Source organism: Dasypus novemcinctus, chromosome 13 (assembly GCF_030445035.2).
Source record: "Dasypus novemcinctus isolate mDasNov1 chromosome 13, mDasNov1.1.hap2, whole genome shotgun sequence".
NCBI lineage: Eukaryota > Metazoa > Chordata > Mammalia > Cingulata > Dasypodidae > Dasypus > Dasypus novemcinctus.
In genome coordinates this window covers 74,604,831-74,749,009 of record NC_080685.1, presented here as the reverse complement: position 1 = coordinate 74,749,009, position 144,179 = coordinate 74,604,831, and the positions used below count along the sequence as shown (strand labels likewise).

At 34.5% G+C, this 144,179-nt stretch overlaps 1 non-coding gene across 1 annotated transcript; it reads left to right on the top strand.

Annotated features, from left to right (window-relative positions):
- Positions 1–22,669: 22,669 nt before the first annotated feature.
- LOC111762175 (small nucleolar RNA SNORA31) lies at positions 22,670–22,802 on the top strand. The gene has a single exon (XR_002795358.1). It is a non-coding gene; the product is annotated as a small nucleolar RNA SNORA31 (small nucleolar RNA).
- Positions 22,803–144,179: the final 121,377 nt, after the last annotated feature.

Sequence of the window (144,179 nt, the reverse complement as noted above, 5' to 3'; positions counted from 1 at the left end):
AATTTTGTTTCTTGTGCTTTGAGTGTAAGGTTTAAGAAACTACCACCTACTACAAGATCTTGAAGGTGTGACTCTACATTTTCTTCTAGCAGTTTTATGGTTGTCACTTTTATATTTAAATCCTTGATCCACTTTGGATTAATTTTTGTATAAAGTGTGAGATAGAGGTCTTCTTTCTTTCTTTTGGATATGGCTGTCCAGTTCTCCCAGGATCATTTGTTGAATAGACTGTTCTAGCCCAGCTGGGAGGGCTTAGAAGCCTTGTCGAAATTACTGACTGTAGAGCTAATGGTCTATTTCTGAGTTCTCAGTTTGTTTCCATTGGTCAATCTGTCTGTCTTTCTGACAGTATCATGCTGTTTTTACCACAGCAGCTAACTAATATGCTATAAAGTCCAGAAGTGAAAGTCTTCCAACTTCATTCTTCCTTATTAATGCATTTTTTTGCTCTTCTGGGGCCCCTTACCTTTCCAAATAAATTTGACTATTGGCGTTTCCATTTCTGCAAAAAAAAAAAGGCTGTTGGAATTTTTATTAGGTTTGCATTGAATCTGTAAATCAGTTTAGGTAGAATTGACATCTTAATGATATTTAGTCTTCTAATCCATGAACACAGAATGTCCTTCCAATTATTTAAGTCTTCAGTTTCTTTAACAATATTTTGCAGTTTTCTGAATATAGGCCTTTATGTCCTTGGTTAAGCTTATTACTAAATATTTGATTGTTTTAGTTTTTATTGTAATTGGAATTTTTTTTTACTGATTTCCTTCTTGGATTGTACACAGTAGCGTATAAAAATACAATTGATTTTTGTACATTAATCTTGCATGCTATACTTTGCTGAACTCATGTATTAATTCTATTAGCTTTGTTGTGGATTTTTCAGGAGATTCTAGATATAGAATCAGTGAATAAAAAGAAGTAAAAGTTTTAATTCTTCCTTTCCTATTTGGGTGCATTTTATTTCTTTATCTGGCCTAATTGCTCTAGCTAGAACTCTAGCACAATATTGAAAAATAATGGTAACAGTAGGCATCCTTTTCTTGTTCCTGAGCTCAGCAAGAAAGCTTTCAAACATTCATGGTTGAGTACAATCCTAGCGGTAGTTTTTCATATATGCACTTTACCATATTGAGAAAGTTTTCCTCTATTCCTATCTAAAAAAGTGTTCTTTTATATCAAAAATAATTGAAGCAATTTTCAGAACACCTTAGAAGTTACTCATAAATGTCAGCACAGTTTGGATACCCTGCTATATATAAATCTTGAACAATAATATTTACATTACCAATTTAAAAGCATTTAAAAACCAAACTTTTCAATATTGTTCAGGTTAATGACTTCAGTCAATATTCAGTAGGCATTTTGCTCTATTTCTAATATCTGTATATTTGACATCCAATGAATTCATCTTTGGGTTTGGTTGTGTGATGTTTCTATCCAATACTAGAAAAGTTCAGATAAGTTTTAACACTGTATAAGCTGGACCATGAGGACCCCAGGCCAAAATAGAAGTACAGGAGTCCTTGTTCAAATTTTATTAAAAGTTTCAACAGCTGGGCCCTGAGACTCAGCAGAGTTGCAACACATACCCTCCAGTTCATTGGACTTACCTGGGTCAGCTAACAGGGAGGTGAGAATGGTCAACCACCACACCCGGGAACTGAGAGAGTCTACAGCTGCAAGCAGGAGAATTCCATCCATCAGCCATGTGGGATCTAAGCCCCTTCTCGATTTAGAGGTGGAGTGGACATCACCACCTCAGGGTCCTCAGGATGGGGGAATAAAATATAGATTAGAGTGGATTTACTGGTATTCCACTATAGAATTATTGTGACTCTAACAATGAAAGAAATTATATCATTGATGTGAAGGCAGTGGCCACGGGAGTTGCTGAAGGCAGGGAGAGGGAAAAGACATGTGATATTGGGGCATTTTCAGGACTTTGAGTTGTCCTCAATGATATTGCAGGGACAGATGCAGAAAATTATATATCCTGCCATAACCCACTGAATGGACTGGGAGAAAGTGTAAACTACAAGGTAAACTATAATCCATGCTGTGTAGCAGTGCTCCAAAATTTACTCACCACGTGCAATGAATATACCACACTAATGAAAGAAATTGATGTGGGAGGAGTGCAGGATGTGGGGAGTGGGGGTATATTGGAATCTTTTATATTTTTTAATATAACATTTTGTGTGATCTATGTATCTTTTAAAAAAAAGATAATAAAAAAAGAAAATGAAATGGAAAGCATTGCAAAAAAAAAAAAAAGAATTTCAAGATGGTGATAGTAGAATGTTATACCAAGCATGGGCTAGTTCTAAGTGCTGGGTCCTTTGTGGCCCAACAGGGTCTTTGCCCATGAAGCTGTCATGCCTATAAACACTCACCTATGTGACTCGTCCCCATTTTCTTCTCTGCTAAGTTTCCGTTCTAGATATCTTGTAAATAATATGTGAAAAATTGGTGGCTATACTATTTCTTCCCTAAAATAAGGAAGTGTAAGTTGATAATTCTTTTTTTTTTTTTAGATTTTGGGTATAGCTCAGAAGCATAACTCAAGGTAAATAAACTCTCTTTCTTAGAATTGGTATGTTGAAGAACTAAAACACTGAAAAATTAACTTATTACTTAAAAAATAACTGGGCAGAGAAAATTAAAATTAATGTCTCTAGGAAAATACCTTTTTTGCTGTTGTCATTCTAGAGAATCTAAGTATAAGATCTTCTACAAAATGAACATGTAATTTTCTTATAATGCAAACTGAACACATAGATATTATATTCTCTCATGTAAGTTATTTCAGAGTATAACTGACACAAACCAGGAGGACTGTAACTCCTAATCTTGATTTTCTTTCCTCATCTGGCGTGTCTCAATGTATAATTTTCATATGTGAGAATTTATATGACTCATTTGAAAGATTATTCCAAACTAGTGATTCTACTTATGTGATCACATTTTACTACATAGTTAATATATTTAGTCAAAAACAAAATAGAAAATGCATGCATGAGAAAAAATAAATTCCCCATATTTTTTTACTCTGAGTTAACAAGTTTTAATATTAGGTTATGCCCCTCTATTTTTTCCATAGCCTTTCAAAAAGAAATTATGCTAAAACTATTTTTATAAATGCTTTTCTTTCCTTAAGAATAGATTGTGGATTATTATTTTAGATCAATAAATGTAGTATTATAACATTTTTAATATTTGCATGGCCCTCCATTATAAAGCTCTGATAGAATTCAAACAGCCATCTCCTGTTGCTGGAGAGTACAGACTTTGTTAAAATATATTTTTCTTTTTTTCTTCCTTCAATCTCTCTGAGCAAGGTGCTATTTTTCAGCTGTAGCCTTGCCTTATTAGCCAATTTTTAGTTTGTATGAAAGCTAATGCATTAATTTTTTTTTTAAATTTCAGTTTCTGGATATAATGCCATTTCTCCCCTTAGGCGTGTTTCTCTCAATCCTGACTCAGTCCGCCTGGACGCCTCTTCCTTTGCTCTGGCTCTGTGGGCAGGTCACGTCCTAGCCGATGCTGACTTCAGGCAAGGAACCTTGTTACCTGTAGTTCATATTGCTATACATGATATTAGGACTTTACATGAAAATTTAAATACACAACTTTTAAAACTTAGTTTTAGCCACCCTATGTTTGTCTGGAGAATTTTTAGCCATCCTTGCATTCATCCCTGCTGGTGCTCATCCTGTGGAATGCTACGTAGACCGTCTCTGTGGAAAGAGTTCAGTTAAAATGAATGCTGGCTGTTAGGATAATCTGCTCTTGTGCTTTTACACTAGGGCCTTGCTTGACACCATTGCTTATTTTCTTTGTCTCTAGCTTTTAGAAAATATCTGGCACATCCCTACCAATCATCAGTCACAAAAGTCTCTCTTCATGGCTCCTAGGCACCTGTCATAAATTATCTCTGCTTCGTTATCAGCAGCATTGTCAGTAACCCCTAAATGATCCATAAATATATATCATCTATTTTATGGCATTATAAACTAACAAACTCTCTGCATTTGATTAAATCCACACTTGGTTTTATTTTTATGCCTGTCAATTGTTTCCCTCTTTGAGTTGTTCCCAGATCTTCCCAAAATGAATTTTATATAAGCCACACAAATTATACTACCCCAAATATACTCTCAATTTGATGAAAATCCAAAATCCAATTGCCTTGTGATGAATGAAAGGCAGAAATGGATAAAATTTACTTTATAATTCTGAAAGCCTATATAATTTGTTAATGACAGAAGCTCAATACAAATCTATTAATGAGCTGATATATCCTATCTTTTCTTCCTCTTGGTTGTCAGCATCATCATCACCATCACCAATGTTTCTTAAGCACCTACTGTGCTTAATGGCAATAATCATGCCATTTTCTTGGTGTCTAAAGTAACATAGGTTCAAAACTAACTTAAAATTTTATAAATTCAAAATGAGTATTCATTTAGTCATTCATGTTAAGGGAATTGTTTTATGCTTATAGTCATACAATTAATGATTTTGTGAAGTATAAAGACTTTCAAGTACAAAGACTATTGTTGTGTACACATTTCAAAGTGAATGTCTACAATGTGATGGGTGATCAATACATATTACATAAATAATAAATGTAAAAAGGACTGGATGGTTATTACTTATCAATCTTAAACTTTTTCTTTTACTTCGAATTTCAAATATTGGGAAATTCACATTATACAGCTCCTACACAGTCCACATACACAGAAAACTGCTAGGCACAGTGGAGAGAACATGGGCAAACTAATTTCAATTTCAACTCTGCTATTAGCATCCAGTATGACCAAAACAAATTCCTTTACATCAAAGCTGAGGTTCCTGTCTTCTCTATATTCAAGACTGTTGTTCTATTCCCAGACCAATAAAATGGAAGAGAAAGAAGAAATATATAACTTTTCCTATCCAAGCTCACTAGATAGGAAGCTGTAATATAGATATCTAGAGAATTTGATTCCTTCTGGAAAGCAGATAGGTAATTAATTCTGCACATTTTTCTATTTGTAGTTTATGTGGAATTCTGTCATTGAATCACTGGATATTTCTGGAAATAGGTATGATTTCAGTTTCTGGCCTTCTTTTATTTAGTGAAATCATAAAACCAGCTAGCATTCATTTCTGGGATGGGCATTAAATGGTAGGGAAAGATTCTCCAAAATTTTCTTGTTCCCTTTTTTTTCTTTGGAAATCTTTTATTTAAAAAAAAAAATTTTAAATTTCTTTTAAAAAGATACATAGACTACAGAAAATATTACATTAAAAATATAGGGGATTCCCATATGCCCATTCCCCACACCTCCCAGTTTTCCCACATTAACAACTTGTTTCATTAGTTGGTACCTTCATTGCAATTGATGAACATATTTTGGAACATTGCCACACAAAATGGATTATAGTTTACATTGTAGTTTGCACTTTCTTCCACTCCTTTCTGTAGATTATGACAGGATATATAATGCCCTGTCCATGTCTTTGCAATGTCATTCAGGACAATTCTAAGTCCTAAAAATGTCCCCATGTTACACCTCTTTTTCCCTCTCTCTGTCTTTAGTAACTCCAGTGGCCACTGTCTCCACATCAATGATATAATTTCTTATGTTTAAACCTATCATTACTATCTCACTTTCCTATTAATTGAATTTGGCAATATATTTGGTTTCATTTTTGAAGAAGTTTTGGATCACAGAAGGGTTCAATTGTGGCAAGGGAGGAGCATTGGTATGGGCTGTCAGTGATGGGAGATACATGAGAGGAAGTTCACCTGGCATACATATAAGGTATATAAATATGTTCAAATGTTCATGGGGCATTGCCACAGTGAGTAGAGAGTCATACAATGGAAAGAATACTGAATTCCCATCTTGGGGAGCTCTGTTACATTCTCTAATATAGCAGCAACCATCACCCAAGTACAGGGGCAATGACCAGTGAAGAAGGATGGTCCATTGATGGGCCCTAGAAACTGATGACTCTGCTCAAGAGGCTTTTGCTCTTGAAATTTCAACTTAGCTTAATGTTGTAAGGTGCCTAAAAGTTATCTCCTGAGTGCCTTGATGTTGCTCAAATGTGGTTACTCTCTAAGCCAAACTCAGTGTATAAATGCTTTACCCTCCCCCCAGCATGGGACATGACTTTCAGGGATGAGCCTCCATTCACTAAGGGATTACTACTACCAAGCACTGGCTGGTGATGCAATGGAAAAAGACCTTGAATAAAAGGGGGAAATGGTAAAGACAAATGAGTTTACATGGCTAAGAGACCTCAAAATGAATCAGGAGGTCATCAGAGAGGTAATGCTTATGCATGTCTCAGCAGATATCATAGACAGCCAAAGTAGATACTACCACTTATAGTGGGGCTCCTGAGGGATACAGAGACACCCAGGCCCCATGGTCATGGCAGATAACTCTGGAGTTTGGTGCCTTGCCAGTGGGCCCTACTTTGGAGTTTGTGCTCCTGAGTGTGACAGAGTTGGACTTAGATGTGACTTGTCTACACATGACTCTTTTGTCCCTTTTACTGAACTTGAAGTTGGTGCTGGAGTTGGTAGATGGGTTTCCAAGCAATTTAAATCTCTGGGCTATCAGACATGTGCCAGCTGGGCCCTGAACTTCAGTGGAGTTACAACACCTACTCTCCAGTTCATTGGACTCACCCAAGACAGCTAACAAGGAGGTGAGGATGGACAATCACACACCAAGGAACCAAAGGAGTCTACAACTGAAAACAAGAGAGTCACATTCATCAGCCATATGAGATCAAAGCCCCATCTCAATTAGAGGTAGAGTGGACATCACCATCCCAGAATCCTCAGGTTTGGAATAAAACTATGGACTAGAGAGGACTTATTGGTATTCTTGCTCCCTCCTATAAATGTGTGCTAAGCAGAAATATAATATGGCCTCCAACATTCCTATTCTCTGGTATACCTAACTTCTCTATAATCCCTTCCTCTTGATTATAAGCAAGACCTGTGTATATGATGGGATATCATTTCCATGATTAATATATTATATTAATACTTTTTTTACTTTTATAGCAAATGTTAAAGGCTTTAACAGATATCATCATGGTTCCTAATCATTGACTGTGATTTAATCAAAAGGGAGGTTATTCAAGGTGGTACTGACCTAACCAGGTGACCCTATATATTAAAATTCTCCTTGGTGAGCTGAGCTGCTACATCTTGAGAGGCCTGTGAGAAGGCCATGTGGGAAAAAAAGGCAAGTGACCCCCAAGGACAAACAGCCAGTAAAAGGAGAACCCAGACCTTTGTACATAAGTAGCTCAATTCTGCCAAGAACTACACAAGCTTGGAAGAGGACCCTTAGCTTAAGAAAGGAATGTAGGCTGGCCTACATCTTGATTGCTGCCTTGTGAGACACTAAACAGAGGACCCAGCTAAGCTGTGCCTGGACTCCAGACTCACAAAAACAGTGAGGTGATAAATATATGCTGTTTTAAATTTGTGGTAATTTGTTACAAAGCAATACATAAAGTGAGGAGCAATGTTTTAGCGGCTTCTTCAGTAGACAGGTTCCTTGAATGAAGATTATGTGTATAGTCCTCTAGTCCTGTTGCTGACCCAGGGTACACATTTAAGGGGAAAAAAACTAAAACTTTGTTCTTTTAAAGCATTGAGATTTCTTCTACTTCTTCTTCTTCTTCTTTTTTTTTTTCCCACCCACAGCTGGAATAAGCTATTCCAACTGATTCAAATTTAACATCAGAAGCCAGGTAGTACAATGACAAAACATAAAAAAATAAATAAAAACACATTTTGCCTTGCTTTAAGGCTTTACCTAAATGGTAAGGAAATTATTAGATGCTAGAATGATATTTATGCATGCTAGACAGTGGAGAAATACATGAAAAAATTATTAAAAGTGATAGTGTGCAGTACAGATAATTTATCTTCTGACCTTGAAACTTTAGAGAAAGAAGTTGGGAAATAGAAGGTTAGTAATGAGTGTTGGTTTCTATTGGTTGCATTTGGGAAGGTACTACAAGAAAGAGAAGAATTCAGAAAATAATTGACCAGTTTATAAGCAGAATTGAAAGAGTCTAAAGAGAATGGAAAAAATGTGAGGAATTGTAGAGATGGAAAAAGCAATTGCTTCTCAAACCTAACCAGTAAAAGATAATATTGAGAAATTATTTGAACAACAAAAAGGCTGATTAAAACTCAGCCATGCAGCAAGAATCCAATCAAGAGTTTGGTTGTTACATGTATTGTTATAGATTAAAGTATACGAATTTGATTGGACAAAATGGCTCAGATAAAACAGAATAAAGTTAAGACTTTCCCACTAATGCCTGAGAGGCTCAAGATATCCATAGCTAAGTTAAGAGAGAAGCATATTTCAAAATTAACTCTGGTAGTACTCTGTGATACATGGAACTGGATGGAATCATATACCTTCAAAGCTAACTTTTTGAGAGAGTAACACTGCCAAGAAACTATAAGGCAAGGGCAAAAACATTTGTGACTCTTTGAAATTTTACTTTTAGGTACCCAACTTTTCCCAGGCAAGAAGCAGGCTGAGAAAATGATTAGTCCCTAAGGAAGACAATGTCTTCAATGTTTATATCAGATATGGTAGGATAACAGAAGAGAGAAATCTCATGTTTCCCAGATGCGTGGGTTCCAGACCCATATCTCCTAATCCCCCATAACCCATGCTCCACAGACTCCCATACCTTGAGTCCGCAGTATCCCAGACTTCCCATTCCTGAGCCCAGTGCACCTTGAGGTCCGTCTAAGGTCTGTGATTACCCTAGCCATCAACTTTTTTTTTTGAGCTTGGAGGAGCATACCAGTTGGCTTGGGGAGAGCCTGGGAAGAAAGGAGAGGTGAATCTGCTGAGAAAACCCAATTTACCTAAATGCCCTGGGATAGGAAACTTGGTCTGGTAGAAAGTGGAGTCAGAAAATCAATTAGCCCTCCCCTAACACACCTAAGGGGGAGGGAGTATAGGACAAGCTTTCCAAGCTTCTAATAGCATATTTGGGGTTTCTGGAGAGATATAGGTGTTCTCTCACTGGAAACAAAGAGTCATTGTCTTCTTTGTTGAGTTGGTTCACCAAGGACCCACTTGAATCTCCTACTGGACCCCTCATGCAGCTTTCCTGCTGCCCTGGGAGAGAGGGAAGTAAGGAAAGGAGAAAGGGGGAACGTCAGATTCCTAAGTGTTTTATTTAACTGCAAAGAGGTCCCAAGCTTGAATTTTGGTGTTTTTGTTGTTGCTGCTGCTGCGATTGCTGCATTGTCTTCTGTTTTTTCTTCCTCTTTTCTTCCAAGGCCCTTTTTCTTACTTTTCTTTCTTTCCCTTTTTCTTTTTCTGCCTTGCTTTCCCCCCTTTTTCTGTCCCCCATTTTTTCTCTTTTTCTTCCCTTCTCTTCTTTTTTATTTATTTATTTTATATATATTAGGTGCTTCAGGGAGCGCTTCACATTTGCTGTGTTTTCTCATTCTCCATTTCCTCTTTTCTGTGTGTATTGATTTTGGCCACCAACACTATCCCGTTTCATCTACATCTTTCTATTCTCCATCATCTGTTGTTTCTCTTACGTTCCACCTCCCTTTGTTTGGCCCCAAATTGTTTGACTTTTTATTTCTAATAATTTATTCTGTTTTCTATCTTTTATTCATTCTTTATATTATTGTCTTTCTTTTCTCTTTACTTCTCTCATGAAAACACTGGCCTTTTAATTCACACTATATTCCTCCCCATATTCAGTTGACTGTCTCATTATAGGCACTCGAATTACTGCTATAACTCTACACAGCTTACATGAGTCTAATATACATTCTCCTAGATCTCACATGGTTCCTCAGCTAACATTTATTATCAATACAACTATTATACACTTTCTTTTCTTACTCATTTTGCTTCCCCTGGCCCTAATACAAAAGAAGCTCCATAAGATTAAGTGCTGATTTCTCATCTGAAACCATGGAGGTAAGAAGGCAGTGGTATGACATAGTCAAGGTACTAAAAGAAAATATTAGCCAGCAACAAGAAAATAGAATAAGAAGAACAAAGTAACAAAGAGAAGACATAACACGTACACCAAAACAACTAATTAAACCCCAAGACTAGACAATGAAGCTAAGGAACTGATTAAACCCGTCAAGATAAAATGATGACCAGACAGCAAAAAAAAAATGACAAACCAAACCAATAATCAGGAAAACATGTCCCAATCCAATGAACAAACTAAAAACCAGGAAGAGGAGCAGAACATCAAACAAGTACTTAAAGGTCTCAAAACATATATTAGCAACCTATTTGATGAAGTGAAGAAAGAGATTAAGAATATGAAGAAAATACTTGGAGAAAATACGGAAAAAATTGTGATCATACACAAAAAGATAACGGTTATGATGGTGATGGACAGCACAATTTAAGAAATAAAAAATACACCAGATTAGAAGAGGCAGAGGAGAGAATTAGTGATGAGGAAGACAGTACATTTGAAAGCAAACAGATAGTAGAACTGATCAATTAAAAGATAGAAAAAATCCAGCAGAGATTTAGGGACCTGAATGACAATGCAAAATGCACAAATATATGCATTATAGGCATCCCAGAAGGATATGAGAAGGGAAAGGGACAGAAGGAATGTTGGAGAAAATCATGTCTGAAACTTTCCAAATCTACTGAGGGAGATGGATGTACATGTCTACAAAGCACGACATACTCTAAATAGCATAAATCCCAACAGTTCTTCCCCAAGGCATATACTTGTAAAATTATCCAATGCTCAAGACAAAGAGAAAATTCTAAAAGCAGCAAGAGAAAAGAGTACCATCACATACAAAAGAGGCTCCATAAGATTAAGTGCTGATTTCTCATCTGAAACCATGGAGGTAAGAAGGCAGTGGTATGACATAGTCAAGGTACTAAAAGAAAAATTTTTCCAACCAAGAATACTCTATCCAGCTAAGTTAGCATTCAAAAATGATGGAGAGTTCAAAATATTCAAAAATTAACAGAAATTAAGAGAATATGCCAACAAGAATCCTGCCCTTCAAGAAATACTAAAGGGAGTTCTGCAGGAAGAAAGAACAAAACAGGAGGGGCAGAGGTGGAGGAGAGTGTAAGAGCAACTAAAAAGACAAAAAGAGAGGCAACAAACAAACAAACAAAATATGACCAAAACAAGTCCAAAGAAAATATGGATAATATAAATAATTCTTTGAAAATAATAATACTGAATGTCAATGGATTAAACTCACCTGTCAAAAGATTCAGACTGGAAGAATGGATAAGGAAATATGACCCATCTATATGCTGTCTACAAAAAACACATCCTAGACCAAGGGATTCAAAGAGGTTGAAAGGGAATGGCTGGAAAACAATCTTACAAGCAAACAATAAACAAAAACAAAAATAAAAAACAAAAAAGGCAGGAGTAGCTATATTAATATCAGACAAAATAGACTTTAAGTGCAAAACAATTGTGAGAGACACTACATATTATTGAAAGGGATAATCTTTCAAGAAGAATGAACTATCATAAACATTTATGCCAACAAGGGTGCCTCCAAATATGTGAGGCAAACACTGGAAAAACTAAGTGAAAGAATAGATGTCTCTACAATTATAGTGGGGGGCTTTAATACACCACTATCAACTTTGGACAGAACATCTCAAAAGAGAATTTATAAAGAAACAAAAACTTTGAACAATATACTAGAGGAGCTGGACTTAATAGACATATGCAGAACAGTACACTCAAATATAGCCAGATATACATTTTTCTCAAGTGCACATGGACCATTCTCTAAGATAGACCATATGCTAGGCTACAAAGAAAGGCTCAATGAATTCAGAAAGTTCTAAATCATACAAAATAATATCTCTGACCACAGTGGAGTGAAGCTGGAAATCTGCAAGGGCCAGAGGTCCAGATTTGGCAACAAGATATGGAAATTAAACAACACACCTTAGAAAACAATGGGTCAAGGAGGAAATCTCAAAAGAAATTAATAACTACCTTGAAACTAATGAAAATGATAACACAACATACCAAAACTTAGGGGATGCAGCAAAAGCAGTACTGAAAGGGAAATTTATAGCCATAAATTCATACATCAAAAAAGAAGAAGAGTTAAAATTGAAGAACTAACTGTATGCTTTGAGGAATTAGTAAAAAAAGACAACGAAGTAACCCCAAAGGTAGAAGAAAGAAAGAAATAACAAAGATAAGAGCAGAACTAAATGAAATAGAGAATACAAAAGCACTTGAAAAGATAAACAAAACCAAAGAGCTGGTTCTTTGAGAAGATCAATAAAATTGTCAAACCCTTAGCTAGAATAACAAAGAAAAAGAGAGAAAATGCGAATACACAAAATAAGAAATGAGAAAGGCGATATCATCACTGACTCCCCAGAAATAAAGACTATCATAAGAGGATACTTTGAAAAACTATATTCCAACAAGGACAATTCAGAGGAAATGGACAAATTCCTAGAAACACATAAGCAGCCTATATTGATGAAAGAAGAATTTGATGATCTCAACAAACCAATCACAAGTAAAGAGATAGAAGCAGTCATTAAAAGCCTCCCAACTAAGAAGAACACTGGGCCAGATGGCGTCACAGGTGAATTCTACAAAACATTCTGGGAAGAACTAATGCCAATCTTGCCGAAACTCTTCCAAAAAATCAAAACAGAAGGAACATTGCCTAACTCCTTCTATGATGCCAACATTACCCTGGTAACAAAGCCAAACAAAGACACCACAAGAAAGGAAAATTACAGACCAATTTCTCTAATGAACTTAGATGCAAAAATCCTCAACAAAATACTTGCTAACCATATTCAACAACACATTAAACGAATTATACACTATGACCAACTGGGATTCATTCTGGGTATGCAAGGATGGTTCAACATAAGAAAATCAATCAATGTACTACACCAAATAAACAGATTAAAGAAAAAAATCAATTATCATATGTATAGGCACAGAAAAGGCATTTGACAAAATATAGCACACTTTCTAGATAAAAACACTGCAAAAGATTGGAATACAAGGAAATTCTCTAAACATAATAAAGGGTATATATGGAAAACCCTCAGCCAATATCATTTACAATGGTGAAATCCTAAAATCTTTCCCTCTAAGATCAGGAACAAGACAAAGATGCCCACTATCACCTCTTCTATTTAACATTTTCTTAGAATACTTGCTCAAGCACTGAGGCAAGAACCAGATATTAAAGGCATCCAAATCAGAAAGGAAGAAGTCAAAATTTCATTATTTGCAGATGACATGATCCTATACGTAGAAAACCCTCAGAAGTCTCCAAGAAAGCTCCTAGAACTCATAAATGAGTTCAGTAAAGTCACAGATAATATCAATGAGCAAAAATCAGTCGCATTTCTGTACACCAATAATGAGCAATCTCAGGAGGAAATCAAAAACAAATACCATTTATAATAGTAAATAAAAAAATCAAATACCTAGAAATAAACTTAACTAAAGATGTAAAAAATTTATATACAGAGAACTACACAACATTGTTCAAGAAAATCAAGGAAGACCTAAATAAATGGAAGAATATTCCCTGTTCATGGATAGGAAGACTAAATATTATTAAGATATCTATCCTATCAAAACTGATCTACACATTCAATGCAATCCCAATAAAAATCAACACAGCATTCTTTAGGGAACTAGAAAAACTAGCTATGAAATTTATTTGGAAAGGAAAGAGGCCTCAAATAGCCAGAGACATATTGAAAAAGAAAAATGATATTTTTCACACTACCTGATTTCAAAACATACTACCAAGCTACAGTAGTGAAAACAGCATGAAATTGGCACAAGGATAGACACACTGACCAATGGAACCAAATTGAGAGTTCTGATATAGATCCTCATTTTTACAGTCATATAATATTCTATATGACCACCAAACCCTCTCAGCTGGGAGAGAATGGCCTCTTCAAAAAATGGTGCCTGGAGAACTGGATATCCATATGTAAAAGAATGAAAGAGGATTACCAACTCACACCTTATACAAATATCAACTCAAGATGGATCAAATTCCTAAATATAAGAGCCAAGACCATAAAGACTTTGGAAAGCAATGTAGGGAACCATCTACAGGACCTTGTCATGGGAAATGGTTCATGAATTTCACACCCAAAACATGAGCAAAAAAGAACAAATATATAAATGGGACTTCCTCAAAATTAAAGCCTTCTGCACCTCAAAGGAGTTTGTCAAGAAAGTGAAAAGAGAGCCTACACAATGGAAGAAAATATTTGGTAACCATATATCTGATAGGAGACTTATATCCTGCATATATAAAGAACTCCTATATCTTGAAAATAAAAAGACAAACAACTCATTTAAGAAATGGGAGAAAGATTTAAACAGACACTTCTCTAAAGAAGAAATACAAATGGTTAAAAAGCACATGAAAAGATGCTCCAAATCTCTAGTTATTAAGGAAATACAAATCAAAACTACACTGAGATAGCATCTTACTTCCGTAAGATTGGGAGCTATGAAAAAAACAGCAGACCACAAGTGCTGGAGAGGATCTGGAGGAATGGGAACACTCATCCACTGCTGGTGGAAATGCAGAAGGATCCAGCCATTCTGTAGATTTGCCATATGATGAGCAATTCCACTTCTGGGTATACCCTGTGGAGCTGAAAACAAGGACACAAACTGATATGAGCACACTAATGTTCATAGGAACATTGTTCACTATTGCCAAAAGTTGGAATCAACCCAAATGCCCATCAACAGAAGAATGCATAAATAAAATGTGGTATATACATACAATGGAATACTACTCAGCTTTAAGAATGAATACACTACAAACACGTGTGATAACATGGATGAATCTTGAGGACCTTATGTTGAGTGAAGCAACCCAGGCATTGAAGGACAAACACTACATGATGTCAATGATATGAAATAAGTAAACCAAGCTACCTCAGAGAGCTAGAGACCAGATGATAGGTTTAAAGGAAGTTGGGGGGTAGAGGAAGGTTGCGAGCTTACACCTACCTGGGTGAATTCTGTAAGCTGGAAGTAAATATTTGTACAGGGAAGGGATAAAATAGGAGCATAAGGATACTTTTGGGTGGGGCTTTGCAGGCTTGAGGGGGCTAGGGATGGGAGGATGGGTAATATGACCCAAGAAATTGGGGTAGGGTAGGGGAACATATTAACATTGTAGATTGTCAGGTACGTGATTGAGAGTATAATGTTGAGAGAACTTTTTCAAAAATATAATAAGGAAGGTTACCTGTTTAAGATGCTAAAGGGGGGGGGGTCGCATCTGACACAGGGTAGGCTTCCAGGGAGTGTGTGAGTGCTCATTTTGTCATAGTGGGTTATATCATTGGATGGAGACCCATACAGTGAAGGTGAAGGTATACCCACATCCTGGGGAGGACTGAAGTTCTCAAATAGAGGGAATTGTATCTCTCGAGAGAAATGATGGCTCCCAATGCATTAGGGCAATTGAGCATGTCAAGCCCTCAACATTGTTGCAAGTATCTCTGAACATGGCCCTTCAAGCAATGAAGATTGATTGTCACTCTGGGCCCTGAGGGGAGGGGGAAAGAGGTATTGAGTAGATGGAATCAGGGTAACTGTGGGGCTATGGAAGTGTTCCACAAGATCATGCAAGTATGGATTTAGGACATGTTAAATTACACCAAAAATGTATGGAGGCCTATAAGCTAAAATGTAAATCATAATGTAAAACATAAGATAACTAAAATTTAGAAAATTGTATAGTCTAAAATATAAACCATAATGTAAATCCAAGTGTAAGCTTTTTGGAAAGCTATTGTCTCAATATCTGTACATCAATTGCAGTAACTATAATATGAACATGTAAAAAGATAATTGCTGGGGAAGGGACAAAGTGTCTGATGTTGGATGTGTGGGAGTACCATATATTATATATATTAATTACTGTGATCTAAAACTTTTGTGAAGACAAGCTTAATAATTAGAAAAAAAAAGAAAGGACGTAGACACTGAGGAAGAGATGGAAGAAGTTGCCCTGCCAATGTGCATACAGGGCAACACTTATTGCAGTGATGGAAGGCAATACATCAAAAACAAAGCTTTTTAATTTTTTGATACCCCAATTTATTTTTACTTCAATTTTTCTAATTAGTATGTATTCTATATCTAACCTTTAAACCCATCACTATATTCCATTTTACTATTAATGGAACCTGGCGATATATTAAGCTTCATTTTCGAAGAAGTTTTGGACCACAGAGAAGTACAACAATGGCAGGGGAGGAATACTGGTGTGGGCCATTATTGATAGGGGGCCCATGGTTGGGAGGGAGTTCTCGAGGGCATATATATAGGGTACATAAAAATGTTTGGATATTTTCACAGTGGTTACAGTTAAAAATGACAACCGAGGAAGTGCTGAGTTCCTAGCCAGGGGAGCTCTATCACATTCCCTAATGGAACAGCAACAATCCCCCAAGTGCAATGGGTAAGACCAATAAAGATGGATGGTCCAACAATAAGCCCTTGATACTAATTACTATGCTTGTGAGCCTGTGTGCCTGAAATAAGAAGTAGGCCTGGACCTGCAGGGTGCCTAAGATTTACCTCCTGAGATCCTCCATATTGCTCAAATGTGGCCACTCTCTAAGCCAAACTCAGCATGTAAATTCATTGCCTTCCCCCCAGTGTGGGGCATGACCACACAAGTACCAGCTAATGATGTAACTAGGAAACAACCTTGAACAAAGGGTCAACTCAGATCAGCAGAATATCTCAGCCTACATTTAATATCAGGAGTTAAAAATGCTTTTTGACCTTGAATAAAAGGAGGAAATAGGAAGGACAAATGAGTTTATATGACTATGTGTCTCCAAAAAAGACCTGGGAGGTCATCAGCGGGGTTGCCCTTATGCATACCTCAGCAGAGTCCCAGAGACAGCTAAAGTAATACAACTCCAGGTATTGATTCTTCTGAGGGCTATGGAGACCCACAGGTTCTATGATTATGGCACATGGAGTTCAGTGCCATGTCAGTTGGCCCTAATTTGGAGTTTGTGTTCCTGAGTGTGATGGAGTTGGACTCAGATGTGATCTTTGTTCACAAGCCTTGCCTGTTACTTTTACCAAACCTGTGGTTGGTGCTGGGGTTTAGTGTATACTCAGGGGACCTGAATCTCTGGACTGTCCATGTGATAGCCAGGTCCTGAACCTCAACAGACTTGCAACTCCTACCCTCTGGTTTATTGGACCTATCCTAGCCAGCTAACAGGGAGGTTAAGAAGGTCAACCACCACACCAGGGTGCCAAGATTGCCTACAACTGAAAGCAGGAAAATTGCATCCATCATCCATGTGGAATCTAAGCTCCCTCTTGATATAGAGGTGGAGTGGACATAACCATCCCAGGGTCCACAGAATGGAGGAATACAGTATGGATTAGAGTGAACTTACTGATATTCTATTCTGGAACTATTGTGATTAGTAATGGAAGTAAATGTAGCATTGATGTGGAAAAAGTGACCATGGTAGCTGCTGAGGGTAGGGAGTGGGAAGACGAGATGTGATGTGGGGGCATTTTCAGGACTTGAGTTGTCCTGATTGGTATTGCAGGGACAGTTACTGGACATTGTATGTCCTCTCATGGCCCACTGGGTGGACTGGGGGAGAAAGTAAAATATAATGTGGACCGTTGACCATGTGGTGCAGCAGTGCTCAGAGATGTATTCATCAAGTGCAATGAATGTCCCATGATAATGCAGGAGGTTGTTGTTATGGAAGGAGTGGGGTGATGGGGGTGGGGGGTATATGGGGACTTCATATTTTTTTAATGTAACATTAAAAAAAAATAAAGACAAAAAAATAAAGATGGGCTAATGATGTGTAACTTTTCTCTTTGTAAAAAGTAAGCTCTCATAGCTATGCAAATTGTTAAAAATCAATATCATAAAATGGGAGCTGGCACTACTAAGAAAGTTGAGTGCCCAGAGTCAAATGAAATAAAAATCTTTAAAAGTAAAGTTTACCTAAATGGATGAGAAGAATAAAATTTAGGAATGTTAGAAAAATTGCCTGAGAATGATTCCAATGGTAATTCTCGCAAGATAAATAAAACAGTTCCTTTCTATTTACCTGTATAGCAGTAGTCAAGAGAAGGCTGCCCAGAGCTTGGATATGAACATTGACTCTGCTACAAACTGGCTGAATATAAGTCTTATCAAATCGTTAGCCTGTATAAGTTTTAGTTTCCTCACCTGTAAAATGAGGGCACAGATATTACCTATTTTGTAAGATAGTCACGAGAATTAAAATTATAATGCCTAGCACTCAGTAAGTCCTCAAAATACATTAAGCTAGTGCTATAGTACATTTGTTACATAAACAGTCAAAATATATTTTGAAATATTAGCTGAAGTGTTTCCCATTCTCATTAAGTTATTTTGGCGGTCAGGGCAGATGAGGTACAGCGGGTATTTTAATTATTTGGTCATTTTGCCATTAAGAGTAAGTCAAAGAGGGAGTGGATGTGGCATGAGTGATTGAGTGCCTGCTTCCCACATGGGAGGTCCTGGGTTTGGTTTCCGTGCCTCTTAAAAACAAAGACAAACAACAAGTAAACAAACAAACAAACAAAAAACAACTCAAGGAACCGATGTGGCTTCATGTTTGAGCACCTGCTTTCTACTTACAATGTCCTGGGTTCAATCCCCAGTCCTCGGTAACCCCACCCCCCCACCCCAAAAAAGGGTGTACTGTACAGTATAGAAGAAATCTTTGCTTTTCAAACTAGTTTTTTGTTTGTTTGTTTGTTTTAGAAAGGAAAAAATCAAGCTTTTGAGAATATGGACAGCAGATCTTAGGAACTTCCACAGATAAGCTTTGCCATTTTTCCTCACCGAATCTGCCCCTGCCCAATGTCTTCATCTCAACAGATGTCATTGGAGGCTCTCTACCTATTTACTGAAGACAAAAATCTAGGATCTATTCTTGATTCCTCTCTTCCTTCATTCTTCGTAACAGATCCACGGGCAGGTTCAGTTGACTCTATTTCCAAAGCTACCCAGGATTTGCTCACTTCTTTATATTTCCATGAACCCTGCTTGGAATGAAAACACCATCGTTTCTCCCCTCCTAAATTACAGAAAGCTTCCAACTGCTTTTGTTCTCTCTTTCTCCTCCCATCTCTTTATTTAGAATACTGCTTCTTCATGTAAGTTCCATGGACCTCAGGAGGTCCCTGAGACTTTCACTTTCAGGGAGTCCTTAAGATGAAAACTATTTTTCCAATAATACTAGCATATTACTTGCCTCTTTCACTGTGTTGACCTTTAAATGGATGCTGCAAAAGCAGTGGAGTAAACACCTGGTGCTTAAAATAAATCAAGGGAATAACATCAAACTGTACAATAACCATTGTATTTTCAACACTACACACTCACAGATAAACATAGGCCAGTGTCACTAAGAATGTCCTTGATAAAGTCAAAAACATTATTAAATTTGTTAAATTATAACCTATATGTGTAGTTCTTTGAAATATTATTTGTGGCCAGATAGGAGATGTGTACACAAAGGTCTTCTGTTGCATACCAAGGATGGTGGTTGTATTCATGTAAAACACTCATGCTGTTACTTATGCTCCAAGGGGAACTAGCAGCTTCTTATACACAGAACACCATTTTTACTTGAAAGAGCAGTAGATAGAAAAAAACATATCCAGACATGGGTATTTCTTTAAAATTAATGAAGCAAGACTATCACTCCAAGGAAAACCACTGACACCATTGGTGTAAACGGTAAAATTTGTATTTGTCGAGGTTTGATGTCATAACCAAAAAATAGTATATATCCACCACCATCTAAAAGGAGCTATTAAAATACTCCTCTCTTTTCCAACTACATATTGGCATGAAACCGTAGTTTTTTCATATATTTCAACCCCAAAATATATTGCAATAGATTTAAGGCAGAAGCAGATATAAGCATATAGCTGTTTTTTCTGACACACATTAAAGAGATTTGCAATAATGTACATTTTGTTTTAATTTCTAATACCATAAATATTGATAGAGATACATAGTACGTTACAAAAGTTCTTTGGGATCCTCAAAATATTTTAAGAATCTAAAGAGGTCTTGAGACTAAAATATTTGAAGACTGCTCCCTTAGGCAGTGTCCAGATTATATATTGAATGTTGATCCCTCCAGTGGCTTCCCCTTGCAATTAGAATAGAAATTACTTTTTTCCTAATTTACAAGATCTCATCTGTTCTGATGGCAAAACTTTCTACACACTTTCCCCTTGCAGATTATTCTTCAACTACCTGGCCCTTTAGTCTCCCCAGCATGCCAATTTTGTTTCATCCTGAAACATACAGGCTCTATCTGCTGTCTGGAATGCTCTCTAGCATTTTCCCATGGTTAACTCCTTATGATTAAAATCACTTTTATAGAAAATATTCCCTGACTGTTCAATATAATGTAGCCAACTGTACTACTCTACACATAATTACCCTGGTTTAAATATCTGCATAGTACTTAATAAATTTTGGTATTTATTTATATGTCTTTAAAATTGTATATTATCTGTCTCCACCCTCTAGAATGTAGGCTATATTAAAGCGGGGATCTTGTCTATCATGTTTAACACTCAAGCCTTAGGGTATGGAATAATCCTCATTTGTGTAGATGCTCAGAAGGTTGATGAATGAGAGAAAGTTGACTTGCAGGATTGGCTATATCAAATTGAAAAACAGGGAAAGATTGAGGACAGCTCACAGGAGAAAAAAAATTTTTTTTGGATGAGGTAGGACTAACAGATTAAGAGTAAACTGGAGATTATCAAAAGGAAGGAGAATAAGAAGATACATTTTGAGGCACAGTTGTCTGATTCCCATCTTGGAATTCAAACCCTGTGATATAGTGTATAGTGCTTGTTTCTCACTGTCCAGTGCAAATTTTTTTGACAGTGTTTTGTTTAACTCTTTCTATCCTCACATATATTTTGGCACTGGGAATCTCTCTCTCTCTCTCTCCATCTCCATCTCCATCTCCATCTCCATCTCCATCTCCATCTCCATCTCCATCTCCATCTCCATCTCCATCTCCATCTCCATCTCCATCTCCATCTCCATCTCCATCATCTCTATCTTTATCTCTCTTTCCCCTGACTGTGCCTTTAATAAGATGTATTTAAATTTTTATTTAGTATTTTTTGTTGTTTCCATCGGAAGGATTGGACCAGTATATAGTTGCCATAATGATGGAAACATATGCAAAAGACAGTTTTTTCATGAAGTTTGGCTATGAAAGGAAGGCTATACCACACTAACTGAAGGGGAAATTTTATAGGATAACATCATACAAAAAGGAATATAAGGCTTCTTCCATTAGCAGATGTAGAGAAGAATTGAGTAACACACTAAAGTTCTTAAAAAGCAAAATTGTTTCTTCATCTAATGGTTTCATTTATGAACAAAGACTTAAAAAGTTCTTAGGGAAAAAGTTTCCCTGCTGATTTAGTGATGTATGGGAAGAAGATTAAATAGTCAGCATGGTAATACAAGGGGTGTTAATAGTGGCATTTGTGCTAGGAGGTGGAGGTCAACCAAACTGCAGCCTCTGACATTATTCAACATTGATTTAGAAAAATTTTTAAAGTTCTGCTACAGAGATTGACAAGAATAGCAGAGGTCAAGATTCACTGAGCACAGTGATATATCACAACAGGCTAGAAAATTCTGGACTATTTATTGAATTTTAGGGAAATAAAAAGATGAAGGTACTTTAGGATGATTTTCCTGATTTTTAAAGAAAGAATTTGTTACTGATCAATTGGTAAATCAAGATTATTTATCTTATGATTACACAAAATTATGCTTTTCCAGAAGGGAAATGCTGGAAAATGGACAAATATATTATGCTTAAACTACTATTCACATGTTTAAAGAGGGGAATGAGAAAAATGTTTAAAATAATGAGAAGGATAAAAATAGGCTGCCATGAAAATTTTTTATTGTATCTAGAGCTGGAACCTACTTCTCACAAAGAAAGACATATCGCTGGGTATATGGTATTTAGTTGAAGATGAAATTAGGTCAGCAGTGACTTTCAGACAGAGTTGGGAAGCTCAGTTGTTCTGAAATATAACACCTACCTAATATTTACTAGCAAATATTTATATGAGTATATATTCTGAGAATCTAAACCAAGAGTTAAAGAAAACTACAAGTTAAATTACAATTTACAAGAACACTGAGGGAGTAAGCATAATGTTTTGAGTCATGGAACTTTTACATTTTGACAAAGATGAATGTATTTTCAAAAGTGGAAAACAAACATAAAAAGTTGAATATGCTAAGGTTCAGTTTAGAAGTTTTCAATGAAAATTTGGATTAGACAGTCATGCATTTACTACTTCTAATTTTATTTTGTCTCGATTGAAGAGCAGTTTCCACAGAAAGCACTGGAAACACAGTTAATAAATCCCATTGAATTATTCCATGCATAAAAATTTTAAAAAATGAGGAAACTCATATTTCCTAAAAGAAGGAAGATTGAGGATAGGCATGTAAGTTTCTTTTATCATATAGTACTTTTTCATCAAAATTCAGAAGAAAATACATCTCTGGCAGACCTGGAACAGTTAATGTCTGCTGCTAAGTTTTCCACTATAGATGCAAGAAAAAGAAGGTCCTCGTGCTGTCTCCCTGTCTAGTTGTGGCAGTTAAGACTGACTGGGGGACTACAACAGGAAATTCTAAAAACAGGGAAGGGGAAAGAATCTTTGCAACTCAGAAATAAACTTAAAAACAGCAAAAAAAAATTTCAAAAAACAAGGTAGCTTGATAGGGACAATTCAAGTTTCACTGCACACATGGAGAAATTATGAGGAAGGAGGTATTCTACTGAAGAGAGATTTTCTATAATATAAAGGAATGACCTATGAAATGGACATTTCAGATTGAAGGATAAAGGTCAAGAGTCTGGAAGGGATAACCTAGAAATAATAGTAGACAAATGTTAGCATTCTGTTGAAATAAATGAAGTGAGGATGAAGCCAACTGATGAGGTTTCAAGAGAAGGAAGCACTGTGGCATTTCAGGTGCTTTTTAAAAAAAAATTCCTACTTAACTCCACAAGTGAAGAACTAAACTCAGCCACCATTTAACTCACGAAGAATAAAATAGTGCCATAAATATTTTAAGGGCATGAACATAACCTCCGTAGAGTGATTCAGTGCCTGAATTTGAATTTATCATTCATCACTTGGTGTGATACTACATTCCAAATGGATTCAGAGAACATTTTCATTTAGAAAATTTAATAAAGCACTTAAGAATTTTCCTCAATTAATTATGTCTTAGCTTGACCTTTGAAACTGAGAATTACATAACATATTTTAAATATCTTTTTTCAGTGTTCTCTTCTTGCTTATGAAAATTCAATCATTTAACTCAAATCCCTCTAGTGCACATGTTGTATTGCTGAATAATTTTATATGAACTGAGATCCATCATATATTTAGAGCACCTTTATAATATATTTGCATGAGCTTCAACCTTTGAAAGTATGATGACAGTGAGTACTTGTGACTTCCATTAATGCATATAGCTCCCAAGAGGCAGATGCTCTGAGATATGGAAAACTTATAAAAGAATAAAAACAGCTTTACATTGGAAAAAGGAAAAACAACAGCATAAACAGAGAAAGAACCTCAAGAATAAACTTGTGATTCTTTAGCTTTATGGCTTAGGCTACTCAAGACTTGTTTGGACTTACTCACTTCTACCACTTGCTATCAGCCTATATTTTCCCCAAGCTGTACTCATACCAAATACTTACAGTTTGTTGTAAGCTCTCTCCTTTTCTGTGCTTCTTGTGTCCTTGTAACTGCTGTCCTCTGCCTAGAACACAAGTACCACTCTCTTCAACCACATATGTATTTTTCACATCCAAAGGGGTTGCCCCAACAGAGATTAGATACATGATTTTCTTTTCTTTTCTTTAGTGAGAGGAGTTATCAACTATATCAGAGAATAAGCAGGCACAGAAAATCCCCTTAAAATTATGGAAGTTCCTTATTTGAAAAGTAATATTTTCTTAGTTTGAGAGGTCTGCTATAATAAAGTACCACAGACTAATTGGTTTAAACAGCAGAAATTTAATGTCTCACAGTGCTAGAGATTCTATGTATGAGTCTGAAGTCAAGGTGCCAGCAAGACCATGTTTCCTCTGAAGTCTCTAGTTGTTTTAGTTTGCTAGGGTGCAGAAAGCAATATACCATGAAATGGGTTATTTTTAACAATGGGAATTTATTAGTTTACAAGCTTATAATTTTGAGGCTGTGAAAATGTCCAAATTAAGGCATCCTCAAGATGACACTTTCTTCCTGAAGACTGGCTGCCGGAAATCCTGGATTCCTATGTCACATGGCAAGGAAAAGGTAGCCTCTGCTGGTTTCTCTCTTCTCTTCTGGGTTCCAGATTCTTGCTTTCCTGGCTTTCTTTCTTTGTCTGAATGTCATGCTCTAATAAGGACTCCAGGGAAGGATCAGGACACATCCTGAATGGGGTGGTCACACCTTAACGTAGCCTCACCATAAGATCCTACTTAAATAGGTTCATACAGGAATGAATTGACTTTAAGAACATGCTTTTCTGGGGTACATACAGTTTCAAACCACCACAGTAGGATTCTAGTAGTCATTTGTTAAAGGTCTATAACTCAGCATCTGCATCTAACACATAGCGATTCCTCTTTATCTCTCTCTCTCTGCATTTGTCATTGGTTTTTCTGTGTGTCTCTCTTCCTATGAGTATACCAGTCATATTGGTTTAGGATCCACCCTAATCCAGTTTGACTTCATATTAACATTAACTAATAATATCTTCAAAGACCCTCTTTATAAATGAGTTCACATTTACAGGACTGAGGTTAGGACTTGAACATGCCTTTTTAGGAATGTAATATAATATAAATACATATTATAAATTTGTACATATATAATACATATAATATAAAACAATGTAATATGATGGTGTCACTTATAATTTTGCACAAAATCAAGTATGAACTTGTTACAGTAGTAAACATCTGTGGAAATGCTTAAAATATTTTAAAGAAGGCAAAATAAATTACAGTGCTGTCAGTTGGTAAGAAATTAATCTTAAAAAAACAGCTGTTCCTGTGAGACTGAAGTCACAAGAAGTAGGAGAGAGCTTTAGAAAGCATGGAGGAATTTACTCTTCATCAGAGAGTCACTGTCTTCTGGTGGGGGCTAAGGATATTTACTGGGGACAATTTTAAGGCATCTCAGCTGTCAAGCCTCATCCTCCTGAGATCCTCCTGTGCTTCTTTTGTTCTTATTCTTGTCTTATATTAATATATACAGCACTGGGATTCACTCTATGTCCTGTTAAAATCATCTTCAGAAGTGAGGCTCAATCTTCCTTGTTTTCTACTTCATTGCACCTTTTTTTTTGTAATCTAAGCTAAGTTTCTAAAAGTGAAATGGATGAACTTCTTCATTTTTCCTAACAAGACATTTATTGCAAATGCACAACAATATTAGACAGATGCATAGCAAGTTTGAGATTTCTCAGATACAGACCTTGTCAAAGACAGCAGTTGAACTGCTACACATGGCGTTGGGTGTATGTGACTTTCATATTCTGCTAGGTGGCCTGAGTAGCCAACTGAGGGAGGTTCCAAGACAATCATCAGGGATGAAGCCAAGGTGGAGTATTTGACTGGTCAAATTATATCATAATAGGATATTTTTTGAGGAGAGTTAAGTAAAGGATGATATAGGAGGGTAACAGGTAAACATCACAGACAACTTGTCTCTAACAAATATACCTTGCTAAACATAAGACAATTCTTTAAATTTTTAAACTTTTTAAAAAGATATATACCTGTGAAAGCTACACCTTTTCCAGTATTTCTGTAGTTCTTTCATTCTTGATTCCTGACATAAGGTGTATGACATATTTCAGTGATATTAACCAGAGATTAGACATGTATACACACTGTTGTTCTAAAATGTATATCTCCCTGAGAGTTCTCACGCCAACTCCATTTGTTGTGAAAAATTCTGACTTTCCAGGAAACGGACTTGGCCCAGTGGTTAGGGCATCTGTCTACTGCATGGGAGGTCCGCGGTTCAAAACCCGGGCCTCCTTGACCCGTGTGGAGCTGGCCCATGCGCAGTGCTGATGTGCGCAAGGAGTGCCCTGCCACGCAGGGGTGTCCCCCGCATAGAGGAGCCCCACGCGCAAGGAGTGAGCCCTGTAAGGAGAGCCGCCCAGCGCGAAAGAAAGTGCAGCCTGCCCAGGAATGGGGCCGCCCACACTTCCCGTGTGGTTGACGACAACAGAAGCAGACGAAGAAACAAGACACAGCAAACAGACACAGAGAACAGACAACCAGGGGAGGGGGGAATTAAATAAATAAATAAATCTTTAAAAAAAAAATTCTGGCTTTCCTTTATATGTACCCTTTTTCAAGAAGTGGGTCTGCAGAACTCAGAGCTTCTTTGGGAGGACCTTTAGATTGAGGATCATCCATTTCTCTAGGTACAGCCCAATCCCAATAAATTTAAATATTTCCCCATAAGATGAAAACACTGGTTAGAAATGGCACTAGTTGGGGAGAAATATATGATGCAGTGTAGAAAAGAAATTATGTAAATATGTTTATTAAAACATAGAATAGTTGTTCTAATGATGGTGCACATTACCATGGGTTTTCTCTTCTGACTGTAGTGAAGGAAAAGCTTCACAAGGGGAATTGTAAGTAGAATTTCAATGGATATTTCCAAGAAATGGAAAGGAACCATCAGAATAAAGGAATCAAAGAAACAGAAGAATTAAACCAAATATTTCAGATCATTAGGAGCAAATAATGTGTATATAAGAGGAGAAAGATATAGGTCCTGAAATATGGCATAAGTTGAGAAGGTTGAGGGTTCTCAACCTTGGTAATAAAATACAAAATAAAAAGAAACACATATGGCAGATATTTTTTATAAAAACTGGGTGAATTTCAAAAGAATATTTTGTAGTTGAATAATATATATAAGAATTCAGAAATTCTATTTTTTTGCACAGTTTATTATGAAACTATTTGCCAGTGTCCAGCACAATATATAGCTCAATAAATATTTGTTGCATGATTGAAATGTTCACTACAGTATTTCCAAATTTAAGCTCCCTATGTAGCAATTTCGTTTTGTAGTCTACGTTCTACCAGATCCGCTCTATGTGAAATATATGACCATCTATCCAACTTTGGAGACATAATCTTCTTCCCTATGTGGCTCTACAAGGCCAAACTCTACAATGAGTGGAATTTGTAAAGAAGCAGATTTTGCATGGCATAAATCTCTGATAGAGCCAACTGCAATACAATTATGAGCCATAATACAGTAATGAACCTTTCACAATTAGTTTTCACAGAAAGGCTAACAGACTATCTGTCTTAGTAACTTAAGGAAGCTAATATAGATGACTTCCAGGGCTTTTCCAAATATGATTTCTTTTGAGTCTTATAACTGTACTGAACACAGAATGAGAGGGGGCAGGATCTAATTCTATTGGTTTCTGACTTGCAGTCTCTCCCATTAAATCATGTTAAATTCAAATGCTGTCTTCTGAGTGAGGAGGAAATTGTTCCTTGAGAAGCTTCCTAATTGCCACAGATGAGAAGCAATCCTCAAATTTCTTAGCATTTGCAACATTTTTCATTGTCATTTTAGATATTAAAGAGTAAAAATTCCTATCTTAAATAAATTTATTTCCCATAGTGTGTATTTTTTAAAAAGAATTTTCTAACTCCAAAGAACTAATAAACATCTATTCTTTGTTTAAGTGTACCACTATTAAATAGGAATAACAGCAATGTTTTCCATTAAGTTTGACCAACAAGTACCACATTTGCAAAGGTGTTGTTTGTCTGGAAAGCAGGAAGGCACTTTAAGGAGAAAGAGGTGCCTGCTAGTGGATGAGATAAAGTAGGGAGAAGCAGGAATTTCATCAGAGATCCAAAAGTTACCCACTGCTGTTTGGTTCTTCCCTTGCAGGTAACTCTATTAATTGCTATTCATTCATTTGGCTTGTCAAGAAGCCATGACTTTAGTAAAGGCCTCATGGGTTACTGCCCTTGCACATATGCTCTGAGGAAACATGGAAAGGCACGATCAGAAGGAACTGCAGAATAGAGCTTTCTGCTTACTTGGGAGACTAGAGGGTCTGAACAAAGAATTCTGAGCAAAGAACACTGAAGTACCATGGCCAGCAACAGCCATCCTTCTCACATTTGCAATTTTCTAAAAGAAATTCAAGATAGGGAAATGAGTCTGCACTCTTTTTTATTATGCTCATTTCCTGAAAGCCACTGATGTTTGATTAGTTTGGAATTACATGTCTTTAATATGTATTGGTCAATTTATCTTTAGGAAACTGGTGTTTCCCCAAGGTCATAGCAAATATATATTGTTTTGTTTGCTAGTATGTGTTGCTGAGAGCAAAATGTTAACATCAGTCAGAGATATTCTATCAGGGTTTGTTCCTGAAGGTCTGAATCTCCATGCTAGCTGCACTAATGGCAACAATATATTACTACTTATGCAGCAACAATAAAATGCTACTTAGTACAATATTATACAAGCCCGCTTAATTTCTACTCTCTTCTGTAATATTCCCCATAGCACTGATTTTTTTCCATGTCTAAGTTCTGGTCCATTGCAAATAGTAATGGAAATTAATTATACACATCTCCACCTTATAGACCATTACTTTCAATTCCCTTTGAATAATTTAAACAAAACAGAATGAATCTTTCTTGATCATTTAATTATTTATTATAATTGCTTCAAAATTAATAAGAGTATTTCTTGTGTTCGCTTAAAATAGGACATACATCAAAAATTGTATTTTTAGCTTTAAATATTTTTAAGAGTAAAATATTAAAATAGAAATATAATATTTTCAAAATCCCATTGCAAAAATTTACTGACATGAAAGCAGGAATTTTGTTTTATTAACTGCTTCATCTTCAGCATGTAGAAGACTGTCTGAAACTTAGTAGGAATTCAATATCTGTTGAATGAATGAAATTGAATTTAATCAAAAGCTTAAACCTGCATTTAACACAATTCAAATTTTTAAATATGAAACATAGTGTTGGAGTTAGAGAGGTATTTGTTTACTGTTTTTGCTTTTTATTTCAAGATGAAAATTTTTTGTTTTTTGCTTTAGAAATGAACATTGGCTGCCATCTTTAGAAACACCAATGTTTCACACCAAATTAGACCACTTTATTCATTTTTGTTACTTTGCTTCAAAGCATCTGAAATTTCTAGTCTGGTGCTTACTCACAAAACATGTCTTGAGAATCCGATATTTTCTTTGAAACCTAGAGTTTCCAAATTTCAGGGTCACTAGAATGACAAGGTATTTAGGATTTAGGAAGGTAGATTCATAAAATTAGTGTGGACATTGTACACTTGTATTTCCTAAATATGTACTAGAATATAATAGAATCATTGCTATTCCAGTGTTTTACACTTTATGACTTTTGTTACCGTGGTTTTATCAGTTTATCATTTTGTTAGTTTATAAAATGTTTATTCTCAAGTGTGAAAGTAACCTTTCTTTACTCTAGACTGTTGTGGATGATGAGGCTGTTAAAATTCTAAGTAGTTTATATTGTAAGGTGTAGGACATTATCTTTTATAGGTTCTTATCCAAAACTTGTGAATATATCATAAACATTCTAGCTTCCATCATACAATTATTCTTCCCAACATTTTTATTTTTTCTATAACGGTAAATTCTGCTTTTTGTGTTTTAGCCATGGGAACTTAGAACAATTTGTAAAAGCCAAATATATCATGTCAAGTTGGTAAAGAAAAGGGAAGGTTTGGATTTTTGTCTGTTTTTTTTTTTTTTTTTTTCCATACCCATCAACATTCTCTACTATCTTTAAAACTTACATTTCCTTTAGGGAAAATCACTAACTTTGTGTTCAATAACATATACAGATGGAAAAAAAAGAAATCTAAAAGATGGTTCTTTATGTGAGGGAATGTGCTTTATATCTTAAAGAAAACTCAGAAATAAAGCAGTACAGTTTTCACCATGGGGAGGGGAGTGACCTATGTCAGTGATATTCTTCTGTTTGGGGAATTCTGACATTTAGAAGTAGGTATTCAAGATCAGGCAATTGATGCAATAGTTCTTTATCTCTTTTTCTATCTCTATTTTTCTTAAGAGTTATGATATCTTTGAAGGTGACAAATACTGCCAACTGTTTTAGTGGCCTTTGTTTATGTAATGAATGTAATGAATTGACCTTACAATCAGTGTCCTAGATGTTGAACCATAGATATAAGACACTCTTTATTCTTGAAGAGCGCACAACCCATGGAATATATTGAGAATTAAACAGGGGTTTTAAAATCCAGCTCTGTCAGTAGAAGAATAAATATTAAATGAAATAGAGGATACACAAAAAATTTGGTTTTGAAATAGGTAAGTTTGACTTGAATTGTGATTCTACTGAAAAATGTGTTCACTGTGTTATAGGGTATTAGGAGAGCCAAATGTTGCCAGATATTCTGGAGAATGAATTGTGCATTTGATAATGAGAAGAGGTTCATGAATAATGATATTTGAAATTTTAGTTGAAAGTAAAAATTGACTCTCAGTCCTGATGGCAGACTGGATATGGAATGTTATAGAAAGGGAAGAGTCTAAGATGATGCCTAGGTTTTCAGGTGGACTTTGGTGAAATCATCTATGTAGGAGTTTGTGAAGAAGCATGCGCTGGCAGCAGCAAAGATGAAAAGTTTGGTCCTAAAGAATAAGCTCGTGGATAGTCAATTGAAGGAGTCTAGAAAAATATTGGAAATAATGTATCTGAAACTCTGAGTGAGGTCAGAGTTGAAGGTGTAGATTCTAGTGTAACTGCACTATAGTATAGAAGTAGTAGTTGAGGCTATGGAGACATGAAAGATCACTTATAGAAAGAATGTAGAGGGAGAAGAATAGGGTGTCTATAGATCCATGGACTCCTCAAGAGTGAAACAATATATCAGGAGATAATGTCGTAATAGTCAAGGAAGGAAAAGGAATCAGTAAAAGCTGGAGAGGGAAGCAGTTTAAATAGACAGAGACCTAAACATTGAGCAATAAATTTAAAACTAGGAGTCATTCATGACCTTTATTGAGACAATCTCAATCAAATGGTGGTTGATAAGCTAGATTGCTGTGGTTCAAGTAGTGAGTATCAAACAAGAGAGAAGCATCAGCAAGGGCATGCTTCTTCAAAGAATTTGACCCTGAAATATAGAAGTAGAAGATGCCTCATAGATGGCCACAAATGGGGCAGTGGTTATAACTGGACAGTGTCTTACATAAGGAGAGAATGGGACTGTAATGATTTCTGCTGTTCTTCTTATAGTAGGTTGATTATACCCAGATGATTCTTAGAATAAATGGTGAAGTCCACAGTTTAATAAATAAGTTTGGGACTTTTAGATGATAATTCAATTACCTATTTTTCTTGGTACCATGAGAAGAGATTTCCCTAAATAATTCTGACTTCATGCCCTACCCCTTACTCCTCTCTATAGAAGTAAAGTTAGTTATCTGACTTAATATTGTGAATGCCCTCAGTGTGGGTTATTTAATTCTCTTTCTGGTCTTCCATCTGGGCTAGGAGTGGCTACACTGGATTAGTGCTTCATTTGTGAACTTCTTGTCTTCCTTGCATAGGTCTAGAGGGTGACAAAGAAGTTAGCAGGCCTGTTTGGCTCCCACCCCAAACAGCATCAGCTAACCAAGTTTTATGAGTAAATTAACTCATGTTATTGACTTTATGGTTTTATTTCTCAGCTTATTCAGAATGTTGGCAAGGTAGATGGAGGTTCATTGTTCTTTATTCCCTCAGAGATTCCAATAAAAGAAGTTTAAGAAATATGTGCCAATCACAAATACAAAACAGGTCACAACATTGCACAACTCCATGTGTATGGGAATAGGACATAAACATATGAGATATGTTAAAATGGAAACAAAGATGTGTCTGAGAAAAGTACTTATTTAGATGAGCCTAAAATTTTAGAGTGATGTGGAATAGAGCAGGGTGTGGAGATGTTGTAGTTTTCCAAATGTTACAACCCCTATCTCTCTTCTCTTGCCTTTTCCTCAGCATTATTCTACCTGCTCTTGTATTCTTTTAAATTCCATATGAGATGCTCTTTGTGGATATCTTCTTATTAAAATATAGAGTTTATTCATCATGATAGAAAATTTTAAATCTCTACATTGCAGTATATACCTTTGTCTTCTGAAGTACACTTCTTACGCAAAGTGACAATATTTACTCATTTATTCATTCATCCTTCCATTAACTCAAAAGCTATTTTGAGCGTCAATATTTCAGGCACTTGTCTTTCTTTTGGCTGTCTTTTCTGGCTGTCTCTTTGGGTGTAAGAGAAAAGCTGTTCTTTTGTCTTCTCTGTCCCCAGGGAACTGAGGTATGTGCACGAGACCTAAGGTTGGCTGTTTAGATCTATCCCAGGAGGTTTTGAATCTGAGGAAACTGATACAAAATGAATAGAGGAAATAATTACTCCTGGATGTGACTGAAGTGGCACTAATATCCATTTCCATGGGGGCAGGGTCATCTTGACATGAGCAGTGTCCTAGGACAGTGCCAACATTTACAGTGATACAAGCTTCAGAAACTAGTATGCCTGATAGCGGCAGCAAGAAGTGGGAACTTCCCAGGATTGACACTTTTTGGCATGATTCCATCTCTGGCTTTGAGATGTAGAGCTTCCCATTTTGTTGTCCTAACTTTCCAGCTTTCCCATAAATTCTATAAACTTCTCAAAATCAAATTAATTATTTTCATTCATGCTTAAAATAAGCAGTGCTCATCCTTATTGCTTGTAATTTAGTACTATGATTGGTATGTGATAATATCAATAATATGTGTCCAAAAGTGCATTAGCTACTAAGGAAATAAAAAAGAGTAAGTATTGAGCTTATAATGAGTTAATAATATCTAAAGATTCCCTCACGGAGAGGTCATAGGTTAATGTTGACTGTCAGTGTAAAGAAACTTTTTAATGAGATAAATATTTCTGTTTAACTAGATCAAGAGATTTTAGCATTCAGAATTTGGGAGATGAGGGTTTTCTGAAGGACCAGAGAGCAACCTCTACATGTCACTGAATAAATTGTAGCATCATAGATTCTGAGAGTAAAAGTGACCACATGAGGCCATTTAATCCAAACTACTACTTGATTCACAGAATTTAAGAAAACATTTTCATGCTCAAATCGTTGCTGGCTAGTAATTTCCAGGGTTAGGATCTATCTCTGTTTCTTATCAACACAGACTTTATTCAATATTTCACAATTACAGAAATATTCCAGACCATCCTGTCAGTTATCCAGGCTTAGCTGTGGGGCAGTGCTTCAGTAGATACACATCTGAATGTGGCATAGAGCTTTTTCAATAGCTTAAGGAAGCTTGTACGCTTCATTGCTGCTTTTCACATATCTGTGGTTTTGATCACTATGAGTGTAATGTACATTTATTGAAATCATGATAAAAGGGAGTTCCACTAAAGCACTCCTCTTAATCTCACAGTTGATGTAATAAGCTGGATCAAGATTCTCTTGAATAGTCACAGCATTTATATTGGTTAAGGGTTGAGGATGAATACAGATTCAATTACATTGAAGGTGAAAATGAATCTCTTCCCTTAATCTTCAAAAATTCGACATTACTTTTGGGTTATTACACTGAAAATATATCTGGATTTGATCCAAATCTGGTGTTCTTACATTTATGAGGAAAATTCTCACTCTTTCAAGCATTGCATACAAGACTTTGGAAGAAATAGTGATTTCGCCAATGGTAATATTGTGTCTCATTTGCAGGAAGAAATTTGTTGAACAAGACAGTTATCCTCAGGTGATAACTGCACACTTGGATAAGTCTTGTCGCCCTTGGAATGTTCCATGCTTTAGCTTTTTTAGGCCATTAGTTTCAGAACAGTCTTCCCCATTCTAATGAACAGTGTAGGAAGAACTTCAGTGGCTGTGTTTTTAGAGTAATAAAGCTACAATTTCTTGAGTGAGGGCTTATCATTGTGGCAGATCCTCTTCCAGGCACTTGATATGTATTTCTTATTTTTAAAGATTGTTAGCTAATTAGGTTGTTATTTTTCAAATTGGTCAACCAGTCCAGGTTTAGGCAAACTCAAGATCTATTCTGATGTCATTGCTGCTAGTTTGCTATTTCTTCTACTCTGTCCTTTGCCTTTGCCACTGAAAAATTAAAACGAACACAAATTCAGGGCAAGAATGGAGGCCATTCTTTTGAAATTTCACAAAGTAAGATCAATTTAGGCAGCCACATATCTGACATCTGAACATGTGCTCTTTAGTCTTTCAAATCTGGAATAGTATCTCTCCACCCAGAAAGAAGAGCAATGCAGAGCAGCATGGCATTAGTAACTCTAGATGTAAACCCAATATACCTACATTTGACTCCCAGCATGATTGAGGTTAACAACTGAGATAGTGCTTAAATTTTCTATTTGGGGAGGTTTCTCTGAAAAATGTTAGCATTAAGGAAAATGATTTCTACCTCTAACATCTATAATGCCACGATACTTCCCCTGCCCCATCAAAAATGCATATCCAGCTCTAAGATATCATCTGTATTTTCCAGTCACATTTATCCAATGTACGTTTGGTAGCTGCAGTTAAGAAACTCTTCATAGGCCCTTCAAACAGCAACATGATCTGAACCAAACACAGACACTCCTGAATTCTCTTTCACTTCTTAAATTGATCCTTACTTGAGCCCCTTGCCTTATAAAACAAGTGAATTTTAGAAATCCTCCAGGGCATTTTCTCCATTGTTTGGATTACTGAGTTCATCACCAAACCCTCTCCAATTAGTTCCAAAATTTCCTTCTGACGCATACCGTACTCTGCATTCCATTTCTACTTTGTAAGCCTCAGTTCAGGGAATTATTTTTTCCTGCCAGATTACTACAGTAGCCTCCTAGTTCCTCTATTGTCCCTATGCCATGTTTTCCTACCCATTTCCACAATAACAAAGCAATCAAATCTCTCCCCCAGCATGCATACTGTCCTTATCAACCCTCCAATCACTATCCCATATATCTCCTATAGTACATAATATTGATTTATATAATTTCCCTAAATTTCTTCCCACCCTCTCCAGTTGACTTGATCTTTCTTCTTTTCAATGCCTGGAACTTCTCCCTCACATCTCACTTCTTTAACTGAATGTTTCCTATGCACCCTTCAAGATACAGCTGAGAATTGGTCTTTACTAGGAAGAATTGAGAGACTTTATTAAGGCCCCACCCTCCAAATCTTCATAGCATCCTGTACAAATCCCTACTGTTGTCATCACTCTGTATTTACTTGCTAAATTGTATTCATTCTTTTTTTTTCATGGTTCTTGAGAACAGGGATTGTATCTTTCATCCCTGCCTTCCCAGTGCTTAGTGTGTGGTGGTTTCTCAATAAACTGAAAATTCGATAACTACTTCCAGAATCTTAAAGGAGTTAAGGAAGAGAGAAGTTATCAATAACTTCTATCCAAAAATCTGAATACAAAACCTCATAGAGAGTTCCTGTCACTATAGCTATGGGTTTCTGCCCCCTTCTCTCACGGGTTACAATTATAAACTGCAAAACACAGAAGCAATTACCTAAGGACTCACAAACACCAACAAATTGGGGGGTAGGGGTAGTTGTGGAGGAAAATATATATATTTTTCCCTTTGGTTTCATGGTCATATTCCAAAAACATATCGTAATTTTGGAGTGGCTCTATGCCAGAAGTTAAAACTCTGATAGAAATATGTCATTTTTCCTGTCAGAGGAAAAGTTGGAGAATATCCAGGGTATTGTTGAGGGAGAGAAACAGATAAGGGGCTTTCCTTATTCTGTGTATGAATCACACAAAGTTTTAGACTAACCCCTTACCTAAGAATGCACAGGTAAGACCCAAACTAATAGACATGGCTTCGAGGACTGCACTGAGATCGGAATTAAACCCATAGAAAGGGCTACATAGAATTTATGCTGTGATCCTCACAGCATTGGCTGCCTTCTCAACAAAATATTACACACAGTTTTGCAACAGAGCCTGGAGTATACAAATCAAAATTACTCAACATAGAAATAACTAAGAAAATGAACGTATTTTCAAAGAAAAGATAATTTTAAAAAATGCCTAATCCATGATAACCCAGATGTTGAAATTATCAGAAAAAAAAATAAAAAACTTTAAAGCAGATCTTTATGCACCTTGCAGTAAAGGAAAATTCATTTGAGGTGACTGAAATGACGGAGACTATCTGGATATAAAAAGATATTTTTTCCTCTTAAGTTACTAAATTTCCATGTTGGTTAGTGTATATTTGTTCATTATGTTCCTTTATTAGTTTATTAATCTATTTATAACTATTTCTCTTTTACATTCAGGATTTTACTTATTTATTTGCATATCTCTTTGTAGAAATGTATCCAATTTATTGGTCTTTCCTTATAAAACAGTTTTTAATAAATTTTGTTAATCTTCTCTATTGATTTTGCTCTTGGTTGTTTTTGTTTGTATTACTGACCTTTGTTCTTAAACTTATTATTTTCTTCCTTTTGATTCTCAAGGGTTTACTCTCTTGATCTTTTGCTAACTTTTTAAATGAAATATTTTGATTGTTTCAAAGAATTTGTCTTGTCTTTGCTAAATGTATGTAACCTCGTTTATTTCCTTTTCAGGTCTACTTTTTCATCTAGCCTCTATATTTTTAAATTGTACCATTCATTTTTGTTCAGTTCTAAGTATTCTTATCTGATTCTAAGATTTTCTCTATAAAAAGGAATATATATTTAATATTGGACTATGCAAATATGAATATAACTATATATAATATATTTGCATTAACATACTTTCTATATAATTCATATCCAGAAATTTATATATTCATGCATACACAACCATATATGTACAAATATACACTCTCATATTGAACAATTTCAATTTTTATTTCATTAGTGAACTTAATCTTTAAGATGTTGATTTTGTCAAATTTATTGAGATTTCCTTTTGAACACTACAAGCACAACGTTATTTTCCAAAGAAAGTTCTGTTGGCCAACACCATCCTAGAGAACATGTCTTTTTTCAGAGCTGCTATGAATAATACCACACAATGGATTGGTTTAACAACAGGAATTTATTGTCTCATGGTTCTGAAGGCCAGAAGGCCAAAAAACAAGACGTTGGCAAAGCCGTGCTTTCTCCTGGGTAGCATACCGGTAGATGGCAGTCCTTTGACACTTGGATCTACCTTTTTCTCCCCTTCTGAGGCTTTGTCTGACTTCTGGCTTTGGCTTTTTCTGGATAGTTCCAGTTAGTGGTTTCTGCTGACTGACTGCCTCTGAATTTCCTTTCTTGTAAGGCCTCTAGTAATAAGGATTAAGACCCGCTCTGATCCAATTTGTCCACACCTTGACTAAAATAACATTTTCAAAAAGTTCTGTTTACAAATTGGTTCACATGCACAGGAACATGGATTAAGATTAAGCACATGTCTTTTTACTGGGGATCATGATTCAATCTGTTATGCAGGATAATGTGGCTAAGTATAAAATATAAGTTTGGGACCTGACCTTTCATTCTTTGAAAAGATTATTCCTTTACTCGGTGTTGGAAATTTCAGTTCAACCTAATTCTAATTTCCTTGTAAAGTACATAATCTTAGTCAAGAAGTTTTTAGCATTTTCTTTTTATGCATAATTATTTATAATTTTATGACAATGATTTTGAGACTCTGCTATTGTTGACTACTTATTGATTTTTTAAAATTCAAATAACTTATTTTCCATAGCATGCAATCTACTGTTTTTTCTTGTTCCTGTTTATTTTTTTAATAAAATTTCATTGAAGTATATAATTCATACATGAACATACATAAATAATAAAAGTGTAATAAAATTTGTGAATTTACAAAACAAACATACATTTCATCATACAAGGCTCATTTTTCAGGGTATTTTAGACCCATTAATTAAAAAAAAATTCTGTGAGTTCCATTAATTCTGTTTTAGTGTAGATTGATTCTTCAGTTTGTAGTCTTATTTTCATATGCATTTTTCTTCCTGAGATTTCCTATTATTTCACTCCATAACCTCAATTTCAAATATATTACCCCATTACATAGAATGGAGAAAGGTTAGTAGTCTCATCTTTGCTTCTGTTCTTCCTGGAATTTAAGGGGAAGAGTTTGAGGAAATATGCTCCCGGTCGAAGAAGCTCAGTATCACTGACTGAACAGAACTTCTCTACCAGGTAGGTGGCCTTGCACTTTGGGACATTCTCTGAACTTCGCACTTGGATATTGCTCTTTTCCAGAAATCTTTCCTTCCTAATTGTAATCTTCTAGGCCAGCATGTGAAGTGATAGGTTAGGAAAAGTTTTACTTTTATTTGTATAGCCATATTTTATTATTAGTTCTTCATTCAGACAGGTTTGTCTCAGATTCCAGCCAGAGCTGAGTTGATTCTGTTACTATTCTACTTTTAGTGGTCATTTTCTGGACAATGACACATCCAGAGCATTAATGAAATTAGCAAAAACATACAGATTTTCCCTCATCATAATCCCTGCACAAAGAACCAGGTTCTTCTCTACTCTAAACTGTCCATCCACCTTCTTCCTTTCTGCCCCAGTATTCATGTCACATCACAACCCTTCTCTTTCCTTAGTGGTCTCTCAGATTTTATATTAGCTTCACAGATCCACAAGACCATTTTATTTTCATAACCCAACAGAATTGTAGTTACCCATACATTGGCCTCTTCAAGAATCACCAGCAGGTCACAAGGACAAATCTTACACAGAATATGTACATACCTTTTGAAAATTAGATTTTCCTGAAGGCCAAATATTGTTTGTTGAAGAATCTTATCAAAGGGTTTGTTTAGAATTATAACTGAGAAGAATGTTCAATAAACATAATGAAATTTACAACCATGTAAGTAAAAGGTTTAAAGCCCACATTTATATAATTATTTAATTAATTTCTCCTTGTTGATATATTTGGCAGATAGTGTATTTTAGATAAAATCATGACTTTAGACTTTAGGTACAAAGCAAACTGAGAGAGATCATTTCAGTAAACTTTACATCTTAGGAACTCGATGACAATAGTGACAGCTTTTGCAATTAGTTTGGGCTCTTTGTTTCTTGAGGCAACTGCAAAACCTACAGCCATGTATTCACTTTCCAGTGGAATTGGTACACATCATAAAAATTGTAGTTGAGTTAATTGGTGCATTGGCTGACAGATTCAGCAAAGAGGCCAAGCCCTAAGCTATCTCATTATTGCTTAAACTGCTCAGTTCTAACTATGTTGGCTGGGATCATTGAGAAGGCTGTGCTTCCCCAAGGCTTTTATTAGGCACAAATTGAGGACACTGGTATCTAGGGATGTCAATCTGACATTTTCCATAAGCATCAAACACTCACAAATTACAAAAAAAAAAAAAAAAGGTATATATTCTACATGTGGATATTTTGTAAATATCAGATAATGATATTATTTTGCTCAAAATATGTTTCAATGAAACTTTCTGGTAACTAGATGGAGGAAATGTCATGGATGATGTGGAATTTATCTATTTTTAAGTCTAAAAATCCTTAATAAAATTATTATGTCCTAATATTTTAATGTCCAAGAAATTTAACTCTGTTCTCTCACTTGACCTCAAAGTCCTTCTCATCCATTCAGTGGAAATAAACTTTGAACTCAGTTTAGAAGTTATTATTTTGAGCACTCTTATAAAACAAGATTTCATAGTGTGTCTATTTAGACAGCATTTTCCATAGGAAAACAAATACCTTAGCATAATTATTCTTAAAACTGTATGCTTTCCCTATGGGGGCATTTTTGGGAATTGGAGTTGTCCTGAATGATATTGCAGGGACAGATGCAGGACATTATATATCTTGCCATAACCCACCGAATGGACTGGGAGAGAGTGTAAACTACAATGTAAACTATAATCCACGCTGTGTAACAGTGCTCCAAAATGTATTCATTAAATGCAATGAATGTACCACACTAATGAAAAAAGTTGTTGATGTGGGAAAAGTGGAGTGTGTGGGGAGTGAGGCATATGGGAACCTCTTATATTTTTTAATGTAACATTTTGCATGATCTATGTATCTTTTAAAAATAAATAAAAATATATTTTTAAATGTATACATTTCCTTTAGGAGAGAATAAATAGAGCCAGTGAACAGTGACTTCCTCACCTCTTTTCAAAGACACCTATATCAATGAAAGAGAATATTTTACCAAGTTTACTCAAGATATTGAACATTTTTAAGGCATTAAAATAACTTCAATATAAAATAGGTTATTCTATGTAAACCCAAGCTCTCAATTTTTACAAAGATAAAAACAATTCTAAGTAACCAAATTAACCATTGAACCTAAAAAGGCATCTTAAATCTTAACATTTAAAAATAGTTGATCAGTGAATATGGGCTTAAATGAATTTTAAATTTACAGCCAAGCAGTTGTGGAGTAACATTACTCTCTTGATATATTATAGTAGATTCATTCAAGCATATCTATGGTCTTGTGGGGACACTGGGATTTTCAGCTTTCCTGAGAGATTTTTTTTTGTCACATTTGGTAATCAGAGGTAGATTTACAGTGAAACTCATAAAGCTTACTTTTCAGCACCATTCACTCTCAAGCACTCCTTCTAAGACTTCAGAAGGGACTGTCACAGTGTGCTCACACAGCCAAATTTGTTGGTAAATTTGACAAAAGTAAGACAATTTTATTGAATTCATTTAGGACCACTATCTATTTCCACTTTAACTTCTCTGCTATACTTCCCTTAATGTGGGGTGACACTTGAAGTGCCTTAAGCATCTGTAGAATTTGATTAAGAGGAAGTTCAGTTGGGGATACATTTAATTTTATTGTTATATCATTTATTATTTAAATAAATATCACGCTTATTCTTAATTTGGTTTTTGCAATAAAATAAAAATAGAATTTGGATCCCCAAATTATAAATTCTTTAGACTCCCGTATTGTTGATCAATCCTGATGGGAACCCTAACAGTAACCTCTAGAAAAATTTTATTATTTTTAGGCACCCTGTAATTTTCAATGTGAAACGTTTTCAGTGTCTATTAAATATCTTTTGCCACTAGAGGCATGTATTCTCACATAGGTACTCAAACTTGCCTACCTAAACTGAATAGTCACCATCCAAATATTTTCTCTGCTGGGAATACAAGGTACACTTTCTAAAAAGAAAATTTGTTCATTTCATTTATGAGACCTTATATTCTACACCACTAGCGTAAAGTTCTAAGTCCTTATCATAACTTACAAGACATTGGATATTTTATCTCTCGCTTTCTCTATTCTACCCTTCCTCCTACCCTAAAGATCATACTTCTACAGTCACAGAGATGCTGATTTTCCTTTAGTAATTCCTTCCTAGGGCTCTGATCACAATGTCCAAACTATACAGCCCTTCCCACCCATTTAGAGTAGGATTGGTTTGGGGGTAGGCATCTGAACATGGGAATTTTCACTTGCAGTAACTTGGATTTGGGAAACAGGTATTCTTGTAAGTTTTTGTTGGTTTTCTGAAATGAATAATGATATAGCAAAGAGGCTGGGAAAACACTTTTTTCACTATATACAAAGAAATAGAGCAAAATAGATCATAGGGAAGACTGAAGAAAAGATGTTAAATGATACAGAGATCAAAGACCATGCAGCCCCAAAGAAACAAAGACAGGAAACAGCTCATGGTGGTTGCCTATGACAGGTTCCCATCCTTCATGGGGCCTGGCTACTCTCCTCTCTCTTGGATTATGTTGGATACCCATGGGCCTTTATACCCTTATATAACATACCTCTTTCTGGACTAGGCTTAAGCGAATTTCTTTTATTCATAATGAAATAATATACATAAAACTAGCATAACGGATTTCCATTACATTTCCATTAATTCTTTCCTTGTTTGCCTCCATACCACACTGCACTAGCTTCTTCCTATAACTTCTGCCTGGAATACTTTCCCTCTCCTTCAACCACTAACTCTAAATCTTACCAAAACAACCATTTCTTAATCATATTTTGGAATATCTACTCTGGGTAGCATTCCTCAAGTGCTCCAGATTTAATTAAATTCAACATCCCTTCTTTTCTTATTTATTATTCCAAAAAGACAGTAAGAAATTTAAGGATATAACACTGTTTTTCACAGTGATGTTTATAACAACTATGTAGTGTTCAGTTCACAGTGGGTCCTTAATTAATATTTGCTAAAGAAGGAAAGAAAGGGGGTGGGAAAAGGGAAGAAAGCAAAGAAGGAAAGAAAGAACATGAAAAAAAGAAGAAAATAAATGAAGCAATTCACTAACTTGCAGAAGTCACATAAATAAAGGACAGAGGTGAGGTTTGAACTCAACTTCATATGAATCCCCAAATATATACTACTTTGCTTTTCTCTGTACTGTAAGGCATAGCATACAAAAGGTAATATAGAAGTGTTAGTAGAGTTTAATTTATAATATTTGCCTGTTCTTGGTAAATGTAGTTCCATGCAAGGATCATCTAACTTTCATTCTTTAACTCACTGATTTATAATAAATATTTTTTCCTAGGCACTGAGAGAGAAGTGCAGGAGGATACGGGAGTATGTTTTTAACTATAGTGAAGAGAACAGCAGTTACACATTAAGGATAGCATTTAAATCTTTAACTAATATGTTTAATTATATTATTATTTGATATTAAAGTGAAACCGTGAATCACTTTCTTAGAGTCATTCTTGCCTCTATGATAAACAATTTTGGTGATATATAAATCCTGTATATACAAAAAACAAACAAAAAAAATTCTACCAAACTAATCACTGCCATGAAGTTACATACACAGATTTTTGGCTAGCCAATGCAGAAAAATGAGCTCTGAAGAGAGTGGAACTGACCTACACATTTCCTATTATAGTAGCAAGAAGCAATCATAAGTTGTAAAAGAGTAGATTTATTTTCATAGATAATCCTTAAAAAAGCAATCAGGAAGTTATGTGAGGTCTACAAGTATTAATTATAAAAATAAAAATAAATATGTGCTGAAAATCTATTTATTTTAAACATCTTCCAGCTGTGTTAGAATCTCTAGTTCTTAAAACTTTAAGGTATTTATTAGCATTCCTAGGAAACAAACTCTAAGATGGAGATTTGAGTGCTGGAAGTTCATTGGGAAAAACTGTAGTAAATATTCTCTGTAGGAGCATGAGGGAACCAAGATTCAGTTCAGAGAAGTTGAATAGCGATTCTTTTTGGAAGAATCATCATTTAATCCCACAAGGATCTTTGTACCTGGAATGGTTCTTGTAAATCAATATTCTGTGCCATAGGAGTTATGTGTGATATTTATTTAGAGATTAATAAGGATCATGACTTTGTACACTGTGCATTACTGGCCCCATAAATGGGGATAACCCGGGCAAAGCAGCTGCCTTCCACAAAGGGAAACTCCCAGTGAGGACATATCCAACACTTCTAGTATGTTGGGGAATTAGCTCCTCATTCCAGAAGGGGAATCTGGACAATAAACCAGAACATCCACTCTTAGAAGTTATTTGGTGGTCAATTATACCATTAAAGCAGACTGAAAAATCAACCAAAAGAATAATGCTTTTTTGCTCTCACCTGTAGGATGTAACTGACTATACAGAGACACATTTTCTAACACAAAGGGAAAAGAGGTAAAATCCTTTACATTCTAGAGTAAAATATTTTGCAGTAATACTTTTGTGCTGGAGTTATTTAAATAATTTAAAGTATAATTATCTGGATAATTGTATTAACATTTTTATTTCAGTCCAATAATGTGACTTCTTCATTAAAGTACTAGCAAATACCATCTTAGAATATGTAGATAACTATATGTGTGTTTTTGAAATATTGAAAAATGTTTCCTATATGTTGATGTTTTAAGGAGACAGCAACTTTTGCTCGTTATGGTTCTTTTTTACATTTTTGCTCTCAATGCTTGCCTCTCACCCCTTAACCAAATGGACCCCAATTCTAATGAACTAATCAATGCAGTAACGTTTTACCCTAACTATAAACAATTTGAATTTGATAAGTTTACTTATAAACAGCTTGATTTTTAACTGGATATTTAGGATTGTGTAACAGCTGTATGTAAGTCACTCCAAATAAGTAGATATTTTCCCTGCAAAAGGTCTGCTTACTCAAAGAGTTGCTTCTACCTACTAGAACTCACGAGGCATTAATGGTACATCACAAAATAAGTTTCAGTATGGGAATAATTTGACAGATCACTTGACTTCAATTTGTGTTCAGAAATTACATTTGTCTATAAAACCCCAGAATATACATTTGAGTTAAAATATAAAAGAAAAGGTAAAATTCATAAATTATAAATATTTTATATATGCTTACTAGCAAGTGAACATTACTTTTAGTAATTCAATATTTTGATAACTGCATCATTTTTCCTAATTTGCTTGGTTAATATCTTGTCTATAAAATAGTAAATGTTACAACTTTTCCGTTATATACAAGTGTATAAAATATACTGCACAGTGTATTTATATACAGTGGATTTTAAATTCTTGTTTGCCAAAGGAGTTTCATTAAAGAGCAAACACAAAGGAAGTTACCTAGTTGAACATTAACTCATTCTTTATTTTGCATCTTTGCAAAATTAATAGCCAACATACTTTTTGTTGGACAAAGTCTCCTTAATTAACATTTGTTTGTCCTAAAATTTTTGTCACGTTTCATAATATAATGCATGTTAAACCTAAACTCATGTTTAGCAACATATACATGGGGGAAATACGGCATCTTTATCATCCTTAGATTTCCATAACTTAGTGGGGTGCCTGGCTTCCAGTAGATGTTTGTTGAAGGTGAAAGAAATTAGCTAAGTGAAAACAGAGGCCAACTAATTGAATGTCTGTGTACCAAGTTAATTATAGTGTTTATAGCTATGAAGACTATAATGTGATACCATTGAAAAACCACACAAGGAAGCAACTTATTAACTATGTGCGCATAAAATAATACTTATTTATATAATATATAGATTGTAGATATTGAATTTCATGAATGGCATTAAATGTAGAGCAGATGACTATTTTTAAAATGTTCTAGAAGAAATAAATTACCTTACACACAAATTTCTAGCTTTATTACTTGGCATATGTTTCTGGCACCTTTAAACATACTGATAACTAGCATGGCTGCTTGAGTCTTGGAACAGAGCTCTAAAAATAGTTGACATTTTGCTGTTTCTATAGTAACAAAGAAAATGGCTTCATACTCTAGCACTGCTCCCACAGAGCTTAATGTTCTCTCTAGATTGCCTATATACTATACTGCTATATAATTGTAGTAAAAACTACCATTACTCTTTTTTCATGTTTTTGATGTGTCTTATAACAATCCAATCAGTAGTGTAACAATTTGAGTGTTTACTTGACATAGTTGAAATGTTCTGGTTATTTTTCAAGAAGCTGAATTTTACCTCAAACAGTGCTAAAATGTGGCTAGGCTTCTACATGATATGATTTGAACTACTTTAGAAGGTTCTTCTGCTTCCAAATATCTTTTCCATCTGCTGCAATATCTAATATTTTACCATTTGTAAGTGATTCCTTGGATGAAATAATAGTCCTCCTCTTTTAATGAACCAACCACTTCTCTTTGGAGGCCCCTAATAGGTACTACTGTAGTTTCAAACATATCTCTGTCGCATTTACAACAATTCTAGTACACTTTTTCTCCCTCTGAATCATAAAGTTTAAAAGGGCATTTGTCTGTCTTATTTCCTAAGAAATTGTCATTCAGAGGAGAGACACATTGAGATATGTCAGCCCATCCCAATACAGGTATAGGGGTTGCCAGCCAAGGCATGACTCACACAGGCTTTGATGCAAAGACATTTTAATCACATACAGAAGAGGCAGAGTATGGTCAGCTTCATTAGTGGGCAATAGTCTCCACACCCAGTGGATCTCAATCCTTGGCCTACACAGGAAGGTGCTCCAGGTGCAGCATCCCTCTCTTGTGTTTGTGTCCCTAGTGGAGGAGCCCTCTGCCTGCTCACTAGGAACAGATATACCACAGGGGAAGCTGGATGTCAAGAGATATTCTTAGCAGAGTCAGACTGTTTCCAGTGAATATTTACGTTTACGTGGGACAATAGGGGAAGGAATGTTCCAGCAAACCCCTACATACTAAGGAATTGTGTTTTTCTAAGTGCTGACCTACAAAACTGTAAAGTAATAAATCTGGTTAGTCTTAAGCCACTAGTTATGTGGTATAGCAGCCATATAAAACTAATAGAGTGGGAAAAAAATAATTTTCAATAGTAGGGAATTGACCTAAAAACACAGGATACCTTACGTTTGTTTATTGAGACACTTTGATTAATTAAGGGATAGTATATAATAATTTGGGAGGAAGAGTCAATTCCTGTTATAAAATAAAATGAAATAAATATAATTCTTTAAAATTTTCACTCTACTATATTTGAAAATTTATTTTTATTTATATGATTCACCATTGAAAATATATACAATTATTTTTTTACTTGATTTCAATGGCAAACAGAGAAAATTAATATGGAAACAATAATTAAAGAACCAAATCACCACTGTCATTTATTGTTACTACATGATGCAAAGTATTTTCGTCTTGTTGACATCACCTGTTTTTGTTGGATCCATTAGATTTGTACTATAATTTACAAACTTTTCTTCAATGATTTAAAAAATATATGACTACTTCTTAATGTAGCAAATAGAATTTTATAAATATGGGTTATATATACGGAATATTTGAACCTTTTAATTCATTTGTGTTACAATTCTCATTTTCTTCCTATTCAAGATTACAATAATCACTCTATTTACATAAAATAATGAGTTTTGCATAAGTAAAAACAGATAGTGTAATATATATTTAATTTGTAAAGCCAACCATCTTTAGGACTATTACACTTTTTGAGATCTACGAACAGTTTCTCACTCTTGAAAAATTGATTTTCATCCATTTATTCAATGCATCTATTAAATATATTCCATGTACAAGCCATATGGATCAAGACTCTAAAGTGATAACAAGCAATGTCTATGGCTTGCACTTGGTAAATTGAGCAATTGTGTGGCATAAATTCCATTCTGCCCAAATCAGACCCTATCCAAAACCTGCTAAACATTTGCTGTAGTCAATGAAAATATTCTCATCCAGGTTATTTTGTTGAAATGTTTGTTAAGTGTTTGCTTTTAATAGAGGAATGGTATGTGTTTATTTACAATTAAAAATCCATAAATTGGTTGATGAGTGGAAAATATTTTGTAAGGGCTTTCAGGAAGAGAATAAGGGGATAAAGAATTTAGGATGCTGCTGCCATGGTCCAAGTAAATGGTGATTGTGGCTTAGTCTAGAATAGTTTGGATTAACTGGAAAGAAATGGATATATTCAGGATGTGTTGTAGAATTAAAGTTGACAGAATAAAAGCATAGATGAGTAAGGCACATCAGTAACAAGATATTGATGTGTTTTTTGATATTTTCATTAGACAAGTTGTGGCTTTACAGACCAATCATGCACAGAATTCAGGATTCAAATACATCTCCCCACCAACAGTTTTTTTTGGTGATAATTTATGATAGACATTTTAAAATTGTACTAAATTTGTTATAATTTATGATAGCACATTTTATAATGGTACTAAATTTTTAACAGTAGTTACCTTTGTTACAAGTGATAAGAAATGATTGAAATGGTAGTATTAATTATCATCCATAGTTTACATTAGGTGTATTTTTTCCATATACTACCTTATTACTAACACTTTGTATTAGTGTCATACATTTGTTATAATTTATTAAAGAACATTCTTATACTTGTACTATTTACTACAGTCCATCATCTACAATAGGGTTCACCATGTTATACTACCCTATTTTTTTTAATCTTTGGATTTTATTCTAGTAACATATATGACCTAAAATTTATCCTTTTAACAATATTCACCTATATAATTCAGTGCTGTTAATATCATTACAATAACGTGCTACCATCACCACTATCTATTTCCAAACCTTTATAATCGACCCAAATAGTAATTCTGTACAAATTAAGCATTAACTCCCCATTCTCTAACCCCAACCTATCTGGTAAACTATATTATAGATTCTACCTCTATTCTTTACTTATTGTAATTATTTCATATCAATGAGATTATACAATATTTGTCTTTTTGTGCCTGACTTATTTCACTAAACATAATGTCCTCAAAGTTCATCCATGTTGTCATATGTGTCTTAACTTCATTTCTTCTTATAGTACCATACTATTCCATTGTATGTATGTATCACATTTTTTTATCCCTTCATCAATTGATGGACACTTGGGTTGCTTCCTTTTTGGCAATTGTTAATAATGCTGTTATGAACATCAGTGTGCAAATTCCTGCTCAATTCCCAGATTTCAGTTCTTCTGAATATATTCTTAGTAGTGGGAGTGCTAGTCACACAACAGCTCTATATTTAACTTCCTGAGGAATTGCTAAACTGTTTTCCACAGCAACTATACCATTTTATATTCCCTTCAGCAATGAAAGAGTGCTCCTATTTTTCCATATCCTCTCCAACACTTGTAATTTTCTGTTTTTTTTTAATAGTAGTAATTCTAGTTGGTAAGAAATGATCTCATTGTGGTTTAGATTTGCATTTTCCTAACAGCTTGTGATGCTGATTATCTTTTTGTGTGCTTTTTAAAAAAAAAAATTTATCTGTATATCCTGTTTGGAATAATATCTGTTCCAGTCTTTTGCCCATTTTTTAATTGGATTGATTGTCTTTTTAATGTTGAGTTTATGATCTCTACATATAACATGAAAATCAAATCCTTATCCAATATGTAGTTTCTAAGTATTTTCTCCCAGAAAATACTTTCTCACCTTCTTGACAAATTTGTTTGAAGCTCTAAAGTTTTTAATTTTGAGGAGGTCCCATTTATCCATATTTTTCTTTTGTTGATTATGCTTTGAATGTAAGGTTTAAGAAACCACCAACTATCACCAGATCTTGAAGATGTTTCCTTATATTTTCTTCCAGGAGCTCTATGGTTCTAGCTTTTATTTTAGGTCTTTGATATCTTTTTAGTTAATGGTTGTATAAAGTGTGAGAGAAAGGTCCTCTTTCTTTCTTTTGGATATGGCTATCCAGTTCTCCCAGTATGGTTTGATACTGTTCTCACTCAGCTGTGTAACTTGAAAACCTTGTGAAAAACCACTTTACCATAGATGTGAGGGTCTATTTCTGAACACTGTATTCAGGTCCATTCATCTATTTTTCTATCTTTATGCCAGGACCATGCTGGTTTTACCATTATATCTAGGTAATATTGTATAAAGTCTCTAAGTGAGAGTCCTCCAATTTTGTTCTTTTCTTAAAAAAGATATTTATGACTATAGAGAGCCACTTACCTTTCAACTAAGTTTGGTAATTGGCTTTTCCATTTCTTCAGAAAAGTTGTTGGAATTTTTATTAGGATTACATTGAATCTGTAAGTCAATTTGGGTAGAACTGACATCTTAACAATAGTCAGTCTTCCAATCCATGAACATGAAATATCCTTCCACTTATTTAAGTCATCTTTGATTTTTTTAGAAATGTTTTATAGTTTTCTGAGTAAAAGTCCTTCAAGCTCTTCATTAAGTTCATTCCTAAATATTTGATTATTTTAGTCACTCTTGTAAATGGAATTTTTTCCTGACTTCTTCCTCAGATTACTCATTACTAGTGTATAGATGCACAACTGATTTTTTTAAAATCTTGTATCCTGCCACTCTGCTGAACTCGTTTATTAGCTCTAGTAGTTTTGTTGTAAATTTTTCAGGAATTTCTAAGTGTAGGATTTTATTATTTGTGAATAGCAAAAACTTTACGTTTTCCTTTTCAATTTTGATGCATTTTATTTCTTTTTCTTGCCTAATTGCTCTAGCTAGAATCTCTAGCCCAATATTGAACAACAGTGATGATAGGGGACATCTTTGTCTTTTTCCTGATCATAACAGGAAATCTTTCATTCTTCACTATTGAGTACAATGTTAGCTGTGGCTATTTGATATAAGCCTTTTATCATGTTAAGAAAGTTTCCTTCTATTCCTAGCTCTCAGTTTCTCAGTTTCTGTTTATCTGTGAGTAGTCTTAACTCACTGTCATTTTTGGAGATCAATTTTGAAAGTTATAAGATTCTTGGCTGGAAGTTTTTCTCTTTCAGTATTTTAAATATATCATTTATATATATATTTAAATATATATGTATATATATATTTAAATATATTTTTTCCTCTATGGCTTCTGATGAGAAATCAGTACTTAATCTTGGGAATCCCTTGTATGATGAATGACTTTTCTCTTGTTGTTTTCGGAATTCTCTCTTTATCTTTGGCATTTGACATTCTGTTTAGTATGTGTCTCCAAATAAATCTGTTTTGATTTATTCAGATTGGAGTACCTTGTGCCTCTTGGACAAGGATATCTATATCCTTCATATGATTTGGGTAATTTTTTACCATTATTATCTCAAATATTCCTTCTGCCCTTTTATGTTTCTCTTCTTTTTCTGGGACACCCAAGACATGCATGCTTGTATGCCACTTGCCTTCATTCAGTTCCCTGAAACCCTGTTAAATTTATTACATTCTTTTCTCTATCTGTTTTTTTGTGTATTTGCCTTCAGAGGCCTGTGTTCTAAGCTAAATGATCCTTTCTTCTGCCTCTTCAAATCTACTGTTATATGACTCCAGTATATTTTAAATTTCATTTATTATTATTTTCATTCCCATAAGATCTATTATTTTTCTTTGCATGTTTTCAAATTCTTCTTTGTGTTCACCCAGTGTCCTCTTAATGTACTTAATCTCTTTAGGCATCTCATTGATTTTATTAAGGAGATTTTTTTGAACATCTATGATTACTTGTCTAAACTCCTTTATGTCATCTGAAGTCTTACCTTGTTGCTTTGACTGGGCCATATCTTCCTCTTTCTTGGTATGGATTATAATTTTTTGTTGGTGTCTTGGCATCTGGCTTACTAGATGTATTTATTCTGGGTACAATTTCTCTCTTTAGTTTAAGGCTTTCTTGCCCTTTCTCCTTTCTGATTGTGTAGTAGGAGCCAAGAACTACATTCTGTAAGCTGAGATGTGGAGACTGAAGCTTGACCACAATTGTGCCAGGAACCAATGAAGTTCTTGACTTTTCTTCTTTGACAGATTTAGGGACATAACCATAGTCATGTGTAGTAATTCAAGTCATGTAGGTCTAAACCATCTCTAGTTCCCTGGAGAATCTGATGAACTTTCACATCCTTTCCTTCCCTGCCTGGGCAGGTTGTAATTGCCAGTGTGGACAGCAAAGTAAGCTGTGCAGGTCAAAACTAACTGCAGACAGCCAGGTACACTAATGTGGCTCCAGTCCTCCTCCCCTGCCAGAGGTGGGGATGGACCCTCTGGAGTGTCCATATGTGCCAAAAGTGCCTGCAGTTGCCCTGAGAGGTTGAGTGAGTACTGTCTCTTCTGTTCTTTAGGGGGTGAGGATAGAAACACAGGCAACCAACAGACTAGTTCATGCAGGCTCTAAGCACCTGCAGCTGGCCAGAGAGGCTTGGGAAACACAGCTCTCCTACTATCCTTACTCTCTTTTCCCCTTGGTAGCCCTTTTGTATGCAGCACTCCTTAGCAGCTTGTGTTCTGCCCTGGGTCTTTATGGACTTGGTTCCCTATTCCTGGATATGCTTGAGTCTTTAACTTGCTGCTGTGGGCTGTATAGTCTGTGTCCCCAGTTGAAGGTAAGCAAGATCTTAGCCCCTGTCTCTGAGCACCATCTAAGCTGCAGGAGACCAAGTGAGGGAGAGGGAATGTATGGGCAGGGTCAGGATGGAAGTTCCCTACCTGATAAATCTTTCTTCCATTCAACATTTGTGGAGTTCTTCTGCAGTCTCTACTGTCCTCCAGAGTTCTAAGCAAGTGGAATTTGTTCTTTTATCCTCTGAATCTCTGGAGGAGGTTTATGAGGGGATGTCTTACATCACCATGTTGATGATGTCACCTCAAGATAAAGGTCTTGATATGAAATATTGAATGGATGTTGGTATTACCTCCTGAAATGGGACAGACAGGTATAAAAGCAAGTTTGTTTGAGGGACAGTACTTTATGTGGGATTTCAATAATATTCTTGAACATGTTAATATAAATACTGTTTACCCAAGTAGCTATTTTAAGTACAAATTTGATACACAAATCTGGCATTTTAATAAGAGATCCAGTATGGAAATATAGATATGGGACACATAGATTTAAAGATGGTATCTAAAGCTATGGCACTACATGAGAGTTTTGGGAATGTGATGGTTATAGACCAGCCTTGGAATAGTCCAACATTTGGGACAGAACAGGAACAAAAGGTAGCAAAGAGCCAGAGAAGACAGATCTGTGAAGTAAAGGAAAACAAGGAAAAAGTAATATAATAGAATACAAATGGGGTGGATATTGTATTTGAAAATTTTTTTCTTTTTAAAAGTATATTCTTTATTATTTTTTACATTTTATTATCTTTTTTTAAAGATACATAGATTACAAAAAATGTTACATTAAAAAAATAAGAGGTTCCCATGTAACCCAAACCCCACACCATCCTCACTCCTCCTACATCAACAACCTTTTTCATCATTGTAGCACATTCATTGCATTTGGTGAATACATTTTGAACCACTGCTGCACTGCACAGATTATAGTTTACGTTGTATTTTACACTCTCCCCCAGTCCATTCAGTGGGTTATGGTAGGATATATAATGTCCAGCATCTGTCCTTGCAATATCATTTAGGACAACTCCAAGCCCCAAAAATGCCCCCATGTCACATCTCTTCTTCCCTCTCATTGTCCTCAGCAAATACTGTGGCCACTGTCTCCACATCAATGATACAATTTCTTTCATTGCTAGAGTCACAATAGTTCTATAGTAGAATACTAGTAAGTCCACTCTAATCCATATTTTATTCCTCCATCCAGTGGACCCTGGGGTGGTGATGTACACTTCACCTCTAAATCAAAGGAGGCTTAGATCCCACATGATTGGTGGATGTGATTCTACTGCTTTCAGTTGTAGGCTGTCTTGGTTCCCTGGTATGGTAGTTGACCATCTTCACCTCCCTGTTAGCTGACCTGGGTAAGTCCAGTGAACCAGAGAATAGGTGCTGCAGCTCTGCTGAGGCTCAGGGCCCAGCTAGCATATGGCCAGTCCAGTGATTCAAGTCTCCTGAGTATACACCAATTCCAGTGCCAACCTCAGGTTCAGTAAAAGTGACAGAAGAGGCATATGTAGAAAGGTCACATCTGAGTAACTCCATCATACTTAGGAGCACAAATTCCAAAATAGGGCCCATTGAAAGGCACTGAACTCCAGAGCCATCTGCCATGACCATAGAACCTGGGTGTCTCCATAGCCCTCAGGAACACTAATACCTGGGGTTGTATCTACTTTGGCTGTCTCTGGAATCCTGCTGAGACGTGCATAAGCACGAGCCCTCTGATGACCTCCTGACTCATTTTGAAGTCTCTTAGCCATATAAACTCATTTTTCTTTATCATTCCCCCCTTTTATTCAAGATCTTTTATAGTTACATCACCAAATGTTGATTGGTTGTAATCCCTCAGCACCAGGGAGGCTCACCCCTGGGAGTCATATTCCACAGAGGGTGGAAGGTAAAGCATTAATATGCTGAGTTTGGCTTAGAGAGTGGCCATATTTGAACAACATGTAAGCACTCATGAGATAACTCTTAGACACCCTGCAGCTCTAGGCCTAGTTGAAATTTCAAGTATACATGCTCATAAGCATAGTTATCAGTATCAAGGGCTCATCATGAGATCATCCTACTTCATTGGTTTTGCCCTTGCACTTGAGGGATTGTTGCTGTTCCATTGGGGAATGTGACAGAGCTCCCCTGGCTAGGAACTCAGCACTATCTCGGTTGTTGTTCGTAACTTTACCTACTATAACAATACTCAACATATATCTGAACATTTTTATATCCTATATACATGCCCTTGAGAACTCCCTCCCAACCCTGTGTCCCCTATCAATAATACTCCAATCAGTTTTCCTCGACTCCTGCCATAGTTGAAACCCTCTCTGTTCCAAAATTTCTTAGAAAATGAAACCTAATATTTTGTCAAATTCAATTAGTAGGAAAATGAAATAGTAATTATAGGATTAAAGATTAGTAATAGAATACATACTAATTTAGAAAAACTAAAATAAAGTAAAAAATAAATTGGGATATTAAAAAATTAAAATATCATAAAACTTTGTTTTTGACATTTTGCTTTTCATCACTGTAACAGGTGTTGCCCTGTATGTACCATGGCAAGGTAATCTCTTTGATTTGTTCCTCACTGTCTACATTCTTTTAAAAAAAATTAAATTTAGATCAGTAAAGTCACATATACAATATAGGGGACTCCCATATATCCAACATCAAATCCTTTTCCCCTTTACCCAGCAATGATCTTTTTACATGTTCATGTTATATGTGCTGCAGCTGATGTACAGATATTGGAACATAGCTACTAAACCATGGTTCCAGCTTGATTTTCATTATGGTTTATATTTTAGACTATACACTTTTCTAAATTTTTAGTTACATTATGGTTTACATTATGGCTTACATTTTAGATTATACACTTTCATAAATTTTTGGTGACATTTAACATGTCCTATATCCATCATTGCATGATCTAGTAGAACACTTCCATTGCCCCCCAGTTACCCTGCTTCTACCCTGAATCTATTCTATTCCTCTCTCCCACTCCCCTCAGGGCCCATATTGACCACCAAGCTTCACTGCTTGAAAGACCAGATTCATTGATCCTTGCAACAATGTTGAGAGCTTGACACACTAGACTGTCCTCCACCATTGGGAGCCACAATTCTCTCGAGAGATACCCTTCCCTGCATTTGAGATCATCAGGCCTTCCCAGGATGGGGGTACATCTTCCCACTTATTTTGTGGGTCTCCACACAATGATATAACACACTATGACAAGATGAGCACTCACACACTCCTAGAAGACTGTCCCTGTGCCAGATGCCCCCCAGTAAACACCTTAAACAAGTAACCCTTCCTTATTATATTTTCTAAAGAGTTTTCTCAACATTATAGTTTCAACCACATACCCGACAATCTCCCATGTTTACCTGCTCCCCCCAACCCTCCCCCCAATTTCTTGGACCATCTGACCCATCATCCCAACCCTAGCATCCCTCAAGCCTGTAAAACCCCACCCAATAGTATCCCTATGCCCCTGTCTTATCCCTTCCCTGCACAACTACTTACCTCCACTTTATCATAGATTTTGCCTATGTAGGTGTCAGCTCACAACCTTCCTCCCCGCCACCACAGTTTCCGGTAAGCCTATCATCCAGTCTGTATTTGAAATTGAAAAAACCAACTATTAAGTGTGAACAATATAAAGAAACCAAAATCCTTTTTTACATTCATTTGAATATTGATTAGTTATTGTTTTACCTTAATCTTTTAATACTACAGTAAATAAACTGCTTATCATATTTGAATATTCAAATATGCTATTATTTTAATATTTGATTTTGCCATTTGGGTAATTTGGTTAGCATTCCATGTGCTTGACTTTACCAGATATTTACTGATGATTTCATGTGCTTATTTTATAATTTTTGAAACCTTAAATTATCATTTTCTAAAAATCTGTTTCAGTGGAGTTCTCTATTAAAAACTATTGGACAAATACTTCATTATCTCCTTATAAATAACAATCATTTACTTTTAAAATATATATTGTGTTTCAATTCATTGAACAATTACTGAGTGCATACTTCACTTGATATGTTCTTTTTTCCTGGAATTGAGGAAGATAATAAGAATTCCCACATTGTAAGAAGCACAGCAATCAGAGTTACAGTTTGTTTGAATGAGAAAAGTAATAGCCATTTATCAAGGTAGAACTGTATTTCTCACCTGTGTAAAACTATAACAAAAGTTGTTCGCCCAAGACTGATAAAGACAATAGTTATCTGGCACACAGCTCCTTCTATCGGTCATGCCATCTTCCTTTCCATATGTCTTCCACCTTATTTTAACAGGTGGCTCCAGATTGCATAGTCTCATGTTAGTCAGCAGGAAGGAAGAAGATAGAAGATGAGGTTGGTCTTTTCTTTTAAGGACAGTTCTTGGAAGTTTTATACAAAACTTCTCCTTAGATCCCTTAGGTCAGAACTTAATCACATGGCCAAGAGCACCTATAAGATTAGCTGGGAAATGTAGATTTGACTGTGGGAACACATCATGACTATCTAAAAATTAGGGTTTTATTTACCAGGAAAGAAAAAGGAAAGCAGTATCGGGACAATACGCAATTTATATATTCATATAAATAGATTTTAAAAATAGAAAATAAGTGATTTTCAAAAAAAAAAATGTACAGAGTTCCAGGAGACCACAAAAGGACCGAATGTCACCCAACTGGGATAGTACAAGAAATATTTCTTTTCACCTAATCAAAGAGTAGAGGGAGGAAAAGGTCTTCTGAAAAAGAAAATTGCATGAGTACTAGAACCTAAAATAGTATTGGCGTTAGTAGGAATGTCCACATATATATATATACACACACACACACACACACACACATATGCAAATGGAAACATAATTTGGAGTGTACATAAAACTAGAAAACTAGGCAGGTAAAACTACATACAGATGATCTTGTATATTATGCTAAGGAACCTAGATTTGCTTTGTAGAATTCAGGGCACTGAATTCAGAACTTCTAGCAACACTGACATCATTCCAATTGCATTTTAACTAGATTGTTTTGGCAGCATTGCAAAGCATGAATTTTAAGCAGAATCATGTTGGAAGCAGGAATATAATTTGGAGATAATGCAAGAATTTGGAAAAAAGATGAGAGTGTAAAATAAAGAAAGGTAATAAGGAGTAAAAGGGGATGGGGAAGGAGACTATTTCAGTTATAAAGGAAACTAGATTTGGTGATTCGTATAGTTCTAAACAAAATCAATTACAATTGTACCTTAGGTTAAACATCAATTAGATTTCATGTAAATTCAAGTTAGATACTCACCTCGAACAATTATAAACGTGTATTAATTTTTTAAAAGCTGTCCATTTTCTGTTATATAAGACTGCCCCACAGACTACTGGGCATCTCTCAAAACTGGTCCCTGCCTATTCCCTAAGAAAGTTTCAAATCATGTAACAACCAAAAATGCTCCCAACAAATTTCCAAGGTGTACCACATCTATTGAGAACGACTTACAGGGAAGCAGGCTTGGCCCAGTGGTTAAGGTGTCCGTCTACCACCTCGGAGGTCTGCGGTTCAAACCCCGGGTCTCCTTGACCCATGTGGAGCTGGCCCATGAGCAGTGCTGATGCGTGCAAGGAGTGCCCTGCCACACCAGGGTGTCCCCCGCGTAGGGGAGCCCCACGTGCAAGGAGTGTGCCCCGTAAGGAGAGCCGCCCAGCGTGAAAGAAAGTGCAGCCTGCCCAGGAATGGTCCCGCACACACGGAGAGCTGACATAAGATGACGCAACAAAAAGAAACACAGATTCCCGTGCTGCTGACAAAAATGACAGAAGCGGACAAAGAAGACGAATGCAGCAAATAAAACACAGAGAAAAGACAACCAGGGTGGGGTGGGAGGGAGGGGAGAGAAACAAATAAATAAATAAATCTTTAGAAAAAAAAAAGAGAGAACCACTTACAGACAGATACAGAGGTAGAAAAAATGTGGCCAAAGGTGAAATATTGAGGAAAAATAATTACAAAGCAAGCATAGATATCGCAGCAATGAAGGGAACCACTTACAGACAGATACAGAGGTAGAAAAAATGTGGCCAAAGGTGAAATATTGAGGAAAAATAATTACAAAGCAAGCATAGATATCGCAGGCAATGAAGGGACCTGAGAATAAACACTTGAAACAGTAGAAGAATGAAGAGAGTATGGAATCATGAAAGTAAATTAAAAATGCTTTTTTAAAGAGACGGTGAAAGAATTAAATGTGTCTTTTACATAATAAGGCAGTTTTCACGAATAGGACATAGAAAAATGTTCTGATTTTGTAGATTACCTTGCTGTTTTTCAAAATTAATGTGTTGGCTAAATTATATCTAAATATTTGGATGAAAATTAGGAATTATGTCATCTGGAAAGTTACAAATCCAGGTATTTCAAATTAAATTTTGATGCAGGTAGTACAGAACACTTAGAATGTTCTTATCTCTTCCATGTTCTTTTTTAAAAATCTATTTAGACTTCAGCATATATTTTGATTTATTTTAGTAACTAGGGCAATTAGATAAATGTCCAGATTTTTCACTATTCATCCAGATGTTCGTTCTACCTTTATAAATGGAGTGATGGTTCAGTTCATGTGTCCACTTGGCCAGGTTACAGTGTCCAGCTATTCAATCAAGCAAGCCCTGGTCTGATGATATTTCATTTTAAATTATCAGTAAGTTGATTGCATCTACAATCAATTTAGAAAATTTCCCTTAAGAACTTGAGAAGTCTCATCCAATTGTTCAGACGCCTTAAAAGAAGAAGTGATAATTTTCGCAATCAGAAGGAAGAATTTTCATCTCTGCGTCAGCCAGCTAGATTCTCCTGAGGAGTTCATTAAAAACCTTCATCAGTGTTCCCATCTTGTGACCTTCCCTATGGAATTCAGACTTCCACATCCCATTTACATGAGCTAATTCCTATAGAATATCATAATATTTACATAATATATATGTATCTATCTCCTGTCAGTTGTTTTCCCAGAGAATCCTAATATGCAGGGTATCAAAGCACATTTCCAATTTATTGCAAATAAAAGATGAGAATTCTATTTCTCCTGATAGATGTACAATATTTAGATAATATTAAGTTAATCTTTGCAATTTACTTTTATTAGTTCTGGATTTAAAAATATCCATGCAGTTCCCACTGTTGCTGATATAAGATGATATTTCAGAAACTGTTCGTGACTCTTATAAATGCTAATTTACCTGCTAATTTCAATTTCAATTTTAATTTGGCAGAGAATCAAATAAAAGGTGGCTTTAAACTTCCTCTATTTTAATTGAAACTGAAGAAAGTATAGCTTAGATATTAGTTCAAGAGGATCTGGAAAAATGAATTATAATATATTCTTTGATTACCTGGCAGTGCTCACTTGAAAAAATATACTAAAATGGTAAAACATTTTATAATGATTTGCATTTTAAATTCATAGTACTAAATAATATTATTACATATTGTCACATGTGTTCTTACGTGGTAGAAGGTGTGTTCATTCCTTACAATAATTTGTGACTGCTTGTTTCCTGATTTTGTTTATCTCTAGTGTACATCATATAGAGGATAAAGCACTGTTCATATCACATTTGCTAAATTTTTATTATTCAAGATAATCAGATCAATTTTTTGACAAAAATACAAATAAATTTAAATGAATTCAATTGATAGCATTACCATATATTTTAATTAAATTGAGTAAGGACCCAACATTTCAATAAAAATTAGTTAATTGTAGATAGATCTATAAATTGATTTTTTTAATCTTGTGGCCTTCATGATGAACTAGATGATATTATCTTTTGTATGGTTGGTCCCAAAGTAACTGTAAAAGTTTTGTATTCAATGTGCTAATTTAATTTCTGTTTAACTAGTCATGTAGTAAATATTTTAATATCCTGGGTCCATAACTCATCCTTTTAAGAAAAATACATATAAAAAGAGGGTTATTTGTTTGCTATTGTGGGTGCAATTGTTAAGTCTGAATTAGTTTAAATTTTACTAAATAGATTTAGTAATACCTTTAAACCTTTAATATGCTAGATTAGAAAATATATACTCGAGAAATTTTTTGAGCATCATAAAGATTTTTAATTAGTAATCTCTCCTATTCATTCCCTATCTAATATAGCCTTCAAGGATTTCAGAAAAAAAAAATGCAATCAATGAACTCCAATGTTAGTGTAATTTATTTGCAGATTCTCTAGAAAATTGACCCGCAGACATTAATCTGAACTTGTTCTCCTGAACAGACACATCATTTTTTTTACCTGAGTTAATAGAGTTGGCTTTATCTTTTCACTTCATGCTTTGTGCAACACAGGACACAAATCTATTCATACACAGACACCACCTCAGAGATAGGGAGTAGGAGAGAGGAAACTAGTGGTAGTAGTACACATCAGAAGAAAATTGCTTCCTGTGTTCTTTCAGCAAAACTGTAGTGTGATTACTGCTCAGGCCAAGTCTCATCTTTATGCAAAATAATAACATGATATAATTTTACTTTCTTTGAAAGGCGACTGTTTCTTCTGACCCATGACTCATTTATTTTCCCATGATAAGTAAATGTTTACTGAGTTTCTGAAGAATGAAGCATAGATATATTTTACTCCATTGAAAAAAATATGCCATCAGGGAAGAACTTGTGAAGATTAGTATGAATTTACCTCCAGAATGAAACTGCCACGAGAAGCCCGCATTTCTCTGGTTAAGACAAGTTGGAGGCACAAATGCTTTCTCTATGTAACATTCCCTGTGATACCAATTATTTTTTCTCAATTCATTCCCAAGCATTTCGCAACGTAAAATGGACAGGAGGCATAAAGATGAAACAGGACTAGCCAAACTCTTAGAGATTACTTTAATCTCTGGTATTAATCTCTGACGGTATGATTCTGACCATGGCCACCTAATAGTTCTTAAACTTCTTAATCCCTCTGGCTGATTGACTTGCAGAACTCTAGCACTGTTTTTGATGGAAGGGACATCTCAGACATTCCCCTTCACCCTACCTGAGTCCCTGTCATCTGACCAAACCCCAGCCTAGCTTTTGCCTTTTCACTACCTGGCACTAGTACCTTTTTCACTAAGCAAGTCTTGAAGACTGAATGAGATCCTAACTACCCCCTAAGCATGGCATATTGAACAATGACAGTTTTTAATTTAAAAAAAATTTAAACTAGGTTTGTTGACTACATCTGCCAATAGAATACAAAAAGTCATAGTAGTCATTGGATAATTCAAGAGTAGAAATGGACATTATCAATTAAGTTAATTTAAGAGATGGTTTATACCCTCAATTCCATTTTGACTTTTTTTATAACTGTCAGTTTTCCCCATTTTCTACTTTTCAGAATAAGGGTTTGATCAGCTTCCTATATAATTTTCTGAGGTCATATAGGAACATATTTGAAATGAAGCTCATTACTTCTTAACTGACTGGGTGAGAATATTATTTATAAATTGAATGCTATGGTCTCACGTGAACAATGTGAGCATTTCCTTCATTAGAGTGGCCAGGTGACCACAGAAACAGTATACTTGCCACCTTCAAAATACATGAACTGCATTCCCACTCTTTTTTCTACACTGAACTAAAAATACAAATTATCTCTATCCAAAAACCGTATCTTCTGTGAAAGTAAATGATATGGAAGAATTTGAAGGTTATGTCACCTTAGCCTTCTGACTAGAATGGAGAATTAGAATATATTGAATAGAAAGTATATAGTTCAGAATAATTGACTCAGGAGTTTCCACATATTTTCAGTCTCCTATTCTTACTATTATAAAATATCGTATTACCCTAGGTAGATTTTTAAAAGGTAAAAGAGTGTATGTCATATGTCAATAGTAAAGCAGTTGAAATAAATTCTTATTTGCTTCATATAAATATTTTAATAGAGCAAAAGAAATATATAGTTTCTTAAAAAGGATACAGAACATTTTTAAAAAACATTCAAAATTTTAATAGGCATGTGGGTTTGAGAAAGTATAGGGTAGTCTTTTATAAATAAGGGTCAGCTACAATTTGATTTTTTCATAGGAATCAGAAATTTACTGATGGTTGCATATGATACATAGTAGTTTGTCATGTGTATGGTGGCATTACCAAAAAAAATTGCTACAGTAGATATAACATTGAAGAATTTCACCTCATTATTAGACTTAACAGCTAAGTCCAGGATTTCTCACTAAGATTTAATGCTTTTGTTTCTTGATGGAATAAGAATTCTAAAGCAGCTTTACCTTGGGCTCCATGTGATCTGTTACTATCTATCTGATCTTGAGATATATTCCAGCCATTATCACACCAAAATCTAAGAAGGTAACTAGTTTTAGCACCTTTCTAAAATCTCTGGAGAAGAGCCATAAATATTCTTGCGATTCAGATCTCAACTTTCTAATTCCTCTAAACTCACCCTCCATTATTTTGGGTTATAGAATATGTTATTATTTTAACAGATTATAGCACACTGTATGTGTTCTGGAAGAGCGTTTAAGTTCTCTGGGTGAGAGGTAGGTCCAAGACTTCCCTCATGCGTTAGTAAAAAATACAATAAAAAGAATAAAAAGTTATGACATGGAAATAATAATAACAAATAAATATAGCATTTCAAAGATAAACATATTAAAAATTATTTATCATTCCAGCACTAGTCCTGTTTCTAGTTAGGCAACTTTTCTGAACATGTAGAGCTTTTTTCTTCAGTTTATATCTACAAATAGTATCTCAGTTTCCTTTCATCTCTAGCCTCTGACTGGGAAAGAGTATGGAGGATCTTGTGGTATATTTTCTGAGTCAGGCCTAGTAGGGCATAAATTACTTCACATTCAATCAATTGGTCCCAACACAGTCTCAGGGCTCCAGCTAATTAGAAGTAAAACTGGGAAATACAGGTTAGCTGTGTGCCCAGGAAAAAGAGGAAGAACATTGAAAATGTAGCCAGACTCTGTCACAGTACACTACTATGGTCGCCAAGTATTCAGTGCATTCCTCCAACGTACGTGGAGCACATTCACACTATCTGAGTGCGATAATCAAAATCCCAGTCAGCAACTCCATTCAAATATCAGTCTGTGTCCTCTAGGTGACATACAGTTCTTTGTGTCTCTTCCAGATGTTGCTTTGTGGTAGGAATGTAAAGTATATGTTATTTAAAAGTGTATGTATCTTCATACTTAATGATAAACATAGACATGATAATCGTAATAAAATTTGCTCAGAAAAGTGAATGGAAGACCAAAACAATGACTGATTCATAGCAGTTATTAAAATCTGCTGGTTAAGTATTAAAAGCCTCCCAACCTGGGCTTAGAAAAAGCATTCTGTAGAACCCTGATTCTGCTTTCTGGTAAAATTTCCTTCAACAATATTTTTTCTCTCCTAGCATCTGCCATTTAGAAAGTGCTTCTTTGTCTATTATTTCCCATGGTCTTATCTAATGTGGATAATGGGGAGTATGTCCTCTTTGAGGAAGCATAGCAGTGGCAGCTGCTTAATGCCAGAAACTCATCAAATAGCTTTGGGTTATTTCAGAAGAGGGTTTCTAAGACTGAGAAAAGTTGTAGACTATTTTTAGACCGGGCTTGCAGTCTCTTCAGCAATAATTTCCTCAAAAACTTGGGAAGCTTTTTATCTGTTTGCTTCCAGACAGTTTCATGTGCCAGTAAACACAAATTCATACCTATAATTACTCCCCAAGTCTGACTTTATCCTTTATTATCTCCCACAACCTTCTCTTGGCTTAATCACTGCCACCTTGAGGCTACCTGGAATAAGAGTCTTAATCTGATTTTTTGCCTCAGACCTAAATTACTTTAGTTTGAAACGCCTTATGGGACTCTTATTGTTCAAGGTTTTTAACCTTTTTAAAAAATTTTTAACTATATGTTACTCTTCAAGATCCAGAGCAGTAAGTTTTTTCCAAACCTATAATGCCCTCCATTGGTGAAATTTTCCATTTCCTTCAAAATCTACCACTTCTTCCATGAGCACCTCTCTTTCTTGTAATGATTCTTTAAAACAACTCAAAATAGCTGATGAATATTATCATTCTAATTCTTACCAAGCACTGCCCCAAAATTACAGCTCAGCAAGCATGTGGTTTGCCTTTCAAATAATTGCAGGTGACATTTTACTAAATAATTTGCCACAGTGTAGTGGTTCTCCAGGCTTTAATCCTTTTTTTTAAATTTAAAAAAAAAATTTCAATTTCCTTGCCTCCTACCTCCAAACTACTTAACCAATAACATATAATCAATTTGTTGTGGTTGTTAAAAAGTAAGACCACACTTAAAAATAGGAACATAGATGGTAAACTAGTGTAAGCAACTGTTGTAAAAAAAAATCCCCAAAATGTCAGTAGTTTAACCCAATGAATAACCATTTCACATTCACAGAAGAGTCTAATATGTTCATTATTCATTGGGTGGCTCTCATGGAAGGTTTTCCTCTAACTCAGTGAATCATTGATGCAGACGTTTTAAAATTTTGTCCCTGTCAGACTGTAAGTCCACAGTCTCTGTCACCTTTAGCTTTACAAATAGAAAGAGAGAGAGAGAGGAATACTTTTGCTGGTTTTACTCATCCAGGCTCGGAAGTGATGTACACAGCTTCTACCCTTATTTCACTAGATTGTGAGAGAGAAGTAGAATGATCATATGTATTTCCAAGATCTTTATCCTGAAAAATTGGTGCTGGGGAAATCAGAAACATACCAGTGGACATCTTCCAGCCCTGGTCTACCCTCCGCAATCTTTTATATTGTTTGCAGATGTTTCAGGATGTTTCCATTAACAGTGTGCGGATGATGTTAGGTCTAAAGAATAGGCCTGACCATACTTTAAACATGGAAGCCAGGACAAGCAGTTCTAGATATTTATCAGAGCAGGAATTCTCAGTGGCAAGGCCCCCTTTCCCTGGTATAGATAAATACTCAACACTCAAACAACATAGGGTATCTCCTCTCCAAAGTAAAGTGGGGCATGTGGACCTGCCATCCAATGTCCGTAACCCTAGTAGTTGTCCTTTCCAGGAGATTGACCATAATAGGACCTCTTCCCCTGCTATTTTAAATCCTTTGTGTTATATAAGTAATAAAGTAGTCATTTTCTGTAGTTTCTGTTGTGCTTGAGCCTGTGCTCTCATGATACACCAAATAGCAACTTGCCCCACAATTGGAGGAGTTGTTGGCCCCATTTAATGTAATGAGAAGTACCGCATGAGGTCCAGTGACTTTGGAGAGTAGGATTCACATGTCTGATTTGTACATGTTAAGTGTGAGATCTTCGAAAGACATTTAATAGGAGATGTCAAGTCAGGTACTTGGATATACAGCCTAGATTTTAGAGCTAATGTCAGTGTTGGCAATATACATTTAGGAGAAATGGGTGAATAGAAGGTATTTAAAGCTACAGGACCTAATGAGTTCACTTAGGCAGTGACTACAGCTAAGGAGGTGATGGCCAAAGATAGAGAACTCTGAGACATTCCAACATTTACAGCAAATAATTAAGAAGTAGGTGCCAGTGAGGGGGAAGGAGAACTGGGAGATTAACAAGTATTGAATTTCAAGTAAAGAAATGTTTCGAGAAAGAAGGAAACAAGGCTCTACTAGGTCAAATAAGACAAGGACCCAAAGAAGACAACTGAATTTGGTTAAATGAAGACCACTCATTTAAAGTAGAGTAACCAATTTAGTGTGAGATATGGGCATGAGATGAGAGGAGATGGGAAAAAAATATCCCCAGAAAGGAATACACTGTTCCCTGTAATTACCCTGGTATTTGTAAGCTTCAGCATAAGCATGTGGTCACTGGGGCATTTGCAAAGGTGCAAGCCTCAGTGAGATGGTGAGGAATGGCTCTTTGCTGGATGCTGGCCACAAAGATTGGGAGGCCTATGTGATGCTGGCCTAAGCAATGGAATGGTTCTTTGTCAGGCTTGGACAGTTTCAGGGGGTAAGCTGCTACAACTCAACTTTGACCTTCATAAGCCCAACTGTAGCAAAAGTTGATCAATAGAGAAAGGATGCTTGCTTTACACATGCCTTTCATTCAAGAAGCCATCTAAACTCTAAAGTGCTCTGAAGTTAAGTTTGGTGAAGGAGCAAGCTTTTCATGTTTTTATTTTAAAGCTATCAATTCATATTGGACATATATTTTGGTAAAACACAATGCAAATTAATTAAAAATGAAATTAAAAAGTAATGCAAATTTCTCTTTCTTGCTGTTAGATTCAACAGGCACCCAAGTACATTCCAACAGAAATAATCATCACAAAGATAAAATATTGAAAAAAAGAATTACAAATTTAAACACATTATTCATTGAAAATATATGTATTGATGATTAATATAATCACTCTTACATTCATAATTTTTGTTGTTTATTTATAATACAACAAAAATTACAGATGAAAGAGTAATTTCCCATTTTAAGTATTTAAAGACAGTATTGGACAAACACTATGTATATATCAATATTTAAAAATTTGATTGCAGGGAAGCAACTGGTAGAGCGTCCGCCTACCATATGGGAGGGTCCAGGGTTCGAGACCCAGGGCCTTCTGACCCGTGTGGTGAGCTGGCCCATGCGCAGAGCTGCCTCACACAAGGAATGCCGTGCCACACAGGGGTGTCCCCCGCGTAGGGGAGTCCCACGTGCAAGGATTGTGCCCTGTAAGAGAGCCGCGGGGCACACATAGAGAGCTGACACAGCAAGGTAACGAAACAAAAAAAGACATGCAGTTTCCTGGTGCCACCGAGGATGCAAGCAGAAACAGAACACACAGCAAATGGGCACAGAGAGCAGACAATGGGGGGGAAGGGGAGATAAATAAAAAAATAAATAAATCTTTAAAAAAAATTTTTTGATTGCACAAAATGAACTTTTTCATTTTGTTTTAAATTTCATATAGGTTGATTGGATGATAATTACAGGTGATAATGATACCTAAACTGGTTCTGTGTTTTCTTTCTCTTCTACATTCTACATTCATAGAGTAGCAACCAGTCTCATAAGCATGTTAATAGGAATGGAAGAAAAGATTTTAAAGCAATTTCATCAAGCTTGATACTTTAACTTTTATACCAAAAAAAGCAAATTATGCAATACTTTAAAAAAATTCACTTCGAATTCTTTGTCAGTAGACAATCCCCTAATTTAACCTATAAACTTATATTTAAATTATCTTTTGGTGGATGAAATAGATTCTGGAACCATTAATTTCCTATTCACGTTTCTTCATTGATGGAAAATAAACTTCAAGGCTTTTATCAAATTTTTTAAGTGTTCAATGATAGCTTTTAGCACAGGTACAATATAACTAGTATCACCTATATCATGGATAATATTTGTTTATGAAATCTGCCTTTAATAATTGGTAGCTTCTCTGTCCTTCCAAGCTTCTAACTTGCATTGACGCTTTGTAGTCAATGCTTTTGGTGCACCATCCAGATCTCCTTTAACAAATTCCCTTGCTGCTGAGAATATGGGCTACTTACTTATCACAATTGTACCCTCTCTACTTTGTCTTTGGGCAAGAAAAGAGCTCATTGTCAGATCATTCTATCCCTCAAGACCAGGGGTTCTTAACTTTTTTGTCCCACGGACCCCTTTGCCAGTCACGTGAAAACCACTGACACTTTCCCAAGTCCACACTATACTGTGTATTATTTAATGATTATATCACACCTGCACCAACACGTCCCCACAAGAATAAGGGTTTTTTTAAATTTCAGTTCAAGTTCATGGGCCCCTTGTTAAGAAACCCTGCTCAAGATACAGAAATGCTTTGGTCCCTTTGCTTCAAGGCAGCTCTTACTGTGCAGTACTTTTCACAGTCCAGTATGTTCCATTGGACCACACTAAGGATAGGCTTCAGCCAAACCCACAGCTCTGCTAAGTTTACTCTTGCATCTCTTCTGCTTCCCCTTCCTTTGCAGATTTCACTAGAGAGCATTCCCTTAATAAATCATTGCAGCAAAAATCCACATCCAGGGCTCTGCTTATAGAGAACGTGACCTAAGACCTAATGAAAAGGGCTATCATTCTATATTTCTTAACTTTGCAAGAAGTCAGCAATGTTTAATCACTGAGAGAGAAAGATATGAAAGATTAAATTTTCCTCCCACAAAAGGTTATTTCATGCTGCCAAAATTAAACTTTGGCTAGGATATTTCTCCCAATTGAATTTAAGTTCACAAGCATTTTAGTCTAAAAACATCCTGGAGAAGATTAATCTTATATTTTATTATCTCAAGCCTTTTTCCCTTAGAATCTTTCAAGTGTCTGCTATGATCTTTGGCAACAATATGTACTAAATTGTAGGAACATAATTTGTCTGAGCAACCAGTTTGGAGAATGGATCACCTTGCTTCCAAATTTGATGAGTGTAGAACTGATCTTGTGTTAATTTAGCATAAGTTATTACCTTTACATTCTTTAAAACTGAGGGAAACCAGAAACTTGACATGCGTTAACTTTATTTTTTGAGGCCATTAAGATCTGAAGCATCTTGTTGCAGTTAGAGAATTTTACCACGTTCACATGTATATTGGCAGCCTCTTGATGGAGGCTGAGCAAAGTATGAAATTGAAGAGGAAATTTTGGCTTTAATATATTTGGACATTTAACTCCCCATGAGAGAAAGAGATTTTGCTTTCACTTATTATTTTAGATATTAACACATATAAAGGCTTTGATTCACAAATTCTCTTTTGTTCATTTCCAACAAGTAAGCGCTAGGAAGAGGCTAGCAATATTAGAGAGTGGGGAATTTGATGATGAGAGTAGGTGCACATGTCAATTTTGGCCATCTTTATCAAGATGGCATTTTATTATTGGACTAATCTCCTTGCAGAAACTCTGGAAAGCTTTATTGGGCTGCATGGAATATCAAAATGTGGGAGAAGTAATAAAATAAAGGGGATTGAAAGTTTTAGAATTTATTTATTTTTATTCTATTCTGACTTACTTCAGAGACTTCTAGTGGCAAATTCAATCTGCATATTAATGGTCCCAGGAAAATTCCCAAGGAAAGAGTCATTGGCATTGGAGGAGACGGTCATAACATGGGAGCAAGAATCTCCTATGAGCCTGCTTATCTCCTTCTCCAGGTGGTGGAAATGTAGACTACAAACTTAATGGGAAGATCCACTGGGTAAAGAGAACCAAAACCTGCACCTCCAAATCTGTGACCTTAATAATTGGTTATTTTACTTTATGAAGTTTTGGGGGCAATGATCTTATTTAGCATTAGATAACTGACACCCCCATGTCAGGGCTGCCCTCACTTGTCAGCCAATCTGTGTAAATCTGGGATTCAGCATTATTAAGTGCACTTCTCAGAGTTATGTTACGTGCTCTAAAGTAGTCTTTATCATTATGAAGACTTATGTTAGGAGTCATTTTAAATCTTTTCCTTTATTTCTCAATTGGATTAGAACTTAGGTAGAGAAAAGAGATAGTATTTATCTGGATACCCTCAAAGATTTCAGCAATGTTATTCAAGTAAGCAAAAGCAAAAAACAAACAAAGAAAAGTTAAACACACTGAAACTACAAATTTAGCCAAGCAGGAAATGAAAATAAAGCTCTGCTTATATTTTAATGCCTCAAAATTATATAGTCAGTCCTAAAGCAACTAAGTTATTTAATATCATGCATGTGCTTTATGAAAAGCTGCTTGTCAAAATTATGCAATGCAAAACCACTGAGTGCAAAAGGGATTTTAGCTGAATGCTTAGTTTTTAAAATGTGAAAATGTCTGAAGCTTTAACTTTTATTATGATAGTAAAGGGGAAAATTGGTGTATTATCAAGTGAAAAAAAAGATGTATGCAACTGTTGGTTATTGAGAATTAAAAAATTGAGTGCTTTCTACCCCACTCCCCCCAAAAAGATGTTATTAGATCTAAGGTGTAGTCATTGAAGAAATGGAGAAATTTCACACAGAAGTTGCAGGAGTTTGCTATAAATCACTGTTTGTGTAGTAATGCTCAGATTTGTGTAACTCCACCCACATGGAGAAAGTCTCATATAATTGCTCTAGAGATGGATAGACCTGGTTCACTTGAAGTGAAATACAGAAAAGCTGAGACATTTTTTTTTTAGGTTTGGAATAGGAATTTTCTAATATATATGGTTATTTAAAGAAAGAGAAAAAAGACTAATAGGAATCCATGAAGCAAACATAAAGAAGCAAACAAGATAGGAAACTATATGAGGCTAGAACTACTTTGTGTTGAACCAAACTTGCCGGAACCAAGTAGGACACTAGTAAATACCAGAAACTAACGAAGAAATCATGGACCTCTAGAGAGAGTTGAAAATGCATGATAAGTTTAAATCCAGAATAGAAAAAGTGTAGATTCCCCAAATGGATGATGTGAGAGCAGGGCCAGCTTTATGGAAGTAAGAAAGATACAATTGCTCAGGATCCTTCACTTAGTTTAGTGCCCTGCTGATGCTCTCTTGAAATTCTTAATAATTTCTTAACAAGGCGATCATCATTTCATTTTTATTTTTTAATTAGGAAAGTTATGGGTTTATAGAACAATCATGGATTTAAAAATTCTGTTATCATATATGCAATCTAACATTTCTTCTTTTAATCACGTGCAGATACATATTTCAGTGCTGTTGTGTTCACAAAATTGGACTTAGTCTTGCAAATTCTGTAGCAATCCTATGGGTGAGTGTGTTTTGGTGGAGGGGAGCAGATAGTTTTTACTTTGCTATCCCTGCCATCCCACTCCCACTCCCATATTTCCCCAGAGAGTTTACGGTCAGACTGAAGGTTGAGGTGGAGAAGAAAAGCTGCACCGTCACTGGAAGTGATGTTGCAGCATTAGGGCTGTGGGGTTAAGAGTCAGCCTGGGAGAGGCACAGATAAACACGGAAGCTGGTGATGAGCTCGCTGGTCCTCTGGTAGTACCACTTTTCCATTGCTCATCCTACGAGCTGTATGGTTATTCCTGAGGCTCTTTAAAGGGAATCACCTCTTTCAGAGTGGGAAGGCGCGGCTATGTAAAATCCAGACTGTCTCTCTGGAAGATCTTTACCTGAAATCTGTCTGAAGTCGTCTATCTGAAGTCTATCTGAAGTCTCTCTCCTCTAACTTCCTAAGCTCACCAAGAGAGGCAGAGACCACAACCTTATAATTTATATCACTCTCATTCCCTTCCTCTGCCCTACGGTACTCATTTCCAACAAATTTAGCTTTTATTTCCAAGAGTAGTGAGCTTCCAGGCAAAATAAGATTTCCGAGACTCAAAGTCTCTTTTAAATGGATGACAGTCTGAAAAACCTGAATGAAGGAAGCGGATTTGGCCCAATGGGATAGGGTGTCCACCTATCTCATAGGAGGGAGGTCCAAGGTTCAAACCCAGGGCCTCCTGACCCACGTGGTGAGCTGGCCCATGCACAGTGCTGATGCCGGCAGGGAGTGCCGTGCCACGCAGGGGTGTCCCTCGCCACGCAGGGGTGTCCCTCACACAAGGAGTGTGCCCTGTAAGAAGAGCTGCCCAGTGTGAAAAAACTGCAGCCTGTCCAGGAATGGTGCTGCACACACGGAGAGGGGACGCAGCAAGATGATGCAACAAGAAGAGACACAGATTCCAGGTGCCACTGACAGGAATATAAGTGGACACAGAAGAATACACAGTGAATGGATGGATACATAGAGCAGACAGTGGCAGGTGGGGAAGGGGAGAGAAATAAATAAAAAATAAATTTTTAGAAGAATAAAAAATAAAAAAATAAAAAACCTGAATGAAGGGTAAAGGGGAAACAGAGTTTAACTAAGAATAAAACTATAAAATTATGCATAATGTATTTTCAAAGAATTTTCAAAGGGCCAAGGGGAGCTAATAGAAATGCAAATAAATAAATAAAAAGGAGAAGGAGGAAGCAATTCTAAAGAAAACCCAAATGATAATCTGGGAATTAAACTATAATAGTTAAAAATGAAACTCAGTGTATCAACTGAAATGCAGTTACTTGCAGCTGAGAAATGAATTCATTAACTCGGAGAGCACTTCACTGTCTTATCCAAGGAGGCATCAAAAAGGCATAAAGAGAATGGAAAACACAAAAAGAAGAATTAAAGACATAGAAAATAAAAATAAAGGAGTCAGTGTTCATTTAAGAGGATTCCCAGAGGGAAAGGAAAAATAAATACAGGCAATGAAATATTTGAATAAATATTTTCCAGAAATAGAGACATCCTACATCAAATTGAAAGGATACATAGAGGCAATTTAGAATACATGAGAAAAAATCTCTAAATATGATTATGAGAAAAAAATCTCTAAATACATTACAGTGAAGTTTAAAACAATAATAACAAAGTGAGTAAACTGAAAAAATTTCTACAGATGGAAAGCAGATATTCTTCAAAAGGAACAAAAGTCAGAACATCATAGTTTAAATGAGAAAAAGAAATAAAGTTATTTTCGATCATATGTGGTCTGAGAAGATTTATTACCCAAAGACTTTTGAAAATTTATTCTAGCAAGAAAACTTACTTTATCAAGAAAAACAATTCAACGATGAAATGACAAGATAGAGAAATCAAGCAAACAATTTAGTAAAGTATATTTCTTACTTAATAAGCACATAATCAATGAATTGATAGACATTTATTCTATAAAACATGGATCTAAAACCCTAGATGCCAGATACACGGTGGCTGTTGATTTGAAAGAGAGGCTAGAGGGAATTAAACATATACTAAACTACACTGGGGGAAGAGACAAATATTAATTCATGAGAAATTCAAAGGAAAAAATAAACCTAAGTTTATGGGCCATAATAAGTTATTAAAACACATTATGTTGCTAACATACAATATTTAATATTCAAACACAGAAAAATGAAATCTGCCTAATGAAAGGTAAAAAGAGAGTCACAAACTGAAGAAAAGTAAAAAGTAAAATCTAAAACATTGAAAGAGAATGGAAGATATAAATATTATTAAAGCAGTGATTATCAAAATATGGAAAGGGGTTAAACTTAGACTAATCAAAGGCAGAGAGACTGAATTTGTATTAAGAAATAAAACCAAACAAAATTCATCAAAATGTTTTCTAGGGGAGAGATTTCACACAAAGAGATATAGAAGATAGCCTGGCTTTTCTGTTTACCCTCTGTATGATGATTTTAGACAACTTATTTGTTCCTTTTATCTATAGTTTTCTCACCTGACAAGTAAGCTAATATCGAATGATGGTGTATCAGATTAAATGATATATATGTGTAAATGAAGTTATGTATACTCATACAGATTTAATAGCTGACGTGAGATTTCTTGTTAAGAGACTACTAAATTAGTTTAGTAGTTAGTTATGCTAATTGGGATTGGCTTCTCCAATTCCCAAAGATATAGTTGGAATCAGTACAGTGGAATAAAAAGATAGCTATAACATGACACTAAAAAATAATCAGAAATCCTATAACAGGAATGAGAAAAGGAGAGAATTTGAGTGGAATGTTTGTGCAAAAGGTGAGAAGGGGAAACAGAGACCAAACAATAATAAGAAAGACTAGATCTTGTGGATAATCTGGCCACTGATAAATTTCTAGTTTTGGTGTGGTTAAGAAACTTCCAATAATAAGAATGTCTGCTATCTAAAAAGAATGCATAAGCTTGATGGAAAATCAATTCATTGCCTCAAGCCTTCATTAAATAGCCACATGCATAAATCCCAACTGCAACTGTTTTTTAGGAAACTTGAGTTAAACGTCTGAATTCTACATGTGGATCAGCATACATCCACAGAAGAGAGGACATGTAGGACAAAAATGAAAGAACAGTATGAATGAAAAAATGTGAACACTCAGTGAAAAATAAGAATGTAAGATCTCATGAATTTGGGAAAGCCATGAAGAAATTTGACATTTTACAACACATATATTAAATGAAAGTTTTATTAAAATGTTTACAAGGAGAACTTAGCTACTGCATGAATAACCTACAGTGATGAAAATTAATGACACAGATTGTGAATGCTTACTGTAGTGTCTGACACATGAAAATCTGAAAGTTATTCTAGGTGCTAATTGGAAATTTCAACAAATTGGGCATGTGCTATGGTATGATAAAACAAATGAGAGACTTAATTCGGGTAAAATATTATATTGGAATAAATAACATTATTTTAGGAACTCTAGATATCTGAGATGCTATCATATTCTCCCTTAAAACTCCATACTTAATGTATTCCTTGTATTAAAATGAATTATAAGAGTTTTTATGTTTAGGAATTAAACAGATGCCTACTCTTATGGGCACTAGATATCTGAGGATTTTCCAATTGGTGAGTTTTGTATATATTTTTGCGTAAGATAGCCAAGAAGATTACCTATATAAGGACAGCATTTTCTACTGTATAAAATAATCCCTATTAAATACAAATTATGATTTCCTTTACCCACATGTAATAGCATTGCTATAGCGTTTGAGAGACCAAAAATCACGTGAGAGGGTGAATTCATTTAATCATGGATCAGAATTGCCTGGAAGAGTTATTATAACACAGATTGCTGGCTCCATCTCATGAGTTTCTTTAAACCTGGAGCGAGGTCTTGCATTCCTAACCAGCTTCTTGATGATGTTGACGCCACTGGTCCAGAAGCCCCATTTTGGTTCTACATCATTTATCAACAAAGTAAAGCAGATTAAAATCACAAGTAATAATTTTTACCCATTAGAATGGCTAAAATATAAAATACTGGCAACAGTGAATGGTGTTGATGGTAGGGAAACAAATGATAGCTTTTTCCAACATATTGGGAGAATAAAATAGCAAACCCCTGTGGAAAGCTGTTTGGTAATTTTTTATGAAGGTAAACACTCCAATCTCCTTTTTACACTCCTTTATTCCTTTTTTATTTTATCCAAGAGAAATTTAAGTATATGTCCCCCAAAAAACTTGTTGAAGAATGCTCGTACCAACATTATACATAATAGCCCCAAAATGTAAATTATTCAAAGACCATAAACAATAGGATGGATAAATAAATTTTAGTATTGATGTAGGAGAAAACTGCTTAGCTGTAGAAAGAATGAACTACTGATACACAGAGCAACAGGGATGATTTTCAGAAACATTGTGTTGAGTGAAAGAAACAAGATATCTTAGAATATATGCTGTATGCTTGCTGTTATGTGATGTTCAGGAACAAACAAAATTAATCTGTGGTAATGGAAGTAAGAAAGGGAATTGCCTGTGGAGCATGTTTAGTGAATGAAAGGCAGTGCAAAGGTGATGAAATCTGAAGTTATGGACATGAGCTATATATTGATTAGGTTGGTAATTGCTGCTGAATACACATTTAGCAAATCTCAAAGCAGGATAAAAAGCTAAGATCCATTCTTTTCACTATATATAAACTTAATCTCATTAATAAACATCTGGTTAATTTGCTGTAACATCTGGTTAATTTGCTGTAGTATGGGTATATCTGATATACTAGTGAACAAACACATTGGTTCCCTAAGTAACTCAAAAGTCCCAATCGCTGATCGGCATCTCCAGTTCAGAGGACTCCATCCCACCACACCTGGGTCTAGTGAGGAGGATCTGAAACGGGGTTATGCAGCAAGGAAAGAGAAGAAAGGATATAATTTTAGGGACCCAAGAAGATGGCTTACTAAAGATCCTAAAGTTCTCCCTAAAGATCCATCAGTGACTTTTTAATATAGAATGCCGTAATCAATCTAGAAACAATACTAGCAATTTTCCTGATTAAGGCTTGCTTGTCTTGTACCGTCTCTTAGACAAGTGCTTCTTAATCCTGACAGCAATTTAAAATTACTCTGGAAGCTTAAAAAAAAATGCCAAAACTCAAGAAACACATTACATCAACTAATCAAAATAAATCTATTCTGTTGAAACTGAGTATTGGTATCTTTTCAATGATCCCCCTCCCCCTGCTGAATATAATAATTTGAAAACAGGTTTTTGCATCATAACTTTGGGTGATAAACTGATATCAGGTCCCTCTTTCAACTCTTCTCTGTATACTGGATTTATTTTTTCTCTATCCCTTTTGTCATTCTGCCTGTACTGATGATACTTATCTGCTTTGGTTATAGCTGTTGCACACCTGAGAAATTCTAGCCTCCTTCTTCATTCTAAGTATTTAATCTTCATATCTGCTGGATTTCTCCTGCCTAGGCCCAATTCAACTGGAATCGTGGAGGCTCTATTCATGGCACTTTCCCAGTTTGTCACCTACTGATTCTATATTAATTAAGCACTTTGAATGAAGAGCTGCCTGGAATATCATCATCAACTATTTTATCCAGACCTTTTCTTAATTATATTTACCCTGTTCCTTGATTACCAAAAAGAATGTGGAGGAATAGTGCAGCAGTTTCATATGGTTTATGAACCCAAAAATAGATACTGGATTATGTTTGTAAAATGGTCTATACCTGAGCATGATTAAATTATGATTAGGGCTTTGATTGGGCCACATCAGTAGGGTGTTGAGTCCCTGCCCTTGGTGGGTAGGGGCTCACAGATAAAAGACATGGCAAATAACAGAGTTAGAGTTTTGATGTTGGAGTTTTGATGTTGGAATTTTGAACTGGAGTCTGGGAAGTAAGCACACAGAGGAGCAGAATTGCTGAACCTGGAGAGAATTGAGCCCTGGGAAGAGAGAAACCCAGGAAGCCTGAACCCTCACAGATGTCAGCAGAACATCTTGCTCCAACAAGTGGCAATAGACTTTGGTGAGGGAAGTAATTTATGCTTTACGGCCTGGCAACTGTAAGCTTCTACCCCAAATAAATACCCTTTATAAAAACCAAATGATTTCTGGTATTTGCATCAGCACCCCTTTGGCTGACTAATATAAATAGTATTGCAGTTATTTTTCTTAAAATGTGTCTGGGAAATTAAGGGGGGAAATGTCCTACTCTCTCTCATGAGTCTAACTCAGCTTTAAGATTACCTGCTAATGCTCAGCAAGTCAAAGCCATATTTGAAAGATGGGTTGAATAGCAATGTAGGTTAAACTGCCATGTCTATTTTTTTTTTTAATTCTGTTTAGATTAAGTAGTACCTTTTTTGGGGAGGGATGTTACTATAACAGCATTGGTTCAAAGAGTGCCAAAATCTTGTTCTTTCCTCTTAATTTTTAAAATTGGTACATAGTATCCTAGTTTTCTAAAATATTCATAATCCAGATATGAGCATTGAATTAAATGAGACTAATTTTCTTAGGCCGTACTCAGGAAGATGAACTCCAGATCATGGTGAGTCACCTATTTCACCTAGAAGTGGGAAGGAGCTTTCTATAAAAGTTTTATTGAATAAAACATAATTTTACCAAAGTTCAGACAGTTTTCTTTTCACTAATGACAATGCAAGCTTAGACATCTTAAAATAACTATGTGAATTGGCATGTAATTACTCTTAATTCAATGTAAACAGTTGAAAAGATTGAGTTAATACTGAGATACAATCTGTTTGGATGATTCCCCACCTGCTTAGGAATCAAAAGGCCATAAGGAATGGTATGAAACAAGAAGTTTGTTTGGCATCTCCATGTGTCCTTTTCTTCATTGTCATTGCCACCTAACACAAATCTGATTTATTCAAGTTTAAGTCTGCATTCTCAGCCCTATTTACATTGGGAAAATATAATTTGCATGCCACCATCTGTGAAGAAAGATTATTAAACAATAAAGGATTAAGAGATAAACAGCAAAGCCTTGTAGCAATACATTGGGTCCAAAATATAAATGCTGAGAATCTAAAAGATTTGTTTAAGGGCTTCTGAATTGTTTTAGGGTGCTGACTCTATTCTTGGAATAGAAAGAAATATTAAAAATATACAGAAATGCTTTGTTGTTAGATTACCAACTCTAGGAGTTTAGTTTATTTTCTAATTAATAGGGTTATACTTCAAGTTTTTAATTTGTGCTATGCCTATGTAGTTTACTCCTTCAGTTTAGTAATGTAAACAATACTAAATTCAATATGCTTTATATGGGAAAATATTCATCCTCTATACTACTTGAAATAAACTGTGTCTCACTTTAACATTTATCCTCAAAGTAAGTAATCCCTTTCTGGCTAATATTGAAAGTTGGAACAGTAAGCATCAAGGTCATTCATTTTGTTTCTTTTAAAATTTTTGTTTTCAATGTTAATAATTTACTTGCCTACACATAAATTTTTATTTTAAGGAAAACTAGTAACATAAAAGAAAAAGGGAAATGTTTTGTGTTTTCAACATGATTTGGGACTTCACTGACACTTTTATATCACTCTTTTTCATATTACACAACTCCAAGATGATGCCCTTCTTAGATACACCTTGATGGGATGATATTTCTAGGCAAAGATACATGAGGCATCTTAGAGGTACAAAATTTCAGTTTACTCCTATAATCTATGAGTAGAGTTACTGGCCCTAAATAAAATACAATAATACCACATCTCAAAAATTGTTATGGAAATTGATGAAAAATTAACGTGAAATGACTAAGAGGAAAAGGAAACAACAAAAAGCAATTTGATTAATGGGATGTGTATACAGTGAACATCTTTTCCAGATCTCAAAAATGGGCCAGAATTAGCTTACAGGTGCTAAGTGTTGACTGTAAAATGTCAAAACCATATAAATTTGAGGTTGAAGTCTGCCTAGAACTTAGATAAAAGGAAAACAAAAAAATGAGAAAATACCCTTATTTGTTCTTTTCACTGTGGTGTGCTTTTTTTTTCTAGTGACTATTCTACGATATAGATATACTCCATAATAGGAAACTAATAATGTTCTTTTATACTTATATCACACAACATCCTCAACTCTATTTATTCTCATGACTGTTATTTGCTTATTTCATAATGACCAAAAAAGAGGAAAATGGCCAGTATTCATGACAGATGTACTCTCTTTTTTTATAATAACAAAGTCTTTCATTGTATGCTTTTGTTTATAAATTTTCATTTTTTTTTAGTTTAGTTAGTGTAAATTGATCACCTATAAAATATTCCCTACTCTACTTTTATGTCAGGGAATTACAAGTATAATAGAATGTAAATTTTTTTTCAGTCCCTGATAAGTATAAATAACTCACATGTCACTTCCCAATTTCCTACCCTCAAATATTTATAGAAATATTATTAGTTATGAAAATATATACTTGGAGTATGTTACTGACATCCAGAAATTAACTAATAGGTAGCAAAACATTAAGAGTAGGTGTCTCTTAGTACTAACAAGGTACAACTAAGGAAAATGAAAAGGAAAATATCCAAGAGCGGTGATGGAAACAGGCTAATCATTTAAGCCTTTTTTGAGGTATTCTTGACATTAGGATTCCGGGACACCAGATCAAGCTGATCTACCTCTTAGGCAGGATAAATTATGAAGATTGTATCTAATTGCCATCATGAACGATGTTCCTAAAGATGTTCATCAATGTGGTCAGATGGGAGTGATCAATATGGACTTACTTTAGAAGTGAGCTTTTACTAGGGAAGAAACTGGAAATGGTTCTAAGCGGATTATTATGTAACTTTTGTTTAAATAAGTTTTCTAAGCCAAAAAAATGTTCTAATCAGTTAAACTCTGAAAAATGTCAGCTCCCATGGAGAAAAAAAAGATGAACTACAAAGTTGATTTTTTATGTGGCAATAGTTCAAAACTAGTCCTACAGTATTTGAAATTTTGCTTCTTATATCATCTATCCCAGGGAGACAATTCACCTTCACCCCTCCAAAAGAGTGCTACTGGGGCATCTTTGTTCTAAGGCCTAGATTAATTTATTTATAGGAGGTGTGTGAAATAAAGTCTTAATATTAAGATGGTTTTACTACTTCTTATGGCATGTTTTCTTAAACATAATAGATAAAGTCAAATGGTCTAGTTAAAATTTAGTGTTACGTTTATTTTTACATTCTGAAAATATTGGACTAGAAACAAAATAGTCAACTCTTTTATGTTTACATAATTGCAAAACACACCAGACTTAATAAAATACTTTTATGTATGTGATATTTAATATTACTTTCAGAGGAAATGTGTCACATAATGTTAATACCTGTCCAGAGGTTTTCATGCACATGGCATTGAATGATGAATCATATATAGGCTATTGCTCTCAAAACATTATTAGGAATTAAACAAAATTGAATGGTTGAATAAGGGGAATTCTAAGACAGCAACAAAAGCCTATCATGTGCATATTATATGGTGGTTAAAATTGACTGGATTACTATGTTTTAAGGAAGTAAGTAAAGACTGTAAGCACAGGATGTAAAGATTCATGTGTATATATTGCACTGTGCTTAAGAAATGAGTGTTGAAGGGTGAGATTGGCTTATTGTAGATTATCTGATGGGTGCTAGCTGAGGTGAGAAAGAGTTGGTTTTTGAATTGGAAACATCAAGCTAATGCCAAGTTTATCAACTGGCTGGACAGAAGATATGTGCCAAAGTAACACCATTTATCTCAAAGTAGAATCATTGACTATCATCTCAAATCAACTTGGAAAGAGATTTTAAACAAGAATATATGTCAATCAATGATTAACAAGATGGTATTATCACATAACTTACATGATATTGAAGATGTTATTAGACAATATAAACATATAGACTTTTAAAATTTTTACTATTCTAGCTAGTCAAGGCATATATTGGATATGTTCAATTCAATTAGTCATTTAAAATATTAACCAAGTCATTTCTTCATATGATTATGGAAATGCAGCATCTAAAATAGGAAAATATAAAGGTGATCCAATTAAAGTGTTACATTGACTGGGAGTGCCAATCAATCATCATCTCCCCCTATCATCCCACCCCTGTCATTTTAGATGAAATCCTAGTTTCCTAGTCATTGATTCTCATAGACTTAAAACTGGGGATTAGGATTTAGTGACCATCTAACATGTGAATCTGATAATAATAGTTTCTGATCAACCAACCTAGGAAATACTGGATGTGTCATCAAAGACCAATCAGTTTTCTGACTATGAATGGTTTCTGACCATATCAATCATGATGTTAATATAATTTCAAGCAAAACTCCAGCAAGACATTTGTTGTTGTTCTTATAGCCAAATAAATACTTTCCTGTTGTACATGATTTATCTGTATATCTACAACTTTTCTAAAAAAAATGCTGAATACATAGCTCAATATACTTTATACTATCTTTACAAATTTCTAGTTGATAACCACTTTTCAAGTTCTAATATTCTAAAATTACTCTATAGCAAACTGATAAACACAGCATTACTTTTTAGGGGAAATGCAGCATATATTTCTGGAGGAATGAGGCTAAGAAGGGTAGATGCATACATCTCTTTTTGGTTATGGAATCAAACATCTTTCCAATGCTGTCAGTGGAAGTGTATACTTGGTATTCAGTGATTATTCTTATACGACAGTGAATAGATGAGAATTTCTAGGTAACTATATAATTAAATGCCATTTTTAAATTCCAGTATGTGTCCCAGTATAGCGTAGATGTGAGTAATAGAAAATTTATTGAATTCTATGGAAGCAAAATTATTGGACCACTGTGGTGTGCTGGATTGTATTAAAAAGCAATTCATATTTCAAACTGTCATTCTATTGACTATGTCATTTAAAAGAACTTCCAGACCCTTGATGTGAACCAAAAAAATATTAATTTTACTCATTACCTATAGAAGAAACTTATATCTCTTTCACCTTCCTATTAAGCTAGGACTTTCCAGTGCATAAACTATCTCTAAATAGAAAATGAGTTGCTTTTGGAGTAGGCTAAATTAACTTCTTAAGCCACCAGAGTGCTGTTTAATATAAGGAAACAGTAGTTTACAAAATGGTGAGCTGAATCATTAATTTGCTAAATGATATCCAATGACTCAAATGAATAAACAAAACTTCCCAAAGATCCTTATTCCCAGGGTACGGTTTATGTGTTAGTAGACTAGCTTTTTGTACTACTTTAGACAGGTCAACATTGCACACACAACATTATTTATCTCCATAAAAATATGCAGGGCTATAGAAAGGAGAAGTTATCATGTGTTTAAATATGAAAATTGCTTAACTGTCATCTTCATTGTTATGATTATGCAAGCTTGTATTAATCTCTTAATTTTACTGTTTAATAACCTGAGACACAAAGAAGCTAAGCTACTTTTCAAAGTTTACACAGTGAATTGGTAGAAAACCAGGAATTATTGCAATGAAATACCCAGTCCATTACTTTGTTTATTGAATCATTTTAGATTTCTGCTTTGTGTGATGATTGTTTTACATTAATTAAAGAGCCTGACAATAAACACCAATTTACTATTTTTTTTCCTTTTATAATGAAAAGTGTTGTTGAATTGAGTGCAAAAAAAAAAAAAAAGGTCTTTACTTTGGCATTCACATTAGCCCAAAACAGCTGAACTGGATGTTTGTCAAACTTGGCAAAGACTGATGTCTGACAGAGAGTACACTCATGCCAAGTTCTATTTGAAATTACATGCTCTGCCAAAGTTATAAGCTACTGAAAATTGGGGCTTCACATTAATTTGCCATTTCAATGTACTCTACCACCATCTCATGTCTCATAAAACTCTTATTCTAATAAGTAATGTTGATGCTATTATAGAACTTAAATGGCATATCTTCGTGATAGACTTCCCAGTGAAAAGGATAGTCATAAGTTCAGTCATTTGGAGGCTTATTAGATATTCCACTTACATTTTATGCTTTTGCTACTTTCTTTCTCTTTCCTTGTATGTAGTTACCCTATTTCCATATTTTGATCTACCTTAACTAATATTCTTATTTTCATTTCATTTTTAGACAAAGTGCTCTGAATTAGCTAGGTATTTCATTCTTTTGAGTAATTCCATATGTGTGTGGATTTATGGCATTTAACTTGCTGTTTCTCTACAGGCAAAGTTTAACCACATTAGTTTTGTACCCTTGACTGCTTACTTCTTTTTTTCTATATGCTGGGAGAAGGATCCTATTTTCACCTGGAACTTCCCTTACCAATGAAAAAGTGCCTTTTGAATATATGTGCTGTGTATTTGCCAGGAACTTTAAGAAAAACATACTTAACTAAATATACTGCTATAGAGATTTCAGAAAGAATAAAAGTTGAACAATTTATATGTTGAACAGGTATTTTTTTCCTCACACTGATTAAATGCTTCACAATTAGATTTGTGGGTTTTCTGGGTAATGCAACCGATTGTTTAATGACTAAAAGTAGCTGGTATGTCCTGTCTGTCTTTTAGTCCCCCACTCCAGCTTGTATTCTAAAGTAGATACTTGGAAATTATTATTAACCCTTTCCCTCAACGTTCACACTCCAGCCCTGCTATTTCCCCCTCTCTTCCCCATCTCTACTGCTTACCCTAATTCAAAACCTCAGCTTGATTATTGCACCAGATGTGGTCTTTCTGGCTCTACATACACTTTTCTCTAATACAATATTTTCATATTTCCAGAATTTTTTTTTAAATTGCAAAACTCTGACACTATCCCTTCATTAAAATATTTCCATAAATCCTTACTGCTGTCATAATATAACCTAAACACCTTTCTTCATTGCACAAGACCTTCCGTGACCTGACCCTTGCCTTCAAATATACATTAATATCTTGACACTCTTGTGTTAAACCACATTGTAGATCCCTGTAACTCTTGTAGACCTTCTACATACTCTGCTACAATGAAATTGCAAGATTATTTAGATCTTAAATTCTTTCAGTTTATCCTCCTTTCTTTATCTGAATAATTCACCTACATTTTCCAAGAAGGAACAAAAGAATTTACATTCAAGGATGCCTCCTCCTTTGTTCTAGGCTTTGTTAAGTGCCTAAAATCCTGCAAGAATTTGTACCACTGCACTCACCAGGCAATAATATGGTCAATTGCACCTTGACCATCTCCCTTATTAGATTGTGAGGTCTTTCAGAAAGGAAGACCAGCTTTATACCCTCAGTCCCACAGTGCTTGACACATAGTAGGTAATTAGTATAACTTTGCTGCCTAAAAGAATGAATGTCTATGATGTTATGCATGTTTGTTCTGTAAGTTCACAGCTTTTACTATATTATTCATGTACAAATGATACACTTGAATAAATTTTTTAAATGAAAAATTCCTAAAAAAGGATGATTGAAAAATGTTCTTATTCTGTGTTCTCTCGTTACTTCAATGTTCCTTCTACTCTTCACAACACCACATAAGGCAAAACTTTATATGCTTCATTGAATATTTTACAAAATAAATCCTTAGATAAAAATGAGCTAGATAAAAACAAAATTTTTATAGCACAAGCTCTTTGGTGGACCCTATTCCAAGAACTTTGCTGTATTATCTTGCCTGGTCCTGGTACAGTCTCATAAAACAGATACTATTATTAGCACGAATTTACAGAGGGGAAAACTGGGGTTTCTAGAAGTTAAGAAACTTAACTGACTTAGATCCTACAAGTGGTAAGGAGTAGAATCTATATTTAATTCCATGCTACCTGATTATGATGGCTATATATATATATAGCTATACCATACTTACTTTACCCTAAAATCTTCTGAGGCTATCTTCTTGTAACTAAAACTATTGGTGTCAATACAAATGAGTTAGCTGTAAAATTACTGCAGAGTCATTAACAATAAGTCTTTATAACAATGCAGATAACTTTAAAAATATACATATTTTATGATTATTCTTTTACACGGGACAAGGGATAATGCTTAAAACCAATTCACTCATTTGACTGATACTTTTTGCTTTTCATTCACCTGTTTTATAGCTATAGACTTTGTTTATGTCCTTGGTCCACTCTCATCCCCAATTCTACTTTAAAAGGTAAGCTCTCAAAACTCTGAAAGAGGAAAGAAAATGTTGACGGCAACAGAATGAGATCAGCAGCAGTTTTAACTTTGTTTCCACTTTTGTCTTTCTGAGATTTTAACAGCCCTTCTGTCCTCTTTCTGATGGTTTGAAAGATTACCTTTTAAGTGAGTTATATCACACAGTGTATAATAAAAAAATGTTTGCAGCACTTTCATGACACAGAAGAATCTTTTCTGTTCCTTCTGACATTAGCAACTGAGGTTATTACTAAGAAGTATTGGTTAAAAAAAAAGAAAGAAAGAAAAGACGACAAAGGTGATAAACACTTGGATGATGGAAGAGATACACAGGCAAGGTATGTACTTTTATTGACCCAAGGAGGCCCCTCTGGCTATACTGGCTAGATGAACAACATGGTCTTTGGGATGGAATAGAGTCAGGGATAGGAGGCTGGGGACTTCTTCTCCACCCTGAAAACTCTTGAAAGTTTCCTTTCTTGCCTTCTGATAGCCTGCTCTGCCAATACCATGAGGGGGTATTCATATAATTTGGAAAAGCACTTTGATATTAATTTTCTATCTCATAGCCAGAGTAGGGTTAAAAGATTTATCAAAAATATAGCCAGTTAAATTTGAATTTCAGATAACAACCATACTCTCTTTTTCTTAAATATAAATATGCCCCATGCAATATTTTACATTTCATACAATAGTTATACAAAAAAGCATTTGTTGCTTAACTGTAACTTTACTTTAATCAAGTATCCTGTATTTGATCCAACAACCTTAATCCAGGAACTCTTTTGCTTAATTTCCGTAGACGTTCCATTAGCTTCTATGAGAATACGCGATGTGTAAAAAGAAGAGAAATACAGAGGTATTTAAAATCTAGATTTTCACAAACCAATTTTTAGATACAGAATGAAGTTGTGAGAGATGGCATTTCACCACTAGGCTTTATTTATTCACAAAGTGAAAGCTGTTAGTAGATCAAAGTTTTTTGTATTTTCTATATTTCCCTATGAATTGAAGTTTACAGTTCACATAGTTTAAGATGTTTTCATTGATACTGATGTAAAGCAAATTGCTAGTTCTATTAAGTGTGTAAAATTAGGCTTGGCCAGAGAATGAGCCCAAGTCAGACTTAATTTTATATGGGGTATGCTAGCCTGTTGTTCCCAGATCAGGTACCAAGGAGATGAATTCAGAAGTTGATGGACTTATTCTGTTAAAGATTTCCTTTCTAAATCCTAAAAATGGTTTTGTTTTACTTTGAGATTCTGTGTAAAAAAACCCACACATTATTGTTTAATAATTATAGACCCCAGGGCTAGTTTAAACCCTTCCAAGGACTTAAGCATTGATAAGATTATTGTGTCTTTACCCACTGCTCACCCATAATACAAAATTTAACATAAAACAGTAACAAATTATAAAATAACAACAAAATGTTCAATATTTTTATTTTGTCTTATTTTTAGAAATACCAAATTATTTCAAATTTGTTCAAAATAATTAAACTTGGTCCCACAGCTGTGCTGGTGTCCTAAGCATATACTTTGCTATCATACGATTCAACATTAGTATTACTCACACTATGAAATGACCATAAAATTATTTGATAAGTAGTTCTTAAATGTAAGTCAAAATTACTAAGAACAAATTACATGTAATATTCATTCAAGTTAAAATAAATATTTGGTGTTTACTGTCTGTAGTAACTTTGTACTGTGTTAATTTAGCTTCCCAGAAGTCCCTTCCCTATGGGTTTCTGGTTTAGCATTGGCCACAAGACATTTTGTGTGAAATCTGGAAGGCACATCTTAGGCTCTGAAGGTTGGCACAGGGCACCAGGTGCTGTAGTGGCTTGCACATTAGCTTACTTTGATAAAGTGGAGCATGACTGGACCCTCAGTTCTTTCAGCTCATATTAGATGTCCTCCAGCTCTCATCAGATGTCCTTTGGATTCTCCACATTCTGGGGCAAGTGCAGTGCAGCTTTGTGCTTCTCCTGCAGCCACTATGGCATCAAGCTTGTGAGTGGTGACAGACAGGGATTCACTTTGTCTTTTTTTCCAGTAGCTACTGGCTCAAGGATTCCAATTCATCCTTGCAAGTTCCAGCTTTTCCGCATTCCTTCCCATCTGCCAATCTGGTTGACCTATAGCCTGACTAGCAGACAGTAAATTGAATAGATTGATCCACCAGTTCACACAATTGCCTGAGGTCTAACTCCTGTAGTGAATCTATTCTACATCACTCATACTGTGTCTGCTTCTCTGATCAGACCTGACTGATGTACTGTCCTTATCAGATTATTGGTGAAAACTACATATTATTTTCCCACTAGCCAATGTATCTTCAACTTACAAATAATGTGTGACAATCAGGAAATAAAAAATTATACATTTTCCAGTGATTTTTTTTCTCAAGAAAACAATACGAGTTGCTTTTAGCTTCTCTTTTTCTTTCTCACTCGACCTAGCTACATCAATTAAGAGTAAACATGTCTCTCACCTTGTAACAGATGCTGCCAGGTCAGGGTATTGTTTATGACCTTATTCTTGCAGTTGGTTAGCAGGCAGCAATGACATATACAGAACCTTACAAGATTCTGAGATCTATACTGACTTTATTTGCTGTGTCTAAATATAATTTTAGTTCCTCTATCAGAGGGAGAAGCTTTTCCCTTTAAAAAATCCTCTTCACTTAATAACGAAACAGATTATTTACTATTCTTTGAATATTCTTTGTCTTTTTATAGTATAGAAGTTTAATATGCTTGAAATATTTTTTTTTCATGATTTTCTTCCATACATACACACTTCCACCCCAGCCAAGCTGTTTGGCTTGGTGGCTATTGCCTCTGCGAAATTACATTACATCAATAGAAAACAACAGAAAACAATAAAAAGAGAGTTCTTTTCTTAGTTTTTGAGGTTCAAATGATGACACAAGAAACTAGAGATTTCAAAGAATGTCAGCAAGGGCAAGTAAAATGAAGAATCAAAAATTCCAATTTTCCCATGACATTTTGGAAATCCTTGAATTTGAACACAACCCTGAATAAATGCAGGAACTCCAACTTAGCTGAAATTAAGTTACTGCTATTTTTGTTAGAAAGAGGATTTGATATTTAATGTGGCTTTCTTATATAAGCAATTGGTTAGCGTGCTGTTAATATCTTGGTGACTTTGTTCATATGCGTTTTGACCTCCCTGGACATCATTTCATCTGTATTCCCTACCATTTCTGCATCAGAATAACTGATCCTTCAACACAGACCTTTGATCTCTTGCTTCCACATACTTCCTCTGCTACCACCTCACCCCAATAAGGGTGACAAATCATCTGAAATGTTATAGCATCTTTTTTGTACTGTAATAATTTTAGTGAATGTTATAATTTGCAGTATTTTAGTATCAGATGTTATTTTTTATTTTTAGTTATTAACTTGATCTACGTTGATTGAAACCTACTCCAAATCAGGAACTCTTGCTTTGTTCAGTATTCGTTTCAACTGAATTAGTTTACAGAAATAACCTCTTTATCTATCAGTGATTACAGAGGGATCAGAAGTAACTTAAAAAGGAAAGAGTGTGGGAGTGTTTTTACAATTTCTGAATTGTGTCGCCCTCGTTTTTGGACAACAAACACTAAATAATACCTCTCCCTCTCATCAATCCCCCAGCGTATCTGAAGTTCATGTAGGGCAGATATGTTACTTTCTGTATTTTGTATAACCACTTTAAAAGCATCAGTGAAAATGCAAGTGTTATTGGGAAAGATAAATGATAAACTTATCACGAATAAATAACAGAAGTTATTTCATTATTTTCCAAGGAATACTAAAACCTTTTTGTTGTTGTCATTTTAAGCATAGAGGAAAACTAAATCTGAACTCTATGGGACAGTATCCAATGTGGGCACTGGGTAATCCGTTCCTGTTCCTGTTAGAGCAGCCACCGTGCCAATAAGAAGCAATCGTCAGGGAAATTGATTGCTGGCAGGGAAAGGTAGAGAGAATATGAAAAGTGCAAAGAAGTAGCAAATGGAGCTGAAAATTAACTTTACTTGTTTTGAAACTTTGCCTGTGATATATCCAGCTTGAATAGTACAGTGGTAGAGAGTTAAAAGGTAGTAGTAATAATAAACAATGAATATAATTGCTACTATGTTTAATGAATGTATATACTGTGTGCCAACATGCATTAGATGCTTTACATACGTTGTCATTAGTACTTACACAGCCTATGCTTTACCCATCCCCATTTGACTAATGATTGAACTGAATTCACAGAAGTAGCATAACTTGCCTAAGGTGACATACCTAACTAGCAGAACTAAGGTTCTATCCAAGGATTGTCTGAGTTCAAAACACATTCTTTGTCTAATGTCTTGTTACTGTTTAAAAGCTAGTTCTTCTGATGTTTCTGTTTTATCTAAAAAAAGCTGTGATTATTATTCTTGAATTTGTTCAATAGACATTTGAGCACCACCTTAATGTAAGACATTGGGCTGTAATGTCAGCATATAAAAATAGAAAAATAGATACAATAACTGCCCACAAATTAACTCACAATTTGCAGAGAGCTATGATGTTTCTTAAAAACATGATTCTGTAAATTCAATTATAGTTACACTTTTTGGGTTATAGTTTCTTGTTCTCATAAAGAAATTTTAAGATGTTTATACAAAGACATAATAGAAAAAATGTAATGTGTATATTATATTCTAAATGAAAATAGAAAACATGCATTAAATTACACAAGGAATAAGTATAATAGGCACTAAATTAGTCACAATGCTACACTCAGGTAATTAAATTGGCTCAACATATTTTAACTACCAGTAGATAAAAATAAATAATCATATCATTGCATTATGTATTTTGTGGAAGCCTTCTACCATCAACAGAATTGTTTTAGTACAAAATTATAAACACGTCATTGTTATTTTGGGGGTCTAATTTCCTGTAAAATACACAAATGGGCTCAAATTAACACAATCCTTTCAGAGTTGTGTACTTCCAAATAGTTAAGTCTGGACCCTAGAAGTTAGCTTATATACCTATCTTTTTAGATATTTTTGTTACAGTTATATTTCTGAAGCATGAAAGTGACATAATTAATCTAATCCCGCTCAGAATTAATCATCTCTATCTCTCTCTTAGTTTTCTGTTAAAAGTTACTTGAATAAAATGTTTAGTTTGTTTTTCCTCTAAAGTTCTCATTGGTGAAGGTAAATATTAATGATCAGTGCTTTTAATAGAGTTTTCATAATTCAGATGTTAAGCCTAATATTTAAGTTAGATAAATCCATTTAAAGTCGCTAAGAATTGAAAATGTGAAAAAAATGAAAGAAATATCAAAATATTACAGAAAAACTGAAAATGGGAATAACCTCATGAGAGTGTAATCTTAAGGATAGAATTATTTAACTTGTGATTTTATTCAATATCAACTAATCTTCTTTTAAAGCTTTTTTAAAAATGAAAGCACTGAAAGTATTAAGACGGCACAATGCTTAAGGTGTGTTAAGTTTCTTCTACAATTAGCAGAATTCTTTGTCATTTTGTCAGAGCTGAAATAATCCCTTAATGAAACTGCTTAAACCCATGTCAAAGTGTCAGAAGAAGTGAAGGGTTTTTCCAGTAATCAGAATCCTATATAAATGTTAAACGGGGGCATTAAGCTAACTAAAATTATTCCATAAGCTGGTTCCTGAGAATGTTCAGCCTAGAGAACTCGAGTAACTTTATAAAAGTTACTCCAGCACTTCCTTGAATGGAGCACAACCTACTGGCTGCCGGTAACAGGAGACATGCTGTCAGCCTGACAACCATTAACACAGACCTGAACCATAACAAGAAAGAGAGGCAGACAGTTCTGTTGAATTCTTGCCTGCAAGTTGGAAATAACTCCACCAATTTGCTGGATCACTTTAGATAAACTACTTTATATTTTCTTATCTTAAATCCTTTATAGTTAAAATTATGAGAACATTGACCTTATCTTACAGAGCAGTTGGGAAGGATCCCTAATAAATTCACAGTAAAGTTCTTTAAAAACTTGAATGCTTAAATCATACACCAAGATGATTTTTTACTCTATACCATTGTGTCTTTACTCACAATGTAGCCATAAAAAAAAAAAAAGTTGTAAAAATGACTGATTTCTTTAGGATACTGTCATCTACAAGAAAATAAAAAGCCCAAATGGCTTAAAGAATAACAGGTTTTATTATCTCACACAATTAACTGTCTGAAAACAAACATGCTCGGAGGATTGATCAATTCAATGACTCAATGGTATTATCAAAGACAGGACCCCATTCATCCTTCCTTTTTACCAACCTCAGGATATTTTCTTCCTGGCCACAAAACGGTAGTGTTTTTAGGACATCAGAACAAAGCAGAAAGAAAACATTTTTTTTTACTCTTGTGTATCTCTTCTTAAGAATTGAGAAACATTTCCCAGAAGCTCTGCATCTGCCCAATCCCTTCACATGTAGCTGACCAACTCAGCCAATCTCTGACAAAAGAAATGGGAAAATATGATTGGATTGGCCTATTTAGGATTTACTTGAGCCAAGTAGAGGCAGGGCAGTAAAACCTAGCAGAGGAAGTCAACTCAGCTTCCAAGAAGAGTAAAACGACTATTGTATGTTAACATTTGCTATTATTCCAGTAGTTTCTGCCCTAGTTTCTAAACTACCTAAAGTTCTAGTAACAAAAGAATTTGCTGATGTCTTTACTCACCAGCAAGAGAGGCTTGGCCCAACCAGTCAAAGGATCACAGCAGCAACTATCTTAAACAATAATACCAAATGAATTATGTTGCTACAATTTAACAAGAAAATTTGTATTAAAGGAATCAAATTTGAAGTATTGGCATTTATGTATGTAAAACGGCAACACCTATTTTATAAGACACTTTCCAAAATACAGACAAAATTTGGCATGGCCTGGTTATAATTTGAATTTCAATACATAGCATCTGAAGAAAACGAGACCTGCATATTGGACAAGAAAAATCCTGCCCTGATTTCCTCCAGATATATTGAATGAATATTTATAATTTTCTTTGTCCAATTAATAAATCACCTTTTATTTTTCTCTAAAAATCTGACTGAGATGATTGCTTTCCACACCATCTAAGAAAGAAATTTCCTGTTAAAACAGATACCTGTACCAGAGTATAATCCTTCATTGGTCATAGGTTAGAAGAGAAGTCCTATGTTTCCCAGGTTATTTCTATGCCTAGTCAAAACTGCAAATAATTCATTAAGAGACTTAAAAGGTTGATATCCCTGAACTACCATTTAAGAAACAAAAGTTGAGAAAGAAATCATTAACTTCCTCGTTTCAATGTGTGCCATAGTTTTCAACTGTATGTGTTCTGAATAAATTTCCAGATGTATTGTACACGAAAATGCTAGTAAAAGCCTGGTTTTCATGGCAGACTTACTGAAAATTAGAATCTAGGAACCAAGAATCTGTACTGACAAAAAGGAACCTCTGAGAGTTCTGCTGCTTCTTGTCTACAGTTCTTTGGGAACAATTGTGTCAACCTAATATTTACATTGCTGTGTCTGAGATATTTTTTTCTTCTTTAAATTGTGCAAGTATCATACATGCTAGCAGGAACCAATAAATGCCACTTCACATAGTCTTTTTCTGTGTTTCCTCTGTGAGTGAACGGTAGTTGGCTCTATACATTCAATTGGCTAAGGCAGAAAATTGGAATCCTCTGTGTCAATTTCCTTACTTTCTACATTAAATGAGTCACCCATTCTTATCATGTCTACCTATAATGTCAGAAAGTACATTTCATACTCTTGTTCTCCCTTACCACTTCTCAAGTTTACTTCATCACTATCTCTCATTTTGAGTTACATAAATATCTTATTAAATTATCTCCATTCTTGTGTATTTGTACATTCTAGTTAATTCTTCACACGTTGGTGTGTTATTATTAGTTCATTGATTAATGAGCCAGTGCATCTTAATTGTCTAAAGGAAAATTCCAAAACTTTAAAAAAATGCATATGCATTTAAGGATTTAGCCCAGTGGTCTTTATTCAGTAGTGCATCTTCATTTAGGAGCACTTAGAAAATTTTCAAGAGAATTGTGGTTAATGATTTATTTTTAACTTTTTATTTTGAAATAATTTCAAACTTACAGGACAGCTACAAAAATAACCAAAACTCCATGCTGAGAACTCCAGCAAACTTCTAAATTTCAGATACACTGATGCACCAATTTTAATGTTCTGCCATATGTGCTGAATCATTTTATCTTGCTAGCTTGCTAACTGTCCAGTTTCTGAACACTTGAGTGTGGGTTGTATACCTCATGCTCCTTGAACATTTAATACTACTATGCACATTTCCTAAGAATTAGTATAATTACTTATGTAAGCCTATTAAATGCAGTTATCAAGTTCAAATAATTTAACTTTTACATTGATATAACTATTATGGCCTATATTTGAGTTTTTCATATGCCCCAGTAATATCCCATTAACCTTTTTCTCTTTCCTTACTGTTTCCTATCCAGGATCATGTAATATATTAAATTTTCATTGTTTCATTAGTGGCTCTTTTTTTTTAATGGGAACATGTATGCAACATAAACTTCTCATTTCAGCGACTCCCCAGCATACCATTCAATGAGATTAATTTCATTCACACTGTTGTGGTATCCTCCCACCTTCCATATCTGAAACTTTCCCATCTCCACAAACAGGTACCCTACACACATTATGCATTAACCACAGCCCTGAGGCATAAAACTCCCCAAAGCCCAAACCTGTACCTGCAGCCACCACCCACATACTCCACCCAAACCCACATCTAGTCTCAAATCATAAGCTTACCATCCCTACTACTCTCGGATCCCTTGTCCCTTTCACCTTTTCACATGTTTGCTTTAAACTAATCAATCCTTGACCTTTACAGGAAATAAGCTATGCTCCATCCCTGGACCACAATAAAGGCACAGTCCCTCTCATCCTGCTGACGTGCTCCCCACCCGTTGGTTGAGCCACCAGAGCCAATAGCACTTCTATCCACCTTCATGACACTCCTCTATCTTGCCATATACCCCAGCAGTCACATTCTGGTATTTATCTAAATGAGTTGAAAACTGATGTCCACACAAAAATTTGCATGCAAAAATTTATAGCAACTTTATTCATAATTGCCAAAATTGGAAGCAACCAGGATGTCCTCCAATAGGTAAATCAATAAACAAACTCTGGTACATTCATACAGTGAAATATTATTCAGCAATAAAAAGAAGTGAGATATCGAGCTACAAAAAGACAAGAAGGATCCTTTAAAAACATATTGTTAAGAGAAAGAAGCCAGTCTGTAAAAGAACTATAGAGACAGTAAAAAGATCAGTGTTTGCCCGGGATTCAGGGAGAGGAGCAGAAGGAAAGAATAGGTGGAGCACAGGACATTTTTAGGGCAGTGAAACTATTTTATATGATAATATAATGGTGAATGCATGATATTATGCATTTTTTAAAACCCACAGAACTATACAACACAAAGAGTGAAACTCTATTGCAAACTATGGACTTTAATCAAGATCAATGCATCAATATTTGTTTGTCTGTTATAACAAATGTACCACGGTAATGCAAGATATTAAAATAGGTGAAACTGCTCAGGAGCCCAGGAAGGAAAAGGCATATGGGAACTCTTTACATTCTACACAATTTTTGGTAAACCTAAAGCTGTTTTAAAAAGTAAAGTCTATTAAATACTGTAAAAATGGCTTTTTCCCCCCTACTCATATGTATGTTATCCATTTTGGATATATTCATGCCCCTAAGAAGTACCACTAGCCGGAAAGAAAAGTATCTTAAATAGACACAACAAAGCAGGGAGCAGAGGTTCCTGGTGGCTCCTGAAGAAGATGAGCAAGACAATGAGCTGATGCAACAGGCAAGGGCAGCAAACTGACACAAGATGATGCAATAAGAGACCTAAGAAGAGAAAACATAATGAGAGACACCACAAAGCAGGGAACAGAGGTGGCTCAAGTGATTAGGTACTTCTTTCCCACATTGGAGGTCCTGGGTTCAGTTCCCAATGTCTCCTAAAGAAACAAGGAAGGGAAATGGATGTGGCTCAACAGATAGAGTGTCCACCTACCTTATAGGAGGTCCAAGGATTTGATACCCAGGGCCTCCTGGCTCGTGTGGTGAGCTTGCCCATGCACAGTGATGTTGTGTGCAAGGAGTGCCAGCCTGTGCAGCAAGGAGTGGCCCCTGTGAAAGGAGAGCCACCTTGTGTGAAACCACAGCCCATCCAGGAGTGGTGCCACACACACAGAGAGCTGACACAGCAAGAAGATGCAACAAAAAGAGACACAGATCCCCAGTGCCACCTGATGAGAATATAAGTGGACACAGAAGAACACATAACAAATGGACAGAGAGTGCAGACAGAGGGGGGAGAAATAAATAAATCAATCTTTAAAAAAAGAGAAAAGAAACAGGGAAGACAACAAATAGCAAGTGCAAACAATGAAGGAGTAGGGAGAAATAAATAAAATAAATCTTTTTTTAAAAAGCCTATTTTATCATGAACTCTTATTCCTGTACTTGCCAAGTCTCATCTTATTAAATTTAATAAAACAATTAATATTTTCTTACACCTTTTAAAAACTGTATATTATGTCTTAGACTACTTTTAGGAGTGTATGACTTTCTGTTTTACTAAATATGTGAAGAAACGTTGATCATGATAAATAATAATATTAATTAAAATAAGTCTGAATTTGACTATTTCATTATTTTAAAAATTACATACAAAATTCAATATACTCACTCAAAATTTACCAAAAGAATCCAATGTCTTTTGTCATACTCTCCATTTTATAAAATTTTTATATTGTTAGATATATATTGCATTGCTTTATTACAAATAAGCAATGAGACTGAACTCCAGAGCCATCTGCCATGACCATAGAACCTGTGGGTTTCTATAGCCCTCAGGAGAACCAGTACCTGGGGTTGTATCTACTTGGCTGTCTCTGGGACCCTGCTGAGGCATGTATCAGCACGACCCCTCTGATGACCTTTTGACTCTTTTTGGGAGACTCAGCCATATTAACTCATTTGTCCTTTCCATTACCCCCTTTTATTCAAGGTCAAAAAACAGTTTTTAGCACCTGATATTATATGTAGGCTGAGATATTCTGCTGGTCTGAGTTGATCCTTTCATTCAAGGTCTTTTTCTAGTTACTTCATCAGCTGGTGCTTGGTTGTAATCCTCAGAGCCAAGGAGGCTCATCCCCGGGAGTGATGTCCCACACTGGGGGGAAGATACTGCATTTACATGCTGAGTTTGGCTTAGAGAGTGGCCATATTTGAGGAACATGGAGGGTCTCAGGAGGTAACTCTTAGGCACCCTGCAACTCTAGGCCTAGTTCATATTTCAGGAGCACAGGCTCCTAGGCATAGCCATCAGTATCAAGGGCTCATTGTTGGACCATCCTTCTCTATTGGTCTTTGCCATTGCACTTGGGGATTGTTGCTGTTCCATTGGGGAAGGTGATAGAACTCCCCTGGCTAGGAAGTCAGGACTCCCTCAGTTGTCATTTTTAACTGTAACCACTATGAAAATATCCAAACATTTTTATGTTCCCTGTATACATGCCCTGGAGAACTCCCTCCCTACTATTTGCCCCCCATCAATAATACCCCACACCAGTGTTCCTCCCCTGCCATACTCAGGAGACCTGAATCTATGGACTCTCCATATGACAACCAGGCCCTGAGCCTCAGCAGACTTGCAACTCCTACAAAGAATGGACTCTAATGTTTCAAAAAAAAAGACTATTGTTGGTTTAGAGGTGAAGTGTTATTAAATGGTGTGCTATATAAAATGAAACATATAGTTCCATATAATGTTATGCATTATGAAATATATGGCTCAGTTATACAAATTTAGGTAGTTTGGTAGTTCACAAAATATTAAGATTGGTTTCCTGTAGGAGTAGTATCAAATATCGAATTGTATTTATAATTTACTGTAATAAAGATTGATGGCATTTAGTACACTACTTTCATTGGTCTTGCTGTGATTAGGTGAATCACCTGAAAAAAATTTCAATTTATGTTTTAAACCAAAAATAGAAAAATAAGAGAAACAGAAACGAGCTATTTAGAGCAATTATATATAGATTTTGAAAATCAACACTCAGCTGATGGTATTTAAAGAGCTAGTAAAGCAAACATGGATTAATAGTAATTTTATGTGTGTGATAAAATAATTAAATTCTCATCTCTAAATAGAAACAAATAACACTTAATTACAGCCTAGAAAAATTATTTCTTATTATTCCAAGGTCATAAAATTATACATACCTATATAAGTACTCATGAGATTGCAAATTTCTGATATTAGTTGGATCAAATTATGAAGTCATAGTGATATCCCTATTCCACCATAATTAGTGGCAACATTGACAGATTTTATTATTTCCTTAGTTACTTAAATTTTAATCTACAAGATTATATTTGTTCTATATATTGTATTTTTAAGCACTTTGAACTTTCTTAGACCTAAGTAATGACGATTTGGGAAGGCATATGCTTTCCAAAGTGTCAGCTATTTCACTGGAATTCTTCCCCTGACTTCTCTGAATAGAGAACATTAGAAAACATATTACTTCTTCCAAATTGGGTAATTTATAGATATTCATAAGTTATAGGCTTAGCACAAGTCAATAATAAGTTCCTTCAATTGTTTTGGAATACCTCCTACAAGCAAGTCTTTCTATTGTTTCTTAAAGTTTCCAAGGGAAATGCAGTGTATATCCCACATTCATAATCATTTAAAGCAGAAATCATAACCTTCCACAAGCATCAGAGAATTCAGGAATGCTGAGATTTTACTGACCAGAGAGCACATTTTCAATGTCAACATTCTCTAATATCTTTTATTTTACAGAACACTGATTAAGGGATATGTATTACACTTTGGCTCCCTGTATGTTCTTGCTTTTAGTGCATTGTTCTTTGGTGTAAAATTATTGGGGACACCTTAAGAAACAGCTTCACAATGTGCATTACAATGGCTAGAGTTACAGTTTTATCCATTACATTTCAGTCTTGTTTTTTTGAGCATCCATGTAATAAATCGGTTTCCAGTTTTGGAATCCAGAATAATTGTGCTTCCCTTGAAAATGTGGTTTGAGACTTATTGCAAAGCCACTGTGAATCATGCTTCTGATCAAGATTCCCTTTCAGCTGACAGTTGGAAATCATAGAGTCCAATTTGTAGATTCCCTTATAGCAAGGGTAAATGGCTTCATGCTGTGCATATTTATATCTGCTCCTTATTTGGCTATGTTTTGCATTCTTATCTTTTTTGTCCTTCTCACCTACTTCTAACATGCTACTTCATTAAATATTATTTTGCATTTTAAGCTGTCTTTATTTGGGAAAAGGGGCATAATTTAAATGGATTTAATTATTTTATAAAAATTGCTATGATGCTTTATATGCCTTACTTGCTAATATTCCAGGTGTAGAAATTTGAGTCAAGTTCAATTTACTTCTGCTATAAATCCTAAAACTACCGTAGTAATGCATATATTATACATTAATGCATGTAGTTTAGAGAACAAATAAGACATGAGTTATGTATATTTTACCTATCAAGAATCTACAGGGTTTTAAAAATTTTTTTATTTCTCCCCCCACCCCAGTTGTCTGTTCTCTGTCCATTTGTTGCGAGTCCCCTTCTGTTGTTGGCAGCGGCACAGGAATCTGAGTCTCTTTATGTTGCGTCATCTTGCTGAGTCAGCTCTCCGTGTGTGTGGCGCCATTCCTGGGCAGGCTGAACTTTCTTTCGCGCTGGGCAGCTCTCCTTATGGGATGCACTCCTTGTGTGTGGGGCTCCCCTACCGCGGGGGCACTCCTGCGTGGCACAGCACTCTTTGCATGCATCAGCACTGCGCATGGGCCAGTTCCACACAGGTCGAGGAGGCCCGGGGTTTGAACCGTGGACCTCCATGTGGTAGGCGGATGCCCTATCCACTGGGCCAAGTCCACTTCCCACTACAGGGATTTTTATCAGTCTTTCTATTGAAGTTGGACAGATATTGTCAGTAGTAGTAATCAAGCTTTTCTAACAATATGCAGGAAACATTCAGAATGCCTGTGCCATGCCCTAGATGAGTGACAGTCAGCACAGAAAGAATGTAGTTCAATTTTATATGTGTTATATGATACTGTCAATGCAAGAAAATACAATTTTAGCCATTTGATTGGTTTATGGGGAGAAATTATTTTGTATAAATTTATAAGTTAATATATTTTAAACAGTGTGCCATATTTAGAGTTAGCACATTTTTATTTTGGTTTATGCATTTGTCTTTTTTATATTTCAGTGTGAACATGTTCACACATTGGAGGCATTGTCAAAAATGGCGGTTTCCTTTCTTTGTATCTCTGTTTATATAAAGCTCCAGTAAAAGGGTGAGGACCCAATGTGAGACCTGCCTTACTCATATAGTCTAATCAAAGGACACCACGTCCACAGGAATGAATTAGTTCAAGCACATAACCTTTTTGGGGATTCACCAAATTCAAACTGTCACAGGTAATAAAGAATCATGTTTTCTAATTGTGGTTGTGTAAAGCATTACCAGGATAACTACACAGAGCAGAGGAAAAGAGCTGTCTTTCTACCTGCCCAGATAGAGCTGCTTAATTAGAATAGTGGGACAAGAGTTAAAGAGAGGTTTTGTCTGATGCAAATATTTGGGAATAGTACTCATATTGGAAAAAATGGAACCTGTACAAATGTGTGAGATTCCCATTGGAATACATAAATATATATATAGAAAATTATAAAATTGTCTCAATTGCTTTGTTTAATTCTTATCAAAATTTAACATGTGATTATCAATGTAAGACTAAGATTGGCTTATAATACTAAGGATTTTTAAAATGAATATGACTGAGGAATAATTTACAAACAATAAAACATACTCATTTAACTTGTAAAAAGGAAAAGTTTTGATAAAAATAAATGCCTCTTCCAAATGTGAATGGATGTCCATCACCCCAAAAACTTCTCTCTTGCATCTTTGCATTCAGCAAATTTCCCTCAAAAACTGGCCCCAGGAAGGTTCTGATCTACTTTCTGTCATTATGGATTATTTCTACCTTTCAGAGTTTCATATAAACAAATTATATATATATATAATTATATATATAGATATATAGTGTATTCTTTTGGGACTGGCATATATGCTCAGCATAAAATTTTGAGTTTCATCCATATTGATGTATGGACTGTTATTCATTTAGTTTGTTGCTTTTATTGCTGAATAGTATCCATTGTATGGATGATACCAGAATTTATTTATCTATTCTCCTATTGATAGTAAGTTTGACTTATAGTTTTTAGCTACTATGAATAAAGCTATTATTAGTGTTTTTGTACAAGTATTGAAGTAGACATATATTTTTATTCCCCTTGGGTAAATTCCCTAAATATATAAGAAACTTTAAAAGTGATTGTACTACTTTACATTCCCACCTTTAAAGTATAAATACTTTATACATCCTCATCAACATTTTTTATGGTTAGTCATCTTTTAACAGATTGTTATGAGTGTCTAGTGATAACATTATAATTTTAATTTACATTTCCTTCATGGTTAATAATGTGGAGCATATTTTAATGCAATTTTTGATCAGTCATATGTTTAATTTATTGAAATATCTGTTCAAATCTGTGTCTTTCAATTATTAAAATTATTTATATATTAAGAATAAAAATCCCTTGACTTATGTATGTATAGTAAATAATTTCTTCATTAAGACTTATATTTTCATTTTCTTAATAGCTTCAAAAAAGTTTTCTTAATAATATCTATCAAAAAGCAGAAAGTTTTCATTTTGATGAAGTCCAATTTATTATTTTTCTATAACTATGCATGCTCATTGTAGCTTACATAAAAATACTTGCCTATGCCTACAATCATAGTCTTTTTCTCCTATTGCTTTCAGAACCAGTTTCTCAACCACACAATTATTTGGGGCCAGATAATTCATTGGTTTAGGGGTTCTCCTGTGCCTTATAGGATATTTAGCAGCCTCTCTAACCTCTACTCACTAGACATCAGCAGCAACCTCTTTCCCCAGTGTTGCAACCAAAAATGTCCTCAGACATTGTCACATTTCCTCTGGGAGACAAATTGGCTCTTCTTGAGAACCATTTTCTACAAGTTTTAAAGTTTTAGCTATACACTTATGTTCATAGTCAATGTGTCAGTCATAAGCTTTATGTTTCCTAGGAAAACATATTATTATATTTAATCCATTCCTGTGGGTACAAACCCACTGTAAGTAGGATCTATAGATGAGGTTACTTTAGTTAAGATGTGTGTGGCCCAATCCAGTTAGGATGGGTCTTAATCTTATTACTGGAGTTCTTTATTCATGGAATGAATTCAGAAAGAGAGAGAGAGAGCTAGCAAGGTATGCACTGAAACAGAATCCAGAAGAGAAGGAAAAGACCAGGAGATACCAACATATGCCTCTGTCATGTGACAGAGGAACCAAGGATCACTGACAGCCAGCCCCCAAATATTACAGTCCTAGTGTAGAAAGCATCACCTTGGTGACACTTGATTTGGACTTTTTCCTAGCCTCAGAGCATGAGCAAATAAATTCCCACTTTTAACTTGATCTATTTCATTTTTATTTTGAGATAATATGGTTTATGATAAGGATTGAAGTTTGCTTATTTTTTTCATAAGAATATACAGCTGTTCCAGAAACCTTTATTGAAAAGAACATCCTTTCCCCAATTTAATTACTTTTTCACCTTTGTTATAAAAATATTTGACCATATGTATGTGAAGCTATTCCTGGATGCTTTATCTACTGCATTGATGTATATAGACATCTTTAAAACAATGCCATACTGCCTTAGTTTTTGTAGATTTATAGGAAACCATTGTATTAGTCAGTCAAAGGGGTGCTGATGCAAAGTACAAGAAATTGGGTGGTTTTCGTAAAAGGTATTTATTTGGAATAGGAGCTTACAGATACCAGGCCATTATGCATAAGTTGCTTCCCTCACCAAAGTTTATTTTCACGTGTTGGAGCAAGATGACTGCTGATGTCTGCAAGGGTTCAACCTTAATGATTTCCTCCCTTCCAGGATCTTGTTTCTCTTTGGGTTCAGGGTTCCTTTCTTCCAAGGGCTTACTTCTTCCTTGGCTCAGTGTTCCTCTCTTCCTGGGGCTTGTTTTTGTTCCCTCTGCAAGCTTACTTCTCAGGGCTCCAGCTTAAGGCTTCAGCATCAAACTCCAACATCAAAAACACTCAACTCTGTCCTATGCCTTTTATCTGTGATTCCCATCAATCAAGGAGTGGGGATTCATTGCCCTAATGACATGGCCCAATCAAAGCCCTAATCATAACTTAATCATGCCTGCATACAGACCAAATTACAAACATAATCTAATATCTGTTTTTGGAATTCATAATCATATCAAACTGCTACAATCATGAAACTAGTTGATAAAAGTTTTCTGAACTAGCTTTTCTTTTAAGAATTATTTTGGCTTCTCTATGTCCTTCATTTCCATATAAATTTCAGGATAGATAGTCAATTTCAGCCACCCTTCTACCAATCAATTTCCAAAAAATACCTGCTAGAATTTTGTCTTAAATTCCATTAAACCTACAGTTCAACATCTAAAGACTTGACACACCAACAGTATTTCAATAATGAGCTAGATGTATTCCTCTATTTATTTAGATATTTAAAAAATTTCTTTTAGCAATATTTTGTAGTTTCCATTTTAGTGGTCCTATAAATATTTAGTTAAGTCCATCTGCAATTTTTAATATTTTTGAGTTTCATTTTCAAAATTTTATTGCTAATAGATAGAAACATCATTTTTGAATAAGTTATAGAATTTATTACCCTTTTATATTCACAAATTCTTCTGGTAGTTTTTGGTGGGAAATCCTTTAGATTACCTCTGAGCACAAGTTTATTTCCTGAAATTTAAAAAAAAAAAAAGGTTTTACTTTTCCTTTCCAGTCTGCATGCCTATAATTTCTTTTTCTTGCCTTATTGCAAATGACTATGACCTCTGTGATCTTTAGCTGCTTTTAAACTCAAATCTCATGATTTGTTTTGCTTTAATACTAAAGGGAATGTATAAGCCTTATGTAGGCCTTTAAAAACTCAAATGTACTGTAAATGAGATCATGTTAGGGTCTGGACATTTTAGCAGCCACATAGAAAATTCTTCCTTCTTGATGGTAGGTGGTGGAAGTGGAAAAACTGTGCACTTCTTTAGTCAGTACCACTGAAAAACTACGGAGCACTATGAAGTACAGACCAAATCCTCTTTGTTTGCTTCCCCAATGCTTCTTTTAATGCTTGAAAATAGTAAGTCTTTAAAAAAATAGAAAGTTTTATTGATTTATTATATTAAATTGAGCATATAATCAACCTTTTTCCTTAACATGAAATTGTCTAGACTATAAGAAGAGTCCACAAAATGCAATGACACTTCAAAATGTTATTGTCTTTTCTACTCAATTAGTACACTATTTAGATTCATTTCCCTGCATGTAAATATAACTATAGAAATAGATTTTACAAATGCTGTTTTTTAGTTTTTGCTTTTTTTAGGCCATATGTATATATTACATTTTAGAATAATTGATATAATTTTAGTATAAGAACCTTAAATATAAATACTTTCAAAGGTCTAAGCACACAATAATTCTTTGGTTTTAGGGTTCCTGACATTTCTATTCTATTGACTAGAATTTAGCACAGTAATAGTTATATACATTATTTTTAACTGGTCGAATTGGGAACTTTAATAAATTATTAACATTTGCATAAATTATCAATTCGAATTATTTCCTTTATCTACAGTTGTTATCACTAGAAATTGTAAAAGCTACATTTATATAATGTACTCCAATTTTTTTCAGAATATGGACTGATTCTGAGTTAAGTATATTCAGTGAGGGTATTCCTTCTGCTTGGAAAATCTTTCCCTTTTCTTACCTAATCAATTCCTATATAACTGTTACAGATCAATTTACATTTTACCTTCCCTTCAAGACTGTCTATAATCTTTCTAATACACAGTGATGTCTGCCTTCTGAAATCTTTGGCTTTATTTAGAGACCACTTTGTGATACTTCTTGTATTGTTATATAGCTGGGTAAACTTCAAATCAGTTTTTCATGTCTCTTCTCTATGAGTAAACTTTTTTACACATATTTTTTATTTTAAAGAAGCTTTAGATTACATAAATGTTATATCAAGAATATAGGGGATTCCTATATACACCACACCCTCCACCTCCCACACTTTCCCCTATTAACAGCATCCTACAAAAGTGTGGTACATTTGTTACAATTAATGAACACGTATTGAAGCATTGCTACTAACCATGAACTGTACATTATAGTTTACACTTTGTATCACATCATTTTATAGGTTTTAACAAAATGTGTAATGGCTTATAGCTATCATTGCAATGTCATGCAGGACAATTCCAATGTCCCCAAATTGTCCCATATTATGCTTATTCTTCCCTCTTCCTCCTGTCAGAACCTCTGGTGGCCACTGCCTTTATATCTATGATAAATGTTCTTCCATTGCTAGAATAATAATGTCGACTTTATTCCATAGTTGCATTTCTCCTTATGTTTGTTCATTCCTCAATCTTGAGCATTTTGGGATTGTGAGGACCATTCTGTTTCTTATTGAGAGAGATCTAAGATCCCATGGGGTCGATGGATTGAACCATCTTGCTTGCAATTGTAGATTCCCTCTATTTTGACAGATGGATGTTGTCCACCATCATCATTTTATCAGTTGTCCTGGGCAAATCCAATGAACTGAAGAGTAGGTGTTGTAACTATGCTGAGATTCAGGGCTCAACTGGCATATGATCAGACCAAGGATATAAGTCTCTGGGACATACATTTAATGAGTATAGTGCTAATTATAGGTTCAAACAAATGGGGAAGAAGAGTTATATGTAGAAAAATTATGAGTCTAATTCTGCTATACATTAGGAAGCATATATTCCAAAGTAAGACATACAAACTAAATGCTGAATTCCTGAGCTTGTCTGCCTTTCCTATATAGAGTCCAAATGTCTCTAGAGCCCTTAGGGGCCTTGTTGTTTGAGACACTGTTTACTGTGGTAGTCAATGAAATCCTGCTAAGGTGTGTATAAGCATAACTTCTGGAATGATCTCCCGACTCACTATGAAATCTTTTAGCCTAAAAAACTCATTTGTATTTAATATTTGCCCCTTTAGAGCAAGGTCTTTTTCCAAATGCATCACTAAATGGCACTTGGCAATAATATCTCAGTGCCAAGGAGGGTCATGTCCAGGAGTTGTGCCCCAAGCTTGTGGGGAAGGTAGTGGATTTATATGCTGAGTTTGGCTTAGAGAGAGTCCACGTTTGAGTAACAAGGAGACTTTCAGGAGGTAAATCTTAGGCAATATATAATACGAGACTAAGTTTCAACTTCACAAGAAAAAGTTCATGAGTACAGTCATCAGTATCAAGGGCCTGGCATAATAGTCTGTTTTCCTTCTCTAGGCACTGCCCTTGTACTTGAGGAATTTTTGTTGCTCTATTAAAGAATGTAGATGGACTTCCTAGGATGGGAATTCAAAATTCTTTTAGTTATTGTGTGGGTCACCACCCACCAAGACAATGCCCCATGACCACTTGAACATATTCATATGCCATAGAGGCATGTCCCAAGTGCAAAAGCAACCTCTCCATACATCTCCTCATCACCAACACCCCATACCACTGATCGTCCCTTGACACAGTTGTGACACTTCTGTGATCCAAAACCTCCTCTAAAACAAAGCCAAAAAACAAACAAATAAAAATAAAAATAAAATAAAATAATAGTTAATAATAAATAAATAAAATATAAAAATAAAAATAAATGAAGCAAAATAAATTGTTTTCTTTCAATATGTCTTTCATCACCATAAGATCTGTTATATTTTATGTACAGTGACTATTTCTTCCATATGTTCTCCCAGTGTCTTATTTTTTCCTCTCTTTCTCTTCCAAGGAGCTTTAGGTTACAGAAAAGTCACACAGAAAACATAGGGAATACTAATGCATCCAATCCCCACACCCTCTCCCACTCTCCCCTTTTAATAACATTTTATATGTGTATGGTACATTTGTTACAACTGATGATCAAATATTGAGCCATGGTCAGTGGTTTACTTTATGGTTACATTTTTAACTGTGCACATTTATAGGCTTGTACAAAATTTAAAATGACTTGTATCCATCATTGCAAGATCATGGAAACAATTCCAATATCCTAAAATGCCCTATGTTCCATTTATTCTATTCTTCCCTCCCCCTCCCCTTGGATTTTGTGGTAACCACTAAGTTCCAATTTTTGAAGAATAAGATTCACAGTTATTCTAAGTAAACTTAAGCCTTAAAAAGTATTCACAGGTCTTTCAATGTATGCATTTGTGCCTGTGTGTTTGTACCCAATGACATGTAGATATACAGTATTTACTGGAATAGACTTTGTTGAAAGAATTCATGACAGGTGGCGGACTTGGCCCAGTGGTTAGGACGTCCATCTACCACCTTGGAGGTCTGCGGTTCAAACCCCGGGCCTCCTTGAGCCGTGTAGATCTGGCCCATGTGCAATGCTGATGCGCACAAGGAGCACCCTGCCACGCAGGGGTGTCCCCACGTAGGGGAGCCCCATGCGCAAGGAGTGCGCCCCGTAAGGAGAGCTACCCAGCGTGAAAGAAAATGCAGCCTTCCCAGGAGTGGCACCACACACACGGAGAGCTGACACAACAAGATGATGCAACAAAAAGAAACACAGATTCCCGTGCCATTGACAACAACAGAAGCACACAAAGAAGACACAGGAAAATAGACACAGAAAACAGACAACTGGGGTGGGGGGGGGGAAGGGGAGAGAAATAAATAAATAAATCTTTTTTTTAAAAAAAATGAATTCATAACAGTACCCAAAGCAGTACTGATATAAAGTACCAAAATCTGTTGACTTTTATAAAATCTGTTGGTATTTATTTGGGGTAGAAGGTTACAGTTACAAAGCCCTAAAGAGTACAACTCAAGGTTGCTTTCTCACCAAAGTCTGTTGTTACATGCTAAAGATAGATGGTGGGTGATCTCTGCCTGATCTCTTTGGCCTTCTTCCTCTTAAGACTTAGTCGTCCAAGCTTCTTTGGATCTCAGTTTAAGGCTAGTATAGGGCTTATCTCTCAGGGATTCCTATATCAGTCCGGCATAGGCTCACTTCTTTCCTGGCCTTAACAGATGCTTACCTGTTCTCAGATCAATGGCGGCTTACCTCTCTTTTGGGGCCACAGGATCAAAGGTTTATCCTCTGGCATGTCTATGGAACTCTGTCTCTTTCCTTATCTTCTGTTTGTCTTCTTGCATGAGTGTCCCTTTATATCAGTCCAGCAAATGAGCAGGGTCTCAACCCTGAGTCATACCCTCCTGTGTGGTCAAATCAAAGCCTAATCTTTTCTCAAGTGAACTTAAAATCTTTGAATTTAATATTCGAAAGGTATCACACCCAAAGGAAAAGATCAGTTTACAAACATTACTTTTCTCTTTTTTTTGGATTCATAAATAATCTCAAACTGCCACACCTACAATCATTTGTATGCAATGTGTTGCTTTAGCTGAATTGCATTCAGAAAAGACAAAATGGAAAAGATGTGCACTCATTAGTTGCATAATGGTAAACTTTTAATTGAAATAATTCATATATGTTTAGCCAGTTAAAACTAATCTAGTAATGCACATTGTGTGTTTCTATACCAAAAGTACGTTATTAAATATTTGTCAGCAAGTCTTATCATAGGTTTTCAATTATGAGGAGTATTATTCTTGCTTTCATTAGATGTTTTAGTATCATGAAGCTTTAAAAAATGTGTAAAAGAAGTCAGTCTTGGAATGTAGTCCTCATGACAAAACACTTGATGTTTCATTTTCAATGAAGGGAAAATATAAAATGGTTTCTGGATACTTTCAGGGAAAAAAAATGGACTCAGTAGAGAAGCCATTTATTCCAGAATCAGTGTTTTAGTGTCATATATTAATATTTAATATATGGATGCAAGAGTATTATATGTTAATTAATATCACTGTCAGATAATTTATCATATTGTACTGTCTTTTCAACTGTAGGAAATAATACAATATATGCTGGGTAATTTCATGTGTCATCTTGGCCAGGTTATGATGTCTAGTTGTTTGGTCAAGCAAGCATTGGCTTGCTTGTTACTGTGAGGGTATTTCATAGATGAATTTAAATCATTAGTTGATTGAATCTATTGCTGATTACATCTAAAATATTACCTCCAGTAATGGCAGAAGTCTCCTCATCCAGCCAGTTGGAGACCTTAAAGCAAGAACTGAGGATTTCATCAATTGGAAAGAAAAAATTCCACCTCTACTTCAGATAGCCCATTGCTCCTAGAGAATTCAGCCTCACTTTCATCAGACTTACAGTTTCTCCTGGGGAATTCAACTTTACCTACTAGTTTCCTACTTGCAGCCAGTCCTAGAGAATTTAGACTTGCCAATAACCATGGTCACGTGAGCCAATTCCTAATACAGAATACCTTCATATATATATATATCATGAAAGTTCTGTTTCTCTGGTGAATTTCTGACTAATACAATATTTAGAACAACCCAAGCCTATTTGAGGATATATCATATTATAAATATAAAAAAAATAGCTTTTGATATGATCCAATAATACAGCATACCTTCCTGTGAGAGTAAATTTAAAACTATCAGCTCACTGAGGACTACTGTTGGGTGTTTTCCCCTGTTATTGCTTTAGATCAAGCTCTGAGTGTCTTTCACCTGCCCTCCAGAGTTAGTCATGTAACTGGCTTCCCACTTCCAGTCACTTACTCTACTCCTATGATCCATCAACCATATTACTTCAAAATAATCTTTTGAAAACAATAATCTTATTTATTCACTTATTAAGTACTTTCATCAGTGTCCTTAAACTTAGAGAATAAATTTAAGATTTATCTTAATAACACTCAAAAATCCTTTTGCTCCTCTCCTGGCTATCTCTCCCCATATTTGCCCCTTTCCTTAAACTTGAGTCATGCTAAAGCACAGGCATCTCCTAAAGGTGAGGTACTGTTTTATTTCTGTCCTTCTGCTAGGCTTCTTTCTCAGCCTCCAGAGGAGCCACTTTCCCCTTGCCACTAGGTGAATTCATATTAATAGCTCAATATTTAGCTCAAGAGCCGCACCTGGCAACATTTTGTAATCTAGTGGCCTTTCAAAGTGGAAGTGACAGCTTAATAATTTGTGTGGCCTCATTGTATTAAGTACACATTGTTACAATATAATATAATTGTGAAATATATTCATCTATGTCCATGTCTGTTAACCGACTCTGTATGAATGGACACTTCAGAGGAAGAACTATATATTTTTTAATTTGAGCACTTAGCTCTTAACATTCACTTTTCTATTTACATCCTAAATGTTATAAATTAAAAAGAAAAACTAAAATAATTTTAGTAGCAGATCTGAACCTTTCAGTGGAAGGAATGAAATTTAGATCTAGTCATGCTTTGTTCCAAAACTCAAATATCTAATAAATGCTGAAATTTTAAAGTTTATCACCTTGGAATATGAAGGCTTTAAAAGTGAAAAAGAATGTGTGCTAAGAAAATACAGCAAGAATTTTTACTCCCCTCTCTCCTTTGTCCTTCCATTTGTTATAGTAATTAGAAAGTGTATCCGTGTACATTATTCAGTCACACAAAACTGTGCTCCAAGAGCTCTGTTAAGAATAATGCAAAATGCCAAGGAAAATGAAGATCTTGTAAACTGAAAGCTTTTGAAAAGAACAATGACTAAACAAATGATATATACATGCTATAAAGTGATGTCCCTCTCATTTCATATTGTTGAACTCCAAAAACTCAGTCTGTAAGACAATGTTTATCTATCTACTAGCTCTGCACAGTTTGTGCTGTGGAACAGTGAAAAGGCCTCCTTTCTCTCATCCTTTTGGTGTCTTATCACTTCGATAAACGGTATCTACAAAAGCTTCACCAATTCCTCCAGTATCCTTTTGCAGTGTGACTTTGACCCTTCAACAAGAGTTGGAGTCTATTCCTCTCCTCTTGAATCTCAGCTAGCCTTAACTAGATTTGATCTACAGAATGTGACAGAAATTATAGTGTGCTGTGTTTGGGCCTAGTCTTAAGAGGTCTTGTAATGTTCTCTTTTGTCCTACTGGAATTCTGCCCTGAGACCACCATGTGATAAAGCTGGTCCAGTCTACTAGAGAAGAAGGGGTAACATGGAAGAAAATTAAGATGCTCTATAATGGTTAAGCTAATGTGCCAATTGGCCAGGTAATTGTGCCCATTTATTTGGTCAAGAAAGCACTGGGCTAATTGTGATACAAGAACATTTATGGACTCTAGGCACGAGTGACTTTACTGCAAAGATAGCTTATTACATCTACATCAATCAGGGAGATTGCCATAAGCAATAAGTGACTGCTTTATCTGATCAATTGAATACCTTCAAAGAGAAAGTGATTCAGCATTCAGAGAGAATTTCCCAGCTCATCTTTGGATGAGCCAATGTCCCCCTGAAACTCATCAAGGACCTTCATTGGACTTTCATCAGACCCCCTGGTTTGCAGCCTGCCTGCGGAACTTGTGCATCCCCAGGGTCATGTGAGAGACACTTATAAAACCTCTTACTATTGACAGATATCTCCTGTTGATTCTGTTTTTCCCTAGAGAACCCTGACTAAAACATGCCCTAACTGACAATACCAACTGCCAGACATACATATGGGGTCTCTGTAGATCTTCTAGCCCAGAATAATCGTTAGCTGCTTGCAGCGCATGAGTGAGGCCAAGGAAAATAAACATAAAAACCTCCCAACCCATCCATAGAATCATGATAAGTGGTAAATTCTTGTTTTAGGTGACTAATTTTCGGGATGTCTTATTACCCACCAAAATGAAGCTGAAAAAGCTATGGGAAGTTTGGAGAAATTCTGTCTTAATGATTATTTTAAAACATCAATTTGTTTCTTCCTATTGCTCTCCTATAATGCATTCAAGCAACCAAGCCCTTTTCCTTCCCTTTATCTAATATTAGGCCCAAACTTGGACAGAAAAGTATATTTTAAAAAACCTTGGGACTTAAAAAACAACAACCATAAAACTCGTAGAAGAAAATGTAGGAAAACTTGACACAATGGGAGAAAATATTTGGCAATCACGTATCCAATAAGGGCTTAACATCCATGATATATAAGGAGATCCTACAACTCAACAGTAAAAAGAATAAGTATCCAAATAAAAAATGGGCAAAAGGCTTGAAAGACAACTGCCCAAAGAAGAAATGCAAATGGTGAACAAACACATGAAAAAATATTCAATATCACTTGTGACTAGGGAAATGCAAATTAAAACTACAATGAAAAGAAGCAGATTTGTCTCAACAGATAGAGCATCTGCCTACCACATGGGAGATCCAGGGTTCAAACCCAGGGCCTACTGATCCATGTGGTGAGCTGGCCCATGTGCAGTGCTGATGCAGTCAAGGAGTTCTGTGCCACACAGGGATGTCCCCTGTGTAGGAGAGCCCCATGTGCAAGGAGTGCACTCTGTAAGGAGAGCCATCTTGCACAAAAAAGCACAGCCTGCCCAGGAGTGGCACCACACATACAGAGAGCTGACACAGCAAGATGACACAACAAAAAGAGACACAGATTCCCAGTGCCACTGACAAGAATACAAGCACGTAAGAACACACAGTGAATGAACACAGAGAGCAGACAACTGGGGGGGGAGGGGAGCGGAGTGGAGAGAAATAAATAAAAAATAAATCTTAAAAAAAATCTACGAGAGATAATTTCACAATTTATTAGACTGGACAATATTAAAAAGTTGGAAAGCTGTAAATGTTGGAGAAGATGTGGAGAGATAAGAATGCTTATTCACTGTTGCGGGAATGTAGAATGCTATAGCCACTGTGGAGGACTGTTTGGCAGAAGAAATGAGAGCAGTGACACAAATAGATATCTGCACACTGCTATTCATAGCAGCATTATTCACTGTAGCCAAAAGTTGGATTCCACTCAGGTGTCCATCAACTGATGAATGGCTAAACAAATTATAGAGTATATGCATGATGGAATATTCTGCAGTGGTAAGAAGAAATGAAGTCATGAAACACATGACAATATGGATGAACCTGGAGGACATTAGGTTCAGGGAAACAAGCCAGACATAAAAGGACAAATACTATAAGATGGCCTTATTATGAACTAAATATATTATGTGAAATAGAAATATATTATGTGAAATATGAATATCGGTAGAATTGCATATATAAGACCATTTTTCTTTGAAGCTGAACAAAGGTAAGTTAACTGTACAAAATATTAATATCAGACCAAAAACTCCCACAAAAACCATTATACTAAGTAAAGGAGTCCAGATACAAAGTACTACATATTGTGTGATTCCGTTTATTTAAAATGTAAATATAAGTCAATTTATAAAGATGAAAGGAGATTAGTGGTTATGTAGGTCTGAGGTAGAAATGCCAAGGCATATACTGTCTTTCTTTCTAGAGGAATGAAATTGTTCTAAAATTTTTGAGATGATGAATGTTCAACATTGTGATTATATTAAAAGCCATTGATGACACACTTTGATTTTTATAGCCAGAAACAGCAGCTATGCACAGTGGGGGAAGCATGGAAAGATTGAGAGGTGAGGAATTTTCCTGTTTGTTTCTTTGTTTTTTGTTTACTATTATTATCATTGAAATAAGGAAAATGCTCTAAAATGATTAAAGTGATGAATGCACAACAGTGATTATAGCAAATACCATTGATTGCACACTTTGGATAAATTGTATGCTTTATTGATGTGTATCAGTAAAATTGATTTGTAAGAAAATAAAAAAAATAGAACTTTGGATGGAAAGCAGGGAAGAGCCCAAGTCCTATGATTCCACCCTTTATAGCCTATGCCTAGACACCAACTTACTTCTTTTTTCATTTATAACCTAAAACAATCTGATGCCAAAATCTAGGTAATTTTAACCACATTATTTATATGCCAGAAGCCATTGACCTTCACTTAAGTCATCTTTTCTTTCTCCCTCTTATTATTCCCTTCTAGAAATATGTATGTCATGCTTTACTGGCTATATACAATGCCGTGCTTCATGTTTCATAGTATTAGTCCTGTAGTCTAAAATGAACCAAGGCTTATGTTTAGTGGGCAACAGGAATCAGGCTCATTCAGGAGCAGAAGTTGCAGGAGGTGGTAAGAGAATGGCATGTGTTGACTTTTCACTCACATTACCATAATAGTATTCAAATCAACTTTACAGTTGAAAGCACTGTAATTTTCCTAGGGATTCCTAAGTTTGAGAATCAAATGACAGTGTTCTAGTAGTAAAGCAATAGTGAACATTGGTGCTGCATAGTAATAACTCAGCCCTAGGTCATGTGTGGCAAAGGAATTCCATCTCTTGAACAGTTACATCAGGACTTTTTCATTAGTGAGTGTGTTAGAGTATAGGTAATTAAAGTGGATGCTATACTTCACTTGCCAGATTCCCTCTTCAGAATCAAGACATTCATTTACATAGCTACCACATATGTTGACTGTTGATAGCTTACAGATAAATCCCTCTGTAGGCATCACCCTTGGACACAAGGAGCTGCCTTTTCTCAGGTCATATTCTCTCCCCCAGTACAACCTAAAACCAATGAATGATCAGTGCTGAAGCACAAAAGTCCAGTGCATCTATCACTATTCAATACAACCCTAAAAGGTCATCCCAGCTCTAGAGCTCCCTGCCTTATTGCATTTTATTCTCTCTCTTTGCCCCTCAGATGTGTGCCTTTCGTCTCTTTTGGAAAATTCCCAGCCACTACTTCTTTGAATATATTCTCTCTCCTATTCTGTTCACTTATTCCCCTCTGGAGATTCATTATTTGAAATTGTCTGCTGGCCTTGTAGTATCTGAATTTTTCTTCTTTATTTTCTTATACATAGCTTCTTTATGCTGTCTTGTGCATATTTTTAATTTAAAATTTCTTCTTAAGTTTAATATGTTCTTTATGACTCTATTTAGGATGTTATTTAACTCCATTAATATTTAATTTAAAATAACTTTGTTATTTCCAAATTTCTAATTTTTTTCAAATTTGTTTAGTCAATTTTGGTTATAACCTGCTTCATCATATTTCAATAACTTCCTTTATTTTTAAAGATATTTAACATACTTTCATATGCCTTGTATCTGATGGTCACATTAGTACCAGAACAGAGTCTACAGTTGTACCATTAATTGTTTTTATGTAATTATACTCTATGGTTGGTAATTTCTTTATTGATTGAAAATTTTAAAGGTTAATCTCTGTTCATGAAATACTGTTCATGGGGATGTTTGAACTTGACCCCCAAAAGGAATTTCTTTGATTATGCCAGGTGCTTAAGGGAAGTTATAAGATTGGATCAGTTTAAAATAAATTTTTGACTTGGAGTGCTAAAGGACACTGATTTCTGAATTCCATTCAAAATGAGAAGGTACGGCATTGTGGTAAGGGGTTCTCAGAGGAGACATTTTATTTCTTTCCTACTCCTCCAAAGACTGGACTAGATAGTGGATTTCTCTCACTATATTTCACTTGGGGTAAGAAGAAAGATATTTTAATTCTTCCGTTAAATGCTGTGTCCTTTGAGGTGCTGGCTTGTGTGCTCATTGCCAATTAGTTTCAGCCCCAGACTCTGCCTGGGGTCACTCACAGTAAACCTAAGACAAAAGTCTTAGAATACCTTTTACATGTCTGTTTATCATTTCTTTCTCCTCACCTAGATTAAGAGCAACTTGAGAACGAGAGTTGTTCTTGTCTTAATCATTTTATGTTTAAGGATCCAATATCATGGCAATGTTTATTGAATAAAAGTTATAGGAATTGTGGGAAGATGACAGCAGACTAACAGGCAGGGCTCAATGCACTCACAAAAACAAGTAGAAAGTCCCAAAAGCAGTCCAAGGGACATGCTTTGGGGGTCAGCAGACCAGGACAGTGCTACATGACTCCCAGGAATGCGAGGGACAGAGAGACAAAGAACCTGAAAACAAAACAAAACAAAACAAAACATGAGCTACCAAACCCCAAGTCCACCTGGAAGAGATTCCCTTCCCACACCCCTAAGATATGAAACTGGGGTAAAACTCCTGGCTCACTTCAGCTGATTGAGAAGGGCATAGATATTTTTCTTCCTGTCAGCAGTTTCAAGAAAAAAGGGAGGGGGAGTTGGGGGACTTTTCTTCAGTGATTTGGGCAGCAGAGCCTGCTTTGAATCTTTCCTCTGGAGATTCAACACAGGAAAACAGGAAAGCCAAGATGGAAACAATTGCACAGAAAAATTTGCCAGTGCATGCCATCTGCTAGTCTATCTGGAAATTGCGTGAACAAAAACTTTTTTTCATTATTGTCTTTTTTTAAAAAAAGATACACAGGTCACATGAAACTATAATCCATGCTGTATAGCAGTGCTCCAAAATGTATTCATCAAATGCAATGAATGTGCCACACTGATGAAAGAAGTTAATGATGTGGGGAGAGTGAGGGTGGGGGTGAGGAGAGGGGTATATGGGAAGCTCTTATATTTTTCATGTAACATTTTGTGTGATCTATATATCTTTTAAAAACATAATGTAAACTAAAAATATATAAAAATTTTTAAAAGACAACATAATTTATAAAATAAATATGGAATTTTTGAGGAAATAACCAAGTTATATTTTCAGCAAAACAAAAAAAAATCAATAGTATTTTTATACACTACTGACATGCAATCTGAAGAGGAAATCAGAAAAAAAAATCCTCTTTTAATAGCAACTAAAACAATCACATATTTAGGAACTAAATGACATAAAGGACCTATATTCATATAACAGCAAAACATTGCTAAAAGAAACTGAAGACGATTTCAATAAATGGGAAGAATTTCTGTGTTTATGGATTGGAAAACTAAATATAGTTAAGATGTCAATCCCATGCAAACTTATTTATAGATTCAACAGAATCCTAATACAAATCCCAACAGACCTTTTTTACAGAAATGGAAAAGTCAATTATCAGATTTATTTGAAAGGTAAGGTGGCCTGATTAACCAAAAAAGATCTTAATAAAGAAGAACAACATTGGAAAAATGTCAGTTCCAGCCTTTAAAGAGCATTACTTAGCTACAGTGGTAAAAACATCATGATACTAGCATAAAAAAAGATACATTGACCAATGGAAATGAATTGAGAACTCAGAAATAGACCCTCTGTCACATCTGCAGTCAAGTGATTTTTGACAAGGTGGTCAAGTCTTCCCAGCTGGGCCAGAGAAGTCTATTCAACAAATAATGCTGGGAGAAATGGATATCCATACCAAAAAGAAAGGGGACTTCTATTTCACAATTTATATAAAAATTAACTCAGAATGGATTAAGGTCCTATGTATAAGGTGACAATCATAAAACCCCTAGAAGAAAATATAGTAAAATATCTTCAAGATCTTATGATAGGTTGTAGTTTCTTACACCCAAAGCAAGAGCAACAGGAGAAACAATAGATAAATGGGACCTTCTCAAAATTACTCAAAATTAAACACTTTCACACCTCAAAGACTTTGTTATAAGGGTGAAAGGCAGCTGACTCAATGGGTGAAAATATTTAGCAATCACATATCTGATAAGGGTTTGATATCCATGATACATAAAGAGATCATACAACACAACAATAAAAAGACAGACTATCTGTTAAAAAGTGGACAAAAGACATGAAAAGACAATTGTCCAAAGAAGAAACACGAATGGGAAAGAAACACATGAAAAAATGCTCAACACCACTAGCCATTAAGGAAATGCTAATCAAAACTACAATGAGATAACATTTTATACCTGTTAGACTGGCTGCTATTAAAAAGTTGGAAAACTGTTAATGTTAGAGAGGATGTAGAGATAAGAACCCTTTTTCATGTTATTGGGAGTGTACAGCCACTGTAGATGACTGGTAGTTCCTAAGGAAGTTGAATATAGACTTGCCATGTGACCCAACAATATCATTACTAGATACATACCAGAAAAACTGAGAACAGTGACAAGGCTAGACATCTGCAAACCAGTATTCATAGCAGCATTATTCACAAAAGCCAAAACTTGGAAACAATCCAGATATCTATCAATTGATGAATGGATAAACAAATTGTGTATACACACAATGGAATATTATGCAGCAGTAAGAAGAAATGAAGTTGTGAAGTAGTATATGACAATATAGAGGAGCCCAGAGGACATTATGTTGAGTTAAGCATGCCAGACACCAAATGGCAAATACTGTATGATTGTGCTATTATTAACTAAATATATTGTGCAAACTCATGGATTTAAGAATTAGAATATAGGCCACCAGGAAATAGAAGGAGGGTAGAGAATGGAAAGCTGAGGGTTAATCTGTGCAAAATTAGTTAAAAGCTTGTTTGAAATCTATGGAAGTGAACAGAACTAGTGAAAGCGTATCATGGTCTTTGTTACTAGCAGAGCTATTGTATGGGTATGACAGTGGTTGAAAAGGAAAGTCTAAGTTCATGTACATCACTAGAAGGAAAGCTAAAAATTGAACCATGGGTCTGTATAAGAAAGTGAGACCTCACGTAAAACAAAAATATGGTTGATATTGCATATATAAAGACTGTTTCTATAAAATATAAATATGCTAGAGAGTGGGAAATAGAAGAGCAACTATGTATGGCAAGGGAAGCCTAGAGAGATTGAGAGGTGTGTTTTGTTTGTTTGTTTGTTTATTATTGGAATAATGAAATTGTTCTAAGAATGATTGACGTGATGAATGCACAAATAGGTTATTACACTGAATACCATTGATTATATACTTCAAATGGATTTATACTTTATTAATATGTATCAAAAAATTGATTTATTAAAAATACATTAGAGGCATAAGAAAAGTAAATTATATTTTAAGACAGCTCAGCTCTTCAGCAATGACTTCTTTTCACCAGAGCAGATTTTGTTACACCCCATCCCTTACCTTTTTGTTGTTGTTCCTATAATATTGTAAGTCTTCCTCTGTTATAATACATTAGCATTTCCATGTACTTTTTTCTTTAAATGTGTGTTTTCTCCACTGGACTATGATATTTCAGAGGAAAGGAAATGTGTCATTTTCACACTTTATCCGTAGCACCTAGCATAATTTCTTATACACCACAAGATATTTTAAAAACATTTTTTCGATGAATGCCTTTTAAAAAGAGAACATAAAAAATTAGGAAGCTGAGAAAATTTGATTAAAGAGAGAGGTAGAATAATAGTCTACCCTTCCCATACCACTTCATTCTGAAATATTTTTGTTTCCTGGACTTACATGAAGGCTAATCTTGAAGAGGTCTAGAACTTTGTACATTCTAATTCCAAGCCCTTACCCTGCTCACCCAGATAAATATTTAATTTTCTATCTTTCATAATTCTTAGAGGAGTCAAAGGTCTTATTTGGAAGTTGGCCAAAAGCTCTGTGTTCCAATTACTTAACAGGTTAAATTTTCTAGGTACAACTTCTCTTTCGATATGAAAATAAGTGCATGCTACCTACTTAAATGATCACATCATAAGATTGAAGGGTTTTAGTTCCTGAAATACTAGTTGGGGGAGAGAAACCTACACAAAAAAGACCACTCACTCTATATGACTGGAAATATGAACTTTACTGTGTTTGAATGATTTTATAATTGGGATTTGTTTGTTATAGCAGTCAGCAGAACACTAATAATAGCTAATGTTTAATTTTTACAAGCTAAAATGTTATGTCTTTCCTATGGATTCTTCTGCATCAAGGAATTATTCATGCATGCTCAAATACTATAATAAAAATAAAGTATATCTTAATGGATAAGATAAAACTATAATTATAACAATAAATATATATTTAAATAGCTTTTTATACCCTTTTCCTTCAGTTTATGAGACTGACTTGCTGCCTTCTACACTAAGAAGGCAATACTTACACTTTTTTCCTTTCTCTAAATTTTATTTTTTGAAATATTAATACTCATGAGGTAATTATGTCTGTAACAGTGATTTGTGTTAAAGTCTGTAAAATACGACAAAATTAATATTTAATCACAATAAGCCCATGCCCTCTAGTTTCTTAATAGGACCTAAGAAAAATGTTAGTCTTGAGGCTAATGCTCTCACTTATGATTGATGCTCTTTTTGAGAAAAAAAAAAAAACCCTTGCTAGGCTTGTGTATGTCTCCTCTTTCTTTAAGATTAATTATCTACCAAGCTTGTCAGATTGAGAGAGTAAATCTTTGTAACGGTAATTAACAGAGGAAATTGTTAAACAAGAGTTATATTTTAATTGGTTTTGTGTTGTTGCTTCATTTTTAGTCTGGAGATGAAAAACTAAAACGTTAGATAATGAATGTGTGTTGCTAACATCTAATTCTCAGGTGAGTTAGGCTAAAAAAGATTGATGTTAATAACTTCCTCCGAAGATTAATTTTTCTTTGATAAATAGGCAAGTCTTTTTAAAATCTCTCCCTAGCTTTCCTTTGCCATTTATGATTATAATATATTCACGTTAAGTTTTGTTATATGTTTGAAGATGCCACTTATTAACCAAAGCCTCAACAAAAATTAGCCTGAGACGAATTTACTTGTTTAAAACTAATGTGGATCTCTTTCCTCCTGTGATAACCAGGTACACACCTGCATTTAAACTAATACCCAACATTTTGGAAAGTATTCTATAACTGATATCTAAAATATAAGACACAAAATGACTCTCATTTTTGAAGTCAGTGATTAATTTAAATGCCATCAGAGGGAACTCCAGCAACATAGTGCTGCCTTTAACCAGAGAAACAGTGCATTTGAAAAATTGTTTCTCAAGCCAGCATTCATCTTCATTAGGCTGTATTAAAATTAGTACCTAAGAATTTTTATTGAATACTAAATAATTATAGTAGCTATAGATAATAGTATTTTGTAAACATTAGAAAAACCTACCCGAGATAACAAAATTGTATTTTTTATTAGATGGAAGTACATGAGAAATTGGCAATGTTGCTTCACTTAGCCAAGCATTAAATCAGTATCAAGATATGGACCACTGGCTACTTATCATTTCTTCTACTAACATTTTATTTAGTAATGTATAATGATCAATATATGAATATTTTCTGGGTAGGGGTGCTATAAAGAAGAATTATTTACATGTATATATGTATATAAATGTTCTATTTAATTATGCCTTGATTATATATACATATGCATATATATAACATATAGGTGAAAAATGAAAATGGCTATAATCATTAGAGTGTTATTATAACTTTATCCATACCTGAGTTTTATAGTGAACACTGAAAAATTACCATTTAACATGATGTCAAATGGAAAATAATAGAATAGAAGGCAGCCACCTGGTTGAATAGATTATTTTTAACAACTTGAAACACTAAATAATTCTTCTGGAAGCTAAATCTGTAAGTTTTTAAAATTCTTAAATTTAAGTGAAAGTATAAAAAGAATTTGAAGTTACATTAATATGCATATTTTAAGATTACATAAATCAATGTTGTTTTTTATATTTAAAGATCATTTTCTGTAAGATTCAGGGTTGACTGTTAAGGAAAATTGAGGGTAAGTACAATCCCATAGGACTCTATTGTGAATTCTTACACTAAGTTAGGTAATTGGTTTTCCTATCAACATTATTATGTTGTTGCCTCAAAAACATTAATACATTCACTTATTGATTCATAATTAGTCAACATTTTTAAATACCAATTATGTTCCAGGCATCTAACTATACATCTAACTATACATCTAGCAACCATATATTAGTAAATATTTTATGTATTAATTACTTCATATAATCCATAAGAATGCCTGAGTATCTATGTTTAAATTTGAGCTTTGAACACAGGTCTTATCCTCCAGTGATATTCATTCATTTATTCACTTACTCTTTTGAACTAATTTATTTAACACCTATAATACTAGCAGGAGCTTGCTTTTGGTCATATTATAAATATAATGATGATTTTGATGGCAACTATAATTATGATGGTGATTATGAAAAAGTATATTTACTAAGTGTTGATTCTAACTTGATTTCGAAAATTAATATTATTTTAAAATGTTTTATTTTAAAGCAGAATAATTCAAAGTGGATATCTTCATTATCTCTGTTTTATATATGAGGAAAACGAGATGTAGAGACTTTTCCTGATATCACCCAGGTATAAATTGACTGACAGGAATTTGACTCTAGCCAGTCTGGTTGGGGGACCACTTGAATTCTGAGAAGAAGGCATCTAGGATCTCAGATTCTTGTGGTGGGATCAGCCACATGAACATGGATTTTAAGACAATTTGATCACCTTTCAGACACAGTGGCACAGGCCATAGAATTGGATGATGCACAGCCAAGTAAAGAAGGGGAAGTTTCATAAAAGGAAAATAAATTTTTCCAAAAGTCAAGAGTAGAGGAACTTAAAAATCAAAAGCTTCAGAGTGAAAAGTGCAGTAGAAAAATATTTCTAATAGAGTTAAGACAAAAAAGCAGTAATTTTCTGTGTGGCAATGAGGGCACTGTTAGTAGATGTAGAGAAAGTAATTTCAATAAGGATGTGTAAAGTAAATGGTGATCTAGGATGAGATTATTTAAACAGGTTTATAAGAAGCTTTTCAAGCTTAGAGTAGTACTTGATTAATTCATTCTTCTTTATGCCATAGATTTTATAGATCAACCTCAAAACTGTATTTCAAACTTGCCTATACCTCTCCATTTTCCGTGCTACTACCTTAGTTCAAGCCACTATCTCCACAGTGACCTTCTCATTTCCCTATGTCATCACTGCCCACTTTTATTTCTACACAAGAGCTAGACTGACTTTACAAAAATATGTAAGTTACATTGTGTTGCTGAAAGCTATTATTATATGTCTTTTAGCTATTCTTCAAATCCAGGCTAAACTCCTAACCAGGTCAGCCCTTCATAGACAGGACCTGATAACTTCTTCAATTTCATTTCTTAACATACATCATCCCCTTGCTCACTGACACCAACATTTTCAAGGTTCTGAAATACGCCAAGCTATTGATCAACTTCAGGCCTTTGCACTTGGTCTTTCCTCTACCTGGAACGTTTTACCCCTACTTCTTCTCACGGCTGGTTTCTCATCCATTAGTCAGCATAAATATCATTTCTTGATGAGACTGTTCCTCACCACACATAATTAGGTCTTCCCTGTTATTGTGTAGCTGTGTATTCTGTGATGGTTTCTTCTCTCATAGCCATTCACATTTTGTGATGTTTACTTGTTCACTGTCTTTTTGTGTGGCTTGGTTTCAAGTTTTATAATGGCAAAAAGCCAGCTTCATTTGACTACATGTCTGGGACACAGTTGGTAGTAAATGAATACTTCCTTAACAAATGAATAAATGATTGAATAAATAAATCAGCATACTTCAAAACTATGAAATAAAGTTAAAGAAATATTCCTGTAAATTAACTGCAGATCTAAGGATTTGGCTCTAGAAACAACCATAAGATTAGCTGGAAGTTGCTTTGTTGGTATAGTCACAATTAAAGTCACAATTCGTGTTGCCTGAGACAACATGCTGGAGTGGCATAAGTACTTTCTTGATCATCAGCAGCTTGGAACAGTGACTGATAGTCCAGGCTTAGATAATAATATGATTATAATATTATTAGAAGTGTTTAAGGGTCACACTAGAAATCTGTTCATTTTTTTGTTTGTTTCTTAATATATTTTTATTAGAAAAACTGTGAGTTCACAAAACAATTCTGCATAATGTGCAGAATTCCAATATACCACCCCTTCACCAACACCTTACATTTTTGTGGAACTCTTGTTACAGATTATGAAAGATCATGATCATATACCACTAACTATGGTCCATAGCATACTCTTGATATATTTTTCCTTATACTACCTATTATTAGCACTATGTATTAGTATTGCACATTTATTATAGCTCATGAGAGAACACTCTCATTTATACTGCTCATTTTTAGTCAATGAAGAACAAGATTGTCCTTTTAAAATATTTTTTTCAATCTCACATTTTTAGCCCGAAGAAGTGGGAGTAGGAACATTAGAAATGTGTAATCATCTACTTCAAAGAACACTGCAACACACTACAAAATACTTCAATTTTCAAAAATTTCCCTAAAAGAGGTTATAATTTCTATTTATTTAACACATACAAAATTTCACAAATTAGGAAAATTTACTTAAGAATTATTTAAATAATCCCTCTTATTCTAATGGAAACTACCTGATTTTGTGATTACATGTAAAGCAGAGAAAAAAAGTTCTATTATTAAATACTTTTTAAAATTTTAGGTTTTGAAATAAGAAACATGTGAATATTAAAATACTCACAAAGTATCAAGGATGGAAAGCAAATATTTTTTTCAGTCCCATTGCCAAAGCCAGTCACTCTTGCCAAGTTATCTTTATCCTTTCATAGATATAACAATATTCAAAGAAGCTAACTTTGTTGATGACATTTTGATGACCAGTGTCAGTTTCAGGAGTATAGAGTGTGAAGTCTGGAATATTTTCATGTCTTCTTTTTTATTTTATATAAAGAACATTTAAAGTTTATTTTATTTTGACATGAAATGTAAATATTCACACATGTTGGTAAGCACATTTGACAGTACATATGCATTGTCCAACTTTTAGACAAATTACCTCCCTCATATAAATATCTTTCAGGATTAAAATAAGAAGACAAGACTGACAATTTCATTAGTGAAGGTTAATATAAACCTATATTGAAATATGTACACTGTGTGGAAGTATGCAGATATGTATGAGTGTATGTAATATATGTGTATGTGTATATATATATATACACATATATATGTCACATTTATATAATATATATGTTTTGTAGGAGTATAAACAAGAATTCAGTGTGGACAAGAAAAACAAATACTCTTCACATATACACAAGTTGAAGTTTATAATTAAATGAATGATTATTTTTATTACAAATTAAAGAATATCTATCATTTTGTTTTGTGGGGTTGTCACTCCTGTTAAGAGTTCATCCAGTGAAGATGGGATGAGACATGTAAGAAGGAAAGCAGCAGATGTGCAAATTGGTGCCTGCATGAAAAGTCAGGGTTTGAAAATGAGCAGTTTGGGATAATGTATTTATTTCCTTCACAAAGCCAATATGAACAGTAAGTTTAAGGTCTTTTTAAAAATTGCTATATTTGTCTAGATAAGGAAACAAAATGAATTAATTTCCTAGTGGGTATGTTATCCTATTTTATTCCTAGCTATTATTATATTTACTTTGATCATTACAGTCTCAAAATTGTTTCATCACACTAACATTTTATCAAAGTAAAATCAAAAGTGTATGATGCTGATGAAATTAATCTGAAACCTAAAATATGTGTCCTGAGCATCTCTCTAGATTATTTATTTACCTCTTCCTTTAAATATTCCTAATGATGAGTGTGATCAAAGAATTGCTCAAAAAATATACAAGTGCTATTTATGTAAAATATAAGCAATTGTAAACATATTAGAATTCTGATAAATATCGTATTTTCATAATTCTGAGACATTAAGATGTACCTATAGACTAGAACCAGAATTTTCTAAAACTTTTTTGGCTTTCTAACCTCTTCCATTGCAATTTGCAATCAGTCAGTCTACTAAATATATTAAAATAATTAATCTGTGATACATATTATTTTGAAGATAAAATATTTTTATTTTAGGTTAGTATTTTATTAAATTATATATAGTTAATAAAATTTTATGAAACTTAAAAATTTTTAATAATACAAAGACAAACTTCAACGTTCTCCATTTAATAACAATGATGTGTGATAATTAAATGTATACATAAGAAAATTATAGTTTGTTGACAAATCCATTTTAATTGACTTTTTATCATGCTTTGTTTGGGAACATAAAGTATATTGAAAGGAAGAAAAACATTATGTCTTATGACATCAAAGATTGTTTCATGAACTAATATTTATAATTTTTATATTTCCATTTAAAAACCAACTAACTCATGTTAATATTTTGTATTCTAAATAAGAAGTGAAAAGCTCCAGCTTGGGATGATAGTTAAAGTATTTAAAAGGCCAAATTTGTTTTAATCATCATGATTTTTATGCTTTTAAATATTATCTTATTATGGTACTAAAAAAACCTTGAAGCTTTTTTAAAAAATCAGATTTCAATAGATGAAAATATTTCAAGGTTATCTGGAGTAGAATTTGCAGAATTATCATTTTATTTTCCACATTAATGAATTGTATTTCAACAATAGAGTTTCTTGTGTTTCTTATTTTTTTAATCAACCATGAATTTTAATTCCTAAGAAGGCCAAGAATAAATGTAATATTTTAAAGATTTATTTTAAAACTTCTGAAGCTTGCCTTGCATTCAGAAAAGTACAGCAATCATAAATACATATCTTAAGACATTTTCAAAAATAAGCATACCCATGTGAATGGCATTTAGAGCAAAATCAAGAATATATTAAGAACACACAAACCTCTCCCATGGAACCTTCCACTTTTTTTGTAATGTTAAACCAACTATGCTGTCCAATAATAAGTACAAATTAGTTATAATATATTATCTTTTTGTGCATGCTGCTGGATTCAGTTTGTTTAAATTTTGGTAGGATTAGTATGTCTTTTCTTCATTAGTGAGATTGGCTTGGTCTTTCCCTTTGCTAGTCCTTCTTTGTCTGCTCCCAGGATTAAGATTTTCTAGTCTCATAGACTGAGTTGGAGAACAGGTCCTCTGAACATTTCCTCTGCTTCTATGCTCTGGAATTGTTTATATGATTGGGATTATGTGACTTGACTTTGTCCTAGTTTACCAGTAAAACATAAGGACAAGATTTTTCATTAAATTTTTTACTGTACTGTAGATATACAAACACATATAATATTAAAGCAGTGATTTTGAAATATTATCTTACGAAAGAATCACCCGGAGAGATTGTTAAAACACAGATTGCTGGGTTCCAATGCAGTCCGTGATTCTTAAGGTATGGGGTGGGGCAGAGTGTTTGCTTTTCTAAGTTCCCAGGCATGCTGGTGGTGTTGTTGCTGCTAGCATGAGGACCATGCTTTGAGAAGCACTGTGCAAGAGAGGTTAGAATAAAACCACTTAACTATCTACCCCCAGCTTCAACCATTATCCACCACTACTTGTTATTATTCTTGCTTCATACCCACACATACATACAAATATATATATATATGTAAATCCTTACTTCATATTTTCCTCAGATTGTTTAGAAACAAATATCAGTAATCATATTATTTTATTTGTATTTTAGGGATATAATATGTATCTCTAAATTTCAAAATTTTTATTTTCCTCGTTCCTTATTAGTATATAAAATTATGACTTTTTATGCACTCATTTTATATCCAGTGATCTTGCTGAATTAATTTATTTGTTCTAGAAATTTTTTTTATTTGCTTGTCAATTTCTTAGGATTTTCCATATAGCCAATTCTGGTCATGTGCAAACAGAGGTGCTTTTATTTCTTCCTTTGCAATCTGTATGCTTTTTACGTCTTTTGCTTGCTGCACTGTAGTAGCTAGACCTGCCATTACTAGGGTAAATAAGAATGATGAGCTTGCACATCCTTACCTTGTTCCAAATTTTGGAGGGAAAGCATTCAGTCATTCAACAATGAGTATGATATTAGCTCTTGGTATTTTGCAGAAGCTTTTTATTAACTCTATTCTTAACTTAAGAGCTTTATCCTGTGTTGGTGTTGGATTTTGTTAAATGCTTTTCTTCTTCAGCATGCAGATATGCACCATAGGCATATGGTGGATCTCTTTGATTTTCAAATGCTAACGCAGTCTTCCCACACTTGGAATAAATTCCATTTAGCCATGGTATGTAATTCTTTTAAATATTACTGTATTCAGTAAGCTAGTATTCTGTTTAGGACTATTATGTTCAAATTTATGAAAGAAATTGTTTGGTAGTACTCTTTTATTCTGATTTTGGTGTCAGGGTAATAATGGCCTCTAAAATGAGTTTGGAAGTGCTCTTTTCTATTCTATTTTTTTCTTTAAATGTTTAGTAACATTCTCCAGTGAAACCATCTTGCCCTGGAGATATCCTTTTAATTAAAAAATCAATGTCTTTAATGATTTTAGGGTTATTTAGATTGCCTAGTTTTCTTTCTTGAGTTTTGATAGTTTTTAGTTTTTAAGGAATTAGTCCATTTCTTCTTAGATGTTGAATTTATGAGTGTAAAGTTGTTTGTAGTATTCTTTTAACTTTTTAATAGCTGTAAGATCTGGAATGATGTCCCTTATTTCATTCTTAATATTGGTGATTTCTGTCTCCCCTCATTTTATTTTTGTCTGTCTTTTTTATCAATTTTACTTATATCTTTAGAAGAAATAGTTCATTTCATTGATTTTCTCTATTGCTTTTCTACTTTCATTTACATTGATTTCTGTTCTTTATTATGTTCTTCCTTCTGTTTTCTTTGGGTTTATTTGGATCTTTCTTTTCTGGTTTCCTAAGGTGGGAACTTGAGTTATTAGAATGAGACCATTCCTTGTTTCTAAAGTAAGCATTTAATGCTTAAATGTTGCCTAAATTCAATGTACAGTTGGAATTTTTCTATTACTGTTAGTTTAATTAGCAGTATTTACTAAAAGTGAGGAACAACACTTTCAGTAAAGGAACAGAGTAAATATTTTAATTTTAATACTTTTTTAAATTTGTGGGCCATACAGTCTCTGTTGCAAGAATGTAACTATTCCTTTGTAGTAGGAACACTGCCATAGACAATATATAAATCAATGAATATGGCTATGTTACAATAAAACTTTGTTTACAAATTGGTGGGGAAGCATATTTGGCCAATGAACTATTTGTGGACCCATGAGCTAAAGGATGAACAGACTGGGACAGTACATACCACATTTGATCTCTACCAAACTTGAATCATGCTCATTTGTTCTGACTTTAAAGGTTCTCAAATTGGTCTATTTAAAGGGTAAGATACTTAAATAATTACCTTAAAAACAGAAAATAGTACTGATTTAATAACTGCTTTTAATAACATAAATCCTTATACAATTCACTTGTATAATCCCATGGGCTCACTTAACACCACATTAAAAAAATCTGGACTGGTTATCTTATTGAATGCAGGGATGCAAAGAAGTTCACCACTGTATCCCCACCAACTAGCAGATACACTATCAATATTGACTTAATAAATGGAATTAACGCCATGCTTTTATTATTTATTTTTCAGGTATTACTTTCAGGTGAGTTTGACTCCTTCGTTAAGAGAATATGAATGAGTTTTAGAGTGACATATCATTAACCAGGCTCCCAAAGTACAAAAAGAAAGTTATCCCCTGAAGTAAGTAGTCAAATTGTTCAGACTTTGATAAAAGGGTAAAATATATGATTTATCTGAATATATATTTTGTGACAAAAGTATATGCCTTTGGTTTCCAAAATTGATACATCTAAATTTTGATGACAATTTCATAAAACAGTATTGATTAGTTGTGTTTTTAAATGAATTTTTTGGACATACTGTAGTAATTTACTTTCATTTGGGAAGTCTATAGACATTTTTAACTTCAGTTAAGTATTTAATTCAGAGTTAAAGTTAGTGCAGTGCATGAGGGAAGAAACTTGATATTCTGATTGCTAGCATAGACTCTTCCCCACTAGCCACCATGATTTGGAAACCAAGAGTAAGATCCTAGAGAAACACTTGAAGAATAAGGAAGTTGTAGCTCTGATATCAATTCATATTCATTTTTGGAAATGTCAGTGTCCAATTTAACAATTGGAATATTAATTGATGACCTTGCAGAGACCCCCTATACAGCATTATTAGAACAAAATTTTCACAAAATTGAGAATTATCATAATATTGAGACTCAGCAATATTATGAAAACAATTTTCTTTAAAATGTGTCTGGGAAGGAGTGAGAGAGTAGAAGTAAAGGAACTCATGCTGAAGGGAAGGAGCCAATGGAAATGGAGACATAAAGAGACAGAGAGTAAAGATAAACACCTGGCAGTGGAAAGTAGGAATAAAACTGAATCTATAGACTGAAAGATGCCTGTGGTATGTCAACAGTATGTTGGAGCTGTCTCATCTTGGCTCAGGAGACCAGATTGTTAACATTTCAGGAACTCTGCAAGTCATTTGACTTAAATATTTTAAACATTAACAATATTTAAACCATGGAACTTGTCCAATAGTTCAATTTAGGGTTTGTGTAACCCATTCATGCCAGAGTGCGAATTTTGAAACATTTACCAGCACACCACTGATTGTAAGACTTACCTCAGAGAAATATTATCAAATTAGACAAAGATATTAAACACAAATTTAGTAGTTATTGTAGTACTAGAAAAACCCAGTATGGTTTAAGTATTAAGGCATTGTACTGTACCTGAAACTGTTAGAAAAATTCAATGTAACTCTTGCTCATATCAGGAGGCACCAGAGACACAGACTTAACATTAATCATATTTAGTTCCAACAAAAATGTGTAACTATGCACTTCCTCCCTCATTATCTTTCTTGCATCCCTCATTATCTGTGCCTTCACATCACTACCACTCCCTATCCTTATTACCCCAAGATTACCGGAGCCTAGATACCATGTATATTTTAACATTAACTGAGAAAACAAAAACTAATTTTTCCAGACCCTTCTTAGAAACTGGTTGTTTCAACCAGTATAAAAGCTGTAAGATAAATCCTTTAGGGAGGCTGATTTGAGAAAGCCACTCATCCTTCCTAGCCTAGGCCTGTGTGTTTGTCTATTCTGCTGTGCAGAAGCAAAGGAACCCAGTGAGGACGGCTCCTCTGCATTATTTCTGGGAATAACTACTTTACTTTTCAAATTGCCTTTCCTTTACAATGATGTGCCTGTATTTTATTGTAAACAAGCATTTAAATTTTCACCCTTTAAAGAAAAGCATAATTGATTTCTTTATACCAAACAGAAACCATAATAAGTACTAGGAAAAAAATGCCATTACTTATTACTCAAGTTGAAATGTGTTGCTAAGGATACACTTTCTTATGAAAGCATTATGAAGAAACACAATACGACATTTTAGAAAAATGCAGATGAAAGTCAGGAGTTTGTCCTTGGAAAACCTGGGAAAAATGATGCAAAAATTGGCATCTTCGATGACTGGCTCTGTGATGATGCCAATACTGCAAGCCAAGAGCCTAATTTAAATTAGCACACATTAAGAAGGTAAAGGAAACACTACATTTCTAAATAAAGACATTTTGTATATTATATTTTCTAAAATAGTTTTAAGTTACTATGCTAATAAATTATTATCAGTAGATATTTGACTATCTACATTCCTATGTGTTTATTCAAAAAGGCTAGAAAACTTTTAGTCTATGTTGAAAAATATTTCTAAGATTCTTTATGTGGTTGAAACTATAATGTTGAGAAAACTCTTTCGAAAATATAATAAGGAACTGCTACTGGTTTAAGGTATTTGATAGGTGGCATCTAGCACAGGGTGCACCTGGGGCAGGCTTCTAGGGAGTGTGTGAGCGCTCATCTTGTCATATTGTGTTATATCAGTGGGTGGAGACCCATACAATTAGTTGGAGGGTATTATGCCTCCATCCTGGGAGGCCTGATGTTCTCAAACAGAGGGGAGGGTGTATCTTGAGAGCATGGGTGGCACCCAATGGGGGAAGACAGAGTAGTGTGTCAAGCCCTCAGCATTGTTGCAAGTATCCATGAATCTCATCCTTTAAGCAGTGAAGCCTGGTGGTTACTGTGGGCTCTGAGGGGATGGAAAGAGAGGAATAGAATAGTTAGAGGAGGGGAGAACTGGGGGGGCAATGGAAGTGTTCTGTGTGATCCTGCAATGATGGATACAGTACAGGCCATGTTAAATATCACCAAAAATTTATTAATGTGTATAGCCTAAAAGTAAACCATAATGTAAACCATAAGGTAAACAAAAATTTATAAAAGTGTACAATCTAAATGTAAACCATAATGGATCCATGGTTGGTAGCTATGTTTCAATATTTGTACATCAGTTGCAGCAAATGTAACATCCATATGTAAAACGATCATTGCTGGGGAAGGGGAAAAAGAGTTTGATATTGAATATATGGAAATTCCCTATATTCTAAGTGACTTTATTGTGACCTAAAACATTTTTGAAGACATAATAGAAAATAAAAAAATAAGAATGTAGACACTGAAGATGAAATCGAAGAGATTGCCTTGCCACTGTACATACAGGGCAATACTTAGTACAGTCAAAAAGTATTTTTCTTATGACATTTTTTCATTTTTTTAATAGCTCAATTTATTTTTTACTTGATTTTAGTTTTTCTAAATTATAATATGTTCTATTTCTAATCTTTAAATCTATCATTACCATTTAATTTTCCTATTAATTGAATTTGGCAGTAAATTAGGCCTCATTTTTTAACAAGTTTTGGATCACAGAAGAGTTCAATCTAGGCCGGAGAAGAGCATTGATGTGGGGTGTCACTGATGGTGTATGCATAGGTGAAATGTAGTTCTCCAGGGTATGCATATAGGATATATAGATATGTTCATGTTTGTTGGGTATTGATATAGGGGTTAGAATTTCACATGTCAACTGAGTGGGTGCTGAGTTCCCATTCTGGGAAACTCTGTCACAGTCCCCATTGGAGCAGCAACAATCTCCCAAGTGCAAGGGCAAAGACCAGTGAAGAAGGAATGTCCAATGATGGGCCCTTGATACTGATGACTATGCTTATGAGCCTATGTGCTTGAAATTTCGACCACGCCTAGAGCTGCAGGGTGCCTAAGAATTACCTCCTGAGAGCCTCCATGTTGCTCAAATGTGGCACTCTCTAAGCCAAACTCAGCATGTAAATGCATTACCTTCCCCCCAGCATGGGACATGACTCCTGGGGATGAGTCCCCTGGTCTGAGGGATTACTAAAAAGCACCGACTGGTGATGCAACTAGAAAAAGACCTTGAATAAAAGGGAGAAAGGGTAAAGACAATGAGTTTATATGGTTAAAAGACTTCAAAATGAGTAGGGAGGTCATCCAAGGGGTCATGCTTATGCATATTTCCATAGGATCTCAGACAGTCAAAGTAGATACAACACCAGGAAGTGGTGCTCCTGAGGGCTACAGAGACACGCAGGCACTATGGTCATGGCAGATGGCTCTGGAGTTCAGTGCCTTGCCAGTAGGCCCTACTTTGGAATTTGTCCTCTGAGTGTGATAGAGATATGATCTTTCTTTGCATGCCTCCTCTGTCACTTTTACTGAACCTGTGGTTGGACCTGGGGCTGGTGTGTGCTCAGGAGACCTGAATCTCTGGACTGGCCATGTGCCAGCTGGGCCCTGAGCTTCAGCAGAGTTGCAACACCTACTCTCCTGTTCATTGGACTTAGGCAGGTCACCTAACAGGGAGGTGAGGATGGTCAACCACCACACCAGGAAACTGAGAGAGTCTACAGCTGCAAGAAGGAGAATTCCATCCATCAGTCATGTTTGATCTAAGGCCCCCTCTTGATTTGGAGGTAGAGTGGATATCACCAACCCAGGGTCTTCAGGATGGAGGAATAAAATATGCACTAGAGTAGACTTACTGATATCTACTATAGAAATATTGTGACTCTAGCAATTGAAGAAATTATATCATTGATGTGAAGACAGTGGTCACAGGGGTTGCTGAAGGAAGGGAGAGGGAAAAAGAGGTGTGATATTGGGGCATTTTTGGGACTTGGAGTTGTCCTCAATGATATTGCAGGGACAGATGCAGGAGACTATATATCCTGCCATAACCCACTGAATGACTGGGAGAAAGTATAAACTACAACATAAACTGTAATCCACGCTGTGTAGCAATGTCAAAATGTACTCATCAAATGCGCTGGGTGTACCCCACTAATGAAAGAAGTCGTAGATGTGGGAGGAGTGGAGGGTGTGGGGAGTGGGATATATGGGAACTTCATATTTTTAATGTAACATTATGTGTGAGCCATGTATCTTAAAAAAAGATAATAATAAAATTTTAAAAATACAAAAAGAGATAATTTTTGCAAACAGAACTAATAATAACTTGTGTTTTATGCTTGGTGGTTTTTCTGTGAAATCTAAAAATAGATCTTTTCCAGTTAAAGCATGAAGTCAGTTTCTTAAAACTTCCTGTAAATATTAATATGGAATTGATTGATGATAAATATAAAGTTATTGAAAATGCTCTTTAACATGTTCAGAATCTAGATTATTTGATAGATGGGAGAGAAGTAAAATGTAAACAATGAATTACTGTCCTAGCTGGCATTTCTCTTTGTACCTTCTAATCCCAGAAGAAAAGAAATTTCTTCTAAGCATGCACTATATTTATGATAGCAAAGATTGTCTGCTGGTAGCATACATTGGATATTGGCTTAACAAGGTACACATTTTCTGCAACTTGTTTCTATCACAAAGCATTTAAAAAGAAATTCCACTTTGGGTTAGCTCAATTCAATCTATATTGATACTATCAAATCTATGGGGCATTATAATGAACTCATCTAGCTACTTGTTAAAGTGTGCTCTAAATGAGTGCTATCAATTTCTTTTTATTAATGCAATGGCCTGAGCTGAGTTTGACATCATTCTGTATGTTTTCTTCTAAATATTATAAACTTCAATTTAAAATAGACTGAGATATAATCAATCAGCTCTAAAAAGCTGATCCTTTAGCCTTCCACTTTCCCCATATCATCCTGGCAGTGTACTAATGCTCAGCTGGCAAAATTTGGGTATTTCATCTCTAGCAATGCTTTTTAGTATTTTAATCACCCTACAGATGATTTTAAAATTATGCTCCAGCTGAAATATCATTTTTCAGCTAATACTTTTAAAAAAATATGCCTCAAGAGGAGAAAATGTAGTAATGAAAGGTACAAACAATGATAATTTATTAATGAGTTTTCTTAAATAGTCAGCAGTTTATATGGATCCACAAAATTTCTCATCTACCTGCAATCAGTTTTGCCAGGTTCAGTTTGAGCAGAATTGCTCAAAGACTACTATAGCCAAAATTCTGCCTTTTCCATATCTTTAATTAACTAAACTGATCAGAAATTGGAAATATCCTTTTCTTCTCTTTCCTTTAACTTTATATTTAAATCCTGAGTATGTAGCTCCTTTCTTTCCTTGCTATTAATTCTCTATATCTCTCTCTGTTTTAATTTGATTTTCCACTTTTCCTATTATTTAATGTAAACATCTGAACTTTGATGGTAGCTTAATCATCTTGACTTTCTGAGTTCCCTTTTTTCTCAATGTTAAGTGTGTAGGATTTGTCCAAGTAAATATATGGAACTGTGTTATTTCATTTTCACTGCTGCGTAGTATTCTCAATGGTATAAAATATTATAATTGTGTTTAGTCATTCTATAACTGATGAGTATGTAGGATATTGCTAGCCTTTTTGTAATTTTTACTAATATGAAAAATGCTGACAAGAGCTTTCTTTAATTCATCTCTTTTTGCATATGTTCAGGAGTTTCTCTAGACTGTATTTGGAAGTGAAATCATTTTATAGGTATGCTAAACTGCTTATCAAAGTAGTTATTCAAATTTACATCCCACCAGCACCAGCAGTGTGTAGTATGTAGGGTTATTGTTAGCCTTTTCAAGTTATGTCACTATGGGGGCTGTAAATTGCTGTTTAATTTTGGCTACAACTTACATTTGTTTAATAATCTTTTAGCATCTTTTCATACATTTATTGACAGTTAAGATTGCTCCTCTGTAAAATAGCTATTCATATGTCTTGCCTATTTTTAATATTTTTCTTTTTTATATGAGTTTGAGATTTTTCTTTTTAATTGTCTGTTTATTATATCATGTAAGTTTTATGATATATTAAAGGCCTATATATGGTGTACATATATATTCTCAATTTCTTATTATCTTTACAGTGCCATTTGTTGAAAAAAATTACTGCAATATGTTTTAAATCTTCATATTTAATGCTAGAATAAATTTTTATATAGAGAGTGATGAAGGGATTAAACATGAAAATCCATGGAAAACATGAAGTTAATTGTATTGGCATCATTTATTGAATAGTCAATTTTTCTCAAGTTATCTGTGAAGACATTCCAAATTTCCAGAAATGAGTTGATCATCTTGGCCCTCTATTCTGCTCTACTGAGCTCTGTTTATCTCTGAATAAACTTCTTCACAGTGTTAAGTTATAAAGCAAAGCTTTATAATTAGCCTTGACATCTGCTCAGACAAGTGCCCCACTTGTGCATCTTCAAAATTGTCTTGGCTCTTATTCTTGGCCCTTTCACTTTTAAATAACATTTAAATATAAATTGTCAACTTACATACACACGGCCACATTGAAATTGGATTGACTATATGGAATATTTTGGTAAGATCAGAAAATTTTATGATACTAAGTTCTCCTATTCATGAGCATAGCATGTCTCTTTGTTTAATAAAACAGAATTTCAATCGTGTTTTACACTTTCGTCTTACAGGTCATGCATCTCTTAGATTCATTTTTAGTATGTTATTTCTTTTAGGTGTAAAGGTATCTTTTGAAAAAAAATATTGCCTAAATGACTGCCTCTGATGTACAGAAAAGCAATTGACTTTGTTTACCGATTATATATTTAATAACTTTGCTAAGCTTATTACTAATTATAATATCTTTTACTCATATTCTTTTGATCTTCTAGTAGTACCCCTAAATTTAAAATACTAATGTGATTATATTTTTTTCTACCTTTACATCTACAAATATTTTATTCCATTTATTATGGAAGAAGCATTCTTATTTCTCTGGCAAACTTCTCCAGAATTAATAATAACAGGTTCTCAGCGCTTGTCTTGATTGTAAAGAGAATGCTTCAATGTTTCTCCATGTTGGATACTTTCTTTTAATGTAATATTGTAAGCACACTTTTCCAGGTAAAAATGTTCTTTCTCCTCTTTATTGCCAATTTTTAAAATACATAGATGATGTATTTAACCAAATTCTTTTATCCCGCAAATGAGATAATGTTTTCTCCTACAAAGTCAGATTTTCTAAATTTGAACCAATTTTATTTTCAAATAAAAATGGACTCAATTTACTAATATTTTGTTGGGATTTTTTCCATCTAATATGTTATGTGAAACTGGCCACTAATTTTTATTTCTTAGATTGTTCCTCTGTGGTTTTTGAGTCAAGGATATATCAACTTTACTCGAGGAATTGCTAAATGCTCCTTTATATTTATTTTGCCTTTGAAAGAATTTTTAGAAAGATGGCTTCCTCAGTTATTTTGTAGAAGGTTAAAGTTAACTAGCCTTGTGTTCTCTTTGTTGAAAGGATCTCAGATATTGAAGCAAAGAATGAGCAATTTTTAATTGTAGAGTGCAGTATTTTCTAGGTCCATCAAATCCATTTTATTAATTTTGTTGTAAAATCTTCTTTATCTTTCATGATTTTGGGGGTATGTGTGTGCTTGTCTATCAATAAAAGAGAGATGCACTAAATCCTCCCACTGAGACATTGGATTTCTATTTTTTTCTTATGGTTTTTGGAGAGAACTTGTTTTGTATATCAAGAAGGTTTACTATTAAGTGAATGTACATTAAGAATATCTATATTTTCCTGGTAAATTATTATTTTTTTCAATATGTTATGATCCTCTTAATTTTTAGTAAAACATTTTTCCTAAACTGTCTTTTGGATTAAATGTTTGAATTCCTATTGTGGTCACTTTAAATAATAATATTGAATTCATTCTTCTATCCTTTCTCTTTCTTCTTTCTTCCTTCATACTTTTTCTTACCAATTTAACATTCTTTTCAATCTTTTAACTGGAGAGTTTTGTCCATTTACATTCATTATGATGATTGAAAGATCAGATTTATTTCTAGCAATATGTGACTTTTATGTATACTATTTTCTCTGATTCTTGCTGCCTTTTAAAAGCAAAAAAAACGCACATGTTTTAAAAATTAAACGTTTCATTCCTATTTTTCCCAAAAATAAAATTTCATGCCGTTTTCCTAGTGCAAAATCTTTGGCTTTTACATTTAGGTCTATCTTTGTTCTCTTACTTGAAAATATAAGAATTTATATTCAGTCTTTTAACACTGATCATCTCACACATTATGTGAAATTTTGCCCAGTATTTTAGTTATAATTTGTTTTCCCCCCACACATTATTACTACTGATTTTTATAATAGACTTTTGGTTAGTGAAAATCACATGTTTGCTACTCTTTTTTCACCATTCTGCCTTTCATTCCAAAGATTTCTGGGGACATTTTCCTTCTGCCTGTAGTCCTTATTTTTAAAATATTTTAAAGAAGAGCTATAGCAGTGCTGCCCAATATGGTATCCATGAGCTAGTTACATGAGGCTATTTATCGCCTGAAATGTATTTGGTGTGACTAAGGAAAAAAAATTGCTGGTTTGGTTTATTTTTTATGACTTTATATTCAATATTTTTTCTTTCCCAATATTTTTAAATAAAATATTCTATCATACAGCAAAGTTGCAAGAGCTTACAATGAACATCCATATAGCCTTCCCTTGATTCTATAAATAACACTTTTCTATACTCTCATTTCTATCTTTCCGTCTATTTATTGACTTTATTTTGATTCATTTCAAAACAAATTGCAGATATCAGTACACTCTGCCATACTTATTTTAAAGTTGACATTATAGGCTAATCTGTTACATTCCCTAAGTGGTAAATACACTGAAATATTATACTTTATAAATGAATTACAACAAAGATTTTCTGGAACATAACTTAGCATTAAGCCTTAATACTTTGGGTTTAATTTGCTTGAATGTGATGATTTTATAATCACAATATTTCTAAACATTCTCAAGGAAATATATTTACCCATTAAGGGTGAAGAATTTTATCTGTCATATAATCACATATTTGTTCTTTCCTGCATACTGCAGTTGTCGTCTTCTTTTTTTTTTTTTGTCAGTACAGTGTTTTAATTATTGTAGCTTTATAACATATTTTTAAAAATCATTTTTGTTTTAAATTAGTACCAAATATGGGAAGCCTTAAAAATAATACATAGAGTTCTGTGTACTTTTCAGCCAGTTTGCCACAACAGTGACATTGCAAAAATGGTGCCATCTTGCAAATGTATAATACCTTATAGTCTGGAGCCATTATTTCCACAAAAGTTTTTTCAGCTTTGGACTCCTTCCCTTCTCCTTTAGATATTCTGAATATATAAATGATATCTTCTATTATTGTCCCACAGGTTGCTGAGTTTCTGTTCCTGTTTTATGTTTTATTCTGTTTTCTCTTTCTGCTCATACTGGATAATACTTTGTTATGTCTTCAAGGTCATTAATTACTTCATCAGTCATCTCTAATCTACTATTGGGCCCATCCAGTAAGTTTCATAATTTCCCTTTGATTCTTTTTCATTTCTTCTATTTCTAGCTGTGATATTAAAAAATTTTCATTGATTTCAGGAGTGTTGATAATTGCATGTTGAAGCATTTTGTGATACCTACTTTAAAATCTTGGTCATAATTCCAAAATCTGTGTCTCTCAATGTCCATATTTGTTGATTGTGTTTTGTCATTCAAGTTAGTGTTGTCTTGGTTCTCAGTATCATGAATGATTTTTATTGTTTCCCTGACATTTGGGGTATTAAATTGTGATACTCTGGATATTATTTAAACTTCTTTTCTTTAACTAGCAATCACTATGCAGCATAAAGGTCTGGGTTTGGAGCTGATATTCAGCTGTGGTACTTTCTGAACACTGACTGGCACCACTTCATTGCCATTAAGAAGTGGTGGAATTCAACTCCCAATATGCTTTATTAAATGACTTAAACCCAGTTATTTAGTAAGACATTAATAAAGTATTAGTAAGGCATATTTAACAATCTGTGACCCTAAGTTAAATTACTATCATTTTATCTATTTTTAAAATAATATCCCATTAACAAATTTAATTATAAATTATAATTTTACATGCTGATCTAATTATGCAAAGTGAGAGAGACTGAGAGTTTTCCTTGTTTTCAAAAATTGTTGTAGCACCTTCACCCAAGATGCTAAGGAAACATAATTAAAAAACAAAAGAGAGGGAAAAAAAGAAAGAATTGCAAGATATTGTCTAGTCATTGGATACAACTCTTTTTTATTTGGACTTCGTCTATTGCTATATATTCATAGAAATGCTGCTATAGTTACGACAATTAGCCATTTGATATGCATGTTATTGAGAAGTCTGGCACTTTTTATCTACATAAATTGTTATATTCATAGGACAGTATTTTGTCTTTCTTTTGTAAAAGTCAGCTGGCCTCATGCACTTCTCATTGTATAAGTTCAACTATCCCATTCCCTGCCATCTTCAGAATATCTCCTATTATCCTTTTGTAATGTTTAGCATTTTATTTATTTGTACAAATTTTAAATACTCTCTTTGCAGGTAACAATTCAGTCAAAATTACATTATGTTCCTACTACCTTTTCATTTCAGTTCAACAAACACTACTGAAATCTTATTTTGTAACAGGTACTGAAAAGACAAAGAACAATAGAGCAGTTCTACTTTTGCTTGACTCAAACAAGTTACAAGGAAACATAATCACATGAGTTTTAACCCTAGTTAAAATGGTAAATCTTTGTCTCTTGCATTAAATTAGATGCAAAGATATAGTCAAGTCAAGGCACTAATAAGGTTATTGGTTTTATTACTGATTACCATTCACCAAATCATCAAATACTTATTGCGAATTTCCTATATTAGGAGTGAGCATATTTCATGTTCATTAATTTAGATGTTATATTGTCAGTACTATTGCAGTCATAGCCTCTTCCTCTCTATACTAAAATGCAAATGTCAATTAAGGTCATCAAACTTTATTTTCTATTTCATCTTCCTTTGTCTTTATTATTATTTTATTTATTTATTTAATTAATTTATTATTTTAAAGATTTATTTTTATTTATCTCTCTCCTTTTCCACCCCATCCCCCATTGTCTGCTGTCTGTGGTGTCCATTTGCTTTGTGGTCTTCTGTGTCCACTTGCATTCTTGTCAGCAGCACTGGGAATCTGTGTCTCTTTTTTGTTGCGTCATCTTGCTGTGTCAGCTCTGTGTGTGTGTGGTGCCACTCCTTGGTGCGCTACGCTTTTCTTGCAAGGTATGGCTCTTCTTGTGGGGCACACTCCTTGCATGTGGGACTCCCCTATGCAGGGGACACCCCTGTGTGGCATGGTACTCCTTGCACAGAGCAGCACTGTGCGTGGGCCAGCTCACCACACAGGTCAGGAGGCCCTGGGTACCAAACTCTGGACCTTCTATATGGTAGGCAGATGCTCTATCAGTTGAGGCACTTCCACTTCCCTATTGTTATTTTCTTTATTAAAGGAGTTGTGGTACAGAGCAATCATGCATAAAACAGAGGACTCCCATATACATCCCTGTAATTAACATCATGCATTGGTGGGGAACATTTGTTTAAATTGATGATAGCACATTTTTATAATTGTGCTATTAACTATAGTGCATGATTTATGTTAAAATTCATACCATTTATGTTATCAGGACTGTGGTTATCCTGGGGATAAAATGGATAGGAAAATGAGGTTATTCCTGCCTCATACTATTGGTTGTAGAAGCTAATATTAAAATAGTTGCATATATACTAGGGTAATGCATACATTTATAGGAATAGGATTAAGGGTCAGAGGTAACTTTTCAGTGGCCATTAAATTGTGATAAGTAAGAATTAAGGAGGTAGAAACAGGAAGAGTGTTTCTTAGGGGAAATATTATGTAAAAACCCTGAATTAGGAGAAGGCATTCAAAAGCAAGAAGAAAGACATTCAATGTAGCTGGAGCACAGGATCCAGTGAAGATGTCTGTAGCAATTACATTATGCATGGCAGAGTGTAGTTGTGATTATTTCATTGCACTTTCTCCAGCACTGACATTTCTTTTGTTTTTATTATTTGTAATTTAATGGAAGAGGAATGATATTATATTCAAAACAATTTATTTGGACAGTAAGTTGGCATAGTTTTGAATGATTATGATCAATTAATATTTTAAATGAAATAAAAATATATGGTTTTATATATATATATAATATTTGAATCTAAGAATTAATGCATTCTAAAATTTTCCAGAGTGTATTGTTGTCTTTCAAAGATTTTAGACATTTCTGACAGAAAAGCTAGTCATGCACTCAACCATAAAAAAGGTATTTTTATAGTCTGTGTGTGTACAAAAATATTGATGAAACCTGTATTGATATGTAAAACAAAGAGAGGAAAAGTAAGTAAAATTAATCCTTGACATATGTGATGGTAAATTTTATGTGTGAACTTGGATAGGCTATTGTGCCAGGTTGTTTCATCAAACAGTGGTCAAGATGTTGCTGTGAAAACACTTTGTAGGTCTGAGTAACTTCTACAATCAGTTGACTTGTAAAAGAGATCACTTTCAATAATGTAGTAGGGACACAGTCAATCAGTTGATGTCCTTATGAGCAAAACCTGAGGTTTCCCAGGGAAACAATTCTGCCTCAAAACTGAAGCCTAAAAATCCTGTCTGTTTCGAACCTGCTGGCTAACCCTACAGATTTTGGTCTCAAGGCTGCAATAACATCTCTAGCCTGCCTGACTGTCCTACAGATTTCGGACTCTCCAGATCCCCAATTGCATGAGACAAGTCATTAAAATCTATATATCTATTGTCTATCTATTCTCTCTCTCTCTCTCTCTCTCTCTCTCTCTCTCTTTCGCTTTCTTTCTCTCTCCATACATGCATACATACATAAAAACATAAAACATGAATACATATATCCTTTTTGGTCTGTTTCTCTGGAGAACAATGACACAAATTTTGGTCATGTGACTGGTGGTAGAGGAATAGAATCTTAAGGATGCATTTCCTGAGTTGCTTCTGGAATTTCTAGAATTGGTTCTCTAATCTGATTAGATTTAAGGCACTAATGACTTTATTTCCAGTGGTAAATAGGGCATGCATAGTCCATTGCATTACATGACAATAGAGATATGCAAAATATCACTCTGTTGGATACTCAATCAAATATTTCTTATTAAAGGTAGATATATTTCACTGCTGACTGGTAATGTCATTTTACATATTGGAGGGTATGTTGTTCTGAATTAAATGAAATACTGAAGTAAGAATAATACTAATGGTTTGATTAATTTTAGAGATAATTTCATAAGACATATCTTGCTCAGATAGTAATTGAAATAAAATTTGCCATACATTTCTTTTCTCTCACCTGTACAAATATATATTTAAAAAGAAATGGGATATTTGCACAATTGCCTTTTCTTTGGTCCTGGCTTCCATGTTTTTCATTTAATATAAATATACATACCATATTTCAAGCTCCCAGTACTTGGTTTTACTTTTCTTCATCAATGAATTTCACATACAAATCTGATCTCAACAATATATCTCTGGGAAATCAAAATAATTATCTTTAAATATAGGAAAAGAGAATTTGCTTGTCAATTTGATGTCCTTATAGAAGTTTTAATTAACTTACTCTTTTCTAAAGGAGAATAATAGTCTCACATAATTTGGGCAGTTATAATTTCCATTTCTAAGGAAAAAACAAAACTGAACACAAACTAAGTTAAAAAAAATTGAATAGAATCACATATATACTTCTAAACATTTACCTATATACTTCAATTAAATATTTCATATGGTATTCTATGCTTAAGAAAAAGAAAGATAAAAATGAGTATGAATGCATATTATGTTTTATATATTTTATATCTTTTAATCAAACCATTAACAATGACAAAAATAGCTAAAGCAAAAACAAACCTAAAAATGTAGGCCATTAATTACCTATTTATCCATGAAGAAATTGAAGAAAATTTAACTAATTTGTCTTAAATCATACAAGTAATAATCAACGAATTCCAAGCATATTTTAATTCACAGGAATACAACAGTCTCTCAGAAATACATTGTAATTTTGTATACATGTGTTTCTTTGGTCTGCCAAATGAATAGCTATTGACAAAATTATTTTTCAGTAGAACATATTTGCATTTTCAAAGTGAAACAAGCTAGATAAAGTATTCCCAATCATTGACGAACTTTAGATTTAGCTTATGTTAAAAAGTAAAAATTAGGGAAATGTCATTTTTATGTGATAAAGAAAGATATTTATCAAGGAAAATGAATTATAATATAGTTTGGCATGATATAAACACCTAATAAGAAATCAGATCTCCCAGTGGTGATTCAGCATTAAAAAATTAGGGTTGTTTTATGTTCCAGAAGTAGCATTATTATGTTCCTTTATCAAATTATTATAAACAGAGTCCTGGTAGATAATTGCTTAATCACCAATGCAGGAGATATTTGAAGAGCTATATATTGCCTAGTTTACTTTGTAATTTTAATTAACTATGATGTATTTTCCCTTTCTAATTAAATTTGCTCTTATTTTTTATGATTTAGCACCAGAAGAGATCTAAGTTTGTTGGTAAGATACAATAATATTTTCATCCGAAATGATCAGATTCAATGTGAGAGAGAGAGAGAAAAGATAGAGTGTTCTAAATTCTGTGAATAGGTGAAAAAAATATTGGTGATATTTTAAAAAGATATGCTCATGATATAAAAATGAATCTTGAAAAGGAGCTATAAATATTTGCCACCTTAATATGGCAGTTTTATTATCTATTTTTGCAAGATTATATGTCATGAAGTTTAAGGAATTCAGTGTGATATTTGGTACCAAGTGGATAATATCAGGAAACTTTCTATACTGGCACTTAATCATTGTCAAAAGATAAACTAATAATATGAAACATAATTTTAAAAAGAATTTTAAGATTCTAATTACCAAGGTCAGAAATGTATCTAACTTTCCATTTATTTTCCTTAACTTAAAGTCTTTCTACAATTATTTCTCCAGTTCTTTTTCT